This window comes from Sorex fumeus, unplaced genomic scaffold, assembly GCF_029834395.1.
Source record: "Sorex fumeus unplaced genomic scaffold, SorFum_2.1 ptg000122l, whole genome shotgun sequence".
Taxonomy (NCBI): domain Eukaryota; kingdom Metazoa; phylum Chordata; class Mammalia; order Eulipotyphla; family Soricidae; genus Sorex; species Sorex fumeus.
In genome coordinates, this window is record NW_026606179.1 from 18,307,587 (window position 1) to 18,447,811 (window position 140,225).

A 140,225-nucleotide genomic window follows, 5' to 3' on the forward strand; every position below is an offset into this window, starting at 1 on the left:
CACCCCTCCCCATCCCTGTGAGGCAGATGAATTCTAGTTAACACTCTATCTGCTTGATTAGATTCATTGTTTCAATAAGATTCACCACTATTATTTAGAGTTTACCCCCCCCCCCCAAATCAGACATGCTGAAAAAGCATTGTGAAGTGATTTGCTTTCTACAGCTGGGTTCAAGAATTAAATGTTGGTTTTGGATTTCTGCTATTTTACCTATTGACCCTGGAAGTATTTCTACTGAAAGTCAGATAGTTAAGAAATTGGTTTCTGTGTTCTGGAGTCGTGGCCGTGCTGGAGAGCCGCTCGCGGGGGGCAACTGGTGGCCTCGGTAGGGCGTGAAGGGTGGACCGGAACGCCCCCCTTCCCATGAGGTTTTAGTCGCCCCCACACTCCCGGCTCATACCTGCTGTCCACAAGGCTCCCATGTGGCCGCCATCTTTCTTTCCAGAGAGGAGAGGGCGAATGGGGCAACACCCTTTCCCCTCCGGCAGACTTGATGGCCTGGATCAACGCATAGTCCGTTCACTTTTCTGCTCCAAGCTGCTGGGTTCTGCATTAAGTCCTTGTGCTTCTGGGGCCATGGCCGTGCTGGAGAGCCGCTCGCGGGGGGTGACTGGTGACCTCGGTAGGGCGTGAAGGACGGACCGGAACGCCCCCCGACCCATGAGGTTTTAGTCGCCCCCACTCCCCCGGCTCATACCTGCTGTCCACAAGGCTCCCATGTGGCCGCCATCTTTCTTTCCAGAGGGAGGAGGGCGGAAGGGAGCAACACCCTTTCCCCTCTGGGCAGAAATGATTGCCTGGATTAACGCATAGTCCGTTCACTTTTCTGCTCCAAGCTGCTGGGTTCTGCATTAGGTCATTGTGCTTCTGGGGCTGTGGCCGTGCTGGAGAGCTGCTCGTGGGGGCAACTGGTGGCCTCAGTAGGGCGTGAAGGGCGGACCGGAACGCCCCCCTTCCCATGAGGTTTTAGTCGCCCCCACACTCCCGGCTCATACCTGCTGTCCACAAGGCTCCCATGTGGCCGCCATCTTTCTTTCCAGAGAGGAGAGGGCGAATGGGGCAACACCCTTTCCCCTCCGGCAGACTTGATGGCCTGGATCAATGCATAGTCCGTTCACTTTTCTGCTCCAAGCTCCTGGGTTCTGCATTAAGTCCTTGTGCTTCTGGGGCCGTGGCTGTGCTGGAGAGCCGCTCGTGGGGGGCAACTGGTGACCTCGGTAGGGCGTGAAGGACGGACCGGAACGCCCACCTTCCCATGAGGTCCCTGCCGCCCCCACCCCCGGCTCAAACCTGCTGTCCACAAGGCTCCCGTGCGGCCGCCATCTTTCTTTCCAGAGAGGAGAGGGCGCCATCTGATTTTTGACACCTTTGCAAATGAGACAGCGTCCCTGATTCTTGATCGTTGATAGAGGTCGGAACTCTGGATTCCTTTTCTCACTTGAATGAAGAGTGATACTCCAAGCATAGCTCTTTTGATTCCTCATTGGGAGACCCGAATAGCTTTTTCATCCTGTTTTCGTAGGGCCCAGGTCTCTGAGACGTATGTTAATGCAGGAAGAACAGTGGAATTGAAGAGATGTGCCCGGAGCCAGAGGTTCTTCGTCCTCTTAGCTATGTCTTCGACACTTTTGAAGGCGTTCCAAGCTGCTCTCTTCCTCATGCACAACTCAGGTGCCAGGTCATTCGTTATGTTGACTTCTCGGCCTAGGTACACATAACTGTTGCATTCAGAGATGTTCGTTTCATTGAGAGTGAATGGAATGTCAGGAACGAGACTGTTTCTCATAAACATTGTCTTTGTGAGATTCAGCTGTAGTCTGAGCTTTCCACGTTCACGGTCGAAGTCGGCCAGCATTTGTGCCGCTTGGCTAATGTTTGGTGTTATTAGAACAATGTCATCAGCGAAGCAGAGGTGGTATAGTTGCCGACCATCTATCTTCACTCCCATTCCTTCCCATCCCAGTCGTCGCATGATGTTCTCGAGGGTGGCACTGAAGAGTTTTGGTGAAATGGTATCACCCTGCCGAACCCCTCTCTTGACATGGATGATCACTTCTTTGTAGAATGATGAGATCCTGGTAGTGAATCCATAATACAGCTCACGGAGGATCCTGATGTATTCAGTTTGAACACCTTGTTTTGCTAGGGCTTCGATGACCTCTTCAGTCTCAACAGAATCAAAGGCCTTCTTTAAATCAATGAACATTAGACAGAGTGGCATCTTGAACTCCAGAGAAATCTCAATGAGCTTGTTTATCATGTGGATATGGTTGATTGTGCTGAATCCTTTTGGGAACCCGGCTTGCTCACAAGGTTGTCCTTCATCTAGTGTTCTGCCTATCCTATTCAGGATGACTTGAGTGAACAGCTTGTAGACGACAGACAATAGGCAGATCGGGCGATAGTTGCCAATGTCGTGGATGTCTCCCTTCTTGTACAGTAGTAAATATTTGCAGATATTTAGAAATAACTTCATCTGCTCCATAAAGGAAGGAGGAGAAAAGACAGAACCATGGCAAAATCTTCAGCAAAAAATATATATATATCCATTTTAAGAATAAAAAATCTCCAGAACTCTGTTTTCCTAGTAGTTTAACTTGGATTGTTTTTTCCAAGACTGTATTTGGTCCAAGTAGATAACATTGTGAAATAAGCAAAGTGGAATCATTACTTAACTGTCAAAGGAACTATAAATCCAGATCCAGAATGTAATAGTTTTGTGATCTTGAGCAATTTACTATCTTTTCAGAGCCTTGGAATCAATATGATGAGGATAATAGAATACAGAATTGGGGTAGAGATTAGCTCACAACTCAGAAGCTTGGTGCTCTTATTTCCTCAGTGGGAGAGTTTTTGTCTTTAGTTCCCAAGCCCAGGCAGGTTCCTGCCAGGTTCACCTTTTGACCATGACAATGTATCCCTTTGGAATATTTTTAAGAAATAATAATCAAATATGGGGCCAGAGAGACAGTACAGTTGGGAAGGCACTTGTCTTGCACACAGCCAACCCAGATTTAATCCCTGGAACCCCACATGTTCTCCCAAGTTCCCAGGAGTGATTCCTGAGTGCAGAGCTAGGAGTAATCCTAAGCACACTGTGTGTGGCCCAAAAACTAAACCAAAAATGTAACAATCAAAATAAACATTTCATTTATACTGACTGTGTGCCTCATTTTTTTGCTGAGAAATTTCAAGGTTAAGATTCAATGAAGGTTTTTCTCCTTTAAAGCTCATAACTTTAGGAAGCATATAGTAAAAGTAACCAACATTGAGACTCTATCCTTTCTTGGGATTCTTTTTTGTTTAGTTCTGTTTCTGTTTTGGGGCTATTCTCCAGAGAACCCCAAACCTCAACTGGGGGAATTGTAGTATTCAAATTCACTGTCTGATTTCATTTCAGATTTAAGTGGGATTTGAAGTGGGCATTGTTGTTGGAGGGTTTTTTGGTTTGGTTTGGTTTTGGTATTTGTTTTTTGGACTACACCGGCAGTGCTCAGGGGTTACTCCTGGCTTTGCACTCAGGATTTACTATTGGTGGGTTCAGGAGACCTTATGGGATGCCAGTGATGGAACCTGGGTCAGCCACGTGCAAGGCAGGCACCCTACACACTCCACCCCCCTGTAACTGGTTTTATGTTTTCCTTTGGCCATACTCAGCAAGCAGTGTTGAAAGAGGGTAATTTCCTCTCAGAGTGCTGGGGGAAAGACCCTGCAATGCCAGGTTTTGAACCCAGGTCTCCCACAGGCCTATGGAGTTCAGTGTTCTACTTTCCGAGATCCTGCAGAAAAACCAGGCTCAGAGAAGTGAAGTCACTTGTCAAAGATCACACAGCAAGTAAATGGCACTATCATAAGTCAAATTCAGAGCTTGAGGTGTTAACCTCATATACTATTATTTGACTTTGCAGAAGATCTTCAACCTTGAAACCAGTCGGGAACACCACTGGTGACTCTGTGCTTGGGGATAGCTCCTGAGGGTACTCAAGGGACCTTGTGTTAAGAGGGATTGAACCCAGTCCCCCTTGCAAAGCCTATACTCAGCCACTGAACTCTTCGATTGTTGTTTGTTTGTTTTGTTTTTTCAAGAAACTCAGAGCTTACTCTTAGATCTCTGCTCAGGAATTATGCCTGGTGAGGTTCAGGAGACAATATGGGTTACCAGGGATTGAACCCTGGTTGGCCATGTGTAGGGCAAGTGCTGTACTATTTCTCTGGTCCCCTACTCCCAAGTCATACATTCTTAAAGAAGGAGAAAATTGAAACCTTTGAATTTAGGGAGCTTTTCAAGGTAGCTCCATCTACCACCGCCCCCGCCCCCCGCCTCCACGCACACACATACACTCGTCACTATGGCCCTCCCTCCCATCTCCTTACCTAGCCCCATCTGTTAAGTACCACCCATTTAACAGATGGGAAAACTCGAGTTAGGAGTCACGCAATTGTCTGAATTTATCTCTCCTACTTCAAGCCCAAGACTTTGTTCCATTTAACCAAGAAGCCCAAGAACCCTTGTTTTGAGTGAGGGTGTTCCCAGAGCTGGATCCTGAGAGCTTTGGGAGAGACTGAGTGAGTCCAGGAGTGAGTCCAGGAGCCTGAAGAGCAGTGAACACAGCTGGTGCTGGTGGAGAACTTGCTCTGCGTCCACACAGAGTGGCTGGACCCAGGGCCAGTGCCCCAGCCTCGTCAGAATGGAGCGTCACTGTATCTCATTTGGTGTTTCAAGAGAGGTTAACAAACTCCAGAGCCAGAGAGCTAAGACAGTGCGGGTAAGGTGCTTCCCTTGTATATGGCCAACCCAAGTATGATCCCCCAGTACCCCATATGGTCCCCTGATCCCCTCCAGGAGTTATCCCTGATCCTAGAGTCAGGAGTAAGACCTGAGCACTGCTGGGTTTGCCCCAAACACATGAAGCCATGTTTTCAGCCAACCCTCCAACTATCTTTGTCCTCTTTTTGGTTTTTTTGAGGGTCCACACCTAGTAGTGCTCGGGGGAGGGGGGGTGACTCCTGGCTCTGCACTCCGGAATCACTCCTGGCAGGGTTTAGGGGACCACGTTGGGTCCTGGGGATTGAATTTGGGTGAACTGCCTCCTAGGCAAACTCCCTACCCCCAGTATTATCACTCTGGCCCCAATATACTGATTTTTAAATGTGGAAAATAAGCTGAGATACTTAGATTCATCATGCAGGCTGAACAAAATCCATTTGGGAGTTCCAGAGCAATAGTACAGCAGGTAGGGCACTTGTCTTGCATGCATCCACCCCAGGATTAATCCCCAGCACTGTATGTGGTCCCCAAGCCCTGCCAGACTGATCCCTGAGCACAGATCGAGGAGTCAGCCATGAGCACAGCCAGGTGTGGCTCAAACACAAAAGCAAAACAAAACCATTCTGAAGTGTTGTGCAGCATGTATGTGTCCTCTGGCCCCGATTCATCCTGCCCCGATTCTCTTGCAAAAGGTCGGAAGGTCACTCAGGTGCGGGGTGAAGTGCAGAGAGAGGACTCAGTGACTCAGAGGCAGCACAAACGCAAAGTGAAGGATGGGTGGTGAGGTTTGGAGCTGGGGAAGGCAGACTCAGTATACAGCATAGCTGTTTGCTTTGAATCATCCCCCTGTTCTGATCTTTGACTCATTTTTTAAAACTACCCTGAACACAATGACATGCAGTTTGCTCACTCACTCTCGTGCCTGAGAAGAAACGTATATAGCAAAGGGCTGGAGGGATGGCATAGAGGAAGGGCGTTTGCTGTAGTAGCACAGCGGGTAGGGAGTTTGCCTTGCATGAGGCCAACGTGGGTTTGATCCCTGGCATCCAATATGTTCCCCCAAGGGGCTGGAGCTATAGGACAGCGGGTAGGGCATTTGCCTTGTGCGCAGCTGTCCCGGGTTCAATCCCCGGTATCCCAGACAGTCTCCCGAGCTCTGCCAGGAATGATTTGTGAGTGCAAAGCCAGGAATACCCCCTGAGCATTTCCAGGTGTGGCCCCCAAACCAAAAACAAACCCCAAAACCCAATATGGTCCCCCAAGCAGTTCCAGGAGTAATTCCTGAGTTCAGAGCCAGGAGTAACCCCTAAGCATTACCGGGTATGACCCCAAAAGCCAAAAAAAAAAAAAACAAAAACCCAAACCCAAACATAATAAAATATAAAGTCTTTCAATAATATGTTTAGGGCCCAGAGAGCAAACACAAACTGCTGAGCATTTGCTTTGAACACAGGGGGCCTCGGACTGTCTCTGGCACCACTCATACAGTGAGGTGAGATCTCCTAGCCAGGATCACCCCCTGATCACAGCCTGGCCCAGTCCATGAAATAAAACAAAGTAAAAAATTTAAAGAAATGGGTTTTTTTTTGAAATTTCAGTCACAGAGAATGTATGAATTGGGCTGGACAGATAATATAGTGAGGAGAGCACTTGCTTTGTACGCAGCTGACCCGGGTTTAATCCCCAGTACCCTATATAGAACTCCTAGAACTGCCAGGAGTGATTCATGAGCAGAGAGCCAGGTAAGGCCCTAAAACAAAAACAAGGAAATAAATTGTATATAGTTTTGCCCAGATTCCCTAAATGTTAACATCTACATTTCTTCAAATTATTTTAATTAAAATTTTTAATTTTCTCTTCCCCTCCCTCTGTTGTTGTTGTCTTTGTTGGAATATTGGAGATTGCACACTTGGTTGTGGGGCTGGGAATCACATTTGCTGATATGAGATGGGGCTTGGGATTGAACCTCAGGCCTCATGTATGTCAGGCAGGTTCTCTTGCACAGAGCCTCATTCCTGGGCCCAGGAGAATGTTTTTTCTCTTTGCTTTTCTGTCAGTTCTTTTAACACACACACAAACACACACACACATATATGCATTGTGGATTGCATTGTTTTCCTTTTTTTTGAAACTACACCTGGCAATGCTCAGGGATTACTCCTGACTCTGTACTCAGGGATCACTCCTGGAGGTGCTCAAAGGTAGGCTGCATGCAAGGCCATACCCACTGTAATATCTCTCCAGCCCCTAGATTACATTGTTTCTGTGAATTTGGGAAGAGTTGGTATCAATAATTTTGTCCTCACATCCATGAATATAGAGATGTCTCCATTTATTTAGATGTTTACTTTAGCATATAAAATCCTGTACATATTTGGTATATTGATACCAAATAAGCAGTCTAAAATAGGACATTTACAAAACCAGGTTTGCCTAATATATAACCCGCGGCATGCATTGAGAATATACCACTGAGCTCAGGAGAGAGGAAAGCATAAGAAGACTCGTGCTTTGTTACTATCAGAACTTCCCTTTTTGTTCATTTCCCTTTGTGCTCTTTTTCTTCTATTTTTTCCATTCCCATCCCAGAAAACTCTAATTTGCATTTTTGGGGCCACACTCAGCTGTGCTCAGGACTTACTCCTCTTTCTGTGCTCAGGGATCACTCCTGGCAGAGCTCAGGGAACTGTATGGGGTACCAGGAACTGAACAGCTGAATTGGCTGTATGCAAGGCAAGTGCCCACCCACGGTTCTATCTCACCAGCGCCTGCGTTGATATGGGTCCAAAGAAGTCATGACTGTGCAAAAGACAAAACAGAAAGAAGGGTTGGTGAAATAGGCCAGGGGCAAGGCACAGATACTCAGACTTTGATCTCTGGCACCACACAGCCTCCCTGAACACTGTGGAGTATGGCCCTGGTGGCCTCTAGCACTGCTAGGTCTGGGCACTTAAAATATTAAGCCTGGACCACCAGGCAAAGTGGCCCCAGCCCCTCTCCTTGCCCAGAACTACAGAGTGTGGTTTCTATTTTAAGTGGAAAAAAAAAAAGAGATGAGACATGGTTGCCTGAAGTCACTGGCAAAATGGCAAAGGTCTTAGAACTAAAGAGATGAATCTGAAAACTATCCAGGAAGAAAAAGTAATCAGAGATCATGAGGAATTGGAAGCCAGCATGAAAAGCAGAAATGAGAGTCAGAGTGAAATGGCCAGCGTGGGCTGTATGCAAGGCAAGTGCATACAGGACTGGAGGACGTGGCATTCGGGGAGATGGAGTTAGACTGGGAAGAAGTATGAGCAAAACACCGGAACTTACTCCCACCAACTCCGGGGGAAATTGAGACACGGGGGCAGAGGGTTACTGACTTTCTGATCACATTTATGCAGCATCCTGGGAAACTATGACAAAATAGAGAGAGCCGAGTGGTTACCATGAGCTAGGGGAGATAAGAACATATGGTGACCAAAGGTTTTTGGGGTGATAGAATTGTCCTGTGTCCTGGTTGTGATGTGCCTTGAGTAGATCCGTACATGTCATCTTTGCTGATCTGATTTAAGCTATCACACAAGCCTCTTGGGCTTCTGGCTCAGACCATTGAGACTGGTGAGTGCATCACTCAGTGAGATTCTGAATGGGGAAAAGACCTGGGTTGGGGGCTAATAAAGTTTGGGGGATACCGACGCATGAGAACCATCAGGAGACAGCTGGCTGTGCTATCCGGAATCCCAAGATTCCATTCACCTGTTCATTAAAATGTTTAATTTCTCCCTTAATGATGTAGAAAAAAAGATTTTTTCTCCCTAACTTAATTTCTGAGTTATCAAGTTATCATTACATGTTCCTTATCACAGTTATTTGCATTGGCTAGACACCAGCCCACTCGGTCCTTCCCGCTCAGTCATTTTATGGTGTCAAATATTGATTATTTGTAACCTTCTGGGGGACCTTACTACAGTAAGTTAGCAGAAGCAGAAGGTCACTTAGAACCAGCTTCAGGTAAAAGCCCCCTTATGTGGTATCCAGAGCTGGGGGGGGGGCGGGCTTGAATGAGGTCGGAAAGAGGGGAGAAGGTAAGAAGTGACAGCAACAACAGAGCCTCGAGGATGAAAAATGAAGGAGGGCAAAGAACTTGAAAACTGGCAGCAGGAGGAGGGGCTGATGGGACACCGTGTGGAGGTGTTGGCGTATTTGCACATCATCGTGTGTTATTGGGGAAGTCATTAGAGACCAGGGTGTTTGCTTGCATGCAGGAGATCAAGAGAGCAGGAAACTGGACTTCAGGGGCAAGGACTGGGAACCTTGGCCAATATCTTAAAAGAGATTTGCAATAAACTTGGCCCAGGGGCACTGAAGACTGTCAGAAATCAGGTTTCAGAATGAGAGGGAAGAATGTAGAAGGCAAGCCCGTGGCCCATGGGCTCATCCAAGAAACCTGACGAAGTGTAGGGGAGGAGAGGCTGGATGGGATGTTTGGAAGGTGTGTTTAGTGTGTGTTCAGTGTGTGTGTGTGTGTGTTTATATGTTGGGGGCCATGCTCAGGGGCTATTCCTGGCTCTGTGCTTAGGGGAAGGCCCACGCAGTGCTCAGGGGACCATATGCAGTTTTGGGGTTTCAGAACAGAGCCTTAGAGGCCATAGCTACATCCAAAGCAAGGGCCTCACCCTGTCCTCTCTCCCAGGCCCTCTGTATTGTTGGAGTATTTTTTGGTTTTGTTTTGGGTCACACCTAGCGATGCTCAAGGGTGACTCCTGGCTCTGCACTCAGAAATTACTTCTGGTAGGCTTGGAGGCCCATACATGGTGCTGGGGATGGAACCCAGGGCAGCTGTGTGCAAGGCCCGACCCATTGTATTGTTGCTTTGGCCCTTCTCCGTGTGTATTTTGAAAAGCTCATGATTACTCACTGATATGTAGGAGGAGAGTCTGCAGGGATGGTGTTAATTGATGAACCAATGTCCTAAAGCAAAGGGAGGGAAACAGTGTTCTTTGTTTTTGTTCTGTTTTGTTTGGGGGCCACACCCACCCGTGCACAGGGTTTACTCCTCACTTTGTTGTCAAGGATAATTTCTGGTGGGGCTCAGGGTACCATATGGGGTGCCAGGAACCAAACCCTGGTCATTTGCATGCAAGGCATACACCCTCCCAGCTGTTCTATCTATCTGGCCCAGGAACAGTATCCTGGATAAAGGTTCACTCTATCTTCGGTCTGTTTATCTGCATACTGGAACTATTACACATGATTAGAGGCAGAAGATCTGAGCACTATCTGTATTTGATGACATTGTGATTGGAAGAGGATCAACATCAAAACTGTATGAGAACTTAGAAAAGGAGCGTGACATAAAATTAATATACGGGCTGGGGAAATAATGCAATCAGCTGGAGCACATGCCTCTGTGTGCCGCCCACCAATTTCAATACCTGGAACTTCCTGGTGGCATCCTGGGGATCCCCAGCATTGTTGGACCTGAGCAGCACTGAGGCATAGAGCCATCTGGTCTGGTTGGCTGAATACTCCCAGAGACGCCCCCCAGGCTCCCTGAAAAAACTGTATGCAGAAAGCAGTGGTCTTTCATAGCCAGTTAGAAGAATTATAGAAGACTCTTTGCACAATTAACAACAAAAAATACCAAGGTGTGGAGCCAGAGCGATAGGACAGCAGGGAGGGTGCTTGCCTTGTGGGCAGCTGATCTGGGTTCAATCCCAGACATCCCATATGGTCCCCTAGGCACCACCAGGAGTCATTCCTCAGTGCAGAGCCAGGAGTAGCTTTGAACATCGCCAGTAGTGGCCCAAACTAACCCTACCTTTACCCCTACTGCCCACCCCCCCACCCCCCGCCAAATAAGAAACACAGGTGTAAACTTAGTCAGAAATGTGTGGCACCTATATGGGACAAACTGGGACTACTCAAAAGGCACTGAAGGGAAACATTGGGGCCTCAGAGATAGTGCAGCAGGGAGGGCACTTATCTTGCACACAACCAACCCAGAATCGATCCCCAGAATCCCATATGGCCCCCTGAGCACCATCAGGAGTGATCCCTGAGCACAGAGCTAGGAGTAAGCCCTGAATAACATTGGGTGTGATCCAAAAAAACAAACCAAAACAAACCCTCATCATTTCATTTGAATAATACCATTCTCCAGAACTGGAATTTACAATATGGTTTTGAAAGCTAAAGAGTAAGCAAGAATAGTTGGGGAAACTCAGAAAGAAATAGCTATGCTAGTCATTGGCTTTAGCAAATATTTAAGCAGTTTATTAAATTTATGAAATTAAACACTGTGATATTAGCACACAAATGGATACCCCAAAGGAAAACCCAGAAACTGATGCAACTGCATTTAGAAATTTAGTACACGATAAAGGCTTCATCTCAAACCATTGACTAAAAGGACCTTTTAATAGGTGATTGGTACAAGTGGAAAATGACATGGAAGAAAGATCAAGTTAAATCCATTCCTCAGGGGCTGGAGATCTGGAGACAGACAGAGAGAGAGAGACAGAGAGAGAGAGAGACAGAGAGAGAAAGAGAGAGAGAGAGAGAGAGAGAGAGAAGAGGAGCTTAGCATGTATTTAGCATGGGGGGGACTCAGGTTCCACCCCAGCATCATATGCTCCCTTGGAGTGACCAACCCCCAAGCACTAAGCCAAGTGTAGCCCCTGAGCACTGTCAGGTATGGCCCAAAAACCAAATAAACAGGAGATAGAGCAATAGTCCAGTGGGCAGGATACTTGCTGTGCACACAGCCAATCTGGATTCAATCCCTCACACCCTACATGGTCCCTTGAGTCCCACCAGGAATGATCCCTGAGCACCACAGGGTGTGGCCCCTAAAAACAAAAACCCAAATCAATTTATTTATCAACACATAGCGATAGCACAGTGGTAGGGCATTTGCCTTACAAGCGGCGAACATGGCCGACCCGAGTTCAATCCCTCCGCCCCTCTTGGAGAGCCCGGCAAGCTACCGAAAGTATCTCGCCCACACGGCAAAGCCTGGAAAGCTACCCGTGGTGTATTCGATATGCCAAACACAGTAACAACAGGTCTCATGATGGAGACGTTACTGGGCCCGCTCGAGCAAATCGATGAACAATGGGAGGACCGTGACCGTGACATAATAAATAAAATAAAATGGAGACCAGGGAGTTAGCACACAGGAGTTAAGGCTCTTGCCACGCAGGCAGTTGATCCTGGTTCCACCCTCAGTCGACATGATCCCCAAGCACAGCCAGGGTGACCCAGACACTCCCAGCACCACAGGCCCCTGCAATGCACTACCAGCCCAGTCAGCCAAGTATCACTGGAGTGACTCTTAGGCCCCTAGAGCACTGTTTGGAGTTGTTCCCAATAAATAAAGTATCATTTGTCATCCCGTTGCTCATTGATTTGCTCGAGCAGGCATCAGTAACGTCTCCATTTATCCCTGTTACATGCTAGTATAGACCAATGGCATCTGCTCGATCCAGGAACATGAAGAGCCTCAAACTATTCATTCAGGGTTTTGACGAAGAAGTCTGACCATCTCATAGGTGGGCGGTCAGGTGTTCTTTTGACACCCCGTGGAATCCAGTCGGTAACGGCTCTAGTCCAGTGGTCATCTCCAAATCACATTATGTGTCTGGCCCATCTGATTTTCGATACCTTGGCAAACGAGACAGCTTCCCTGATTCTTGATTGTTGACGGAGGTCGGAACTCCGAATTCCTTCTCTCACTTAAGTGAAACATGATATTCCAAGCATAGCTCTTTTGATTCCTCTTTGGGAGACCCGAATAGTGTTCTTATTCTGTTTTCATAGGGCCCAGGTCTCTGAGGCATATGTTAGTGCAGGAAGAACGGTGGAGTCGAAAAGATGTGCCCAGAGCCGGAGGTTCTTCATCCTCTTAACAACTTCTTCAACAATACTCTTGAAGGCATTCCACACCACTCTCTTCCTCCTGCGCAGTTCAGGTGCCAGGTCATTCGTCATGTTGAGTTCTTGACCTTGGTACACATAACTGCTGCATTCAGAGATGTTCGTTCCGTTGAGAGCAAATGGAACGTCAGGAACTAGTATGTTTCTCATGAACATTGTCTTAATGATATTCAACTGCAGTTTGACCCTTCCACACTCACGGTCGAAGTTGACCAGCATTTGTGCCACTTGGCTGATGTTTAGTGTTATTAGAACAATGTCATCAGCAAAGTGAAGGTGGTGTAGTTGCTGACCGTCTATCTTCACTTCCATTCCTTCCCATGCCAGTTGTCACGTGATGTTCTTGAGGGTGGCACTGAAGAGTTTTGGTGAAATGGTATAGCCTTGCCGAACCCCTCTCTCATTTTAAAAAAAATTTATTGGTGAATCTCCGTGAGGTACAGTAACAGACTTACAAACTTTTGTGCTTGTGTTTCAGTCATACAATGCTTGAGTACCCATCCCTCTACCAGTGCCCATTCTCTACCACTGATGATCCTAGTATCCCTCTCACCCCATACCTTATCCCCCCCCCCCACCCTACCCCACCTCTGTGGCAGGGCATTCCTTTTTGTTCTCTCTCCTTTTGGGTATTGTGGTTTACAATAATGGTATAGATCATGTTTGATCTGTAGTCTACTTTCAGCGTGCATCTCCCATCCCAAGAGGGTCCTCCAACATTTTACCTGGTGTTCCCATCTCTGAGCTGCCTTTTCCTCCAGCATGTGAGGCCAGCTTCCAAGCCATGGAGCAAACCTCCTGGTACTTATCTCTGTTATTCTTGGGTACTAGTCTCCCATTCTGTTACTTTATATTCTACAGATGGGGGCAATTTTTTATGTCTGTCTCTCTTTTTTTTTGCCTTTTGGGTCACACCCAGAGATGCTCAGGGGTCACTCCTGGCTCATGTACTCAGGAACTACTCCTGGCGGTGCTTCGGGGACCATATGGGATGCTGGGAATCAAACCCGGGTCGGCCACGTGTGAGGCAAATGCCCTACCCGCTGTGCTATCACACCAGCCCCTGTCTCTCTCTTTTTGACTCATTTCACTTAGCATTATACTTTCCATGTTGATCCTCTTATATTCAAAGGTCATAACTTCATCTTTTCTAACAGCTGCATAGTATTCCATTGTGTAGATGTACCAAAATTTCTTTAACCAGTCATCTGTTCTTGGGCACTCAGGTTTTTTCCAGATTCTGGCTATTGTAAACAGTGCTGTTAATGAACATATGAGTGCAGATGTCATTTCGACTATACTTTTTTTTCCCTCGGGATATATTCCCAGGAGTGGTATTGCTGGGTCAAATGGGAGCTAAATTTCTAATTTTTTGAGAAGTGTCCATACTGTTTTCCAAAAGGGCTGAACCAGTCGGCATTCCCACCAGCAGTGTAGGAGGGTCCCTTTCTCCCCACATCCATGCCAACACTGGTTCCTTTTGTTCTTTTGGATGTGTGCCAGTCTCTGTGGTGTGAGGTGGTATCTCATAGTTGTTTTGATTTGCATCTCCCTAGTGATTAGTGATGAAGAGCATTTTTTCATTTTGCCATTCATATTTCTTCCTTGAGAAAGTTTCTGTTCATTTTATCACCCCATTTTTTGATGGGGTTGCGAACCCCTCTCTTTACGTTGATGAACACTTCCTTCTAGAATGGTGAGATCCTGGTGGTGAATCCGTAATACAGCTCATGGAAGATCCTGATATACTGAGTTTGAACGCCCTGTTTGGCTAGGGCTTCAATGACCGCTTCAGTCTCAACAGAATCAAAGGCCTTCTTTAAATCGATGAATGTTAGACAGAGTGGCATCTTGAACTCCTGAGAAACCTCAATGAGCTTGTTTATCATGTAGATATGGTCGATCGTGCTGAATCCTTTTCGGAACACAGCTTGCTCGCATAGATGTCCTTCATCTAGTGTTCTGCTAATCCTATTCAGGATGACTAGAGTGAACAGTTTGTAGACGATGGACAACAGGCAGAACAGGCAGATCAGATCGGGTGATAGTTGCCGATGTTGTGGATGTCTCCCTTCTTGTACAACAGAACGGTCCTTCTGGTTTTCCATTGGGGTGGAACCTTGCATTCCGACAGGTAGCGTGTGAAGAGCCGAGTCAGTGTATTGACAGAGTACTGGCGGCACATTCTTCAGGTGTTTGGGTCTGACCTTGTCTGGACCAGGTGCTATACGCTTCTTCACCTATGAAATGGCATGTCAGGATTTTGGAAGGGAGAACACTGGGGACATATCTATTCTGCGGAAATTGGTATGTGGGCAGGTGGACATGGTTATTAAAGAGATCCGAGTAGAAGTTGTGGATAACCTTTTCCATTGCCCTTCGGGAAGATGTGATAGATCCATCAGGACATCGGAGGGCTGTCATCTTGGTCTTGTAGTTGGCGAAGAACAGGTGGGCATTGTGGAAAATTTTCCTGGTTTCTGCCGCATCAGCCAACACTGCTGCTCTTCTCTCTTTGAGGTCTACCTTTATTGCTTCTCTGCACAGCTTTGTGTGCTTGAATGTTAGCTTGTGATTGTCTGAGGCTCGCGCCAAACCACGTTGGTGAATGAGCTCGAGAGTTTCCAAAGACAGGTGTCTGTGGCTTTCTCTCCCTCAGAGTACCTTACACAATCATGGAGGTGCTGAACCAGTCAATTATATTTCTCATTGATGTTGTCAATGATGGCATTTTCCCATATTGCTGCAATAGTGCCAAAGAGCTCCCAGTTGGTGGTTATTCTGGGAGTTCTTTTCTTAAACTTTGCTACCCTTTCTTCCCACTCTGTGAAGTAGAATTTCACACAAAGGAGATGGTGGTCTGACCCTGTTTGGAATTTTGAGACAACAGTGACATCGGTCAGGCAAAATCATTGATTGACTATGATGTGGTCAATTTCATTGTGGAACTTTCTACCGGGAAACTCCCATGTCTAACGTTTAGATTTGACCTTCTGGAACTGCGAGTTACCATGGATGGTCTTGGTCAACATGATGAACTCACAGTCTCTCACCTTATTCGTTTCATTCTAGGCTGTGGGTCCTGATGTGGAGTTCTTCGGGTGACCTTCTTGGTCCTACCTTGGAGTTAAAGTCACCAACAATGACCTTGTAGAAGGTGTGGTCTTCTTTATAGAATTTATCCAGCTCCATGTAGAACTTCTCAATTTCTTCTTCATGGTAGTTGGATGTTGGTGCATAGATGATGAAGATAGAAACTGCTGGCAATGAGCAACATCTATTCAAGCATAAGTGTCCAATTCGGGTTGTTATGCATTTGAATGAATCAATGCTCATAACCAAGTTCATGTTGACGAGGATACCAGCACCACCAACGCCTCTGTTGTTGTTGCATGTTCCAAGGAACAGTTTTTCTCCGGTGTCAAAAATGGCGTGATGTGATCGATGCCTTCTCATCTCGGTCAGACCAATGATGTCATACTTGATCTTCTGTGCTTGCACCATCAGGTTCTCGATGGATGCTTCCAATGCCAGCATACATGCATTAAAAGTGCAGACAGTCATTTTAGTCCTTTGTTTTGGCAGCCTAGTTCAGCCCTGAGATTTTAGCAGCCTCTCCTTGCTTGTCTTTCTCAACGCTGCCGTATTGGGGGCTCTTCCAGGGTCAGGGGAATGAGGCCCATATTTGTTACTGTTTTTGGCATATCAAATACGCTATGGGTAGCTTGCCAGGCTCTGCTGTGCAGGTGGCATGTTGTAACGATCTGCACGCTGACAAACATGCCACACACCTTGTGCATGGACGTGCTGCTTACGTATAGAAAGTACTGGCCAGTTCAACATAGTCGATGCAAGGGGGCTAGCCCTGCACTTGCCTGCATCTCTGGGAAGTACCTGTTGGTTCACTCTTCGCCAGTTGGCACCATTGCCACCCCCTCACCACAATAAGGTGGTGAACCATCGAGGTCGGTGAACCTTCCTACTCCTCGCTTATCTGCAATAGCTGGCCCCACCCTACTCCTCACTTATCTACAATAGCTGGCCCCCTCCCTACTCCTCACTTATCACTTATGTAGATAAGTGAGATAATAAAGTAATAAAATATATCCACTCCTAAGACTATACATGGAATAAACATATAAAGGGTCAGCGATTTAAATATTATTAGGATTTTTATGGGGGAGGGGTGGGCCATACCTGGTAGTGCTCAGGGCTCTGCACCCAGGAATCTGGTGGTGCTTGGGGGACCATTTGGAATGCAAGGGATAGAATCCGGGTTGGCTGTGTGCAAGGCAAATGCTCAACCCATTGTATTATTACTCTTTTATTTTTTTGCCTCCACCACCCCAACACTCCGCTTTATGCCACACCCAACCTGCTTCTTTCTCCAGCCCTCACTGTGTTGCTCTCAGCCTCAAGGGCAGGAGGAATCTGCACTGTCCCCTGGGCAACTCCTGGTTCTGTCCCATCCCGTGCCCCCCAGTGTCTCTGGCCAGGAAGCCCCCAGCCCATGCTGGTTCCTGCAAAACGTGTTGGTCCCATGTGCCACATCAGATAGGCCCAGCATGGTCCTGGCTCCAGGAGACAGGCCCCTCCCACCCTTGCCATCATCCAGGGGCAAGGTCAGGGGCCAGGTGGCCCAAAGAGTCCAGGGCAGAACCCCGTCTCTCCAACACCCCATCACACCAACACCTCCATGGCCGAGATTCTGGGGGTGAGGCAGCTGGTTTAATCGTCTTCCAGAAGGGCCACAGGGAACCTGGGAACCTGGACCACAACACTTTGCTACTTGGTCCAGCTGACTTTGAGCTCAGTCAGCATGTTTGGGTACTAGCTGAAGTCCACCCTCTGTGTGTGGGTCTTGGAAGCCGCCCTCAAGATCGCCCCCACTTACTGCTTGTCCTGCATATTCTCAAAGGCTGCCCGCACTAGGGTCTGCTTGTCCAGGCTGTGCCTCTTCTCCTCATTCTTTTTGCCTGTAGCTGTCATTTTCAGCAGCTTCACCTTGTCCTTCTTTCTTCCACTCTGTCTCGCCTACTCTGCGATGTCTTTCATCACCCTTTCTTGTTTATTTTTATTTTTTTGGCTTTTTGGGTCACACCTGACGATGTACAAGAGTTACTCCTGGCTCTGCACTCAGGAATTACTCTTGGCAGTGCTTGGGGAACCATATGGGATGCTGGGAATCAAACCCAGGTCGGCCGCGTGCAAGGCAAATGCCCTACCTGCTGTGCTATTGCTCCAGTCCCTTTTTTTTCTTTTTAATGGTGCTTTAGGGGCTACTCAATGCTTGGGGGTGACTCTGAATAATGTTGGGGACCCAGTGGAGCTGGGGATCAAACCCAGGGCCCCTGTCTGCGGGATTTGTGCTCCAGCCCTCTGAGCTATCTCTCCAGCCCCCAGAAATCTAAATTGTATATGATGAAACTACAAATATTAAAAACACGACCTGTAGCACTGTCATCCCATTGTTCATCGATTTGCTTGAGTGGGCCCAGTAACGTCTCCATTGTGAGACTTGTTGTTACTATGTTTGGCATATTGAATACATCACAGGTAGCTTGCCAGGCTTTGCCATGAGGGCGAGATACTCTCGGTTGCTTTCTGGGCTCTCTGAGAGGGGCAGAGGAATCGAACCCAGGTCAGCCTGGCCAGCCGTGTGCAAGGCAAATGCCCTACTGCTGTGCTATCGCTCCAGTCCTTTCGAGATCTACCCAGGTTCAATCCCAGTCTCCACCAGGAGTGATCCCTGAGCACGCCAGATGTGGCCCAACCCCTGTTATCACATCAGTACCCTGATAAACATATCCGAAAACTAAATAATATGCTCAAAAGAGTTTTACTGCCATGGCATCGCCCCAGAAGTCTTGGAGACTATGAAAATACACAGCGGTAGTAAACAAGGCTCTGATTTAAGCCACACCGGGCACGATGAATTCCTTTAAAACCTGCAAGTGGTTGAAATTTTTTGATTCAAAACTTAAAGGCTGTAATTTGACTAACAATTAAAATTTGGGTGTTTTTTCCTTTTGGTTTTGTTTTGTTTGTTTGAAGGCCCTACCCAGTGGTGCTTAGTGGTTACTCCTGGCTCTGTGCTTGGGGGACACTCCTGGCAGTATGTAAGTTACCCTGTATGGCGCTAGGGAATGAACCAGGTCTCTTGTCTGCCAAAGCAGGTTCTCAGCCCTCTGAGCTGTCTCCACCCCCAAAGAAACTTCTTCAATCCCTAATGTGTCCTTGTAGAAATATCATGCAATTATCTTATTGAGACCACTTTCCGCACACATGAAGGTACTGGCAGAGGAACAAAGGCACGCGGGTCCTGGGGCTGAGATCTCCAAGCCTACTCGGATCGGGGCTGAGCATCCTCCACCCAGATCCTCCAAATTCCAGTAGGCGGGGGTCACACCCACCAACTGGCCCCCTGGCGCTGTGTAATCCCATCAACGGCCAAGACTCAGAGACTATAAAACCCAGCTCCTGGAAGCACGCGGCCGCATTTGCGGCCACAAGACATCTTATCATCTTATCATCTTATCATCTCATTCCTACTTTGGACAAACTGGCAGGCTACCGAATTTAACCTGCCCACACGGCAGAGTCTGGCAAACTCCCCGTGGCATACCCAATATGCCAAATACCAGTAACAATGAAGGATCTCATTCTCCTAACTCTGAAAGAGCCTTGAATATGGCACTTTTAAAAAAAAAAAATCTCAGGGCTAGGACGAAGGAGACATTACTGGGGCCTGCTCGAGGCAATCAACGAATAACAGGATGGTTGTGATTGTGATTGTATTATTGAGTAGCAAAATGTTGGAAGCTATTTGCAAGCAAGAGTGTCTTCTAATCAATGACATCTCAAAGAGTATATGAAAAAGAAAGACGGGAAATGAAGGAATTAAACTCATTGTTCACAAACAATACAATGGTGTTTGTAGGACATCAGGAAGAACTTGCAGATAAAATGACTATTACAGCAGTAATCATGATTTATTGCTGTTTCACAAGGTGGCAGTGGCACTTGTCAGTGCCTTGGCTTTATAGTATGACAAATTTTGGAGATGACACATTGGACATTCCGAGTAAGGCTTGGGGAGGAAGGAAGGAAGAAGAGGGGCCAGAGGATTTGAGGAACGCCACAATGAGCCCAGGGCTCTTGACTCTTCCCCTGTGACAGGAGGTGGCCCAGGCTAGTGACCCAGCCAGCAGCAGAAATGACCTAGGCAGACACTTTTCTCGCCTATGTGTGGCCCCAGCAGAAACCAAACAGGAGCCCCACTGGCACCAAACACCCCAGCACAGAGTTCTTCGCCTTTCAGCCAATGTCACCTTCCCCTGGCCTAGTGACACCACATAGGCCCAAGAAAAGGCCAGCAGGGGTCAGAGTACTAGTACAGTGGGAAGGGAGCTTTCCCTGTACTCGGCCAACCCAGGTTTGATATTCTGCATCCCATATGTTATCCCAAGCACTGCCAGGAGTGATCCCTAAGGGCAGAAACCCTGAGCATGGCCGGTTGTGATCTCCCCTGCACCTCTCCAAAGAAAGAAAGAAAGAGTGAAGCCACAGTGTGGAATAAGACCAGTGCTGGGGGTTCCAGGCTGTCTGCAGAGACCAGATTCCGATGGGCCGTGGGAGCTGAAGCTGCAGAATCTGCTAACACCCACCACCAGGACCCAGTCAGTCTCCCGTAGGGCCCCAAGCCCATGCTGGGGAAAATCACACTGAAAGTCATCAAAACAGCATCACCATTAACGCCAGTCAGGCACAGATTGAAGGTTGAACGGCACTGGGGGCGCGGTGGGGAAGTATGCAGAGTCGTTTATACAGGTGAGCGTTATTGGGCCTTAAAATTGAGCTAAGGGGCCAGAGAGAAAGGACAGTGGGTAGAGCACTACCTTGCATGCTGCAGACCCAGATACTGAGTCTGGTTCCCTGAGAGCTCCACCAGGAGTGACCCCTGAGCATCAAAAACAATTGCGAAGAAGCCAGCCCAAAGCACTTTGATTCCACTGGAATCGCATTTAGCAGAATAGTCTGACGATGGTGGACAAATGGTTGGTCATTCCAGGAGTAGGGACTGCACAGTGAGTGAGATTGGGCCTGATAAGGCCATCAGGGAATTCTAGAAAGGTTCTTTCCTGGCCTGGATGAAGGTCCTGGATGTTCCTCCTCAGCTAATTCAAGGAGCCCTGTTCATGTATGATTTTGTTCCTGGTTCGTGTGTGTATCTTAGTTCAGTCTACCATGGAAACGTATTACCACAAACCGCCTTGAAGTGATTGCAAGACGGGGGGCCTGAGGGAGAGAAATAAAGAAGAATAAAGAGGCGGGTGGCAGGTGGCAGATGCAACGGGGCTTTGGCCAGCCTACAGCTCAAGCCCGTGGTCTGTCCAATCTGGACCCAAGTTCGAAGCAGTGACTTAAATCTAGAGACATTTAGGCTGTCTTTGTTTTCTGGTTTTCACTTCTTGGAGGTGCAGAATTTATTCTTAATTGATTGATTTAATTTATTTTGTTTTGTTTTGGGGACACACCCAGCAGTGCTCAGGATTTACTCCTGGCTCTGTGTTGAGGGATCATTCCTGGTGGGGCTCACGGGACCCTATGGGGTGCTGGAGACTCAACCCAGGTTGGCCACGTGCAAGGCAAACACCCTACCCATTGTACTATGACTCTGGCCACTATTTTACTTTATTTGAATGCTGTGATTTATGAAGTTGTTTACAATAAAGTTGTTTCTGGCATTCAATGTTCTACACCAATCCCCCAACCAGTGTGACCTCCCCATTATCATTGTCCCAGCTTCCCACCCACCCTCCCAAGCCTGCCCCCTTAGCAGGCACAAAATAATTTATTTTATATTAAGAAGCTTCTTTTTTATTTATATATATATTTATTAATTTTATTTCTTTTTGCTTTTTGGGTCACACCCGGCGATGCTCAGGGGTTACTCCTGGCTCATGCACTCAGGAATTGCTCCTGGCGGTGCTCAGGGACCATATGGGGTGCTGGGAATCGAACCTGTGTTGGCCATGTTGGCTGCGTGCAAGGCAAATGCCCTACCCGCTGTGCTATCACTCCAGCCCCCAGAAGCTTCTTTTTTAAAAAATATATCTTATTTATTTATTTATTTATTTTTGCTCGAGCGGGCCCAGTAACGTCTCCATTGGAGACTTTGTTGTTACTGTGTCTGGCATATCGAATACTCTCGGTAGCTTGCTGGGCTCTCCGAGAGGGGGCGGAGGAATTGAACTCGGGTCGGCCATGTTGGCCACTTGTAAGGCGAACGCCCTACCCGCTGTTTTTACTTTTATTTATTTATTTTTGGATCACACCTGGAGATGTACAGGGGTTACTCCTGGCTTTGCACTCAGGAATTACTCCTGGCGGTGCTCAGGGGACTATATGGGATGCTGGGAATCGAACCTGGCTAGGCCTCGTGCAAGGCAAATGCCCTACCCACTATTCTATCGCTCCAGCCCCTAAGAAGATTCTTAATTTAATGTAGTTCCTTGTGTTTATCTTTGCTTCCCCTCGCTTGACCAGTCGTGTTTCATCCTTGAAGATGCCTTTAGTTTCAATGTCATGGAGAGTTCTGCCTATGATTTTCTCTGTGTACCTTATGGATTCAGGTTTGATCTCAAGGTCTTTAATCCATTTTGATTTGACTTTTGTGCATGGCATTAGAAAGAGGTCTGAGTTCTCTTTTTTTGGCCTGTGGCTGACCAGTTTCTCTGCCAACAATTGTTGAAGAGACTCCTTCCTCCGCTTCAAAATTTTTGCTCCTTTATCAAAGATAAACTGATCATATTCTTGGAGGTCTGTCTCTGAATTTCCAGTTCGATTCCAGTGGTCAGAGGGTCTGTCTTTATTCCAGTACCATGCTGTTTTAGATGCTTTGTAGTACAGTTTGAAGTTGGGAAGAGTGACACCTAGATGTGGATGGACATGGGGAGTATTGTGTTTAGTGAAATGAGACAGAGGGAAAGAATGGAATGAATGATCACATTAGTTTCCAGGATATAAAGAAACACAGTAGGAGAATAATACCCAAAGACAATAGAAACAAAGGTCAGGGGGATGGGTCCTGAGTAGGAAGCTTGCCATGGGTGGCAGGGGTGGGGGGGGTGGGGAGGGTGGTTAGGACAGGGAGGATTATGACAATGAGAGTGAGCAGTGAGCATTCTGGCAAGAACTGGTGCTGAAAGGAAGTAAAGTGATATGCGTGATATCTTTTCAGTAACAGTACTGCAAACCACAGTGCCTAAAAGGAGAAAAGAAAGTTTCTGTCATAGAGGCAGGCCAGGGGTGGGGGCTGGGAGAGAAATTGGAGAGATTGGTGAAAGGAAGTGGAGGCTGGTGAAAGGATGGGTGCTCGAACATTGTACAGTTCAAACTCAATCATGTATCTCATGGTGATTCAATAAAGTTTTTAAAAAGTCTAGAACCCTTTAAGTGAAATTAAAAGTTCTATTTCTGGGGACCAGAGTGACAGTACAGTGAGTAGGGCACTTGCCTTTCATGGGACCAACGCTGGTTTGATCTTCAGCATCCCATTTGGTCCCCTAAGTATCCCCAGGAATAATTCCAGAGCACCGAGCCAGGATTAACCCCTGAGCATCACTGCGTGTGGCCCCAAAATCAAAACCAGAAAAATCTATTTCTGGGTGGGAGAGATAGCACAGTGGGGAAGGTGTTTGCCTGGCACAAAGCTGACATGGGTTCAGTTCCCAGCACCCCTTAAGGTTCCCTGAGCCCTGTCAGGAGTGATCCTTGTGCACAGAGCCAGGAGGAAGCCCTGAACATAGCCGGGGCTGTGCCCAGAAACAAACAAAAGAAAATTCCCTTCCTTTAGGACAGTCACCCCAGTTCACTCAGTAACTGCCTGCCACGGTGGACAGGGCAAGCCATAGGAACTTTCCATTATCACATAAGGTTCTGCCAGGCAGCAGGAATAAGATTTCCCGGGGCAAGAGGATATCACAAAAAGTAGCAGAGAAAGGGAGTCCAGAACTCACCAATGGTTTTTTTAGAGGTGGTTTTTTTTTTTTTGGCTTATTTTTGGGCTACACCCAGCATTACTCAGGACTCATTCTGGCTTGTACTCAGGGATCACTCCTGGTGGGCTCAGAAACAATAAGGGGTGCTGGGGGTTGACCCCAGGTCAGCAGAATGCACAGCAAGCACCTTCCCCACCAACGCTAAAGGGGAGGAGGAGGAGGAGGAGGAGGAGGAGGAGGAGGAGGAGGAAAAGGAAGAGGAGGAGGAGGAGGAGGAGGAGAGAAGGAGGAGGAGGAGGAGGAGGAGGAGGGTATTTCCCAGATCAGGGCTGAATGGTGCCCAGGGTCTGGGTAGCAGTATGGAGATGTTTCCCCCTGAGTGCTTTAGCCCCTTGTGGGATCCAGGGATGAAGTTGGAAGTGGCTGAAAACCTGGGTTTAGCGGCATCAGCAAATGCCCTGCAGCCTTGCCCCCGGAACCGAAGCCACCAGGCTGGTCCCGGGTACCGTTATCAGGAACAGTCTGACCCCAGCCGCCGTGTCTGCAGTGAGAGGTCAGAGGCTGAGGAACAAACACCCCTTGTTCCGGCTCAGGTCAGGTGCGGCGGCTGGTGGTGGATTGGCTGTGGTTTCTTGGCCATAAGGAAGTGCCCCCACTGGCTACATCCGGGGTCTAAACGATAGGGAACAGGATGCCATGTGCGTCATGCTGCTGAGACCCCCCAGACTCTGTGAGAAGGAAGGGGTGTCAGGGATGACATATGCAGAATATTGAGATCCCGCACCGCCATTTCTGGGGGTGCTGGCCATTGAGAGGGATGCCAGGATTCGAGGGGGGACACTTTCTCTCTGGACTCAGCCAAGGGTGATGTTAAGACTTAGAGGAGATTAATTGGGGCCGGAGCAATAGTAGAGTGGAGAGGGCGCTTGCCTTGCACATGGCTGACTTGGGTTCGATCCCCAGCATGCCATATGGTCCCCCAAGCCCATCAGGAGTCATTCCTGAGCACAGAGCAAAGAGTAACCCCTGAGCATCACTGGTGTGACCCCAGGATTTAAAATAAAGAACAAAAACAAGACAGAGGAGATGGAGGAGCAGACATCCCCCCCACCCCTGCTTGCTCTCATTTTTTTCTCCCCACCCCTACCCAACCCCTTCCTCCTGTTTCTCTGCACATGTGATTCCAAGAGAAGTTTTTGCCACCTTCATTTTGTTTTTTTTTTGTTTATTTGTTTTGGGCCACACCCAGTGGTACTCAGGGCTTACTTGTGACTCTACATTCAGAAATCACTCCTGGTAGGGCTCAGAGGGCCCCATGGGGTGCTGGAGAAGGAATCAGACAGGCTGGGAGGAGGGAGGCAGGCACCCTCCCCCTGTACTATCTCTAGGCCCCAGGATTCAGCAGTTGCTTTGTCTGAGGCCCCTGGGCTCCTCCTCCTCCCCACACTCACCCTCAGGGACCATTCCCCAACCCTCCCCTCGAAGCTCCCTCCCCTCGGGTGGGCAGGCCGCACCCCTCCACAGTGGGGCACTTCAGGGTTTCCATCTTGTCTATTGACTCACTCCCTTTCCTGATTGAGCCTTTATGGCTCCCCAGGATTCCTATCCTGGGTGGGGGTGTCTGAGACCTCACCTGCACAGGCCTTGGCGATAACAGGGGAGGAACCCAGGGGGCAGCAGTTGCTGGGGTGTTGTCCAAGGGGACACCCAGGCTTCGCAGCTGCTGTTCTTCGGAGTCACTCCCCAGCAAACATGGGGCTCAAGCAGGAGCCCCAAATCTCACTGCTCCGAGGCCAGCTCTCAGGGGCTCCCTGCCCTGCAACCCAGACGCCATCTCCCAGGCAGGTGGTTTGTGGGGGAATGGGGGAGCACAAAGTCTCTTCTCAGAACCAGGGGTAATGGAAAAAAAAAAAAAAGAAAGAGAGGCCCTAAGAAAACCAAACCCTCCCAGAAAGCAAATAATTCTCCAGGAAATGAAACCTTGACCTCTGATGGCAAAGCTTAGAGTACCATGTGGTGGGGGCCAGGAGAATGTCACAGAGATAGCCCTGGAGGGTCTGGGACGCTTTGGTGGTTGGGGGTGTGGTCACTCTGTCCTATTGAGATCATTAAACAATCTCAGAATCCAACGGAAAATTCAATTAAGAACAAAATTCTCCAGGAAACGGAAGCTGTGTCTGTGTGGAACCAGGAAGTTGAGGCTTCTTCCTCACACGAAGGCACCACCAATCCTTACCCTGGGAGGGCCTGCCTGCCCCCATGCTCCTGGGCATGCACAGTCCCCCACTCCATGGCCACTGCTGCCCACTGCCACCCCTTTCCCCGGGGAGGGCCTGCCTGCCTCCATGCTCCTGGGCACGCACAGTCCCCCACTCCATGGCCACTGCCGCCCACTGCCACCCCTTTCCCCCAGGAGGGCCTGCCTCCCACTATGCTTCTGGACATGGACAGCCCCAGAACCAGTACCCAGCCCCCCCACACACACCTTTTGCAGGAGAGGTCCCTAGGAAGCCCTGGCTGGGGGACAAGCCCATGTGTCCCAGTACTAAAAACAGGATGCGAGGGCAGGGAGACAACCCGGGGGGTGCTGGGGAGACGCCAGGACCCGGATATGGGTCCTTCGCCTTGATCCTTGGCAGGAGTCAAAGGAAAAAAATTGGACCAACAAAGAACAACACGTGCCACCTTCCGCCTGCTCCTGCCCCCTGCCCCACCCCTGGAGACCCAGACCCTTAGCCCCTACTCCCAGACACTTCCCTCGCATGCCCACTGCCCAGCCAGCTCCCTGAGCCCACACCCCAGTTGTGCTCGTGGGCCCCCCAGGACTCAGGGGGCCCTCAGTTAGCCTCCCCACTCCGAAGGCCTTCCCCTGGCGGCAACAGCGCCTCCTCCAGGAAGTTGGCACCATCTTCCTGGCATGTGACCCAGGGTGTGGCCCAAGAAGCTGGGACACCCCCATATATAGGCCCGTGCAGAGGCCAGTGCTGTAGCTCCGGGGACCTGCAGGTGAGAAAGGCCCTTGGGAAGTGGAGACCAAGTCTCCTGCTCCCCACTTGCCCTGCTCGCCCCAGACCAATGGGACCTGCCACACACTCACACATGCAGCCCTGGGTGCTGCCACCCTTGGTGTCCCGGGTACCCAGCGGTGGGGACCCCTGTCCCTCCTGCCTTCTCTGACACCCCCTTTCTCCACTGCAGACATGGGTTCCCTGTGGAGCTGGTGGACGCTGTGGGCCGGAGTCGCCCTCCTATGGGGTAAGTTAGACCAACACCCACTCCCCATCTGCTCCAGCTCGGGGACTCTGACTGCCCAGGGTGCCCCTCTAGAGACCATCCCCTAGGGTCCCCTCAGGCTGGCTGAGAGCATAGCGAGGTCCCCGAGGTTCTGCAGAGAGACCTGATGGAAATCGCCCCTATTCTCTCCCTCGGTTCTAGAAGGACGCAGGTGAAAATTTGAGCCCCCGAGTTAAAGTCGGCCCAATTTCTTGGTTTGCTGCAAACCCACACAGGTTTGCACTGGGGACATTGGCCCCTGAAGTCATTGGTGGAAAGGCCTGGCACCCCACAGGGTCCTTTGTAAGATTCATGATTCAGGAAGTAAGAGAAACTGGGGACCCCAGGCCCTCTAGCTACCAAACAACATCGCTTCAAGCTACTTTGAAATGTCACTGCCCTGGACCTTCTGCCTCAGGACACGGGAATGTCCTTCAAGATTCCCCTCACTTGACAATCCCCCACTATAACCCCCACACTCCATTCGTGACCCCCCCAGACTTCCCCTTCTTCCCCCTCTTCCTAGTTAGGGATGTGGAAAGTTCCCTTTCTTTTCATTTTTTGGGGAGATTTTTGGCCACACCTACGGTGCTCAGAGGTTACTCCAGGCTCTACTCAGAAATTATTCCTGCTGATGCTTGGGGGAAACCATATGGGATGCTGAGGATCGAACCCAGGTTGGCTGCATGCAAGACAAGTGCTTTCCCCACTGTACTATCACTCTAGCTCCCACTTTTCTACTTCTAAGAGATGTAGTGTCTACACTCCTATTATCCCCTTCACTCCCTTCCCATACCCCCCAAGTCCTCCTAGAGACAGAAACTCACAAATGGGTGCCTGAATCCTGCCCACTGTCAGGGAGGGGGCCGCTATGTTTTAAACAAGCCTGGGTTGGAGAATTCACCCAGAAATTCGGACATCAGGTTCTCTAGAAAAAATGGTAAGTGCTGGCATTAAAAAACAAAAATAAAGTACCCGTAAGCCATCATCACAACAGACCAAAGTACGGAGCTACACCCCATTTTAGATGCTGCAGTTGGCACCCCCACCCCCCAGCTGTCTCCAACATTGACCTGGGCGACATGATCCTGTCAGCACTGAGCTCCAGAGCCCTGTCCAAGAGCTTCCTGGGGTTTGCAGTTTGCCCTGCTTGTGTGAGGCCCTGAGTTCAGTTCCCAGCACTGCAAAAACCCAAGTGGATAATTATGGGAAATGAAAGCCAGAAAGCCAGGTGCAAGGCACCTGAATAAGGAGGAAGAGAGAGGAAGAGAGGAAGAGAGGCGGGGCAGAAAAAAAAAAACCAGTTAAAACACGGATATTTGGGGACCCAAGAGATAATACCGAGTAGGGCACTTGTCTGGCAAGCAGATGACTGGGTTCGAACCCAGTTGGACCATCCCGTATAGTCACCCTCTGAGCACCGCCAGGAGTAATTCCTGAGTGCAGATTTGGGAATAACCCCTGAGTGTTGCTGGATGTGGCCCCAAAATAAACAAAAAAGACACAGATGTTTCACTGGGGGTCTCCCAAGCAGTGCTCAGGGGAGCAGGCATCATTCCTGGCAATCCTCAGCCAACCCAATGGACAGTTCAGTGCTCAGGTCCGATTGTAATGGGGCCACTGAGATATCTCCCCAGCTCCCCAATATCGTATTTCTACATCTAATCCAGGCACAGGGTGGGGGAAAGAGAAAACCAATGACTGCATTTCTCCCCACCCCAGGGTCAACCCAGCAGGCCGCTGTGAACCACAAGAATGCCAGGGGACAGGAATTCCTCGCGGCCTTCCTGCAGAACTACGAACTCGGCTATAGTCAGGCCAGCCTCCATCTGTTCCTTACCAGTATGTCAGACCAACCGGCCTTCGTGTCTGTCCTCAGTCAGGCTGACGACACCTTGCAGAATGTCACCGTGGGCCCCGGGCAGTCGGTCATGGTCAACATCAGCAGCCAGGCCGAGATGACGAGCAGTGCCACCTTCCAGAGTGCGGTGGTGGTCCGCTCAGACCATCCCATCTCCGTGCAGGCCGTCAGCGTGAAGCCCAAGACGGCCGAGCTGACGCTGCTGCGGCCAGTCAGTGAGCTGGGCACTGAGTACTTCGTGCTCACGCCATCCAGCTCATCGGCCAAATTTGTCAAGGAGTTTGCAGTGGTGGCAGGGTACGCGGGGGCCGACATCCATGTGCAGCTGAAGGGATCCGTCACGTTCCAGGGTAAGTTCTATCCAACTGGTAAGGTCCTGAGCATCACTCTGCAGCCCTATCAGGTGGCCCAGATCCAGAGCGACATGGACCTCTCAGGGTCAAAGGTCACGTCCAGCAGCCCTGTGGCTGTCTTCTCCGGCCACAGCTGCGCCCAGAAGCACACGAGCTGTAACCACGTCATGGAGCAGCTGCTCCCCACGTCGGCCTGGGGCACCCAGTATGTGGTGGCCACCTTGGCCTCGCAGACCCGCTACGATCTGGCCTACGTGCTGGCCAGCCAGCCCACGAAGCTGACCTATAACCAGGGGGGCACTGTTGGCTCCCGTGGGCTCCAGGAAGGTGACGTGGTTGAGTTTGAGATCCAGCCCTCTCGGCCCCTCTACCTGACGGCGGACGTGGGCATCCAGGTCCTGGCATTCGGCACCGGAGCTACCAGGAACAACGTGACCTATGACCCATACCTGGCCGTAGTGCCAGACGTGGCTTCCTACTGTGATTCCTACGTGGTCAAGACCATGCCAGGCTCCCAGAGTGTGGCCCTGGTAGTGGTGCCCCAGAAGGCTGTGAACCAGCTGACCGTGGACGGCCATGTGCTTGGAGCCAACCTCAACTGGGTCCCAGTAGCAGGCAGTGATTTCTCCTTCACCGAAGTGGACCTGGGCACAGAGGACAGGACCCATCTGGCTGAGGCCCCCGCCCGCTTCGGGCTGCTTACCTTCGGGCTGGAGCAGGCTGTGGGCTTCGGGACCGCCGGTGCCTGCAGCTCTAGTGAGTAATGAGACAGGACCCTCTGTCCCCGTCCACCTAGCTGTCACCTCAGCTTCCCTCCCTCTGTCCTCAGTGGTCTCCATTAAGTTAGAAGAGGCCTAACCTCTCTCCCCCAGATACGCCCCCCTCCTTTCTCCTCGACCTTCCCGTCCTCCCCCCACCTCAGCCCCTCAAATAATCCCCAATCTCAGAAGCAGAGGTTTAGAATCCCTCCCCCACTTCTCTCTGCCTTTTGTTGCTTCGTGGGTCCTAAGAGAGAGCCAGGGAGCCAAAGGGCAGGCTTTGGGGTCGGGAATCATTTTGGAAATGGTTTATCTGTTTGGGGGTCACACACAGTGGTGCTCAGAGGCTTCAGGCATGCCAAGTCTGCACTCCCCTGTGGGGATATCTCTCTGGAAATCTCTTCCCCCTGGAAATAGCTTTTTGTATCTATTTTGGTCTGGGGCCACACCTGGTGATGCTCAGGACGTACTCTTAACTCTGAGCTCAGTGATCACTCCTGGCAGTGCTCGGGGGATCATATGGGATGTTAGGAATTGAACCCGGGTCAGTGGTATGCAGGGCAAGCCCCTGAACTGCTGTATTATCTCTGGCCCCACACTTGGGAAGTTGAGGGCACCCCCTTTCAAGGGTTGTTAAGGGAGGAGGTTTTAGCCCCTTGGTGACTCCTGTGATTTAACACTAGGGAGCGCTGTGATAAGAGGCAGGAGCAAGGAGGAAATGGTGGTTCTTCCTCCCATGACACTCTGTGTCCCAAGCTAAGACTAGATACTAGGGCTGCTAGAGTGGGCCAAAAGAAAAAGAAAATAAAAGCTCCGCACTTGCAGAGCAGGAAAGCCCCCCAACCTCAAAGGATCCTTGGGATCCAAATAGCAGAACGGGGAAGAGCAGGCTATGGCTGTCACTGTTACCAGCCAGGACAACCCCCCAAGAAGGCCTTGACTGTCCCCACCCTCACCATACAGGCGAGACACTAAGGTACAGGAACTTTGAAACACTGGTCAGTGTCACACACTGGATATGCCATGAAGCAAACCCGGGTGGCAGACTGGAGCTCATCCACTTCCTGTCTCTGTCTCCTCTTTTCTGTCCTTCCAAAAAGGACCCAAAAGGGGGCTGGGCCAACAGGACAGGGGCGAGGGCACTTGCTTTGCCCAAGGTTGCCCCCCAGGTCTACCCCAGGCACCACAGAGGATCCCTGAGCACCGCCAGGAGTGATCCCTGAACAGAGTCAGGAGTAAGCCCCAAGCACCACCAGGTGTGTCCCAAAAACCCACCAAACAAACAGACAGACAAACAACAACAACAACAGAAAAAAGGCTGAGATTGGGAAGGCTGGCTGTGAGAGGGGAAGAGGGGGTGAGGGGAGAAGAGGGGGTGAAACCCTGTAAGTGAGCAGTGAGCAACTCCGTGTCCTGTCAATCCTTGTCACCTCCTTACAGTTCTTGAGAGCTGAGCTATAGTTAACCCTCCCCTTCCCCCACCTGCAATCCAGGGGGCTCCCCAACTGCCCCGGGGATTCCCGGCTCTGCACCTCCTGACTCTCCTCCCCCCTTCTCTCCTCCCCAGCCTCGCTCTCCCCAGGAGTAGCCTCCTGTGAAAACCACAAGTGCCCTTCGGGAGAGCACTGCGAGGTGGTCGACGGTAAAGCCCACTGTGTGGCAGACCTGAAGGTCACCTGCTACGTCCAGGGGGACCCTCATTACACCACCTTCGACGGGCGCCGCTACGACATGATGGGCACATGCACCTACACCATCTCTGAGCTGTGCAGCGATGAGGGCGACCTGCCCGCCTTCAGCGTGGAGGCCAAGAACGAGCACCGCAGCAGCCGCCTCGTGTCCTACGTCGGCTACGTCACCGTGCGTGCCTACGGGCACTCGGTGTCGCTGGCCCGCGGGGAGGTCGGCCTCGCAAGGGTGAGGCTCCCCCCTCAGACGGGGTTTCCGGCCACGGAAGTGCAGGGGTGCAGGGGGCGGAGCCGTGGTCGGGCCACAGGCATGGGGGGTTGGGGAGGAGGGACCTGAGAATCAAACCCTACTTTTAGAAATCTTTGAGGATGCCCAGAGGAAAGACTTAGAAACGAGAAGTTTTTGCCAATGAAGATTCTGGGGGAGGGAGTGACTTCAATCTTGTGTTGGGGGGGTCACCCGGGAGGGTATTGGGCTGAGGTATTCCAGGGCTATACCTGGCAGTGTTCTGGGGACCATCTGGCACTGGGGATAGAACTTTGGTACCCAGCATGCAAGAGGTTTAACCCTGAACTGTCTCTTTGAATCCCACACCCCAGAAGCCACACCTCTGATTAATTAATATATTTATTCTGACTTTGGGGCCATACCTGGCAGTGCTCTGGGATCACTCCTGGTGATACTCAGAGCACAGTACCCCGAGGTATATGGGACGCCGAGGATCTAACCCAGGTTGGTCACATGCAAGGCAAATGTCCTGCCCGCTGTTCTGTCGCACCAGCCCCTGATTTATTTTTGTTGTTGTTTCATTTGGGGTTTACACTCACCGGTGCTTAGGGCTTAGTCCTAGCTCTGTACTCAGGGATCACTCATGGCAGGCTCAGAGAACCCTATGTGGTGCTGAGGATCAAACCCAGGTGAGACATATACGAGGCAGATGCCCTCCCCGCTGTCCTATCAATCCAGCCTACACTCTGATTTTTAATGCACTGCACTGTCTTCCCGCTGTTCATCGATTTACTCGAGCAGGCCCAGTAACATCTCCATTGTGAGACTTGTTACTCTATTTGGCATAACACATATATCACGGGTGGCTTGTCAGGCTTTACTGTTGGGGCAAAATACTCTCGGTAGCTTGCCAGGCTCTCCGAGAGGGCTGGAGGAATCAAACTCTGGTCGACCAGGTTGGCCGCGTGCAAGGCAAACGCCCTACCCGCTGTGCTAAAAGCAAAGCAGGTCAGGGAACGTCACTCAGCAGCAGAGGTCTTACTTGGCAAGTGTGTCCCTGATCCCCAACAGTGCAAAGAAAGAGAAAGGAAAATGCCAAATGCAAGGGTCAGGGTTGTGTGCTTCTTTTTACAACTGAAATAATCATAGTCAATGGGGGTGAGGGATTCTTTTTTGTTCTTTGCTGTTTTGGGTTTTTATTGCTTGTTTCTGGGCCACATCTGGCAGTGCTCAGGGCTTACTCCTGGCTCTATGCTCAGGGATCACTCCCGACAGGCTTAGGAGACCAGATAAGGTGCCGAACCCAGGTTGGCTGTATGCAAGGCCAGTTCCCTACTGTACTCTCGCTCTGACACCTTTTTTTTTTTTTGTTAAAAGAAGGTGATGAAATGCTGAGGAAATGCTAAAAACCAGATCTGGTACCTCATAGGTTCTCATTCAAGTCAGGCTTTGCTCACTGAAGAAATCCCCCATGATTAACATGATTAATAGTCCCCCAAAAAAGGTTGGGCTTTTGGGGGCCAGAGAGATACACAACAGGTGGACATTTGCCTTGCATGTGGCCAACCTGGGTTTGGTCCCAAGCATCCCATATACCCCCTCCACTCCGAACACTGCCAGGAGTAATTCCTGGGTGCAGAACTGATAGTAACCCCTGAGCATCGCCAAGTGTGACCCCCAAAACCAAAAGCAAATTGTTGAACTTTTTCCCCACCTTCTTCTTTTTCTTTGTGTGTAAGAGGCAAGAGGGTGAGCCTGAGGACTTGCCCGAAAGGCTGCTTTCATCCCCTGGGAATGGCCAGAGCAGAGGCTCGGGCTTAGAGGGAGGCAGGGGTGGTGGGGTGGGAAAGCAGGGGGAGCAGCTGCAGGCCCCGCCACCAGGCTCTGAGCCCTGTGTCCCTGCTACCCCCCAATAGATCGACAACCAGCGCTCTCGGCTGCCTGTCTCGCTGGACAACGGTCGCATGCATGTGTACCAGAGCGGCCGCCAGGGCATTGTGGAGCTGAGCTTTGGGCTGGTGGTCACCTACGACTGGGACTGCCAGCTGACTGTGACCCTGCCCGCCGCCTTCCGGGACAAAGTATGCGGCCTCTGTGGCAACTACAACGGCAACCCCAAGGATGACTTCCTCACACCCGACTTGGAGCAGGCGTCCAACCCTGTGGAACTGGCCAGCAGCTGGAGGCTCGATGATGGAGACTTCTTGTGTGATGATGGCTGTGAGAACGACTGCCCATCTTGCACCCCGGGCCAGGCCCAGCACTACGAGGGTGACCGGCTCTGCGGGATGCTGACCAAGAAGAAGGGTCCCTTTGCCGCCTGCCATTCTGCCCTGGACCCCGAGTCCTTCCTCAAAGATTGTGTCTATGACCTCTGTGTGGTGGACGGTGACCGGCCCAGCCTCTGTCGCAGCCTCAGCGCCTATGCCCAGGCCTGTCTGGAGAAGGGCATCGTCGTTGGTGACTGGAGGGGACCGGCCAACTGCCGTGAGTGATGTCCCAAAAGAGGGAGTGGGAGGTCTGGGAGCACTTTGTGAGAGTTTCGGCAGGAGAGGAGCACAGCTGTGCAATGGCCATGCTTCCAAGGACCCAGAGATGGCCAAGATGGCTAGGCTTTGCAGAGGTCAGGGCCAGGATGGAGGAAGTTCATGGTGGCTAGGGAAGACCAGAGAAGCTCCCTAACTGAGCCTGAGGGCCCAGGGAGAGGGGATGGTGCTGGGAGAATGGCATGGTCCCATCAGAAACCTGTAAGGGCTGGGAATGAGCCAGAATTGAAGGAAGCCAGACACAGGGGTCTGGGTTAAGTTAAAGTGCATGCGCAAAGGCTGGACCTGAGAGACAGTTTGTTGCATCCCAAGATCAATGTGGGATCACATCACGTTTCACCCGTATTCACCCCAGTGCCCTCTGGACCCCAGGCTGTGTGACCAAGAATTCACGCACTCCATTGTTCCTTGAACAAGCACTCCCTGAGCCCCTTAAGGGTCCCATTCTAGGGCTGGTTATGGGCATCGGGAATTGAGGCTAATGTACACCTGTCTGCACCCTTGGAAGGTGCCCAGAGCAATGTCCATCCAGCACCAAGAGGTGCAGGGCAGAGGAGGGGGCAGCCTGGTCCAGACCCAGAGATTCCGAGAGGGAGTAAGTCTTGGGGGTAGACCATTTGTAGGTAATCTTGGTCATGGCTGTATCCCTCACTGTGCCCAGAACAGCCCCCTGTTCCCCCAGAAAAGAGAAAGTGAGTTCATTCAGTCAAAAGATCAATTTTCCCCTCGGACTGACCTCTGTCCGTGGTTCTGAAACCCAGCAGAGCTGGTCAGCTCTGAAATGAAGACCCATGGGTGATTTCAGAGAGTGAAGGAAGCAACACTGATGTCATGAGTCGGGTGAGCCAGGAGGAGCGTCTCAAGGGCTGCTCCTGGCAGAGACCAGGATGAGGGGCTGGAGTCTGTGAACTCATTCACTCTTCACAACTACCCTGGGAGGTTGCTAGTACAACCATTCTCTGTCACTGGTGGGGAAACTGAGACACAAAGTCGGGGAGGAGATCATTTTACTTATGACCACACAGCTAGGAAAGAGAGAGTTGGTATATAACACTGAGTCATCTGGACTCCAGGGGCCAGTGGCACTGGCCTTTGAAAAAGAAAATGATCTGTGCAAATGTCCTGAGGCAGCAGTGTGAACAACCCCCGCCCCCCAATCCCAAGGAGGCAGTGGGGGCTAGGGCGGAGGGAGCCAGAGGGAGGAGAGAGGAGGTTGGGGTGAGACAGACAGCATGGAGGTTGACAGACCAAAGGGATGACTCCAGCCTCCACACGCAATGAGATGAAGCTCATTGGGACTTCAAGCAGGAGACAGTGCCTGACTCTGGGTCCCCGTAGCTGCATGTGAAGAGCAGATGTTGGGGGCCTGAGATATAGTACAATGAGTAGGGCACTTGCCTTGCACGCGGCCCATGCTGGTTGATCTCCGGCTTCCTATATGGTCCCCTGAGGCCTGCCAAGAGTGATCCTTTAGCACAGAGCAAGAGTAAGCCCTGAGGACCACTGGGTGTGGCCCCCAAACAAAACAAAACAACAATAAAATGCGGAAGTCACAGACTTTACCTGATATCTGAAGAATGTTATTGAACAGGTCAGTGACTGAGTTTGGCGCCTGGACACCCCAAAGGGTGGAAGAGCATTTACTTAGATGGAGGGACCTGTGAGACGTGGGACAGGGAATCCTGGAAGTGCCCTTGCTCCCCTGCACCCCCTGGGCCCAGGCTCACGCGCCCTCCTTCTCTGTCTCCCTGCAGCTCTGTGCTGTCCCCCCAACAGCCAGTACGACCCCTGTGGCCCTGCCTGCCAGGCCTCCTGCAACCCTGCGGCCATGCCCTCCAACTGCTCGGCGCTCCCTTGTGTCGAGGGCTGCGTGTGCCTCCCCGGATTCGTGGCCAGCGGCGACGCCTGTGTGCCAGCCTCTTCCTGTGGTTGCATCTTCCAGGGCCTCCTGCTGGCCCCTGGCCAGGAGGTGTGGGCAGACCAGCGGTGCCGTCGCCGCTGCGTCTGTGATGGCACCACCCACCAGATGCGCTGCAGCGACACCCAGGGCTGCCCGGAGGGAGAGCAGTGCCTCGTCCAGAACGGCATCCTGGGTTGCTACCCCGACAGCTTCGGGACCTGCCAGGCCATTGGAGACCCGCACTACTACACCTTCGACGGCCGGCGCTTGAACTTCATGGGCACCTGCACGTACCTGCTGACCGGCTCGTGTGGCCAGGCTGCTGGGCTGACCTCCTTCCGCGTGCTGGTGGAGAATGAACATCGTGGCAGCCAGACCGTGAGCTACACGAAAGCCGTGCGTGTGGAGACCCTGGGCGTGACTGTGGAGATACGTCGGGAGCACCGTGGCCAAGTGCTGGTGAGTGATGTAGCCCTGGGCCTGGGTGGAGGAAGGCGGGAGCCCCCTCCCCCGCAGAGAGTGATGGCTCTGGGGGGCTGGAGAGCACGCATAGAGTAGAGGGGTGAAGGCCTTGGTCTCTGCAGACCCTCACCCCCCTGAACCCAGTGTAGTCCCTGGAGCCCCACCAGGAATGATCTCAGAGCACAGAGCCAAGAGAAAGCCACTGGGTGTGACCCAAAACACACAGAAAAAAGAACCAGTCCCTATCATTGTGATGCCCAAGTACAGCAAGAGTGACTCTGGTGGTACTCAGGGTCAGGCAAACATTGAACCAAAGGTCCAGTTGGCTAAGTATGGCAGAAAACCATACTGGGCCAGGTGGGGCTGGGGCTGGTTATCCTAATGGTTAGAGTCACCCTATCTACCCACCCACCCCCACTCCCCGAGAGGCTGAGCTGCCTTTCACTGACAGGTTCCATTGGAGAGGCTCGTTAGGGAACTGGAGGGAGATGAGATGAGATGAGATGAGATGAGATGAGATGAGATGAGATGAGGGAGTGGGCCAGGCCTGTTGGGGGGATGGTTCCGTTTGAAGCTGACGCCTAAGGATGTGAAGGCAGCAATAAGCAAAGCGCTGGGTGAGGAGGCTGGAGGGGATGGGATGGGCAAGGGCAGAGCAGTGCCCAAGCCCTTGAGCCAGGCTGGGCTTGGGGAGTCAAGGAAATGGCACAAGCATGCAGTCTTGGGGAATTAAATGGGTGAGTAGTGGGGTCAGGATCATCAAGGGCTCCCTGTGGTGTTGGATCAAAGGGACATGAAGTGGAAGGAGAGGTGGCAGGTGAAGAGCTCTAGGGGGTGTTTTGGAAAGGGGGACAAGGCAAGGACAAAGACCATCCTGAACCCTGGGAGTGAGTGGAACGGCTGAGCGTTGGGGTGGCGGGGGTGTGGACATAGGGCAGAGCTCTGGGGAAGCAGGTTCTCCAGGGAAAGGAATGGGGTTTAAGCCCCAGCCTGGAGGAGAGGGAAAGCCGCTGGGAGCAAAGAGGACCATGACATTGTTGGCAAAAGGAAAGGACCCTGAGGCTGGCCCAGGGAACAAGAAAGCCAGGGCAATGAGCTGAAGTGACAGTTCAGTGGGGAGGACTATTGCCTTGCACGCTGTTGACCTGGGTTCTCAGGTTTGATCCCCAGCATCCCCTATGGTTCTCTAAGCACCACCAAGAGTGATTCTTGAGTACTGAGCCAGGAGTAACTCCTGAGCATCACTGGGTATGGCCTTAAAACAAATAAAACCAGTGTGGCTGGCCCAGAAGGGCCCTGGGCAGAGAGGCCAGGTGAGAGAGCCTGGAAAACAGAGGCATCTGGATTTAAACTGACATTTGAAAGATGGATGTGGGGTAGGGCACCAGGCAGAGGGAACAGCATGTGCAAAGGCTCTGAGGCAGGACCAAGTCTCAGGGATACAAAAGAACATCCTGACCCGTTGGTCCTCCTGCCTCTCTCTCCAGGTGGATGGCGTCCTTTACTACCCACCCTACCAGGCAGCTGGTGGGAAGATACATATTTACCGCCAAGGGGCAGATGCCGTGGTGCGCACAGAGTTTGGCCTGACAGTCAGCTACAACTGGAACGCCCAGGTGATCGTCAAGGTGCCAAGCAGCTATGCTGGGGCCCTGTGTGGGCTCTGCGGGAACTTCGATGGGGACGCAAGTAACGAGCTGACCCTGCGAGGTGGTGGCCAGACCACCAGTGTTCTGGAGTTTGGAAACAGTTGGCAGGAAGAGGCCACGCCAGGCTGCAATGCAACTGAGCCCGGTGACTGTCCCAACCTGGAGAGCCTGGTGACTGAGCAGCTGAAGAACAAGACGAAGTGTGGGATCATTGCCGACCCTGACGGGCCCTTCCAGCAGTGCCACTCGGTCCTGGAGCCCCATGATGCTGTGTATGACTGCGTCTATGACCACTGCCTGATGCCAGGAGAGTCTGGGTTGTGTGATGCCTTGGCTGCTTATACTGCTGCGTGTCAGGCTGCTGGAATCACTGTGTACCCCTGGAGGAACAAGACATTTTGCCGTGAGTATTGGGAGGGACCACTGAGGGCTTCAACCTTGTCCCTGATTCATGAACCTATAAATACCATGGAACTGAATTCTTGTAATAGTCATAGAAGGTCACAACTATGCTTATACCTGTTTTCAGATGAATAAACTGAGACTTATAAAGTTTCTGAGGAGAGGGAGCCATAGTGACCCAGGTTTGATCCCATATGGTCCCCTGAGCCCCACCAGGAGTGATCCCAGAGTGCAGAGCCAGAAGCAAGCTCTGAGCACCGCTAGGTGTGGTCTCCAAAAAAAAGCAAAACAAAGAGAAAAGATTCTGAGGAGCAACAGAAAAGCCATAAACAAACCACTGGTCTGTGCTGGAACTTACCACCCTTCCCCCAGTCTCCAGGACTCAGGAACTCCCTACAGCTGAAAAGGTTCTTTTTGAGGGAGTCAGGCGCCTCTGGGAGTGTGATTTCTGACTCCTGATGGCCTGTTTCCATGCAGCGATGCAGTGCCCGCCTCACAGCCACTATGAGCTGTGCTCCATGGGTTGCCCAATGTCCTGCGGTGACCTGCCGGTGCCAGGGGGCTGCGGCCAGGACTGCCACGAGGCTTGCGTGTGCGACGAGGGCTTCGTGCTGAGCGGCGACATCTGCGTGCCCCGTAACAACTGTGGCTGCGCCTACCAGGGCGCCTACTACCCGCTGGGCCAAACCTTCTACCCCGGCCCCGACTGCAGCTCCCTGTGCCACTGCCAGCAGGATGGCGTGGTGTCCTGCCAGGCCGCTGGCTGCGGCCCGCACGAGGCCTGCCGACCCAGCAACGGTACGCTGGGCTGCGTGTCAGTGGGGTCGGTCACCTGCGAGGCGTCGGGAGACCCCCACTACACCACCTTCGACGGCCGCCGCTTCGACTTCATGGGCGCCTGCCTGTACGTACTCGCTAGCACATGCAGGAGCCGGCCCGGCCTGCCCCAGGCCCCCAGCCTGCCCCAGTTCACAGTCCTGCAGGAAAACGTGCACTGGAACGGGGACCGCGTGAGCGTGACCAAGGCCATCACCGTGATAGTGGGGAACTACACCCTGCGGCTGGAACAGAATCTGTGGAAGGTCACGGTGAGCACCAGGGTCATGAGGCAGGGCCCCTCCAGTGAGGGGCAAGGCTTCAGGGTAATGGGCAGGGCCTCTGGTGCGAGGGGCGGGGCCATCAGAGCCAGGATCAGGGGCAGGCCCAAGTCCATGCCTGAACCAGTGGCAGGAGGGTGAGGCCTGATGTCCCGAGGAGCCAAGGTTGTCTTAGCTCAGAGGCATGGAGGTGGGAGGGAACCTTGGACCTGCACTGGTGGTGCATTGTCTCCCTGAGCCCGTTCCTTGACTAGCCCCTTTGGTCTCCCCCACCCTTCACTTCATCCTCCAGGCCTAGTGGGGTCTGGCACCACGTAATCCCCCGAGCACTGCAGGCAGTGAACCTCCTCCATAGCATAGCCTCAGGTGTGCTGCCCTGCAAAGAAGAAGGAACACAAGGTGATATTCTGCAGTCCTAGGGGCGCATATCATTTGGGGGCCACCACTCAAACACCAGAAGACCCTGTTATTGGGGCCGGAGTGATAGTAGAGCGGGTAGGTTGCTTCCCTAGCACATGCCCAGCCCGGTTTGTTCCCCATGTGATCCCCTGAGCACCACATATGGTCCCCTGAGCCGCACCAGGAGTGATCCCTGAGTGCAGAGCTAGGAGTTCTCCTGGAGCACCGCTGGATGTGGCCCCCCAAACATACAAAATAAAACAGAACCACTAAAAACCTTGTTATTACGCCATCTAACAAATATGAAAATTAAGGCTCTGTGAGGTGAGGTTCCCCACATGGTCAGCGTCAGGCAGGAGCTGGGCCTCGAGTCTGCGCGCTCCCAAGGCACCCTCTGAAGCTTGGCTTCTCCCTGCCCAGGTGAACGGCGTGGACATGAATCTGCCGGTGGTGCTGAACAACGGCGAAATCCGTGTCTCCCAGCACGGCTCAGACGTGGCGATCGAGACCAACTTCGGCCTGCGCGTGACCTACGACCTCAAGTACTATGTGCGGGTCACGGTCCCGGGCAGCTACTACCAACAGCTGTGCGGCTTGTGTGGAGACTACAACGGCGACCCCAAGGATGATTTCCAGAAGCCCGATGGCTCCCAGGCCAGCAACCCCAACGACTTCGGCAACTCCTGGGAGGAGAAGGTGCCTGGCTCGCCATGCCTGCCGGCGCCCCCCACCACCTGCCAGCCCGGTGGGGACTGCGGGGAAGGTGCGGTGTGCACGCCCGAGCAGCAGCAGCAGTTCCAGCAGGACGGTTTCTGCGGCTTCCTCACTAACCCCAACGGGCCACTGGCCGCCTGCCACTCGTTTATCGACCCTGAGGGTGCCCTGCAGGACTGCGTGTTCGACATGTGCGTGGGCAACGGGAACCAGAGCATCCTCTGCTCCACCATCCACGCCTATGTGAGTGCCTGCCAGGCCGCAGGGGGCCAGGTGAAGCCCTGGAGGAACGAGTCGTTCTGCCGTGAGTGAGGGACAGAGAAGGAGGGAAACGTGGGTGAGGGGTGGGGAGGGACCCAGCCCAAGAGCAGGGGAGGAGAGGGCAAAGGAGGAAAGGACACGCAATAAGGGCAGACCCCAGACCCTGCGCCCCCTCTGTCGCTCGGGGACTCACGTGGCCCTTCCCCTCTCTTTGCAGCCATGATCTGTCCCCCCAACAGCCACTACGAGATCTGTGCAGACACCTGCTCTCTGGGGTGCTCTGCACTCAGCGTACCCCCACATTGCCCCGACAGCTGTGCTGAGGGCTGCCAGTGTGACCCCGGCTTTCTCAACAGTGGCAACGCCTGCGTGCCCGAACAGGACTGTGGCTGCTTCCACAATGGCATCTACTATGAGGTGAGAGAGAGGGCTGGGCCCAGGATGGGGCTCTGATTTGAAGCTGGAACCTAGGAACCAGGGAAAACTGGGAGGGGCGAGGAAGCTGGTGGGGAGGGGGTGGGCAGAGGCAGAGCAGGGGCCACGGCTCCGAGGCTGGGCTGAGGAAAACACACGGGCGTGCAGTCGTTGAGAATCAGAGGGGCGCGGTGTGGGATTCAGATCATCAAGGGCCTTCAGTGGGGGTGGATTGAAAGGGACACCGGGTGGGAGAAGAGATGCGGGGAAAGGGGACCCAGAAAGAGGGTGCCGCAAGGGCAGACGCCTTGAAGTGCCTCTGGGAGTGAGTGGGGTGATGGAGATGCAGACACCGGCAGAGGCCTCCTCACCTTCTCAGCCATCCCGGAGCCATCCACAGAGTCCCCTGGGTGCCTCCCCCCTGTCTTCCATGCTCCCCAGCCCCTGCAGGTGGGAAGGGCTTTCTCACTCACCCCCAGGCTCTGCTACCCCAAACCCTCCCTTCCTCCCACATTTTGGTTCTGGATCCCAAGCCAGTTGTATCTCTGACACATCTGCTCCTCTGTGTTATCTTCGCTGTCTTTCCCTCAGCTTCCAATGCGCCCTTTCCCTTGGCTGGGGTGTGCACCACCCCTAGATTGGTCTGCCTCAAAGGAGTGGGTGCTCTGGGCAGCAGGACCCTCTAGCATAGTTCTCCAACACACAGTAGTGACAGGGGCCAAGACACAGATGGAATTCCCTCTGTGCTGGACACACACACACACACATTCTCTAAACCTTGTTATTTTCTCACCTTTAAATAACCTGGGCTTGAACTGCCTGGATCTACATAGAAACGGATGTTCAAAAACAAATACCTAAGTGGAGTGTGTTTAAGTCTTTATTCTCACCCTTACAGTTTTACAGTTAGTATTATCCCAATTTGTAAGAATGCAGTGTCTAGAGGCTAGAGTTATAGTATAATAGGTATGGCGTTTACCTTGTATGCAACCAATTTGAGATTGATCCCTGGCAGTCCATATAGTCCTCCAAGCTCACCAGGAGTGATCCCTGAGTGCACAGCAAGAAATAAGTCCAGAGCACCACCAGGTGTGGCCCCAAAACCAAAATAATAATAATAATAAATTAAAAATAAAATAGACAAAGTAAAAAATAAGGACCTGAGGGCATAGGATAGGGGATAAAGTACTGGCCTTGCATATCACCAGCCCTGATTCATTCCCAGAATGCAGATGCTTTCCTGAACACAAAATATACAGAAAATGGGGTTAGGGAGACAATACACATGCTTTGCTGGCACAGAAACTCAGTTTTGTTTCTGGCATCACCCAGCCCCCTGGAAATTGCTGGGAATAAGCGTGGCCATGTCCCGCTCAGCAGGGCCAGAATGATTTCATATATTCCATATCTTCGAGCCCCAGCATTGAACCATCAGCCCAGCTGGCCAGGAATTCCTAAGACTGGCTTCCTCTGCCACTATGCATAAAACTGGGGGAGAACCCCCAAAATTATCAAGTATGTGTTAATCAGCTTTATGCTATCAACAGGGATTCTGGTAACAGCAGGCTATTAGAAGTCAAGTTTGGGGGAGTCGAAAGCTAGTCATAGATTTAGTCTGCACAGGGAGGTAACTGGAGCGATACCACAGCAGGTAGGGTAATTGCCTTGCACATGGCCAACCCAAGTTTGATTCCTTTCCCCCTCTCAGAGAGCCTGGCAAGCTACCAAGTGTATCTCGCCCACACGGCAAAGCCTTGCAAGCTACCTGCGATGTATTATATCTATATGCCAAACATAGTAACAGCAAGTCTCACAATGTTACTGGGCCCGCTCTAGCAAATCAATGTAGAATGGAAGGACAGTGACAGTGACAGGGAGGGGGCATTGGTGCCCCTCCCTCATGCTGTTGAACACTCAGTCCTATCTGGGTCTCATAGGTGTGTGTATGTATGTGTGTGTTGCATACAGATATAAAATTTATTTTTTTTTCTTTTTGGATCACACCTGGTGATGCACAGGGGTTACTCCGGGCTCTGCACTCAGGAATTACTCCTGGCAGTGCTTGGGGGACCATATGGGATGCTGGGAAACAAACTGGGTCGGCCCTTGCAAGAAAAACGCCCTACCCGCTGTGCTATTGCTCCAGCCTCAGATGTAAACATTTTGTGACAAAAAACTTCCAACACCCAGAAGCTGTGGGTATAGTGCAATAAGTGTCCCTGGGCACATCCTTTGGCTTTAAAAATCATCACCACTTTCCCAAACCCTTCCCTCTCTCCATGCCCCTCTCTTCAGCCTGAATGACTTCAGCCTTTCCATTTCATGTTTTCTCCGTTTGACCCACTGTGCTGCCCTTTCACGGGTGGGCATGATCATAATCTGAAGCTTTCAGAGGAGGGCTCCGAGTGTAGAGAATTAAGCCATTCTGTGGCTTGGATGGGACGCAGATGGCTGTGGGCCCCAGCACTGTGCTCAGCTCCCGGCTTCCTCTTTCTCCTGGGGCACTTGCCTGGTGGATATGCTGCAGTGAACGAAAGGGCGAGAGAACGAACGAATTGGACCCCAAGGCCATGCTGTGTCTTACATTCCCAGGCAGGGAGTCACCCTGCTGAAAGCTTGTCTGCCCTGGAAGCTCAGAGAGGTCAAAATCAGTCCTCAGCCTGACATTGGTGCGCTCTGTGCCCACAGCCAAACACGACTGTGCTCCTGAACAACTGCCGGCTGCGGTGTGTGTGCCACGGTGCCAAAGCCATGGTGTGCCGCAGCCACACCTGCCTCCCGCATGAAGTGTGCGAGCCTTCAGGAGGTGTCCTGAGCTGCATCAGCAAAGGTGCAGTGCCCTGGGCCTGGCAGGGGCGGGGCCTGGAGGATCTGGGCGGGGCCCGGAAGGATCTGGGTGGAGCCTGAATCAGGGCAAGTGGGGCACTGATCTGGCAGCTGAACAAGGGTGCTACTGCCTGGTACTGGAGGCTAGAGCGATGATACAACAGATATCATTGCCTTGACCAGGGTTTAATCTCCGGCATCCCAAATGGTCCCTTGAGCACCTCCAGGAATGATTCCTGTTTGCAGTCAGGAGTAACCCTTGAGCATGCCTGGTGTGGCCAGAAAAAAACAAGACAAAAGAGTGCAGATGTTAACCCTGCTGGTGGGGTGACCAGGATCTTTGCTTGTGGTAGGCATGGGTGGTCTCAGATCCTCAAGGCTAAGGACCCCCAGGCAGAGGGGGTAGGTGGTATTCCAGAGTCAGAGGAGCCTCCAAATTTGAAGGCAGAGACCTGGGGCCAGGTCAGACACCCTCAGCCTGGAGCAGAGACAGGGAGAGCTTTCTGTCTGAAGGACCAAAGGTAAGTATAGACACTGGAACGATAGGGAGATGGCTCAGTGCGCTGGAGCTCAGGCTTTGCAGGTAGTAGGTCCAGTTACATCCCAGCACCACACGGTCTCCCCCCCGCCCTCCCCAGGCACAGAGCTGGGAGCAGCCTCTGAGCACTGCAAGAACCTTGCAGACTTGGGACTTCAGCGTGGATGTAGAGGTTAGGGTATTTCCCTTGCATGCAGCCAAGCCCGGTTTGAATCCTTGGCACACATGGTACCCTGAGCACCACCAGGAGTGGTTCCTGAGCAGAGAGCCAAGGGTAAACCCAGAACACTGACAAATGTGACTCAAAAAACAAACAAACAAACAAAAAAGAAATAAGGAAGACAGAGAAGGGGGGAAGAGAGAAAGAAAGAGAGAGAGAGATCAGGCTAAATAAACAATCTAGGTCAGCTCTCCTGGGAAATGTAAGCAACCCATGGACACGAAAGTGAGGAATTTGGGCTCATTTAGTAAAGTGGGTAGTACCGTTAAGTGGTATCACAGACCCATGTGAGTACCGGCTCTCGGTCTCTCAACCACAGCCCAGGGTCTGGACCGCAGGGAGCAGGAGCTGAGGTGAACCACAATGTCTGGAAATTGGGGATCAGACCTGGAATCTGGTCTCACCTCCAGGGGGCGCTCTGAGCCAGCCTCCTCCTGCAGGTCATGGGGTGCCGCCGCCCTTCACTGGGCAGCCCCTCACAGGCTCTCTCCTTTGCTCCCAGACCCGTGCCACGGTGTTACTTGCAGACCCCAAGAGAAGTGCGAGGAGAAAGACGGCCAGGGCGTGTGTGTGCCCAACTACCAGGCCGTGTGCTTGGTCTGGGGAGACCCCCACTACCAGTCCTTCGATGGCCGGAACTTCAACTTCCAGGGTACCTGCGACTACGTGCTGGCCACCACTGAGTGTCCGACAGGCAATGCCACAGGCCTGACCCCCTTCACCATCACCACCAAGAATGAGAACCGCGGCAACCCCGCTGTGTCCTACGTGAAGCAGGTCACTGTGAGCACGCTCGGCGTCAACATCTCCATCCACAAAAAAGAGAAGGGCCATGTCCGGGTAGGTCTGGCTGGAGGGGTCCTGCAGCCCTCCTCCTGGCTCCCAACTCCCAGAAGGGCAGGAGAGGCTGTATTGGGCACAGCGATGGCAGCCCCAGGCTTTTTAGCTCCTCCTCAGTCAAAATGTCAGCAAAAGGGGCCAGAGAGATAGCACAGCTGGTAGGGAATTGTCTTGCATGCAACTGATCCTGGTGCGATCCCCGGCACCCCCATATGGTCCCCTGAGCCCACCAGGAGTGATCCTGGAGCACAGAGCCAGGAGCAATCCCTGAGCACCACCAGGTGTGAGCCCAAAACAAAGTCAGCAATGCCAACAATGAAGACAGTAAGAACACACACACACACACACACACACACACACACACACACACACACTTGCAGGTCCAATTGGCCCAGCCCTTTGCTCAGGACCAAATCAGAGAACTTCTGGTCCCGGCCAGGTTAGAAACCAGGTTTGAATCCAGGCTCCCCTCATGAGCTGAGACACGCTGGGGCCTCAGTTTTCCTTATTTCAGAAGGGGGATTAGAGCAGCTTCTGCCTCTCAGGGAGACTGTGGCCTGCACGGAGACTCAGTAGACGTTCCCACCTGCAGCATAATTCAGGGAGATGGAGGGAGAAGGGGAGTGAGAAAGATACAGAGGAGAGAGAGAGAGAGAGAGAGAGAGAGAGAGAGAGAGAGAGAGAGAGAGAGAGAGAGCAGAAAGAGACAAAGAGCAATCCAGAACGAGAGATCTAGGGCGTGGAGAGTGGGGAGGGTAGGGCACTTGCCTTGAGTACATCCACGTTCTATCTGTGGCATTCCCAAGCTCAGGAGTGAACCCTGAGCATAGATAGAGCCAGAGGTAAGCCCTGAGCACTACTGAGTGTGGTTCAAAAACCAACAGCAAACGAGAACGAGAGAGCTGGAGGGGAAGAGAGACAACAGAGAGGTTAGAGAGAGAGTTGGAAGGCACCGAGGGTCCTCCAGAAGCCAGGCTGAGGTTCCATTGTCTGAGCCTGTTGCCGAGCAGCTGTCTGAGTTGTTTGTTGAGCGACTGTGTGAGCACAGCAACAGCCTGCCGGGGTAGGGAGAGGGGTGGGAGGAGCTCTGGGCTCTGGCCACCCCTCTCAAGTGACCCTCTGCCTCCCTTCCCCGCTTCCCCAGGTGAACCAAGTGCTCACAGCTCTGCCAGTCTCCGAGGCCGGCGGGCGCATTACCGTGACCCAGGGACCTGGCAAGGCCGTGCTGGTCACCAACTTCGGGCTGCAGGTCACCTACGATTGGAATGCGCGGGTGGAGGTGACGCTGCCCAGCAGCTACTCTGACGCCGTGTGCGGGCTCTGCGGGAACATGGACCGCAACGTCAGCAATGACCGAGTCTTCCCCAACGGCACCCTGGCTCCCTCGAACACCGCATGGGGTGGCAGCTGGAGAGTCCCCGACTCGGACCCCTTCTGCTGGGACGAGTGTCAGGGCTCCTGCCCGTCCTGCTCCGAGGACCAGCTGGAGCAGTTCAGCGGCCCTGGCTTCTGCGGGCCCCTGGCCTCTGGCTCCGGAGGCCCCTTCGCCGCCTGCCATGCCCACGTGCCTCCCGAGAGCTACTTCAAGGGCTGTGTCATAGACGTGTGCTTCGGTGGTGGATCCCAGGACATACTCTGCCAGGCACTGGCGGCCTATGCTGCCGCCTGCCAGGCCGCGGGGGTAGTCATCGAGGACTGGAGGACGCAGCTTGGCTGTGGTGAGTGTTGGGGAACACCGGGGAACTGGGGGGTCCTGTCTAGTTAGTTTTACTCCAGTCCTTCTGGGACTTTTTGTTGTTGTTTTGGGGCCACACCTGGTGATGTTCAGGGGTTACTCCCGGCTCTGCGCTCCTGGTGGTGCTCAGGGAACTATATGGGATGCCGGGGATCAAATCCAGGTTGGCCACTGCAAGACAAGTGCCCTCCTGCTGTACCATCACTCCAGTATCCCCACTTCTTAATCTCTCTCTCTCTCTCTCTCTCTCTCTCCCCCCCCCCAGAAATGCCCTGCCCCCAGAACAGCCACTACGAGCTCTGCGGCAACCCCTGCCCGGCCAGTTGCCCCTCTCCTCTCCCGCCCCCCGAGCCCGCTCAGTGCGAGGGCCCCTGTGCTGAGGGCTGCCAGTGTGACGAAGGCTTCGTGCTGAGCGCCGGCCAGTGCGTGTCCCTGGACAGTGGCTGCGGCTGCTGGGTCAATGGCACTTACCACGAGGCTGGCAGTGAGTTCTGGGCCGACAGCACCTGCTCCCAGCGCTGCCGCTGCGGCCCCGGAAACAGCTCCGTGGTCTGCTCGCCCGCCAGCTGTGGGCAGGGTGAAGAATGCGGCCTGCTTCCATCTGGCCAGCTCGGCTGCCGCCCAACCAGCACAGCCGAGTGTAAGGCCTGGGGCGACCCCCACTACCTCACTCTGGATGGGCACCGATACAACTTCCAAGGCGCCTGTGAGTACCTGCTGAGCGCGCCCTGCCATGGGCTGCCCCATGGCCTGGAGAACTTCACCGTCACCGTCGCCAACGAGCACCGCGGCAGCCAGGCAGTGAGCTACACCCGCAGCGCCAGCCTCTACATCTATAATCACAACCTGACGGTCAGCTCCCGCTGGCCCCGCCAGCTGCAGGTGAGAGTTCCGTGAGGTCTCTGGCCTGCCACTCACCTCCCCCAGGCGGCAAGGGCTCTGTGCCGGCCCTGAGCTAGGACAGTTTAGAGCAGGGACCTCCCGGAGTCCTTGTTTATTCTTTCCTGAAATAGGCTCTAAAGACTTTGGTGCAGGAACTGGATGAACGAGGAACTGGATTTGAGCACCAGCCTGGCAGGGTTCTCTGAGCATGGAGCGAGGAGTGACCCCAAAGCCCCCCAATACAAAAGGCTGGGGCTGGGAGCCACAGCACAGCGGGTAGGATGCTTGTCTTGCATGAAGCTGGCCCGGGTTTGATCCCTGGCATCCCAGAGGGTCCCCCGAGCCTGTCAGGAGGAACCCCTGAGTGCAGACCCAGGAGTAAGCCCTCTGCATCGTTGGGTGTGCCCCCTCCAAGAAATAATAGCACTGCACTATAGCACTTATCCTCCTGTTGTTCATGGATTTGCTGAAGAGGGCACCAGTAACATCTCCATTGTGAGACTAGTTACTGTTTTTGGCATATCAAACACGCCAACGGGGAGCTTGCCAGGCTCTGCTGTGCAGGCAGGATACTCTCAGTAGCTGTCCGCGCTCTTCGAGAGGGAAAGAGGAACCAAACCTGTGTGGGCCCCATGCAATAGGCTACCCGCTGTGCTATCGCCCCATAAAATGAATAAATATAATAGTAAATAAAATAAATAACTTATGGTCAGGAAGATAGCGTAGAGGATCAGGAACTTGCCTTGCACACAGCTGACCCCCGTTCCATCCTCAGAACCGTGTATGATCCTCCCTCCCAGTACTACCAGGAGTGATCCCTGAGCACAATGGTTAAAAAAATGAAATGTGCCTAAGAATGAAGGCCACCAGGGGCTGGAGAGAGTACAGGGGTTAAGGTGCTTGTCTCGCATGCTGCCAGCTCCACACCTTGGTGTTCCCCTGAGCACCGTCAGGAGCCAGGTGTTGCCCCAAAACCAAAATAAATAAAAAATTCGAAGAAAAGTACCTGCTGGGTCCAGAACAATAGTACAATGAGTAAAGCAGTTGCTTGTACACGGACAGCCCAGGTTTGAGCCCCAGCTCTTTATATGGTTTCCTGTGCCCCGCCAGGAGTAATCTCTGAGGACAGAACCTGAGCACGGCCGACCGGGTGTGGCCCAAATCAACATATTCTTGTCTTAATTTTTCAAAATTAATAAGTTGCTGCCTCAAGGGGCCGGGACAATAGTACAGCAGGTAGGGCGTTTGCCTTGCATGCGGTCTATCAGGCTTCAATCCCTGGCATCGCATAGGGCCCCCCAAACACCACCAGGAGTAATTCCTGAGTGCAGAGCCAGGTGTAACCTCTGAGCATCGCCGGATGCGACACAAAAAGTGAAACAAAAAAAAAAAGGTCGCTGCTTCAGAGGGCAAGTGAGAGCCAGCAGCAGCTTCTCTGTATCATCGTTATTATGATGATTATTACCCACCATCCTCCCACTATGGTCACAGGGCCGAGGGCCTCTGCTCAGAATTCCACCCCAGGGACTCAAACCTGTGTCCATGCCCCGCCCGCAGGTGGATGGTGTGCTGGTGGCACTGCCCTTCCAGCTGGACTCGCGCCTGCATGCATACCTGAGCGGCAGGGACGTGGTGGTGAAGGCTGCCAATGGGATCTCAATGGCCTACGACGGCAAGAGTGACCTGCGCCTGCGTGTGCCCGCAGCATACCAGGGCATCCTCTGTGGCCTGTGTGGGAACTACAACCAGAATGCAACGGACGACCCGCAGGCAGTGGGCAAGAATCCTGGCCAGTGGCAGGTGGGCGGCACCGAAGACTGTGACAAGTGCGTGCCCGGGCCGTGCCCGCCACAGTGCACGCCCGAACAGCAGGCACAGTTTGCTGGACCCGACGCCTGTGGTATCATCTCAGCCCCCAACGGCCCGCTGGCACCCTGCCACCACCTCGTGCCACCTAACCAATTCTTTGAGGCCTGTTTGCTGGATGCTTGCCAGGCACAGAACAACCAGGAAGGGCTCTGTCAAGCAGTGGCCGCCTATGTGGCAGCCTGCCAGGCCGCTGGGGCCCAGATCGATGAGTGGAGACGTCCTGACTTCTGTCGTGAGTACTGACCCATGCTTGTGACCCCACCCACTTTAAGAACGCTAAGACTAGGTCCTTCTAGTGTGGCTTAAGGTCTGCAGTGCTCTCGTCCAAATAGCTCCTTTTGGGGCGGGAGAGAGTCCAACAGGGGCAAGCACTTGCCTTGCACGCAGCCACTTTGGCCAAGGCCCTGATTCAATCCCTGGCACCACATATGGTGCCCTGAGCAGTGCTAGTAGTGATTCCTGAATACTGAGCAGGTGTGGTCCAAAAGCAAAGTCAAAACAAAAAAAAGATAGTGGGGCCTAAACATAACAGTGGGTAGGTACTACTGGGTGGGGTCCACAAACAGGCAAAAACAGCACTTTGAGACTGGAGCGTGATAGTTCAGTGGGTAGGGCATTTGCATGCTGGGGTTTGATCCCCGGCATCCCATATGGTCCCCTGAGCACTGCCAACAGTAATTCTTGAGTGCAGACGTAATCCCTGAGCATTGCCAGGTGTGGCCCCCAAAACCAAAACATATAGCATCTGTCCAGCAAGAGAGCCCAATGGGCCGGAGCCATGCTTTGTACGCAGGAGGCCCAGGTTTCTCAGTTCCTGAAGGGCAACACTGGGAGGGATCTTTGAACACAGAACTGGGAGTAGCCCCCAAACACTGCTAGATGCACCCTCCCCTGCTCCCCACAAAAAAGAAAAGTTAGAACTTGGTCAGAGAGCTGGACTTACTAGAACAGAAATCACTGGGCAGGAGGGATAGCACAGCAGTCAGGATGCTTGTCTTGCATGCAGCCAACCTGGGTTTGACCCCTGGTACCCATATGATCCCTAGAACCCTGTCAGCCGTGATCCTGGAGCACAGAGCCAGGAAGAAGCCTTGCCAGCTGTGGCAGATAACAGAAAGAACTTGCACTAACTAAGATCTGCGTGTGAAATGTTCTCAGGCAGAGACCAGCCAGTTCACTAGCCTGGGGGGCTGGGGAAAGGTGGGGGGGGGTTCGTCTCCTCCCCTGGGTACCTCCCTGCCTCGTACGTGCCTCACTTGCTTCCCCTCTTGTCCTCGCCCCCTGCAGCCCTCCAGTGCCCAGCCAACAGCCACTACCAGCTCTGTGGGGACTCCTGCCCCATAAGCTGCCCAAGCCTGTCCACCCCGGAGGGCTGCGACTCAGCCTGCATCGAGGGCTGTGTGTGTGACCCAGGCTTCGTGCTCAGCGGGGACACCTGCGTGCCTGTGGGCCAGTGCGGCTGCCTCCATGAGGGCCGCTACTACCCGCTGGGTCAAACCTTCTACCCCGGCCCCGACTGCAGCTCCCTGTGCCACTGCCAGCAGGATGGCGTGGTGTCCTGCCAGGCTGCCGGCTGCGGCCCGCACGAGGCCTGCCGACCCAGCAACGGTACGCTGGGCTGCGTGTCAGTGGGGTCGGTCACCTGCGAGGCGTCGGGAGACCCCCACTACACCACCTTCGACGGCCGCCGCTTCAACTTCATGGGCGCCTGCCTGTACGTACTCGCTAGCACATGCAGGAGCCAGCCCGGCCTGCCCCAGGCCCCCAGCCTGCCCCAGTTCACAGTCCTGCAGGAAAACGTGCACTGGAACGGGGACCGCGTGAGCGTGACCAAGGCCATCACCGTGATAGTGGGGAACTACACCCTGCGGCTGGAACAGAATCTGTGGAAGGTCACGGTGAGCACCAGGGTCATGAGGCAGGGCCCCTCCAGTGAGGGGCAAGGCTTCAGGGTAATGGGCAGGGCCTCTGGTGCGAGGGGCGGGGCCATCAGAGCCAGGATCAGGGGCAGGCCCAAGTCCATGCCTGAACCAGTGGCAGGAGGGTGAGGCCTGATGTCCCGAGGAGCCAAGGTTGTCTTAGCTCAGAGGCATGGAGGTGGGAGGGAACCTTGGACCTGCACTGGTGGTGCATTGTCTCCCTGAGCCCGTTCCTTGACTAGCCCCTTTGGTCTCCCCCACCCTTCACTTCATCCTCCAGGCCTAGTGGGGTCTGGCACCACGTAATCCCCCGAGCACTGCAGGCAGTGAACCTCCTCCATAGCATAGCCTCAGGTGTGCTGCCCTGCAAAGAAGAAGGAACACAAGGTGATATTCTGCAGTCCTAGGGGCGCATATCATTTGGGGGCCACCACTCAAACACCAGAAGACCCTGTTATTGGGGCCGGAGTGATAGTAGAGCGGGTAGGTTGCTTCCCTAGCACATGCCCAGCCCGGTTTGTTCCCCATGTGATCCCCTGAGCACCACATATGGTCCCCTGAGCCGCACCAGGAGTGATCCCTGAGTGCAGAGCTAGGAGTTCTCCTGGAGCACCGCTGGATGTGGCCCCCCAAACATACAAAATAAAACAGAACCACTAAAAACCTTGTTATTACGCCATCTAACAAATATGAAAATTAAGGCTCTGTGAGGTGAGGTTCCCCACATGGTCAGCGTCAGGCAGGAGCTGGGCCTCGAGTCTGCGCGCTCCCAAGGCACCCTCTGAAGCTTGGCTTCTCCCTGCCCAGGTGAACGGCGTGGACATGAATCTGCCGGTGGTGCTGAACAACGGCGAAATCCGTGTCTCCCAGCACGGCTCAGACGTGGCGATCGAGACCAACTTCGGCCTGCGCGTGACCTACGACCTCAAGTACTATGTGCGGGTCACGGTCCCGGGCAGCTACTACCAACAGCTGTGCGGCTTGTGTGGAGACTACAACGGCGACCCCAAGGATGATTTCCAGAAGCCCGATGGCTCCCAGGCCAGCAACCCCAACGACTTCGGCAACTCCTGGGAGGAGAAGGTGCCTGGCTCGCCATGCCTGCCGGCGCCCCCCACCACCTGCCAGCCCGGTGGGGACTGCGGGGAAGGTGCGGTGTGCACGCCCGAGCAGCAGCAGCAGTTCCAGCAGGACGGTTTCTGCGGCTTCCTCACTAACCCCAACGGGCCACTGGCCGCCTGCCACTCGTTTATCGACCCTGAGGGTGCCCTGCAGGACTGCGTGTTCGACATGTGCGTGGGCAACGGGAACCAGAGCATCCTCTGCTCCACCATCCACGCCTATGTGAGTGCCTGCCAGGCCGCAGGGGGCCAGGTGAAGCCCTGGAGGAACGAGTCGTTCTGCCGTGAGTGAGGGACAGAGAAGGAGGGAAACGTGGGTGAGGGGTGGGGAGGGACCCAGCCCAAGAGCAGGGGAGGAGAGGGCAAAGGAGGAAAGGACACGCAATAAGGGCAGACCCCAGACCCTGCGCCCCCTCTGTCGCTCGGGGACTCACGTGGCCCTTCCCCTCTCTTTGCAGCCATGATCTGTCCCCCCAACAGCCACTACGAGATCTGTGCAGACACCTGCTCTCTGGGGTGCTCTGCACTCAGCGCACCCCCACATTGCCCCGACAGCTGTGCTGAGGGCTGCCAGTGTGACCCCGGCTTTCTCAACAGTGGCAACGCCTGTGTGCCCGAACAGGACTGTGGCTGCTTCCACAATGGCATCTACTATGAGGTGAGAGAGAGGGCTGGGCCCAGGATGGGGCTCTGATTTGAAGCTGGAACCTAGGAACCAGGGAAAACTGGGAGGGGCGAGGAAGCTGGTGGGGAGGGGGTGGGCAGAGGCAGAGCAGGGGCCACGGCTCCGAGGCTGGGCTGAGGAAAACACACGGGCGTGCAGTCGTTGAGAATCAGAGGGGCGCAGTGTGGGATTCAGATCATCAAGGGCCTTCAGTGGGGGTGGATTGAAAGGGACACCGGGTGGGAGAAGAGATGCGGGGAAAGGGGACCCAGAAAGAGGGTGCCGCAAGGGCAGACGCCTTGAAGTGCCTCTGGGAGTGAGTGGGGTGATGGAGATGCAGACACCGGCAGAGGCCTCCTCACCTTCTCAGCCATCCCGGAGCCATCCACAGAGTCCCCTGGGTGCCTCCCCCCTGTCTTCCATGCTCCCCAGCCCCTGCAGGTGGGAAGGGCTTTCTCACTCACCCCCAGGCTCTGCTACCCCAAACCCTCCCTTCCTCCCACATTTTGGTTCTGGATCCCAAGCCAGTTGTATCTCTGACACATCTGCTCCTCTGTGTTATCTTCGCTGTCTTTCCCTCAGCTTCCAATGCGCCCTTTCCCTTGGCTGGGGTGTGCACCACCCCTAGATTGGTCTGCCTCAAAGGAGTGGGTGCTCTGGGCAGCAGGACCCTCTAGCATAGTTCTCCAACACACAGTAGTGACAGGGGCCAAGACACAGATGGAATTCCCTCTGTGCTGGACACACACACACACACATTCTCTAAACCTTGTTATTTTCTCACCTTTAAATAACCTGGGCTTGAACTGCCTGGATCTACATAGAAACGGATGTTCAAAAACAAATACCTAAGTGGAGTGTGTTTAAGTCTTTATTCTCACCCTTACAGTTTTACAGTTAGTATTATCCCAATTTGTAAGAATGCAGTGTCTAGAGGCTAGAGTTATAGTATAATAGGTATGGCGTTTACCTTGTATGCAACCAATTTGAGATTGATCCCTGGCAGTCCATATAGTCCTCCAAGCTCACCAGGAGTGATCCCTGAGTGCACAGCAAGAAATAAGTCCAGAGCACCACCAGGTGTGGCCCCAAAACCAAAATAATAATAATAATAAATTAAAAATAAAATAGACAAAGTAAAAAATAAGGACCTGAGGGCATAGGATAGGGGATAAAGCACTTGCCTTGCGTATCGCCAGCCCTGATTCATTCCCAGGACTGCAGATGCTTGCCTAACACAAAATGTACAGAAAATGGAGTTACGGAGACAGTATAACTGCTTTGTGGGCACAGGACCCCAGTTCAGTTTCTGACATCATCCAGCCCCCTGGAAATTGCTGGGAGTAACCCTGGCCAATCCCCACTCAGCAGGGCCAGAATTATTTCATATATTCCATATCTTCGAGCCCCAGCATTGAACCATCAGCCCAGCTGGCCAGGAATTCCTAAGACTGGCTTCCTGTGCCACTATGCACAAAACTGGGGGAGAACCCCCAAAATTATCAAGTATGTGTTAATCAGCTTTATGCTATCAACAGGGATTCTGGTAACAGCAGGCTATTAGAAATCAAGTTTGGGGGAGTCCAAAGCTAGTCATAGATTTAGTCTGCTCAGGGAGGGGGCTGGAGTGATAGCACAGGGGGTAAGGCGTTTGCCTTGCACGCAACCGACCCGTCCGACCCAAGTTCAATTCCTTCCCCCCTTTCAGAGAGCCTGGCAAGCTACCAAGTGTATCTTGCTGACAAGGCAAAGCCTAGCAAGCTACCCATGACGTATTCGATATGCCAAACACAGTAACAACAATTCTCAAAATGTTACTGGGCCCACTCGAGCAAATCAATGTAGAATGGGAGGACAGTGACAGTGACAGGGAGGGGGCATTGGTGCCCCTTCTCATGCTGTTGAACACTCAGTCCTGTGTCTCATAGGGGTGTGTGTGTGTGTGTGTGTGTGTGTGTGTGCCACATACAAATATAAACTTTATTATTTTTTTTCCTTTTGGGTAACACCTGGCAATGCACAGGGTTTACTCCTGACTCTGCACTCAGGAATTACTCCTGGCAGTGCTTGGGGGACCATATGGGATGCTGGAAAACAAACCGGGTCAGCCGCGTGCAAGAAAAACGCCCTACCCGCTGTGCTATTGCTCCAGCCCCAGATGTAAACATTTTGTGACAAAAATCTTCCAACACGCAGAAGCTGAGGGTATAGTGCAATAAGTGTCCCTGGGCACATCCTTTGGCTTTAAAAATCATCACCACTTTCCCAAGCCATTCCCTCTCTCCGTGCCCCTCTCTTCAGCCTGAATGACTTCAGCCTTTCCATTTCATGTTTCCTCTGTTTGACCCACTGCGCTGCCCTTTCACGGGTGGGCATGATCATAATCTGAAGCTTTCAGAGGAGGGCTCCGAGCGTAGAGAATTAAGCCATACTGTGGCTTGGACGGGGCGAAGATGGCTGTGGGCCCCAGCACTGTGCTCAGCTCCCGGCTTCCTCTTTCTCCTGGGGCACTTGCCTGGTGGATATGCTGCAGTGAACGAAAGGGCGAGAGAACGAACGAATTGGACCCTAAGGCCATGCTGTGTCTTACATTCCCAGCCAGGGGGTCACCCTGCTGAAAGCTTGTCTGCCCTGGAAGCTCAGAGAGGTCAAAATCAGTCCTCAGCCTGACATTGGTGCGCTCTGTGCCCACAGCCAAACACGACTGTGCTCCTGAACAACTGCCGGCTACGGTGTGTGTGCCACGGTGCCAAAGCCATGGTGTGCCGCAACCACACCTGCCTCCCGCATGAAGTGTGCGAGCCTTCAGGAGGTGTCCTGAGCTGCATCAGCAAAGGTGCAGTGCCCTGGGCCTGGCAGGGGCGGGGCCTGGAGGATCTGGGCGGGGCCCGGAAGGATCTGGGTGGAGCCTGAATCAGGGCAAGTGGGGCACTGGTCTGGCAGCTGAACAAGGGTGCTACTGCCTGGTACTGGAGGCTAGAGCGATGATACAACAGATATCATTGCCTTGACCAGGGTTTAATCTCCGGCATCCCAAATGGTCCCTTGAGCACCTCCAGGAGTGATTCCTGTTTGCAGTCAGGAGTAACCCTTGAGCATGCCTGGTATGGCCAGAAAAAAAACAAAACAAAAGAGTGCAGGTGTTAACCCTGCTGGTGGGGTGACCAGGATCTTTGCTTGTGGTAGGCATGGGTGGTCTCAGATCCTCAAGGGTAAGGACCCCCAGGCAGAGGGGGGAGGTGGTATTCCAGAGTCAGAGGAGCCTCCAAATTTGAAGGCAGAGACCTGGGGCCAGGTCAGACACCCTCAGCCTGGAGTAGAGACAGGGAGAGCTTTCTGTCTGAAGGACCAAAAGTAAGTATAGACACTGGAATGATAGGGAGATGGCTCAGTGGGCTGGAGCTCAGGCTTTGCAGGTAGTAGGTCCAGTTACATCCCAGCACCACACGGTCCCCCAAGGGACAGAGCTGGGAGCAGCCTCTGAGCACTGTTGGGTGTAATCCAAAAATTAAAAAGAAAAAACAAGAACCTTGCAGACTTGGGACTTCAGCGTTGATGTAAAGGTTAGGGTATTTCCCTTGCATGCAGCCAAGCCCGGTTTGAATCCTTGGCACACATGGTACCCTGAGCACCACCAGGAGTGGTTCCTGAGCAGAGAGCCAAGGGTAAACCCAGAACACTGACAAATGTGACTCAAAAAACAAACAAACAAACAAAAAAGAAATAAGGAAGACAGAGAAGGGGGGAAGAGAGAAAGAAAGAGAGAGAGAGATCAGGCTAAATAAACAATCTAGGTCAGCTCTCCTGGGAAATGTAAGCAACCCATGGACACGAAAGTGAGGAATTTGGGCTCATTTAGTAAAGTGGGTAGTACCGTTAAGTGGTATCACAGACCCATGTGAGTACCGGCTCTCGGTCTCTCAACCACAGCCCAGGGTCTGGACCGCAGGGAGCAGGAGCGGAGGCTGACCCCAATGTCTGGAAATTGGGGATCAGACCTGGAATCTGGTCTCACCTCCAGGGGGCGCTCTGAGCCAGCCTCCTCCTGCAGGTCATGGGGTGCCGCCGCCCTTCACTGGGCAGCCCCTCACAGGCTCTCTCCTTTGCTCCCAGACCCGTGCCACGGTGTTACTTGCAGACCCCAAGAGAAGTGCGAGGAGAAAGACGGCCAGGGCGTGTGTGTGCCCAACTACCAGGCCGTGTGCTTGGTCTGGGGAGACCCCCACTACCAGTCCTTCGATGGCCGGAACTTCAACTTCCAGGGTACCTGCGACTACGTGCTGGCCACCACTGAGTGTCCGACAGGCAATGCCACAGGCCTGACCCCCTTCACCATCACCACCAAGAATGAGAACCGCGGCAACCCCGCTGTGTCCTACGTGAAGCAGGTCACTGTGAGCACGCTCGGCGTCAACATCTCCATCCACAAAAAAGAGAAGGGCCATGTCCGGGTAGGTCTGACTGGAGGGGTCCTGCAGCCCTCCTCCTGGCTCCCAACTCCCAGAAGGGCAAGAGAGGCTGTATTGGGCACAGCGATGGCAGCCCCAGGCTTTTTAGCTCCTCTTCAGTCAAAATGTCAGCAAAAGGGGCCAGAGAGATAGCACAGCTGGTAGGGAATTGTCTTGCATGCAACTGATCCTGGTGCGATCCCCGGCACCCCCATATGGTCCCCTGAGCCCACCAGGAGTGATCCTGGAGCACAGAGCCAGGAGCAATCCCTGAGCACCACCAGGTGTGAGCCCAAAACAAAGTCAGCAATGCCAACAATGAAGACAGCAAGAACACACACACACACACACACACACACACACACACACACACACACACACACTTGCAGGTCCAATTGGCCCAGCCCTTTGCTCAGGACCAAATCAGAGAACTTCTGGTCCCGGCCAGGTTAGAAACCAGGTTTGAATCCAGGCTCCCCTCATGAGCTGAGACACGCTGGGGCCTCAGTTTTCCTTATTTCAGAAGGGGGATTAGAGCAGCTTCTGCCTCTCAGGGAGACTGTGGCCTTCACGGAGGCTCAGCAGACGTTCCCACCTGCAGCATAATTCAGGGAGATGGAGGGAGAAGGGGAGTGAGAAAGATACAGAGGAGAGAGAGAGAGAGCAGAAAGAGACAAAGAGCAATCCAGAACGAGAGATCTAGGGCCGTGGAGAGTATGGAGGGCAGGGCACTTGCCTTGAGTGCATCCACGTTCTATCTGTGGCATTCCCAAGCTCAGGAGTGAACCCTGAGCATAGATAGAGCCAGAGGTAAGCCCTGAGCACTACTGAGTGTGGTTCAAAAACCAACAGCAAACGAGAACGAGAGAGCTGGAGGGGAAGAGAGACAACAGAGAGCTTAGAGAGAGAGTTGGAAGGCACCGAGGGTCCTCCAGAAGCCAGGCTGAGGTTCCATTGTCGGAGCCTGTTTGCCGAGCAGCTGTCTGAGTTGTTTGTTGAGCGACTGTGTGAGCACAGCAGCAGCCTGCCGGGGTAGGGAGAGGGGTGGGAGGAGCTCAGTGGCCAGAGCTGAGCTGACCCTCTGCCTCCCTTCCCCGCTTCCCCAGGTGAACCAAGTGCTCACAGCTCTGCCAGTCTCCGAGGCCGGCGGGCGCATTACCGTGACCCAGGGACCTGGCAAGGCCGTGCTGGTCACCAACTTCGGGCTGCAGGTCACCTACGATTGGAATGCGCGGGTGGAGGTGACGCTGCCCAGCAGCTACTCTGACGCCGTGTGCGGGCTCTGCGGGAACATGGACCGCAACGTCAGCAATGACCGAGTCTTCCCCAACGGCACCCTGGCTCCCTCGAACACCGCATGGGGTGGCAGCTGGAGAGTCCCCGACTCGGACCCCTTCTGCTGGGACGAGTGTCAGGGCTCCTGCCCGTCCTGCTCCGAGGACCAGCTGGAGCAGTTCAGCGGCCCTGGCTTCTGCGGGCCCCTGGCCTCTGGCTCCGGAGGCCCCTTCGCCGCCTGCCATGCCCACGTGCCTCCCGAGAGCTACTTCAAGGGCTGTGTCATAGACGTGTGCTTCGGTGGTGGATCCCAGGACATACTCTGCCAGGCACTGGCGGCCTATGCTGCCGCCTGCCAGGCCGCGGGGGTAGTCATCGAGGACTGGAGGACGCAGCTTGGCTGTGGTGAGTGTTGGGGAACACCGGAGAACTGGGGGGTCCTGTCTAGTTAGTTTTACTCCAGTCCTTCTGGGACTTTTTGTTGTTGTTTTGGGGCCACGCCTGGTGATGTTCAGGGGTTACTCCCGGCTCTGCGCTCAGGAATCCCTCCTGGCGGTGCTCAGGGAACTATATGGGATGCCGGGGATCAAATCTAGGTTGGCCACTGCAAGACAAGTGCCCTCCTGCTGTACCATCACTCCAGTATCCCCACTTCTTAATCTCTCTCTCTCTCTCTCTCTCTCTCTCCCCCCCCCCCCAGAAATGCCCTGCCCCCAGAACAGCCACTACGAGCTCTGCGGCAACCCCTGCCCGGCCAGTTGCCCCTCTCCTCTCCCGCCCCCCGAGCCCGCTCAGTGCGAGGGCCCCTGTGCTGAGGGCTGCCAGTGTGACGAAGGCTTCGTGCTGAGCGCCGGCCAGTGCGTGTCCCTGGACAGTGGCTGCGGCTGCTGGGTCAATGGCACTTACCACGAGGCTGGCAGTGAGTTCTGGGCCGACAGCACCTGCTCCCAGCGCTGCCGCTGCGGCCCCGGAAACAGCTCCGTGGTCTGCTCGCCCGCCAGCTGTGGGCAGGGTGAAGAATGCGGCCTGCTTCCATCTGGCCAGCTCGGCTGCCGCCCAACCAGCACAGCCGAGTGTAAGGCCTGGGGCGACCCCCACTACCTCACTCTGGATGGGCACCGATACAACTTCCAAGGCGCCTGTGAGTACCTGCTGAGCGCGCCCTGCCATGGGCTGCCCCATGGCCTGGAGAACTTCACCGTCACCGTCGCCAACGAGCACCGCGGCAGCCAGGCAGTGAGCTACACCCGCAGCGCCAGCCTCTACATCTATAATCACAACCTGACGGTCAGCTCCCGCTGGCCCCGCCAGCTGCAGGTGAGAGTTCCGTGAGGTCTCTGGCCTGCCACTCACCTCCCCCAGGCGGCAAGGGCTCTGTGCCGGCCCTGAGCTAGGACAGTTTAGAGCAGGGACCTCCCGGAGTCCTTGTTTATTCTTTCCTGAAATAGGCTCTAAAGACTTTGGTGCAGGAACTGGATGAACGAGGAACTGGATTTGAGCACCAGCCTGGCAGGGTTCTCTGAGCATGGAGCGAGGAGTGACCCCAAAGCCCCCCAATACAAAAGGCTGGGGCTGGGAGCCACAGCACAGCGGGTAGGATGCTTGTCTTGCATGAAGCTGGCCCGGGTTTGATCCCTGGCATCCCAGAGGGTCCCCCGAGCCTGTCAGGAGGAACCCCTGAGTGCAGACCCAGGAGTAAGCCCTCTGCATCGTTGGGTGTGCCCCCTCCAAGAAATAATAGCACTGCACTATAGCACTTATCCTCCTGTTGTTCATGGATTTGCTGAAGAGGGCACCAGTAACATCTCCATTGTGAGACTAGTTACTGTTTTTGGCATATCAAACACGCCAACGGGGAGCTTGCCAGGCTCTGCTGTGCAGGCAGGATACTCTCAGTAGCTGTCCGCGCTCTTCGAGAGGGAAAGAGGAACCAAACCTGTGTGGGCCCCATGCAATAGGCTACCCGCTGTGCTATCGCCCCATAAAATGAATAAATATAATAGTAAATAAAATAAATAACTTATGGTCAGGAAGATAGCGTAGAGGATCAGGAACTTGCCTTGCACACAGCTGACCCCCGTTCCATCCTCAGAACCGTGTATGATCCTCCCTCCCAGTACTACCAGGAGTGATCCCTGAGCACAATGGTTAAAAAAATGAAATGTGCCTAAGAATGAAGGCCACCAGGGGCTGGAGAGAGTACAGGGGTTAAGGTGCTTGTCTCGCATGCTGCCAGCTCCACACCTTGGTGTTCCCCTGAGCACCGTCAGGAGCCAGGTGTTGCCCCAAAACCAAAATAAATAAAAAATTCGAAGAAAAGTACCTGCTGGGTCCAGAACAATAGTACAATGAGTAAAGCAGTTGCTTGTACACGGACAGCCCAGGTTTGAGCCCCAGCTCTTTATATGGTTTCCTGTGCCCCGCCAGGAGTAATCTCTGAGGACAGAACCTGAGCACGGCCGACCGGGTGTGGCCCAAATCAACATATTCTTGTCTTAATTTTTCAAAATTAATAAGTTGCTGCCTCAAGGGGCCGGGACAATAGTACAGCAGGTAGGGCGTTTGCCTTGCATGCGGTCTATCAGGCTTCAATCCCTGGCATCGCATAGGGCCCCCCAAACACCACCAGGAGTAATTCCTGAGTGCAGAGCCAGGTGTAACCTCTGAGCATCGCCGGATGCGACACAAAAAGTGAAACAAAAAAAAAAAGGTCGCTGCTTCAGAGGGCAAGTGAGAGCCAGCAGCAGCTTCTCTGTATCATCGTTATTATGATGATTATTACCCACCATCCTCCCACTATGGTCACAGGGCCGAGGGCCTCTGCTCAGAATTCCACCCCAGGGACTCAAACCTGTGTCCATGCCCCGCCCGCAGGTGGATGGTGTGCTGGTGGCACTGCCCTTCCAGCTGGACTCGCGCCTGCATGCATACCTGAGCGGCAGGGACGTGGTGGTGAAGGCTGCCAATGGGATCTCAATGGCCTACGACGGCAAGAGTGACCTGCGCCTGCGTGTGCCCGCAGCATACCAGGGCATCCTCTGTGGCCTGTGTGGGAACTACAACCAGAATGCAACGGACGACCCGCAGGCAGTGGGCAAGAATCCTGGCCAGTGGCAGGTGGGCGGCACCGAAGACTGTGACAAGTGCGTGCCCGGGCCGTGCCCGCCACAGTGCACGCCCGAACAGCAGGCACAGTTTGCTGGACCCGACGCCTGTGGTATCATCTCAGCCCCCAACGGCCCGCTGGCACCCTGCCACCACCTCGTGCCACCTAACCAGTTCTTTGAGGCCTGTTTGCTGGATGCTTGCCAGGCACAGGGCCACCAGGAAGGCCTCTGTCAAGCAGTGGCTGCCTATGTGGCAGCCTGCCAGGCCGCTGGGGCCCAGATCGATGAGTGGAGACGTCCTGACTTCTGTCGTGAGTACTGACCCATGCTTGTGACCCCACCACTTTAAGAATGCTAAGACTAGGTCCTTCTAGTGTGGCTTAAGGTCTGCAGTGCTCTCGTCCAAATAGCTCCTTTTGGGGCGGGAGACAGTACAACAGGGGCAAGCACTTGCCTTGCACGCAGCCACTTTGGCCAAGGCCCTGATTCAATCCCTGGCACCACATATGGTGCCCTGAGCAGTGCTAGTAGTGATTCCTGAATACTGAGCAGGTGTGGTCCAAAAGCAAAGCCAAAACAAAAACAGGTAGTGGAGCCTACGCAAAACAGTGGGTAGGTACTACTGGGCTGGATCCACAAACAGGCAAAAACAGCACTTTGAGACTGGAGCATGATAGTCCAGTGGGTAGGGCATTTGCATGCTGGGGTTTGATCCCCGGCATCCATATGGTCCCCTGAGCACCGCCAACAGTAATTCTTGAGTGCAGAAGTAATCCCTGAACATTGCCAGGTGTGGCCCCCAAAACCAAAACATATAGCATCTATCCAGCAAGAGAGCCCAATGGGCCGGAGCCATGCTTTGTATGCAGGAGACTCAGGATAACTCAGTTCCTGCAGGGCACCACTGGGTGGGAGATCTATGAACACAGAACTGGGAGTAACCTCCAAACACTGCTAGATGCACCCTCCCCTGCTCCCCACAAAAAGAAACGTTAGAGCTTGGTCAGAGAGCTGAACTTAACTAGAACAGAAATCACTGGGCAGAAGGGATAGAACAGCGGCCAGGATGCTTGCCTTGCATGCAGCCAACCTGGGTTTGACCCCTGGTACCCCATATAATCCCCAGAGCCCTGTCAGCTGTGATCCTGGAGCACAGAGCCAGGAAGAAGCCCTGAGCCCTGCCAGCTGTGTCAGATAACAAAAAGAACTTGCACTCAGATCTGTGTGTGAAATGTTCTCAGGCAGAGACCAGCCAGTTCACCAGCCTGGGGGGCTAGGGGGCGGGGGTCTCCTCCCTTGGGAACCTCCCAGCCTCATACCTGCCTCACTTGCTTCCCCTTTTCTCCCCGCCCCCTGCAGCCCTTCAGTGCCCGGCCAACAGCCACTACCAGCTCTGTGGGGACTCCTGCCCCGTAAGCTGCCCAAGCCTGTCCACCCCAGAGGGCTGCGAGCCAGCCTGCATCGAGGGCTGCGTGTGTGATGCCGGCTTCGTGCTCAGCGGGGACACCTGCGTGCCTGTGGGCCAGTGCGGCTGCCTCCATGAGGGCCGCTACTACCCGCTGGGTCAGACCTTCTACCCTGGGCCCGAATGCGGGCGGCGCTGTGAGTGCAGGCCAGGCGGCAAGGTTCACTGCCAGCAGGGCACTACGTGCAGACCCTACGAGGAGTGCCGGGTGCAGGACGGTGTCCAGGCCTGCTTCCCGACTGGCTGTGGCCGCTGTGTGGCCAGCGGGGGAGTCCACTATATCACCCTGGACGGCCGCGTCTATGACCTTCACGGCTCCTGCTCCTATGTCCTGGCCCGGGTCTGTTGGCCTCAGCCCGGAGACGAGGACTTCTCCATTGTGCTCGAGAAGGACGCAGCCGGGGATGTCCAGCGCCTGCTGATAACGGTGTCTGGTCTGGCTGTGAGCCTGGGCCGAGGGTCACATGTAAGTTGGCAGGACCCTACCTGGGAGGACTGGAGTGGGGGCCTGGGAAACTTAAGGGAGACCTGAGGAGTATATAAAAGGGACTCACATCCTAAGGCGGGAGCAATAGTTAGTAGGGCATTTGCCTTGCACGCAGCCAACCGGATTTGATCCCTGTCATCCCATATGGTCCCCTGGGCACCGTCAGGAGTGATTGCTGAGTGCAGAGCCAGGAGTAACCCCTGAGCATAGCTAGATGTGACCCAAAAAGGGAAAAAAAAACGTGGACCCAGATCTGTCCTGGGCATTTGCTGGGGTCGTGGGGGGGGCCTGGGGGACACAGTCACAGGCCGACTCTCCTCTGGTGTTCGGGGGGGGGGGGTGGTACTATACAGGAAGTGAGGAGACTGAGCAGGACCCAGTTTTTCTCTAGGGTTCTTGGGGACCTCTGACCTTGCTCCCCATGCTTCCCCACAGGTGACTGTGGATGGTGAGGTGGTGACCCTGCCGGTGGCCGTGGGCTCAGTGCGGGTGACCGCCGAGGGTCGGAACATGATTCTGCAGACCACCGAGGGGCTGCGGCTTCTCTACGATGGGGAGGCCTACGTTCTCATCTCCATTCCCAGCTCCTTCCGGGACCGTGTGTGCGGCCTCTGTGGCAACTTCAACGGCAACTGGAGCGATGACCTGGCGCTGCCCAACGGCCAGCTGGCCTCCAGTGTGGAGACCTTCGGAGCGGCCTGGCGCACGCCCAACTCCCCGCCGGGCTGCACTGAGGGCTGTGGGCCCCAGGGCTGCCCCGTGTGCCTGGCGGAGCAGACCGCCCCCTATGAGAGCCTGCAAGCCTGCGGGCGCCTCCAGGACCCCAACGGCCCCTTCAAGGCCTGCCATGACGTGCTGAACCCCTCAGAGTACTTCCGCCAGTGTGTGTACGACCTGTGCGCCTACAAGGGCAACTTCACCTACCTGTGCCGCAGCCTTGCTGCCTACACCGCTGCCTGCCAGGCGGCTGGCGTGGAGGTGAAGCCCTGGAGGACCGACAGCTTCTGCCGTGAGTGATGGGGGACCCTGCCTTGGGGACATCCCTGGCTTCTCCTGTGACGCCCCCTACCCCCCACTCCATGCTCCTTCCAAGAGCCCACGCTCCTGAGACCTGCTCGGGGTTCCTTTCTGCAGGGAGCTAGGAGGGTGGGTCAGGCTGGCAGCTTCCCACACGAGGGCCAGAGCCTCCCATGGGTGGGACCCCCAGGATGGTACCCCCAGGACAGGGTCCCCAAGACTGGACCTCCAGGCTAGGACCCTTAGGATGGGGCTCCCAGACAGGACCCTGCAGGACAAGTCCCTCAGGATGAGACCCCCCCCCTCCAGGCCAGCACTGTACCTTTCAGATCTCCTCAGTCAGGGGTCCTGTTCCCTTCCAGCCTCCACTCAGCCAAGTCTCTGTCTCGGCCCACCCCCCTGACCTGAGTGTTTGCATCTTTCCTGAGCACAGAGAGTGGGTGCTGTATCTAGCCCTGACCTCTGAGGATGGGTGTCTCCTGCGTGTCCTCAGGGACCTTCCACCTACTGCATTCGCATGTGACATCAGGATGTCACTGCAGACTTCATCTCCCATCCTCAGCCTCTCTCTCTGGCCATGCTACCTGCCGTGGCTCCACCACCACCCGGCACTCTCTACCCCATGCCCACATCCCTTGTCGTTGCCCTCTCCTGGACATGACTTGCTGTCTATGCTTCCCCCATCCATCTGCCCCTGGACAACTGGGTCCCCACTTCTCCACTGCCACCCTGATCACTCTGGGCTGAGTGTTGGTGGCGGGGGGCAGTCCCCTGCATTATTCATCACCAACCCCATGCCTGATACACCCTCCCTCCCCTTCTCCCTGCAGCGCTGCAGTGCCCGGCCAACAGCCACTACTCCATCTGCACCCACACGTGCCAGGGATCGTGTGCTGGTGTCTCCGGCCTCACAGGCTGCACGGGCCGCTGCTTTGAGGGCTGTGAGTGCAACGACCGCTTCCTGCTCTCCCAGGGTGTCTGCATCCCCATCCAGGACTGCGGCTGCTCTGTGGACGGCCGATATTTGCCGGTGAGCCAGGGCCAAGTCACGCAGGAGGGTGGAGGAGCTGGATAGAGACTTTGAGTCTCTGAGTTGCTTCCCCTGGGACGGGGACAGAGGAGCCGTCACCTGCCCCAGCTGTGTGACCTGGTAACAGCATCTTGCTCGTTGGCTGCTGTGGCCAATCACCAAGGAAACGAAAGATAGAGAGGTAGAGAGGACACAGTTGGGGACACAGTGACATAGGCTAAGGCACTGGTCTTGCATGTGTGAGGCCCTGGGTTCCATCCCTGGCATGGAAAAATTTTTAAAAAAATAATAATAATAATAGGAGCCATAGTGATAGTACAGCAGGGAGGGCATTTGCCTTGCACAGGGACAACCCAGGTACAATTCCTCGGCATCCTGTATGGTCCCCTGAGCACCACCAGGAGTCATTCCTGAGTGCAGAGCCAGGAGGAAGCCCTGAGCACCTCCAGGTGGGGCCCAAAACCCAAAAATAAATAAGTAGTAGAGGTTAGAGAGATAGTACAGTGAGTAAGGAGCTTGCCTTGCATGCAGCCACCCCTAGTCTGAGCAGCATCAAGAATCATTCCTGAAGGTAGAGCCAGGAGTAACCCCGGAGCATCACTGGGTGTGGAAGCCCCCCAAAAATGATGATGAGAATGATAACCATAATGAAGGCCAAGCCATAAGAGGAAGGGGAAGGCAGTTTCGTCTGTTGGGCCTGCCCGCCATGACACAGCCTCCTTCCGCACACAGACCAACACCTCTCTGCTGAGCTCGGACTGCAGCAAGCGCTGCTTCTGCTCTGCCAGCGGCCTCCTGAGCTGCCAGGCAGCCGGTTGCCCACAGAACCTCACCTGTGAAGTCCAAGCCGGGTCCCGGGACTGCTGGGTCCCCCACGATCTCTGTTCCCTCTCCCCGGGCGGCAAACTCACCACCTTTGACGGCTTCAAAAACACCATCACCTCCCCCGGCGTCTATGAGGTGTCCTCCCGCTGCCCGGGACTCAAGGACATCATCCCCTGGTACCGAGTGCTGGCTGATGTCCACAGCTGCCATGACAAGCTGGAGGCTGTGCGCCTGGTACACGTCTTCTTCCAGGACGGGCTAGTGACCTTGACCCCCAGCAATGGCGTGTGGGTAAGTGTGGGTGCAGGCTGGTGGGGATGGGGGGCTGTCTCCCCCCTGCTACTTCTCCCCACATGGAGAGAAATGTCTATTCCATTTCACTCTCAAAGTTCTCCTTCAGCTTTCTGAGGTCTCTGAATTCATCTTTGTCTCAAGATTTCTAGCCCCACACATTGTCCTGCTGATTTTTTGTTTATTTATTTGGGGGCCACACCCAGCAATGCTCAGGAATCACTCCTGGTGGTGCTTGGGGGGCCATATGGGATGTTGGGGATGAACCTGGGTTGGACACATGAAGACAAATGCCTTACCCACTGTGTTATCACTCTGGTCCCTGCTCTGTTGATTTCTTTTCTTTTCTCTTTTTTATTTCCGTTTTGGGGTCACACCCGGGGATGCACAGGGGTTATTCCTGGCTCTGCATTCAGGAATCACTTCTAGCAGTGCTCAGGGGACCATATGGGATGCCTGGAATCGAACCCAGGTTGGCCGCGTGCAAGGCAAATGCCCTATCCGCTGTACTATCGCTCCAGCTCCTCTGTTGACTTCTTAAGAAGCAAAGGACAATACCCCAGGGCTGGAGGGATAGTAGAGGGGTGAAGGCACCTGCTTTCCAGCACTCAGCTGCTGGGCTTCAACCCCAGCACTGCTTATGGTTCGCTGAGCACCACCAGGAGGTAACACCTGAGCACAGAGCCAGTAATAGTCTCTGAGCACCACCAGATGTGGCCCCCAAATTTTTAAATTAAAGTGGAGGCTGGAGAAGTGGTACAGCAGGGTGGAAGGTGAATGTCCCCATTCAGTTGGCCTTGGACCAGCAGCTTCAGTTCCTTGTCACATGATCCTCTCTGAGCAGGTCACTCATAGTTTGACTGTTGCAGAAGTGAGGGATTCAAGAGCATGTGCACCCCCGACACACACGTGGAATTCCCTCACCCCCTTCCCCACCAACCAGTGTGTGGCTCTGGTTGACCTCAACTCTGTGCCCACCTCCCGCTCCCCCCAGGTGAACGGCGTCCAGGTGAACCTGCCTGCCAAGGTGCTGACATCTATCTCAGTGACCCGCCAGCCCGACGGCTCGATGGTGGTGCAGCAGAAGGGAGGAGTTCGGGTCCAGTTCCATCCCAGCGGGAAGCTGGATGTAATGGTCGGGCAGACCCATGCAGGCATGCTGTGCGGGGCCTGTGGAAACTTTGATGGGGACCAAGCCAACGACAAACCCCAAGACCAGACCTGGAGAGCGCCTGACTTCTCCTCCTGGTGAGGGTCCGGGGTGGGGGATCTGGGTCCACTTGGAGAGGGTGGAGGGAGTGGGGACCAGTGACCAGAGGAAGTGCTGAGTGTCTGTCTCTCACAGCTATGCCTGATCCGCTGGACAAGAGGACTTCAGGACGTGATCTCCCCGGACCCTGCGTCCTCACAGTCTTTCCCTTGTCCATAGTGTTTCCCACCCACCCCACCCCCGAGTGAGCCCCTCTGGCTGACTCAAGCATTCAATAAAGACTGTACACTGCCGATGTGCGTGGCTCATGCCTGTTCGTCCCTGACCTCCCTCCCAACTCAGCGAGTGCCACGGGCCTGGGGAATCTGACATGAGATCCGTTTATGGGAGGTGAGGGTGGATGCACGGCAGCATGGATGGCTGGAGTGGGGGAGGGCAGAGCGGGGGCAGTGGAAGATGATGCCAAGGGGAAATGAGAGGATGAACAGTTGGATGGAAGGATGGAGTAGGAGATGGAGAGATGACAGAGAAGTAGGATTTATCGCCGGAACACGTTCAGTTTTCCACTTCCAACCTCATATGTGTTCACAGCTTGAGCAGCTAGAACAATTTGCCGTAGAAATGACCAGGGTAGCATAGAAATGACCAGAATACAGGGGCAGAGCAATAGGACAGTGGGTAGGGCTCTTGCCTTGCACGTGGCCAACCCAAGCTCGCAATCCCTGGCATCCCATGTGGTTTCCCGAGTCTGGCCAGGAGTGATTTATGATGTCACAGAGTGAGAATTTTCCAAGAAGCCTTGAGTGCACTTGTCTGTCAAACTAAAGAGCCTTTAGTGACCAGCAGGGGCTTCCCAGCCTTGGAGCAACAGGCCCCATGTACTAAACAGCAGCAGAAGCTGGGTCCAGGCAAAGTGGTGTTTTTTTTTTGGGGGGGGGGGTTCACAGCCAGGGTTACTCCTGGCTCTGTACTCAGGAATTACTCCTGGCGGTGTTCGAGGGACAATATGGGATGCTGGGAATCAAACCCAGGTCGGCCACATGCAAGGCAAACACCCTACCTGCTGTGCTATCACTCCGCCCCCCAGGAAAAAATTTTAAACATTCCTTATCACATTCTGCTTGGCTCCATCAAGCAAATTTCTCATTAGCTAAAAAGCAAGCCAGCACAATTATGGTACAGAAGCCAAAGGTTATGCAGCTAGCTTTGAGTGGTTAATTGGGGGTAGGCAAATTTCCTTTAAAGGGGACAGTGAGGACAGTGGTGCAGGTTGTGTCCAGGGCATCCTGGCCCCTCACTGTGCTTCCCAGCTGTCAGCAGCCACCTACTTTTCTGCTAACTTGAACTTACTTCATTTCTCTGAGAGCAGAGCTAGGAGTAAACCTGAGCATTGCCAGGTATGGTCCCAAAAGCAAAATAAGTGAAATGCCCAGAATTCATTTCATTTTTCTTTTTTTCGGGAGGGGGGTGAGTCCACAACTGGTGATGCTCAGGGGTTATTCTGCACTCAGAATTACTCCTGGTGGTGCTCAGGGGATCATTTGGGATACCAGGAATCTAACCCGGGTCAGCCACGTGCAAGGCAAACACCTTACCCACTGTACTATTACTCCAGCCCCCAGAGTTTGTTTCTTAGGGCTCTGAAGAATAGGAAATCTAAGCGCTGGGATGGGGTTTCTTAAGGGGGCCTGGTTTCCCAACAGCCCTCTTTGGAACTGTTCCAAATATCACAGAAAGGAGAGAGAGTTCTCTGGAGCTTCTCACAGGGCACTAATCCTATTGTCGAGGGCACCAACTTCCTATGCTAGTCACCTCCCAAATGCCACCTTGGGACCATAAAGATAGCACAGTGGGTAGAGCACTTGCCTTACCTGTGGCTGACCTGGGTTCAATACCTGGAACTCCATTTGGTTCCCTGAGCCCTGATAGGAGTGATTCCTGAGGGCTGAGCCAGGCATAAAAAAGCCTGGAGTCAAAACCCAAAAACCAAAATGAAACAGAAAAAAGATGCTGAAAACACATGAGAATCAGGTTCTTCAAAGTACTGCACCGCAGCCTGCTGCCACCCTTTCATTCTGTTGTGGCATTGCACGGCCGCACACACTTCACTGTGCTACTTGCATATGCTGCTTGTAGTTCACTGGGTGGCACGTGATGCATTTGCATGCTTGCTCACCAACAATCCTCTTGACATACTGCTCACATACATCCAGCCCTCAGTGCTCCATGTGCTTGCTGGCAAGTGCTCTCCTTGCCCCGGGCTCACCCACCCTCTCACATTTGAGTGGTGGTGCTTGTGCGTGCCTGGTGGGAAGCTGGAGATCACACACTGTTGGGCTGCAAGGGGTCCCAGAGAGCCTCTGGGATTACCTGTGCATATACCTGACCCTGGTATGCACAGTATTTCTTGTCTCGTTTGGGGGCCACAGCTGGCAATACTCACGTTTATTCCTGGTGGTGCTCTGGGGGCCATATGGGATGCCAGGGATTGAACCTGGGTCAGGTTTAAGGCAAGCACCTTACCCACTGTATTATTTCTCCAGCCTTCCAGGTGCTTTTTTTTTAACTCAGTGAGAGTGGATGAGCCATCAAGGAGATAAACACAGATGGAAAAGGAGGTGATTAAGGCATAATCTCTGAATGAGCTGAAGTGATCGTATAGAGGGCAGAGTGCTTGCCTTGCCTGTGGTTGACCCAGGTTCAATTCCCAGCAACCCATAGGGTCCCTTCACCCCACCAAGGGTGATCCCTGAGCGCAAAGCCAGGAGTAAACCCTGAGCACCACCGGGTATGCCCCGCCCCACAATGTTCCCTGCAATATTATAAAATGAAGTGACCAAGACATGGAGGGGGCCAGTGCAAAACACAGAGGAAGTCAGCAAGAATGGCTGTACTAGGGGACTTAGGGGGGACACTGGGTAAAGATGAGATACATGAGGACCACGTGGAGAAGGCATAGTAAGCAAAAAGATGGACGTGACAGGCACTGTTGATGGCTGTGTAGGATGAGAATGGAACAGTGCAAAAGGGCTTACACTGTGGAGATTCAGACTTGTGAAAAGAGATCTGGTGGAGAGAAAACCCTAGGAGAAGAGGGGGCAGTAATCACAGTCAATTATTTCCCTGAGATTCTTGGTAAAGAAATCGGAGAAAGAATGCAGAGGGTAAGGCAAACATGCTTTGCCTAAAGCCAAGCCAGGTTTATCCGATTTATGTGTGTTCCTCCAACACACCACCAGGGGTCCTTCACGAGCAATGAGCCAGTAAAAGCCCCTGAGCATTGCAGGGTGTGACCCAAACTCACGCCCCTCGTCAAAATGGGCAAAGATAGAATGACAGTTGAAGAATGTGGAAGCCAAGAGAAGTTGTTTCCCAACAGTTGAGGGGTGCAGGGAGCCACACCTGACTGTTTATGGATTACTCCCGGCTCAGGGCTTATTGCTGACTCTGCCCTCAGGGATCACTCCTGGAGGGATTCAGGGAGCATATGATGGGGATCAAACCTGGTTGGCTGTGTAAGGCAAGTGCATTGCTGATGGTACTATCTCTCCAGCCATATAGCTGTGTATATGTGCTTATTGTTGTTGTTGTTGGTTGTTTAGGGCCACACCCAGTGGCACTCGGGTTACTCGGCTTATTCCTGGCTCTATATTCAAGAATCAGTCCTAGTGGGGCCAGGGACTGTTTGATGTGCCAGGGATGAAATCTGGGTCAAGGCAAGGTTTCTACCCACTGTACTATCACTTTGGCTCCAGGCCCTTATATTTATTTGTTTGTTTGCTTGCTTTGCTTCTGTTTGAGGGCCACAACTGGAAGTGTTCAGGGATTATTCTTGGCTCTGGGCTCACAGATGACTCCTGGCAGGGTTGGGGATTAAAATATACAGTGGAAGATGCACATTTTAAGAATAACTGGCTTAGGGGCCAGAGCGATAGCACAGTAGGTAGGGCATTTGCCTTCAATGCAACCGACCTGGGTTCAATTCCCAGCATCTCATACGGTCCCCAGAGCACCGCCAGGAGTGATTCCTGAGTGCATGAGCCAGGAATAACCACTGTGTATTGCCAGGTATGACCCTCCCCCCCCCAAAAAAAAATAGAATAACTGGTTTATCATAATGCCCATAAGTAGAGAGAAAGGGGGAAATTGTCTGCCATAGAAGAACGAAGGGGAGGATACTGGGGACATTTGTGGTGGAAAATGTACACTGGTGAAGGGATGGGTGTTCGATCATTGTATGACTGAAACTCAAACATGAAAATTTTGTAAGTGTAGCTTGTAGCTCACAGGAAGAAGAAGAAGGAGGAGAAGGAGAAGGAGAAGGAGAAGGAGAAGGAGAAGAAGAAGAACTGGTTTATAATGCCCAAAAGGGGGGAAAGGGGAGGGAGAGAAGAGAAGTGCCTGCCATAGAGGCCGATGGGTTGGGGGAAGGAAAACCGGGGCCATTGGTGGTGGGAAATGTACACCTGGTGAAGGGACTGGTGTTGGAACACATGACTGAAACCCAATCATGAACACCTTTGTAACTGTGTTTCTCACTGCAATTCAATTTAAAAAATAAAAGAATAAGGACAATGGGAAAAATAAAAATCTGATGCTTATAAAAAAAAAAAGAAGAACTAGTTTTGGACCGAAGCAGTAATATGGCAGGTAGGGCAATTGCCTTGCCCACAGCTGACACAGATTCGATATACATGTGGTCCTCTGTGCTCCACTTGGAGTGATCCTTGAGCACAGAGCCAGGAGGAAGCCTTGAGCACTGTGGGGTGTAACCCAAAAACAAACAAGCTAAGTGACTGGTTTTAAATAATGTGACCCCAGGCCTTACCCACACACAGAATATCACCACCATCTCTCCAGAAATTTCCTTCATGAATCCATGGGGCCCCTCCTGCTGTGGTAGTTTAAAACTGGGGGTGAGGGGGAAAGGGAACATTGGACGGGGATAATCTGAGAAGGGAAGCAGATGGAACAGTGGAACGAAAGAGAATGGCTGGGCATATTTCCCAGGGGGAGTGATAATGAGCCTCTCCCAGTGCTTCAACAGGAGTGGAAATGGCCAGGGGGTCAGGCAGGGCTGGGCGGGGGGCGCGACTGTGACACAATAGGATGCAAAACTGTGTCCCATACCTGTCACAGAGCTCCCATATCCCCTATCATTTCCTGGGTGCTAAGGGTGCTCCCAAAATCCTTTGCTCTAATATTTGGCTAGGGGTTTTGGGAGGAGGTAGAAAGAAGGGTTTCTAAGCAGGGGTGAGGGGGCAGGAATGATGGAAAGGGCTGGGAAGGGCTGTAGGGAAAGAATTTGCCTTCAAGGGACAGGGAAGGGTGGTTAGTGCAGGAAAAAAGGAAGTACTGAGAGGGGCAGGAAGGAGAGTACGGGGGTAGGGCACTTGCCTTGCACTAGGCCCAACAGGGTTCAGACCATGGCACCCCATATGGTCCCTGGGCTGGTGTGATCCCCTGAGTGTACAGCCAGGAATAACCCCTGAGCACCTCCAGGTCCAAAACTGGAGGAGGAGGAGGAGGAGGAGGAGGAGGAGGAGGAGGAGGAGGAGGAGGTGGAGGAGGAGGAGGAGGAGGAGGTTTACTATTTTATTTATTTAGTTGGTATTTACTTAGTATGTATTTATTTAGTTGGTTCACACCTAATGGTGCTCAGGGATTATTCCTGGTGGTGGTGGTGGAGGAGGAGGAGGAGGAGGAAGAGGAGGAGGAGGAAGAGGAGGAGGAGGAGGAGGAGGAGGAGGAGGAGGACGACGACGACGAGGTTTCCTATTTTATTTATTTAGTTGGTATTTACTTAGTATGTATTTATTTAGTTGGTTCACACCTAATGGTGCTCAGGGATCATTCCTGGTGGGCTCAGGGGACCATATCGGGTGCCTGGGACTAAACCCAGGTCATTTGTATGCAAGGCAACCACCCTACCTGCTGCATTATTGCTAAGCATTTAATGCCTTCTTGGTTACTGATTGGTTTTGGATCACACCCAAAATAGGTCCTGATGCTGTGTTCAGATCACTCCCTGAAGCCAGCTCTTTGGAGGATTGTGAGATGCTGAGGATTAAACCCCTGGCTTCAGCGCGGCCAAAAAGCACACACTCCAGCCTTCTGTACTCCGACCTACTTAAATCCTTACAGCATGTTTATTATGTACCCCTGCTGCCCCTGTTAGAAAATGGGCCCCTGAGAAGGTGGAGGTTTATTTGTTTTATGGTCTAGCTTACGGCTGTAAGATAAATAAATAGCACTGTATCACTGTCATCCAGTTGTTCATCAATTTGCTTGAGCGGGCACCAGTAGACTGGCTGTTACTGTTTTTGGCTTATCCAATATGCCATGGGGAGCTTGCCAGGCTCTGCCGTGCGGGCGGGATACTCTCGGTAGCTTGCCAGGCTCTCCGAGAGGGACAGAGGAATCGAACCTGGGTCCGCCGCGTGCAAGGCAAACGCCCTATCCGCTGTGCTATCGCTCCAGCCCAAGATAAATAATAAATAAAATAAATTAAAATAAATTTAAAATAAAAACTTTTTAAAAAAACCCTAAATTCTGAAAAAACTAAAAACCCTAATAAATTAATAAGTATAAAATTTAAAAACCTGATAGATTTATCGAGAACAAGGAATTGATCCGTGTTTCTGGGGATGGAAATAGACCAGGGAAGTCTTTGGAAGCCGTAAAAGTGTCTTCAGTAGGAAACAAGAGAATCCGGCCCTTGCGAAGCCTTGGCCAGGAATCTGGTGACTCGGGAGCTCATGGACAGCCGCGACAGCCACAGCGGTGACCCGGGATGAAATCGGAGGGGCGGGGCCTCCGGAGGCTCCGCCCACCGCGGCGGGCCGTACCGTGGGGCGGGGCTGCGGGGTGACGTCTCGCGCGCGCGACGTCGCTGCGCGCCTGCGCGCCGTCCCACGTGCGGAATCCCTAGACTCGTGTCTCCCCGGACGCCGCGCAGCTCCGTGCACGCCATGAAGCCAGGTACGGGCCGGGGTGGGGCAATCCGGGTCGGGGGCCTGGGTGGGAGTGGGGGTGCTCGGCCGCCGTGGGAGGAGTGGGGCGCAGCGGTGCTGCACCTACAGGGCTCCTGTCCCCGGTAGGGAGCGGGGCTTGCTTCTGCCCCTGACCGATCCTGAGCCCGAACCCGGGGGTTTTGGTCTGGAGATGTTTGATTTCCTTGGCTTCCGAGGTCACAGCCGTGAGTCGAGCTGCCTTGCACCTAGGATTTGCGGGAGGGGAGGCGCGAGGGGCCCGGATCGGAGTCGAAGTACTCACTGGGCGTTTTGAGGTGCTTCCTGTTCCCCTCGTGGGAGTCAGGGCTTGCAGCCGCAGGGCGTGGCTTTTGAGAATGTTTTGGTCCCCCGCGGGAGAATCCCAGACTTTGGCTCTAGGCGCTAGATCGGGGGCACCCCCCTTCATCTCCGCGTTTGCTTCCCCTGTCACTGCTACTGCCGGCGACCTCTTGACCCGAGCCCAGCTTCTCCACGCGGCAGAGTGGAGGGTTCACCCTCCGCCCCGCCTGCTGGTGCGTGGCTCCCGATGGCCCGCTTTGCCGCCCTCCTCTCTTCCCGAGGGGGGCGGGTCCCCGAGGAGAAGATAAGAGTTTTTATGATGAGAGTGGCTTTGTAGTTGGGAAATTGGCCCTCGCGCCCGGGATAGGTTTGGGCGGGAGCGACGTTAGTCCCGGCGCTGGAATGGTTCTGGAGTGGATTTTCCCCCTTGGGCTGGAGTGGTTCTATATTGGATTTTCCCCCTTGGGCTGGAATGGTTCTATATTGGATTTTCCTGGAGATTGTGATAATCCCACCTCGTGTCTCATGACAGAAAGGGGAGGCCTGATGTTTGACAGCTGAAGAGGCTCCTGAGTATTTATGGCTTCTAAGTATCAATGCTGGACTCTACTTACCAATCTGCTGTGTGACCTTGAGCAGATAGCTTTCCCTTTCTAATCCTCAGTTTCCCTAACCAAGAAAATAAAGTTAACCAGCTGTAGTTTAAGGGCAAAGTGATCATCTTTTTGCAGAAAGTGTAATGTTGTACTCTTCATACAATATGTCAGTTCTCTGAGAAAGCTAGAAAAAAATAGCACAGTGCTTGGCATAATACTGGCTTTTTTTTTTCAGGGGACCCAAATTAGATTCTTTTAATTTTTTTTCTAACACCACTCCTTGCACCCCCTCACTTGGAAAAGTCTTCTACTATGACCTGTCACTGCTACTACTGGTGAAAAGGGCCTTTTTTGTTTGTTTGTTTTTTGTGTTTTTGTTTTTTTGGACACCCCTGGCAGGGCTCAGGGCTTACTCTGGCTCTATGTTCAGGGATCACTCCTGGTTGGGCTCAGGGGACCATCTGTGGTACTGGGGATTGAACCTAGGTCAGCCCTGTGTGCAAGGCAAGTGCCCTATTCACTGTATTGTCCTTTGACCCAACCAAAATCAGTCCTGGAGGGTTTTTTTTCTCCTCTTGACTTGTGCCTGTGGCAAAATGGCTTCATCTGGGGGCATGGAGGTGGGGCAGTGGGTGTACTCATGAAGGGGATTTGGGTGAACCAGGCCCTTCCCCAGTTCCCTGTCTTCATTGTTTGGGGATCTTCTGATAAAAGTGCAGGTTGGACCTCCCCACAGACTACAAGTTGGGCCTCCATGTGGCCATGGCTGACAGACCGACACAGTTGGGACATCACACCCAGCATTGCTCAGGGCTGACTCCTAGCTCTGTGTCCAAGAATCACCTCTAACAGGGTTGGAGAACCACATGCAGTGCAGGGGACTCAACCCACGATTTTCTTTGTCCACTGTCCTATCTCTATTTGGAAGCGGAGGCTACTGTTTGTGGTGGAAGGAGGAGGATTTGGATGTGTAGAAGGAGGACTAGGGTGGAGTTGTCTTTGGGAGCGATAGTTTGGGGTGACGCCTGGTGGTGCTCAGGGCATCGTGTGGTTCTGGTTGCTAAACCTGGGCCTCCCACATGAGAAGCCAGCAGTCAGCCCCTTGAGCTATTCCTCAGCCAGTTTTTGAGATGGGGAAGCCCAGGTTTTAAATGAGAACGAACCAAGGAACCCACACCCAGCACTCCTGTGTGAGACTGGGGTGCGGTAGCTTTTCCGCAATAGAAGGGGGGTGCTCAGAAACGGGGTGCCTGGCCGTGCGTTCATGTGTATCTTCAGGTTTGCTGATGGATATTTACAAGTCTTGGAGGTGGGTGCTGCAGGATCTGTCTTACAATGTGGTCAGGGTGACCCGAACCTTTGCCCATGTATGTGGCCTCTGAGTGCTCCCCCCCACCCCCACCCCATTGCACCTCCAGTTATCTGCCTTCAGAGTGAACAAGGGACTTTAACCAGGGGTAGAACTCGGGGCTTACAAGTCCCTGACAGCTCAATGGCACCTGTACTTGGGCCAGACACCCTGCAGGCCCAGTAGCCCTCCATGGCGTGCTGAGCTTGGTTCCTGCAGGAGAGGTAGACTGGCCATACTGTGCCTGGGGCCTGAGAGATGGTTCTGGGGATCAGGTGCTTTTACCTGGCATGCATCGCCTTAAGCACAGAGCCAAGAGGCAGCCCCTGAGCACTGCTGGGTGTGGCCCAAAAAGCCAAACAAAATCACCCTGTCTGATCATTGACAGAAAACAAATATCAGCACAGGGGGACAGGAGGACCCCCCAAAAAGGCCCTTCTGAGGGAGGAACATGTATGCACCTTCCAGGCAGGCGGTTGGGACAGCAGAATTTGGAGAGGGGTAGGGGTGGGGATTATCTTGGGGGGATGCAACCTGCAGAGAAGTGGGGGTGGGGGGATGCAGCTGGACTTTGACTCCCATACAGAACCTTTCCTGCCCGCCCCCCGCCAGTTGATATTTTTTTTTTAGTAGGTGAAGGGTAGCATTGTCACTGCAGTGTCCCCGAACACACACACTTGGTGGCAGTGTCCTGACAATCGTACACAGGTTGCATATGTGTACACATACACACACAAGAGCGTATGCTCTACCCCAGAATTCCTAGGTGCCTGGAGTGGGGCCAGGGAGCCATACTCCTCCGCATCCCCACAGAGGGTCTTGGAAAAATACCCCCCCACCTCGGTGTCTTTTTGGTTTCATTTTTTCACGAGCTGAAGGGAAGATTTGGGCTGCAGTGCCGGCTGCAGGCAGCAGAGGGCGCGGTGGCTGGGAGGGAAGCCAGACCCGCCCCGCAGGGCCTGGGCACCTTCAGCTGAGCTGATGATTCCTCGCTCCAGGGAAGAGAATCCTTGGCACCAACTGAGATCAGAACCAGCTTTCATACTTATGGAGCTCACGGGATTATTATTTATTATTATTATTATTATTATTATTTGGGAGGGGGGGCTGGAGCGATAGCACAGCGGTAGGGCGTTTGCCTTGCACGCAACCAACACGGCCGACCCGAGTTCGATTCCTCCGCCCCTCTCGGAGAGCCCGGCAAGCTACCGAGCAGTCTTCAATACGCCAGACACAGTAACAACAAAGTCTCCAATGGAGACGTTACTGGGCCCGCTCGAGCAAATCGACGAACAACGGGAGGGCCTTTACCTTTACCTTTACCTTATTTGGGAGGGAAGGGATATTTAAAACTATCCGCCCAAAAATGTATATATATAAACAAAAATGTATAAAACAACCAAAAAATTCAAATACGGACTCTATTCCCTCCAGGAAAATTGTCAGCTTTGAGCAGTGTATGAAGGGTGGTACTCGATCCTAGTGTAATGCAAACAGTCTCTCCCTGGGCTCTTTGTTTGGTTTGATTTGGGGGTTTGCAGTGGGAGGGGCTCAGGGATGGGTTCTGGTAGTCAAAGGTTCTGGGAATCAAAGTAGAGTCGCATCCCCCCACCCCCACTTCTTTGCAGGTTGCACACCCCCCCAAACAGTCCCCACCCCTACCCCTCTCCACACCCCTGAGGTGCTGCAGGGGACATATGGGGTACAGGGGGGGTCGGACCGTGTCTGCCACCCGCTGCCCGCTTGCTGCGCCCCAGTTTCTCTTGTCTGCACCGGGAGCACCGCTTCCTTGTGGACCAGGAAGCTTGCCAGCTGCCTGGCCAAGCTCGGGGCACCCCTCCGACGCCCCACGTGCCGGGACCCTGACCCCTTCTCTGCTTCCCTGCAGGGTTCAGCCCCCGTGGGGGCGGCTTCGGGGGCCGCGGGGGCTTTGGAGACCGAGGAGGCCGCGGTGGCGGCCGAGGGGGCCGTGGGGGCTTCGGAGGCCGCGGCCGTGGGGGCGGCTTCCGAGGAGGCCGAGGCCGTGGAGGTGGAGGACGAGGTGAGTTGGGGGTGACGGTGGGGAGAGGGGTGCGGGGAGGGCTGGGGTCTCCCGCTCACGGCCCTCTCCCCGCCCACTCCCGTGCAGGTGGCGGAGGCGGTCGCGGGGGCGGCGATGGTGGGTTCCAGCCCGGCGGGGGCAACCGAGGCCGCGGCCGGGGTGGAAAGCGAGGAGGCCAGTCGGGCAAGAACGTGGTGGTGGAGCCGCATCGGCACGAGGGTGAGTGACGGGGGCAGAGAGCCCGCCCAAGTCCTTGGGAAGGTGGGGGCGCCCAGCCCTCATCCCGCTTCTGCTCCCCTCCCCCAGGGGTCTTCATTTGCCGAGGGAAGGAAGATGCTCTGGTCACCAAGAACCTGGTCCCGGGAGAGTCGGTGTACGGAGAGAAGAGAGTGTCCATTGCAGTGAGTGCAGGCTCCCTGTGTCCCGTCCACAATCCCGCCCCCCCCCCCCCCCCCCCAACGGCCCAGACAATCCACCAGGCCCTCTGACTTTCAGGTTCCAGGCCCACATCTAGGGTGTGGCGGGAAGACCCCACACTAGCTCACTATCTGGTGTCCCCCCCCCCCCCCCCCCCCCCCCACACACACACACTCACTTTCCTGGTCAGACTCTGCTTCCTTTCTTCCTGATTCCTGCTGGTAAGGCTGGGGGGATAGTCAGGGGACCAGCCCCTCTGCTCCTTCCTATCGGCCCCCATCTCCTCCTCTGCTTCTCGGGGCACATCCTGGCGCCTGCCCGTCTCCCGCTTCTGTCCTTCATTGCCTCTTTCTGGACCAGTCGCTCCCAGGGGCAGAGGGGCTGGCACACGGATTGTGCCGCCATCGTCAGTGCTTGTCCAGTGGACCTGTTGGTCTTCTGGCCACTTGGTTTGTCTGTCACGGCCCCTTTTCCCCTGAGTCATGAGCACACGGGCGCTGCACCCCTGTTGGGCACTCCGCCTTCCCCTCTAGGACCATGATAGAGGCCTCAGCTCCTCTTGGCGGGACTCTTGCAGCAGAGCTCCACCGCTGACGGCCATCCCCATCTCTCCCCATCCAGGAAGGAGACGACAAAGTCGAGTACCGGGCATGGAACCCCTTCCGCTCCAAGTTGGCAGCAGCCATCCTGGGAGGTGTGGACCAGATCCACATCAAGCCTGGGTGCAAAGTGCTCTACCTGGGCGCTGCTTCAGGCACTACTGTCTCGCATGTCTCTGACATCGTAGGGCCGGTGAGTGGAATGGGGGGGATGCGGGGCCCAGCCCTGCCCGCTCTGGGGTGTCTTTGAGGAACAGCTGGAGCTTGGACCAGCTGATTGCCGAAGTTGCCAGAGCTTCCTCCAGCATCCTCAGGCCCGAGGGTCAGGGGGCCTCAGGGTTAGAGGGTCCCGGAGCTGAGACCAGAGACCCCAGCCTGTTGGTTGGACACATGTACCCCCAAATCTCGGCCATTGGTTTCTCCTGAAAGAACAGAAGGACTCAGCTTTGTGCTGTGTCCATGCCCTGTACTGAAACTCTTGGGTTTTTGGCTCCTTTTCTTTGGGTTTTGGGGCCACACCCTGCAGTGTTCAGGGCTTGGAGGTCACTCCTGGCACAGCTTGGGGGACTAGATGTGGTACCAGAAATTGAACCCAGGTTCTTCATGTGTAAGCAAGCGCTCTAGCTGCTGTATTGACTCTCTTAGAGGACCCAGACCTCTTCTCTCTGTGACTGGGCCATTTGCTTTATTATTTTATTTTGGTTTGGGGGTGCAGGGTGGGGGTTGGGTCACACCTGGCAATGTTCAGGGGTTACTCCTGGCTCTGCATTCAGCAGTCAGGGCCATACAGGGTGCCAGGGATCAAATCTTCATTGGTCGAGTGCAAAGCAAACGCCGTTTCTGCTGTACTATATCTCCGGCCCCCTGGGCTGTGTGCTTTGGTGACTGGGGGAAAAACCCCAGCTCTGGTGCAGGCCTTTGAGAATAAAAGAACCAACTGTGAGTTTCTTGACCTCCTTGGAAGGGCTGAGAGTTAATTTCCCGAAAGCCCTTGGCGCTGTGCCTGCCCCCTGCAGGGTCTTCCTCTGTGTGTGTGAGTCTGACTCAAAACCTGCATTGCTCTCCTGGACTCTTGGAGCATGCAGAGTGAGATTGAAAAACCTTTGGCCAGGCAGGCAGCTCACTGCTTTGAACGTCCATGTATAGTCTCCTGTAAAACAGACTCCGTAAGACCCAGCCATCCCAGCCGCACCCAACGCCAGCATGAATGCTCGGCTGACCTGTCTCCCTTCTTCCGGTGTGTGATCTGGGTGTTTCAGGAAGCGCTTTGGTTTCTTTCAGGATGGTCTGGTCTATGCAGTTGAGTTTTCCCACCGCTCTGGCCGGGACCTCATTAACTTGGCCAAGAAGAGGACCAACATCATTCCGGTGATTGAAGATGCCCGGCACCCGCACAAGTACCGCATGCTCATCGGTGAGGCCCGGTGGGGCAGGCCAGGCTAGTCCGGGCTTCCTGAGGACCACGCAGCCCCTTGGCCCGACACGCAAGCCTCAGAGTCTGCGGAGATGAGAGGGGTGACGGAATCACTCTCCGAACTCCCAGCCTATTCCCCAGCTCCCCTTTACTCTAAGGCCTGCTTGCGTGTCCTGGGCCTGTGTATAGTTTAAAAGCCTCTTTTGGGGCCTGAGCGATAGTACAGCGGGTAGGGCATCTGCCTTGCGTGTGGCTGTTCCGAGTTCGATTGCTGGCATTCCATATGTCCCCTGAGCATCGCTGGTGTCACCCACAAACAAAAATGAAAGGGCCTCTTTCACGATGCCTTAACAAGTACAGCAGAACCCAGAAAACAGGAGTGGAATATAGTATGCCCTTCAGAGGAGCCCAAGTGAAGATTAGAGTAAAAAAATGAATTGAAAGCATAAGAGCAGCACACTACCCCACACCTGTAACTGGAACATTTTGATGCCTGAGTGATCCCTGTGAGTAGAGCTGGGAGTTAGCCCTGAGAACAGCACATTCCTTTGTATTCTTTTTATGTTTTGTGTTGTTGAGAGGAGGGGTCAGCCCTGCAGTGCTCAGGGGTTACTCCTGGCTCTGCACTCAGGGATCACTTAGGGCCATGCTCAGAGGGTCGAACCCAAGTCGGCCACATGCAGGGCAAGCACCTTAGCCACTGTACTTTTTCTCTTTGGCCCAAAATTCCTTTGCATTCTCAGGTTTTCTTTCCCTCCTGTTTTCCTCCTTAGACCCAGCCTACACCCTTTGTCCTGCAGCCCGTGATTGACAGCCCTGCAGGTGCTCTGGTCTGGACGTGCTCACCGGCTCACTTTTTTGATGACAAATCTGTCTTGCCGCCAGACCAGGGCGTGGGCTCAGGGCAGAGTCCATTGGGTCTGGTTTGTGTCTATTATTATCCCACCCGGGACTGGCCACAGAGTAGAGTCACCTAGTTTACAAGAGGAGTGAATGCATAGTGTGGGGATTGGGCCCATCTTGGAGAGGCACCATGGGGGTGGGGTGCCTGTCAAGTAGTGGGAGCCTGGAGGCAGGGAGAACGTGGGGAACCCGCTGGGGCGGACTGGGAAGTTCCCATGGGCCCAGCTTTCAACTGCCACTAATTTTTCCCTAGCAATGGTGGATGTGATCTTCGCCGACGTGGCCCAGCCAGACCAGACCCGGATTGTAGCCCTGAATGCCCACACCTTCCTGCGGAATGGAGGACACTTTGTGATTTCCATCAAGGTGCGGGCCTTGGGGGAGTGCTTTTAACTGTCAAGCAGTCAGAAGCTAAGGATCCTCCATCTCCCTGCCTTCCCCCAAACCAGTTTGGTCCCTTCTAGCCTTTTCCTCCTCTACTCCCTCTGTCCACCTCCTGTCAGTCAAATAGACGCTGATGGCAAAGGTCTGCCAAAACGAGCAGCTTTGGATTGAAACAAGCTGAGAACATGGTGGTCAAATTCATGATCTGTGGGTCTGGCCAACTGTTGGGTCTCACCTGGCAATGCACAGGGATTACTCTTGGGTCCTTACTCAGGGGTAACTTCTGAGAGTGCTCAGGGGACCATATGTCATTGAACCTGGGTCAGCCTCTTGAAAGGCAAGCACCTTGCCTGTTGTACTATTACTCCTGGCACCTGGCCAACTGAATTTGAATCCCATCTTGCTGTGTCAAGTGTGATCAAGTGACTTGTGTCAGTCTTTAAAGTACAAAGTAGAAATGATTTTTCTTCTCTGTTGATGCAAAGGGTACGTCTATCAATATATGTAAAATGTTCAGGACAATCTGGTATAGAATATAACTATCTAAACGATAGATGCAATTTTGGAGAGGGTGGGGTGGGATGGGTATTTGTTTTGAGGGCATACCTAGTGTGCTGTTTTTGAGGGGTCACTCCTGGTGGTGCTCAGAGAACCTTGGGGAGTTGGAGATTGAATCCAAGACATCCATTAAACTATGTACACATGCATTAAGGCATGTACAACTAGTACATCCATTTTTTAATCTCATTTTGAAGTTCAAAGCTTGGCCAGAGTGATAGTATAACAGGTTGAGTATTTGCCTTGCACATGACTGACCACCCCACATAGTTTCCTGAGCCTGCCAGGAGTGATGGTCCTTGAGTGCAGAGCCAGGAGTAACGTTACCCCGAGCAACTGCTGGGTGTGGCCAAAAACAACCGACTAGAACTCTCCCTGTACCCATCAACCTTATTCACCACTCGCTAGCCTTTTGCTCCATTTATTTTAGTAGCCACGGCCTTACAATTATTGTTAGTGGAGAGGACATAGAGTGGAGAAAAGAAAGTTTAACCAGAGGCATGTAGTTGACTTAGGAGCGACTTGAAACTACTAGTCCAAATCCAAGCCAAAGTAGAAGCCAGTGAATCCCTCTGCACGTGCTTGAGCTTGGGGCAAAGCGAGGCCTTTTGGTGCAAGACAGAGCAGGACAGAGCGAAGCCGCACTGCACCGCACTACAGGCTTGGCTCGGCCCTTCTCTCCTGTGCAGGCCAACTGCATCGACTCCACCGCCTCGGCAGAGGCCGTGTTTGCCTCGGAAGTGAAGAAGATGCAGCAGGAGAACATGAAGCCCCAGGAGCAGCTGACCCTCGAGCCCTACGAGAGAGATCACGCGGTGGTCGTGGGCGTGTACAGGTGAGCAGGGAGGCTTGTGTCCCCCTTTGTCCCCAACCGCGGGGCTGCCCTGCTCCAAGGCGTCTGCAGGCGCTGACTCCCCCTCCTCGCCTTCTTCCGGCAGGCCCCCTCCCAAGGTGAAGAATTGAGGCCCAGCGCCATCCGGATTCTGAGATTGTGTTGCTACTGTTACACGTGTGTTTTTATATTAAAAGACTCCTCCGTTTGCCCTGTCTGCTGCTGATTTGCTTAGCGACCTGGGTGACCCGCGCGGTGGTGCGGGGCTGGGCTCCTCGGCTCCCCCGCCCCCCCTTCCCCGGGACGCGCGGCCGGCACGGCGCATGCTCTCTGCTGAGCGGCCGCTGGCGCAGCCGCGAACCGGATTTCCGCGCTCGGGCGGGGCCGGCAGCTCGCCGCGCATGGGTGCCAGCGGGCGCGGCGCCGCGCAGGCGCGGAACGCTATTCGGGTCACGTGGGCGGGGCCGTGGGGGTGGGGACGGGGGCGGAGTCTGGGCGGGGGGGCCGGTTTGTTGTGGTCGCCATTTTGCTGGTTGCATTACTGGGTAATCGGGCCCTGGCTCGTCGCGTCCGTCGGATCCCCTCAGCCAGCGGGCAGGTCTGAGCTCGGGCTTCCCGAGCGGCTGGAGTCCCCTCGCCCGCGCCCTCAGGTAACGCCGCGGCTGCCGGGCGAAGCGGAGTGCGGTCGCGGGGAGCGGGGCAGTACGGGGACCCGCCCTGGCCGCGGCGCCGCGAGACTTAGCACGAGGCGGAGGGGGGCGGCGGGCAGGTGCCGGCAGCGCCCGGTTATTCATAGTCGGATTCCTGGAAGGGGCCAAGCCCAGGGGAGCGATCTAGGGAGGGGTCTGGGAGGGGGTAGCGGGCCCCGCTCCCGCCCTTTGTTTGGGCTCGGCTCCGCTGGCGCATCGCCGTCGCCTAGCAACAGCTGCCCCGGACGGTGATTGGCTGAGCGCTTGGCGAGCGCGGCCAATGGCGCGGTTGTTGCCATGGCAGGTGTGGACTGCCGGGCTCGCTCGGGCCCCGCCCGCCAGCTCTCGGCCGGCCGGGGCGGGCCTCCAGGGCGGGGGGCGGGACGCTGGGGTCCCCGGGGGCGGGTGGCTGCGCGGGGCGGGGCGGCGGGGCGAGGGTTAACCCGCCCCTCCCCCGTCCACCTGCTTTCCCCCTTCCCCCGCGTGGCCTGGGCTGACCCTCGTCCCCTCCTCTCCCCGCCCCCGGCGGCGGCGGCGGCGGCGGCGGCGGCTGCTGTTGTCACCCACCGGCCGCCTGTCCCGCTTGCCCTCCCCGCCGCGGGGCTTGCCGGGCCCGCCGGGCTGGGACAGGCGGCAGTGTCTCCTCTCCGCTGCCACCGCCGCCATGCTGGCCGCTCGCCCACCCCACTGGGGGCCCCACCGCGCCCCAGCCCCCCGTGGGCCCCGCGCCAGCCTTGACCCGGGTAGGGGGTGGGCGCCGGAGAGAGGGTCCTGGTGTGGGAGGCTCCCGGGAAGAGGGGGGCAGGAGGGGAGCTCCAGGAGAGAGGAGGGGTGTCAGACCGGCCTGGGAGAAGGGGGTCTGGCATGGAGTTTGTTGGGGCGGGTAGGCGGGAGGGACTGCTATGTGAGACCGAGGTTGGCTCTGGGGGCCTTCTAGGAACGGGCACCGCTATGGCGTGACCCCCAGGTGAAGAGCCACCAGAGAGAGGGGCCGCCTGGGAAGAGTGGATGGAGGGGTCTGGGGCTCAGATCCGCTGAGGGGCGAAAGGACCATCCCTTTAAACTTTGCCCTGCACCTGCCAGGCTGGTTGGGGCTGGTCGGTGGCAAGGGGACCTTGGAGTAATGTGGGTTAACAGCTCTGATGAGACCATGGGGGGATTGGGACAGGGTAGGGGGCAAACCCCGCGGAAGGGTGGGTACTCAGGAGAAAGAGAGGAACTGGGCATGATACGGGGAGGAGGCCCCTGGGAATGATGAGCTAGGGCTGGTATAGGGGTTCTCATAACCTTGGTGTGTTGCTGGTCCCCAAGGACCTTGATGTGTTTGGGGGGACCAGTATAAGATAGCTGTGGTTTGGAGGGGGCACAGAGGACATTTCTATGGGTGGGGGTGGGGTGCGAGGGAGCTGCTGCTGAGAGAGGGGAGCCAGGAGTCAGGCTTGCATGTGAGGGGGCACCCCACTCCCCGTGCCTTGGAGGTGTCCGTCTCTCCTTCCCTTCTCCTGATGAATGTCTTTTTGTCCTTTGCTGTCCTGCCCCTTGTCTCCGCCCGGCTCCCCTTCTGTGCTGTCTCCATTGACTTGGTGATCGTTCCTTGAGGATACACACTGTGCCCCCCACCCCACCCCTGTCCCCTCTCTTCAAGGCCACCTGTTGTACCTCTTCCCTTCCTCCGCCCTGCCTTCTCTCGCCTGCCCGGCACTGCCCCTCACGTCCCCTTGTTTTGTGTCTTCCTGCCCTCTTGCAGGTCTCAGCGGCGGTGGCAGCCGAGGTGCAGGATGCGAGAAGGCGCCCCCCGGCCGGGCTCCCGCTCCAGGCCTCGCTCCCCTGCGGCCCTCTGAGCCCACCATGGCCGTTCCTCAGGGCCATGGTCCCTTCTCTGGCTTCCCCGGGCCCCAGGAGCATACACAGGTACATGTGGAAGCTGGACTGCTCACTCCACTTGGGATAGAAGGTTCTGGGTACCAGGAGAGGGAGTGGGGGCCTAGGACAGTCCTCTGTGGGTGCGGAGGGTCCCGTGAGAGTGGAAGAGAGTTGGGATTGGCAGATAGGGCCCGGCTGGAGAGCCTGCCCTCGGGTCCTAGGAGGGCTGGTTCAACGGCTTAGGTTTTCCAGGCATCTGTTTCTCTTTGGGAGAACTGAGCCAGGAGTGACAGCTCCCTGCAGGGCCACTGTGAGGGCACAGTGAGCTGCTGGATATGGGTCCTGGCACACAGCAAACTCATGGCTGGTCCCCAAGAGAAAAGTCTAGCTTAGAAGGTGGAGGCAGTGGGAAGGCGCATGGTGGAGCCAGCAGGGAACAGTGTCTGGATTTTTGAGTGTAGCGACTGTTGAGTTGAGGCTCTGAAATGCAGAGCTGGGAGCTGGTCCACTGCGGGGCCCAGGGTGCTGGATTTACATCTGAGACCCCGGGTACGAAAACTGGGCAGAGAGGCTTGGTGTGTGTGGGGAAGGGCTGGGAAGACCCCAAGGGGTGAAGAGAAGACAAGGGGATGATGACCTTAAGGTGATGGGATACCCAGAATGGATGGCATTAGGGTGGAAGGGTTGGTGGAGGCAGGACCCAGATTTCCCCCACAGTACCTCCCAGTTTTCACTGAACTTCAGAGAAAAATAAAGGAACTAGAGCCGCCTGCCCAGGCAGATCATTGGTCCCATCGCTCACTCAGCAGATCTTTTGAGGAACCCCTGTCCTGTGCAGGCCCTGCACCAGGTGCCGGATATACAGCCAGGAGGCACTGTCCCTGCCCATAGGGACCGTCTGATGTAGGGGAGTCAGTGAGCGGATGAATCCATAGTGGAGAGTGAGGAACCCATGGAGTTGGCCCCTGTAGATCAGAGAGGAAGGCCTGTCCACAGTGTCTACCGCTAACCCTGTCCCAGGTATTGCCCGATGTACGGCTACTGCCACGGAGGCTGCCCCTGGCATTCCGGGATGCGACGTCAGCCCCGCTGCGCAAGCTCTCTGTGGACCTCATCAAGACCTACAAGCACATCAATGAGGTGTGCAGGGTGCAGGGGAGCCCGGCCGGGGGGCTAAGGGGCTCGGCTGCGGGCTCTGGTTGCTCACCGCTCCCCATCTCCTGGCTGGCCGGCGGGGCAGGTTTACTATGCGAAGAAGAAGCGGCGGGCCCAGCAGGCCCCACCTCAGGACTCGAGCACCAAGAAGGAAAAGAAGGTCCTGAACCACGGTTATGACGACGACAACCACGACTACATTGTGCGCAGTGGCGAGCGCTGGTTGGAGCGCTACGAGATCGACTCGCTCATCGGCAAAGGCTCCTTTGGCCAGGTGTGGTGACCCAGGGCCCTGCTGACTGTGGCCCACACAGCGGGGTGGGGGGTGGGGGGACTGGCCCCGGTGCTCAAGATCCTGTGGCCATTTGTTCATTTGTTCAGTCCCTGCCCTGTGTGCACTCCGCAGCCAGACGCTGGGGAAGGCGCCGTTTGAATCAGCACCCCTGAGCGGGGCCTGGCGTGGGGAGGAGAGGGGGCTCCGCCCTGCCCTCCTTCTCCCCTTGCCTCACGGGGCCCTGGGTCCTGCCCTGGCAGGTGGTAAAAGCCTACGATCATCAGAGCCAGGAGCTGGTGGCCATCAAGATCATCAAGAACAAAAAGGCCTTCCTGAACCAGGCCCAGATTGAGCTGCGACTGCTGGAGCTGATGAACCAGCACGACACGGAGATGAAGTACTACATAGGTGAGGCCAGGCCTCAGGCGGAGTGGGACGGACCCCACCCCCAGGCGGGCGCTGTCTTCAGGGCAGGGCATACACTGTGCTTCCCTGGCCTCAGCAGTTCTGCCACCTGTACCTGACCCACCGGGTTCACATGACAGCGCTGGTCAGAGTTTCTGCAGAGCCTGCCAAGGCCAGGCTTCCTATAAGTCTGCTTAGGCAAAGGGCCTTTCTGCAGCCCCTGGGGGCGGGGCGGGGGCCTCCCAGACTCCCCTGACAGTCACTTGCCTAGAGTCATCATCAGGAGAGCCCCACTGTCCATCCTTTGTCCGGCAGTACCTTCCAGAGTCTTATTACTCTTTGGGTTTTTTCCCCGTCTATATCGAGTCCTCTTTTAAATAAAAAAGCAAATGGATTTAAAGAGTGCTTGCTTTAGAGTATAGCAGGCTGGAAAAGTACTACAAATGGAGTTGGGGTTAGGCGGGGAGTCCATTGGGACCCTGGGAAATCCTGGGAAGTGACCACTTGGTCAGAGACCAGAGTAGCCTGTGAGCATGGGGCGGCTGTGTGCGCTGACCCTTGCCCCGGGCCCCTTCCCTCAGTGCACCTGAAGCGGCACTTCATGTTCCGGAACCACCTGTGCCTGGTGTTCGAGCTGCTCTCCTACAACCTGTACGACCTCCTGCGCAACACGCACTTCCGTGGCGTCTCGCTGAACCTGACTCGGAAGCTGGCCCAGCAGCTCTGCACGGCGCTGCTCTTCCTGGCCACACCCGAGCTCAGCATCATCCACTGCGACCTCAAGCCCGAGAACATCCTGCTCTGCAACCCCAAGCGCAGTGCCATCAAGATCGTGGACTTTGGCAGCTCCTGCCAGCTTGGCCAACGGGTGCGGGGCCTCAGGGCTGGGCGGGGCCCTGGTGGAAAGGAGGGACAAAGCTTTGGGTGGGGAGGGCGTGACCCCCGCAGGGCTAGAGTTGGGGTGGGGGGCGGTGGGGAACAGTAGATACACAACCAGGGGGGAAGGGCAGCAGGAGCCTGAGGAAGCTGGGCCCACGCTGGCCAGGTGAAGGTGGGTTGGCGGTTTGGCTTTGAGCCTGCCACCGCCCTTTGCCAAGTGTTTATTCTTGGCACATAAAACTAGAGATAGGCTGGGGGCTGGAGGGGAGCACTTCAGCTTTGCTGAGACATTTCAGAGGGTGACGGAAGTAGCTTGGAAGGAGTCTGGAATGGGCAGGAGGGTGGGGCCATGGCTGCAGGCTGTCCCCCTCTGCCGCCTGGGTTCAGGCTAGGCCGGCAGAGGACCCAGCGGCTAAGGAATTGCAAGTGGTGGTGATTCCAGACAGTGAGTGCAGTGACTCCAGGATGGAAGCTCCAACCTCCAGTGTATGCAGGAGGAAGAGGAGGGTCTCTGGGTCTCCTAGCCTCCAGGGAGTTGGCGGCACCTCTCAGGGAGGCCAGGGTTTCTGACCGCTGCCCCTCTCCTCCCCCAGATCTATCAGTACATCCAGAGCCGTTTCTACCGTTCTCCCGAGGTGCTCCTGGGCACGCCCTATGACCTGGCCATCGACATGTGGTCCCTGGGCTGCATCCTTGTGGAGATGCACACCGGGGAGCCCCTCTTCAGTGGCTCCAATGAGGTGTGCTCCCAAAGAGGGGTGTGTGCTGGAGGGGGTGACGCCGGGCGGGCCCGACCACCCTGACCACCTGCCTGCTCGCAGGTGGACCAGATGAACCGGATTGTGGAGGTGCTGGGCATCCCGCCAGCCCCCATGCTGGACCAGGCCCCCAAGGCTCGCAAGTACTTTGAACGGCTGCCTGGGGGTGGCTGGACCCTACGAAGGACAAAGGAACTCAGGAAGGTGCGGCCCCCGCCCCGTGCCGCTCCTCCTACCCTGGGTGCCCCTCACTCTCTCACACTTGGGGCTCCCTCTCTCCCCGCTTCCTCGCCCTTGTGTCTTTCCCGTCCTTCCTCTCCCCCTCCTCGGCCTTTGCCTTCCTCCCCTCCCCACCCCGCCCTCCTACCCCCTCCCCGACTCTGAGCTTCTCTCTCCACTTCCTCTCTTGTGCCTCTGTTTCCCCGTGTGTGTCTCCCTGCCCCTCCTGCCCACTGACGGCCACTCTCTTGCCCCCCCCTCCCACCCCCTCCCTGCCAGGATTACCAGGGCCCCGGGACACGGCGGCTGCAGGAGGTGCTGGGCGTGCAGACGGGCGGGCCCGGGGGCCGGCGGGCGGGGGAGCCGGGCCACAGCCCCGCCGACTACCTCCGCTTCCAGGACCTGGTGCTGCGCATGCTGGAGTATGAGCCCGCCGCCCGCATCAGCCCGCTGGGGGCCCTGCAGCACGGCTTCTTCCGCCGCACTGCCGACGAGGCCACCAACACGGGCCCGGCAGGCAGCAGTGCCTCCACCTCGCCCGCACCCCTCGACACCTGCCCCTCCTCCAGCACCGCCAGCTCCATCTCCAGCTCTGGTGGGTGCCCAGTGCCAGAGAGGGGAGCATGGGGGCGGCACAGCTCTGCTGCGGCCTGACCCGGGAAATCTAGTTGATGGGGCGACACTGCCCCCCAAGGTGGAGGCCAGGGGCCTTGGCAGATGTACAGGCCAGCGGGGACTATAGCTCAGGCGCAGCTAGGGAGGCACTTTCTGTTTGCTCGCGTAGAGAAGGTAGAGTTCCAGGGGCACTGCTGTTTTTCCCGAGAAGAGAACGGTAGGTTCAGAGTAGGGGATGCCCTGAGCAGCCGAGCGGGCTGGGACAAGCGAGCTCTCTCACCCTGTCTCCAGAAGGGAGCCTGGCTCAGATCCACAGCTGGTTGGTTGCACCTCCAGCCCCCACAGCCCATCTCTGACCCCGTGTCTCAGGATGAGGCTCCGCCCCTTGAAAGTGCTCAGGTTCCCCCATCCAGACCTGCACCCCAGCCTCACCCTAGGCTCCGCCCAGCACCCCCTCACCTAAGGCCTCTTCTCTTCCCTGGCACTTCAGGAGGCTCCAGTGGCTCCTCCAATGACAACCGGGCCTACCGGTACAGCAACCGATATTGTGGGGGCCCCGGGCCCCCCATCACTGACTGTGAGATGAACAGCCCCCAGGTATGGGGCTCGAGGGTCTTTGGAGGTGGGCGGTGGGTGTCTGGGGCCACAGGACCTGGGGCCTTCCTCACACGCGCTACGATTCTTCTTTCAGGTCCCACTTTCCCAGCCGCTGCGCCCCTGGGCGGGGGGTGATGTGCCCCACAAGCCACATCAGGCCTGTGCCTCCGCTGTGTCACTTCCAGGGCCGGGGGCCCAGTTACTCCCCCAACCCCACTGCCTTGGCCGACCCCCATCACCAACCTCACCGCCACCCCCGGAGCTGATGGATGTGAGCCTGGCGGGCGGCCCTCCGGACTGCTCCCCACCTCACCCAGCACCTGCCCCCCAGCACCCGGCTGCCTCAGCCCTCCGGACTCGGGTGACAGGAGGTCGTCCACCCCTCCCACCCCCCGACGACCCTGCCGCTCTGGGACCTCGCTTGGGCCTCCGTGGTGTGCCCCAGAGCACAGCAGCCAGCTCATGACCCCGCCCTCTCCCTGGGGCCCCTCCTGAAGCCATACCCCCTCCTCCCATCTGGGGGCCCTGGGCTCCCATCCTCATCTCTCCCCTTGACTGGAATTGCTGCTACCCAGCTGGGGTGGGTGAGGCCTGCACTGACCGGGGCCTAGGGCAGGGGGTGGAGGAGAGGGGTTCAGGCGTACCCTCCCCACTAAGGACTGGACCCTTGGCCCCCCCTTGTTTTCTATTTATTGTACCAAAGACAGTGGTGGTCCGGTGTTGGGGAGTCCCCTCTCACCCCAGGGCCCTAGGAGGGGGTGGGGGCAGGTAGGGGGAGATGGCCTTGCTCCTCCTTGCTGTACCCCCCAGTAAAGAGCTTTCTCACATGCCTGCCTGAACGTTTGCAGGGGTCCGGCTCCCCTGGCTCAGTCCTCAGAGGCATGGTGGGGAGCGTTGTTGGGGTCGGGGTATGAGAGCTCTGCCACCCGGGCTGTTGGCGCAGGCAAGGCTGCTGTGGGCCAGGGCTCCGGAGTCCTAGTCAGGAGTCCTGGTTAGGGTTCTAGCTCATTTTTGCAATCTCCGGGGTAAACTGAACAGGCCCAGACCCCAGCATCAGGTTCTACCCTAAAAATCAGAGCTGTCACAGAATCCACCAGGAGAGAGAGGCCCTTTATTCCAGGCAGGCATCCACTAGGTGCTGAGTGCATGTAGCAGGCCTGAGGAATGGCAGGCAGGCAGGTAATGGGTACAGACTTAATAGTGACCCCGCCCCCCAACCCTCCCCCACGTCTGGTGTCACCCTCTGGAACCAGTGCGAAGCAAAGCGTTTTTGAGATTCTCTGATCAAAAGATATTCCGAGGTTTCAGGTAAGTGAGCCTGTTTCCGTGGCATTTTGGAAACCTCTGCCCCCCGAACGGCCAATTTAGGGGCTTCTGATTCAAAGAGTAACAGTTTTTCTGCCACTGGTTGCGATGCTTTCTGGGGAATGGAGTTTTACCTAGTGTTCCCCGCCCCCTTTTCATTGGCGAACTACAAAGACCAGAATCCTTTTTTGCTAGCGTATTTGGGGGCGGGTTCTGTGGCAGCCAATCCGCAGTTGGGGGCGGGCCGTAGGGGCGCCGCCCGGGAAGGGTGAGCGGGCGGTGTGGGGCTGTGCGCAAGCGCGTGGGTCTGCGGCGTGCGGGAGCGGGTGGGAGCGGCCGGAGGTCCGGCTCCTCGCCGTGGTGCAGAGGCGGAGGTAGGCTCTTCCTGACCTGGCCGCGGGGACCCGTGAGGGACCCGCGCGGGTTTGCAGATAGAGGCGCGGGGGAGTGATGCGCAGAGGCGGCGGTGCGAGCTGCAGGTGCTTGGTGGTGGCAAGATCTGGAGAGTTCCGTAGGGATCATCGTGGAATATTTTATTGGCTATGTCGGGAGCTTGGAGTTTGGGGGTCTCAAGGAGCCCCGGGGGGCTTTCTTGAAGGGTAGGGGAAATCCTCCGTCTGGTCCGGGAGCCCAGCCTGGCCGCTGTGGCCGGCAAGAGGACTTGAGGGTGGATGGGGCCGGGATCTTGGGGTTGGTTGCAGGTGGGTCCCATGCGAGGGCTGTCGGGTACTGGAACCGTGCCGGGCGTGCTGCGAGCGCTGAATTCTTCCTCTCCCTCTCTTCCTCGCTTCTGTTGGGGTGGTGGTAAGGAGCTATCTGAAGAGCAAGTGTGACCTCTCTTTGGCAAAGGATATTGAGAGCAGAGAAAGGTTGAGTAATTTAGGAACTTAAGGAGGACTCAGGTGGGCCTGAGTGAGTTGTGTGACCATCAATCCCCTTAGCGAGGTGCGTGAGGAGCGACCCGACTCTGGTCGGATTGCGTGGGCCTTTGGGGAGCTTGGGCTAGGCCTGCTATGCTCATCCCAGTTTGTTTCCCGGCCAGACCCTCCCCTGACCTGTCTCCTCTCCTCCCTGGAGAGGTGGGCATGAGAGGAATCTTGGCTGAGATCCTTTCCTTCCTGTTCCCCAGGGCGGTCCCCCCCCCCCCCCCCCCCCCCCACACACACACACACAAGTCACTGCTCAGACCTGAAGTTCTGGCATTGTCCTTGACTCTCCACTGTCTCCCGAACATGTTCCCAGCTCTTCCCCCTGGACCGGCCCACAGCCTCCATGCTCAGTCAAGGTGCCGTGAGAGCTCTGTGTCAGAGCTTCCTGTGGCTCCATGTCATGGCGCACCTGCCAAGTATCCCCAGTGATTGCCCCCTCCCACCTCTCCCTCCTTGCTGCCTCAGCTCTGGCAACCCTGTCTTCAGAGCTGGTTCCACTACATCCATCTGTAGCTGCCTTTCCTTAACTTTGGTCTTAGCACCTGTGTAGCTGTTAGGAAACTGACATGCCTTGTGGTCCACGCTCCCTTCCTCTCTAAGCATCAGCAGAGCCGGGTGTTCTGCTTATTCCATGCTTTCATCAGCAACACCCACAAACACTTAACCCAGGCTAGGGGCACCATAACTATTAGGATGGATGGAGGGACAGACAGATGAGCAATTTCAGAGCACAGATCCTGGTTCCAGCAGCCCAGGGACTCTGACAGTCCTCTGTACATAGAACGTGAAGGAGACACCATAAAGTTTGCTAAGGTCTTCATAGGTGTCTCGTGTCACAGTGCCTCTGCTCTATGATCAGCATTGGGAAAACGGCCAGGATCAAATGGGATTCCTGCCCCCCAACCCCAAGAGCTCATGTTAGGGTGGTGATGGATATTATCAACTCTCCAGGCGGATTGGACGCGGCAGGGACAGAGTGCTTCAGAGCATGTGCAGGACACCTAACCTACACCTGCACATATTCTGGGAAATGAGGTTTGAGGTGGTGGAGGGGGTGTTCAGACCTTAAGAAGCAAAAGGGGATAAGGTGCTTGAGTTGCATGCAGCTGACCTGAGTTCTGTCCCAGGTTCTGCATGGTTCCCCAGCACCATGGGGTGTGGCCCGACCGCTCCCCACTAGCACACCTCAAAAAAAGGTAAGAGGGATCAGTGGGGAAGAGGGTAGAAGCCCCAGAGATTGAGAGGAGAGGAAGAGACCAGATCATTCAGGCCCCTGTAATAAGTGTGTCCTGGGGTGATAGTACAGTGGGTAGGGCTCTTGCCCTGGTGGATGGTATAGCGGATAGTGTACTTGACTTGCATGTGGCTGACCACGGCATCCCATGCGGTCCTCCGAGCATCACAAGAATGATCCCTGAGTGCAGAACCAGGAATAACCCCAAGTGTGGGTGTGACCCAAAAAACAAAAAGAGTGTCTCCTGGGGCCAGAGCAATGGTACAATGTGTAGGACACTTGCCCTGCACAAAACACAAAGGAATATGTGTCCCTAATCCCCACTTATTGTCAACAACAACAAAAAAAAATGGGAGCAGGGAGTGGGCAGGGGAGGCATACCTAGCAATGCCGAGGAGATACTCTGGGGGTGCTCAGAGGACCGTATGGGATACTGGGGATCAAACTTAGGTCAACCACTTGCAAGGCAAATATCCTCCCTGCACTGGGCCCCAAATTTTAAGTGAAAGGAGACAGGGTCACTTTTGTGTTAGACATTTCCCTCTTGGCTGCTGCCTGGGGAATTGTTGACTGGAGAGGATTGAAATGTAAAGTGGCCCATTGGCAAGGTCAGCGTCATTAAGACCAAATAGCTGCTCCTGAGCCAACCCCACCTTCCTTGCTATCACTTCCTGTGGACTGATGCGGGGCAGAGTGGTGCTGGGGGCTGGGCCTGGCAGTGTCTGCTCTCTGGGAGAGCCCAGGCCAGCCCCCAGCTGCCGTAGTGGATTTACCCCAGGTGCCCAGCCCTGCTCCCAGCTGACCCAGGAACAGAGAGGAACAGGCCTGACTCATCTTGGCCACATTCCAGCACCAGAGCACAAAAATGGCTGTTCTCTTAAGGCACTGTTTGGGGATGATTTGTTACCCACTTGTAGCTAACCAAGACCAACTTTAGGCAGTTGTACCATTTTCTGTAATTAGCCCGTTTAATCCTCAGTCACTGTGATGTCGTTACTCTCTTTGTACAAATGAGCAACTGATTCCTATTCAATTCCTATTCAATTCCCAGCATAGCATTTGTCCCCACACACTGCCAGGAGTGATGCCTGAGCACAGAGCCAAGAGTAAGCGCTGAGCATTGCCAGATGTGTCCAAAGATTTTTTTTAATGGACTGCAGCTCACTGGGATAATCTATGCCTTCCAGATTAATTAGACCTGGGTCTAATCCCCAGTGTCCCCCACAAAAAAAAGAAACTGGGCTGGAAAGAGTTCACCAGCTGAGCATATTTTTTGCAGATCCAATCCCTGGCACCATCTGATTCTCCAGCCCCTGAGCTGGGAGTAACTCCTGAGCACTGCCAAGTGTAGCCCCAGACAATCTAATTGTTCAGGAAGGTGGGTTAGCAGATCAATAAATGCATCCTGAAACCACTTACTCCTAACGCCCTCAGGTCAGAGCCCTCCCATGGCTGAGGCACCTTTTCTTTGAAAAGTAGGGCTTGTCCAGGTTCTGGGCTCCCCTGGAACTGCAGAACTGCAGGGAACTGGCAGCCCCCCCCCCTCCCCGCCTTCCCCCGCTGGGCAGGGAGCTCAGGAGCAGGAGGCTGAAGTCAGGTTCTTGGAAGGCCCTTGAGTAGAGCAGAATGGCCGCGGGCTTGCTTGGGACAAATCCCACAGAGCAGAGCACTGTTGGGAAGCCAAGGTGAGCCCACAGAGCCAGCAGCCAGGAACTGGCATGCTGCTGGGAGTTCCAGGATGGACTCACTTCAGTCTTTCTGACATTGAACTTCTGTGCCTAGCGCTATGGAGGGGCAGGGAAGATCCTCCCAGTCCTCATGCTCTGGGGCCTGGCATGAGTGGGGGACGATGGGGGATGAGCCAGCATCATTGCATCTGTGGGGATGTTATCGCTCAACAGACACTGCCGTTTCACAGGGAGGGGTTCAGGAAGATCTGGAAGGAAGGATTACAGAAGCAGGGCCCTGAGGAAAAGACAGCTGTGTAGGTCTTCCTGCAAAGGATGTTGTAGGGGTATGTGTGTGTTTTGCCAAGGGCCTCTCTGAAGCAATCTTATCGCTAAGCCATATCCCCAATCCCTAAGAAGGACATTCCAGGGCGGGGGAGGGGGTGGGGGGAGCAAGTGCAGAGGCCCTGTGGCATGCTTGACGCAGCAGAAAGAATCACACTGGACCTGAGCACCAACTGGGCCAGCAGATGCAGTGGGGAGGCCTCAAGGCTGATTGGATCCCAGTGCGTGGGCAGGTAAAGGCAGGCACCTAGAGTCTGAGAGCTGAGGTCTGATACAACCTTTGCCTGGGTGCCAGTTTGCAGAAATTTCCTAAGGGCCTGCAAAATCCCCCAGCCCCAGTGGCGGCACGGCACCATTGTCAATGTTGGCTTAGCAAAGGTACACGGATTCTCAGCCATGCTTTGTATGTGGTGGTGGTCAGCACACCGTTTTCTCTCTGCCCACTGGTCCGCAGGCATCAAAGGGTTGAAACCTGCTGATCGATCCAACACCCGGCACCAGGATGGACACAGGGGCCCCGTGGACAGGAGGTCACCCTGCAGGACGGTAGATGGGCACTTAGCTAGAGGTGGGGAGATGCAGGCAGACTTAATGGCTTCATGGCCAGGATTGGGGCCTATTGGTGGGGAGGGGCGGTGAGCTAAGGCAGAGGCAGTGCAGTGGGGAGTCTTGGGCATTTTCGTAGCTTGAATGAGACCCTCAAGGGTGAAAGGTGAAGGGGAGCAGGGAGCTTGGGTGATTGGCCCAGGGAAGGGGCTGGACAGAGTAGCCGTGCCCGTCTAGTTTGAAGGCACAGCCCTGGCAGATTAGCCAGGGGTGATGATGGGAGGGCATGGGCAGGGACTGAATGTGGCCATCTGCTGGCCTCTTCCACTTCCCTTCCCCTGCAACCAGCCTCGATGCATCGCCCTCCCCACTCAGTTCCCACAGCCCCTGTGCCTCTACCAGGATTGAATGCCCAGGGTCAGAGATGACGACATGCTCAGAGTGAGTGCACCCTGTGAGGTGACAGCCCCCCACTAGATAGGTCTCGGGATTGAGAGCCGAGCTGACTCACCTGCATCGTCTCGGAGTCAGGAGGACCAGGAGACTGCATGTGGGTAACTAGGGACACTCCCGGTGAGCCGCATGCTGTGAAGCCATTGGACTTGGAGAAAGGGATCTTGGAATTTATTTCCACCGAGCAGTTCTGTTTTGCAGAAATGTTGCAGAGAGCATCTAGAGATTCCCCAGGTGCCTGACGCCCCCCACCCGCCCCCCTGCTCCCCTTTCCTTAATTCTTGGGGATTAATCTGGCAGGACTAACATCACTCTGCGCTTGAGTGTGCCAGTACGGGGAAATCTGCCTCAAGAGCTGATGGGTCTTGTCTTCAGCTCCAGGCTTGATTCCAGTCCTGCCCACTCCCACTAACGTTCTTCTGTTCTAGGAGCCAGCCCCTGGTCCCCCTGCTGCCTTTGTCTCCTTGGGCGTCTCCGTCTGTCCTTGCTTTGCGTGGCATCAGGGCAGGTGTTTGGGAGAACGTGTGTCAGGTCTTTTTCCCCTGGTTACCTGGAGACTATGGTTGCGGCCGGAGCAGCCCTCAGGGCCCAGGCCCAGGTGACCGACCCAGTACCTGGCTGTCCTGTCATGTGCTGTGAGAACCAGGCATGGGGCGTGGCTCTGGGCGGTGTGTGGGGACACTAGGGACGGGTCTCAGGGACGGTCAGGCCAGCCGATTCCCGGGGGTGCAGGCTCTCCCATCTTCTCCAAGTTCCACCCACTCGTTTCTGCCCATTCCCTCACTCTTGGCCAGGGGGCATCTGTCTGCCTGCCATGCTGCTTTCGGGGCAGTTGCTCATGCACACATCTGCACTCTCGGATCTCGATCTTTGGGGACTCACCTAGTGCTCGGGAGCATCATTGTTCCGCTCAGGTCCTTCGGGTTTGGGGCTCTCGGGGCCTCTTGGGCAGTGGCACCTTTTCCTCTCAGCCACCTCCTCCCCTGCCAGGACAGGCCCTGGCTCCAGGGCGCCTCAGCCCCCATCCTGGAGTATGATGACCTTTGCCCCAGTTCTCACCCGTCCCTGGTTGCTTGTCTGACAGCGGGGACATGTGTGGGTGAGTCCAAACGCACATGCTCACACGGGGCCAGCTTCCCCGTCAGATGGACAGACGGACAGAGGTGTGGTGTCTGCACAAGCGGGAGCCGGTTCCCTCCTGATGACACTGACTGGCATCCCCAGAGCAGCCCTGCCCGCCTCCTCCTGCACCCGTCACTCTGAGCCTGGCTCGGGGCACTGCCAGCTGAGTGGTCTGGCCACTCTCTGCCATGAGCACAGTGTCCCGGAGCCCTGCGAGCCCATGACCTCCCCATGTCGTCCTCATCACCTCACTTGAGGAATGATTCCTGTCTCTCACTCCCCCGCCTGCCCTGATAGCCGCACTGTTGTATGTGGGGCCTCCTGGGTCCCCCCCCACACACACACCCTGTGCCATTTGACCCTGTTTCCTGTGGCTGCACTTGCAGTGCCCCAACCCGCCTTCAGCTCCGGGTGGCCCGTGGACGCGACTCGCTGTGTCCTCAATGGCAGGCCTGACCCTCATCTGGCTCTCATGTCACCTAGCCCCACCAATCCCCAGTGCGACCGGTCACTCCTGCCCTCTCCTTATTGTCCTCTGTCCTCTTGTGTCAGCCTCACCTGCTCCCTGAGGCCTCCCGTATCACCTGTTAACCCACCTGCTGTTGGCCGGGAACAGGAGTCTGTGGGACACGGCTGGTGTCGATCACGACAGCAGAGATGCCTGTCCGTTTCCCTCGTGCCTTAGGGCAGGTGGCTCCTGAGCCCAGCGTGTGCTCTGGCCCCTGATGGCCCCCGCCGCTGCCCACAAGACTGTTCCTGCAGGGCTCCGTCTCGTGACAGGGGTCTCTAGAAGGAACCCCTGATTATTCCTGAGTCTGAAGTACAGGGTGCGCCTCTTCAGAACCAGCACCTGCAGTGAAAATCTTCTCCTGGAATGTGCCAAACCCTGGTGCCTGGGTCTCGGGGGAAGTGCTGGCAGGAGCCCTTCTGTCCCTCTGAAAAACCCCAGGCTCTGTCACCCCAGAGAGAGCCGGGAGGAGGCCTGGGTGCCGCCTCTGCCTCAGTTCCACAGTGGGGACAGGCTGCCATGCAGGGTCACCCTTGTCACTGACAAGTGACCTGCACCTGCACCAGTGGTCCAAAACCCTGGGACAGATTTGTGCCTGCTGGGGAAGGTCGCCCAAGGGAGGAAATTCCTGGGATCTGCCCTGAGGTCTGTTGATTCTTGGGGTAGTGAACTCCAAGGTGCGAGCCCAGATCTCCCTGGGCCATCCTGGGGCTCCCCTGCATTCACTCCATCCTCTTCCTGGCGCCTCCTGCTCAGCTCCTGCTCGGAGCTGGTTTCCCAGGAGACCTGGCGAGCCCTCAGCAGTGGCCACTGCAGTGCCCAGAGCTGCCCTCTTTCCTGCACTTCCGGCTCGCCACCCCGGTCTGGGTTCTTTGGCGAGTTGCTCGCCCCTCTCCTGTGACCAGGGCAGCATTTCACAGATGGGCTGACTTAGTCCCTGTCCACCAAAAATACTCTGTTGACACCTCCACCTTACAGTCAGAAGAACAGAGAGAAAAGTCTGAGGCACATGCGCACCCTGACCCCGCGCCCAGCTTCCCTGCTGTTGGCTCTTTGCCTTCCCCACTTCCGTGACGTTCAGAACGATCCAGTGTTTTCAGAGTGGCAAGATTTGAGGCGGGGGGGTGAGGGGAGCAATAACAGTGGGGAGGGCACTTGCCTGTGCGTGGCTGACCTGAGTTACATCCCTAGTAGCTCGTGGGGTCCTCTGAGCACCGCCAGGAGTGATTCCTGAGCACAGAGCCCAGAGTCAGCTCCCTGAGTGCTGCCAAGTGTGACCCCGAAAGCCAAAAACAAACAGAAAACTGGCAGGATGTTTTGCTTTAAGACCAGGGGACCCAAGGCCAAGGAGAAAGCTCACAGGGGTGGAGCATAGATTTCACCTGCCCTGGGCCCCGAGTTTGATCCCCCGACACTGGAAGACCCCCCCCACCCAGCATTGCTGTGTAGCCCTGGTGACCCCCAGCACCAGAAGATCCAAACTGTCCCCATGTCGCTGGGCCCTCTGGCCACCCTCCCCAAAAATAAAGCAGCTCCAAGTCCTTGCAGTAGGTCCTCCCCCCGCTGACCAGCGGGGTCCCTCTCCTGACCCTCCGCTCCCATGTCCCCTCACTTTGCAGGCACAGCCAAATCTGTCCAGGCCTCACCATCACCCACCTTTGGCCCGGGATCCAGCCCAGTCACCCCACACTGCTCGAGTCTAAAACACAATTCCCCGAGCAGGGCCCGGGATAGTTCATCCACGCGGGGCGCCCCTCCCCCGTGCCCAGGCCTCCCCTCCTCACTCAGAGTGGCCACTCAGAGTGGTTGCCTACGGGCCACTCTGCTCACGCTCCCAGACTCCCCGCAAGCACACTCGGAATGAAACAGGGACCTCCGTGCTAATGGCTTCATTGCCCGGGAGCTCCCCAAGGGCAGGGGTTGTGTGTGTCTGCGTGTTTGTGTGTCTGTGTGTGTGTCTGTGTGTGTGTGGCCCCATATGGTCCCGCACACAGCCCGACTCCGAGCGAGTGCCCGGGACAGTGATGCATGAGTGCGTGAGTGATTTCCCAGGTCAGCAGCTGGGTGCTGGTGAACACGAGGCCAGTGTCGCAGGCTGAACTGAACCCAACCCCTGGAACCACATCACCGTGCAAGCCCGGGGGTCGGGAGGGGAAGCGAGCGCCTGCGTTTCGACCCCGCTCCCCGGTGATGCCAGCGCATCGCATTAGCAGAGGGTCTGGGCCATGCCGTGCGGTCCGGCAAGCCGTGGACCCTTGCAGTATGACTCGTGTGACTCAAGATGTACTCAGACAGAGTGTAAAATACCCACCGGATTTCAAAGACTTAGTACAAACAAGAGAATGTAAAAATAACTCAATAATTTTTATATTGATCACCTGTTAATATGGTAATATTTTGGCTATATCAAGTTAAATAAAATATATTATTAAAATTTCACCTGTTTTTGTGTCGTGCTGCTGGGGAGCTGCTGGAGAATTTTAATTCTCCTCCTAACTCTCCAGATGCTTCTTTTAGCTCTTTCTGCTCTAGAACTTAGCTGATTTGGGGGCCGGGGGTTTTTGAATCACATCAGGAGCTACTCCCAGTTCTGGGATGAGGAGGGACATTCCTGGCCGATGCTTTGGGGTTGATGCTTAGGGGATGCCCGGGGTTGAACTTGGGCATTCTGTGTGCAAAGCATGCATTGAGCCGCTTGTTCTCTCTGACCCCAGAACCTCACTTCTCAGACTGCACGGGCTCATGTAACTGAATGTTGGTGGGGGGGGGGGGGTCATTCTAAAATGAATTACAGTGACATTATCAGTAAACATCTGGTTGTATATACCCGTGTGCGTGCTCCAGTGCACTTCAACCAGTCATGTGAAAGCATTGCCTCCAAAGGAGAGCCTTCCAGTGATCCACCAGGACTGCAGATGGGGGAGCACGGCCAGACAGACACCCCAGCTTGGCCCGCGGCCCACACCAAGGCCAGGAGTGGGAGCCACATGGGCAGATCCGTGCTGGCCACTATCAGTCAACAGCAGAGGAGAGAAAGGGAAAGGACATTTCAAAACAGAAGGGATTAGGGCAAAGATGCCTCCAGATGCTGCACCAGGCTAAGTCTCATAGCTGGGGCACCTGGGAATGGGATGAGCCCATTACCTACCCAGACAGAGCCCAGGCAGCCAAAAACCTCCATGATCTAATTGCTGCCATGCTCACAGCTGGACTCCACAGGCTCAGGATGAGCCTCATCCAGGAATGAATCTGTTGAAAAATCCAGGTATGTGGGTTTTGTGACTGAAATCTCCAGGCTCTCATGAAGTTGGGGATGGGTGACCTTCGCCCATCCCCCTGTTCTTCCAGGAGTCTGGCAGTCATGCCCATGAACTCTTAGATAGTGCCATCTAAGCTCATTAACTGGCCATGATCCAGAGACTCATAAATAAATCTCAGAAGAGATTAAAAAAAAAAAGCTTCAGATATGCTTCTGGACCCCCCAAAGTCACCATCCAGTTAAATTTTTAACTCCAGCTGTGTCACCCCATTCAAAATTTTAGAATTCCTGGAGAGCGAGGCCACGACATCTCATATTCCACACAAGGCTCAATGTGTAACAATATGTTAGTAGTCTCCTATACAAGGGCTTAATGGCTCCAGGGTAAGATACAACAGTCTTCATACTTTCTTCTAAGGAAATCTTTTTGGATCATTTTTAGCAAATTATTCACAACAAGCAATACAAAATAAATTATTAGGGCCTGCTATTGGGGCAGGCTTGGGTGTTGGTGGGAAACATTGGAAGTAATGATGGTGGGAAGGTTTATGTAATGGTTTTGGTATTGTTTTTTAAAAGAATGGCTGGGATAGCACAGTGGTAGGGCGCTTACCTTGCATATGGCTGACCCAGGTTTGATCCCCAACATCCCATATGGTCCCATGGGCACTTCCAGGAGTAATTCCTGAGCAGAAAGCCAGGAGGAATGCCTGAGCATTGCCAGGTGTGGCCCAAAAAACAAAAAATGACTGTGGGGAAGGCTGGCCTGTGGCCATACGGCGGAGCTGCACATTAGCAGGGCCTCTGGAAGGAGGTTTGCTTTACTGGAAAAACCCCACCAAGGTGATGAGCTGTGACTTCCATATTGGTCTCAGCCCTGGCTCCTGACTGGATTTCTACTTTCTTGAGTGCCATTGTCTCTGGGTTCTGTTGAGGCGACTGGACAGGACCCTGGATGAGGCAGGCCCGGGCCCTGGAGCTTGTTCTTACAGGCCGTAATTTGAAACGTGTCTCTTGCTGCCCCCCCTGCCATTCTCTAGAGAAGGGAAAGGAGCTGAAGGTGGAGTTAATGATTGATCACCACACTGTACTGAAGCCTCTAAAAAACCAAGGGAGGGCCTGAGTGATACTACAGCAGAAAGGATACTGGCCTTACACGTGGCCAACCCAGGTTTGATCGCCGGCATCCCATAGGGTCCCCCGAGCACCACCAGGACCAGAGCCCTGAGCATCTCCATATGTGGCCCAAAGGGAAAAGAGAAAACTCCAAATCACAGAGTTTGGAGAGCCTGAAAGTGTATGAATACACCCCCACAGGGAAGGAGATCCCCCCTCCCCCCACATCCACAGGACACATTCCTGGGCTCATCCAAGGTACGAGGAACAGCTGTACTTCCTTTAAAGTAAGTTATGCCTCAATAAAGTTGAATTAGAAAGAAAGATGGGCGAATTTAAGGAGATATCTCAAAGGGCTAGAGTATAGCACTGCATGGTCCCCTGAGCACTGCCGGGAGTGACCCCCAAACATTTCCGTATGTGACCCCAAGCCAGTGATAGAGAAACAGGCAAGGGGCTGGAGCGATAGCACAGTGGGTAGGGTGTTTGCCTTGCACGCGGCCAACCCCGGTTTGATTCCCACCATCTCATATGGTCCCCTGAGCACTACCAGGAGTAATTCCTCAGTGCAGAGCCAGGACTAACCCCTGTGCATTGCTGGGTGTGACCCCCCCCCAAAAAAAAAGAAAAGAAATGGGCAAATGCAGGGCTGGAGCTATAGGACAGCGTAGGGCTTTTGCCTTGCACAATGCTTTCCCAGATTTGATCCCCAGCACCCCCTAAGGAACCCCTGAGCATTGCCAGTGTCCCTCCCCCACCACCACCACCACCAAAAAAATAAATAAAAAAGCAAATGCTTAGTCCTATCTTTATTTCTTCATAAGGCAGGGAAACTGGGGCAGACTCCAACATCTCATCCTGGGCATGGCAGGACAGTGGAAAAGGAGGACCTAAGTAGCCCCTCGTGTCACGGAGCCACTAAAGGACATTGCCATCCTGTGTCTCTGCCACCTAGAACTGTGCCTGGGAACTCACCATCCCAAAACGGAGAGGGTGTGGGGAAGCTGCTTGTTGGGGGCCAGAGAGAGAGGACGGGGTGACGGTACTTGCCTTCATCCTGACCCTGGTTCCATCGCTGGCACCACATCTGGGGCCCCCAGCACCGTCAGGGCTTCCTCCTGAGCCAGGAATAGCCCCTGAGCTCTACAGGGTGTGGCCCCCAAATGACCCAAAGCCAACAGAGAAAACCTTTCTTGCTGGGCCCTTCTGACTCCTCCAAGTTCTTGCCTCTCACTGAAGGGGCATCTGGGCATTTGTGTTTCTAGCAAGTTCCTCGGGTCAAGCCATGTTGCAGATCCCGGGGAGCATACTCTGAGGCCTGGAGTGAAGCGGGGTTCTTTGTGGCCCATGGTTCTCCCACCCTCCAGGCTCTGCGGTCATCTGGGGTGCTCTTTCCGCTGACTCAGGCCTCGCTCCCCCTCCCCTCTGGCATCACTTTTGCGCCCTGGCTGCTCCGCGGGTAACCGGAGCTCCAAGCCCAGCTTTCCCCTGAGAGTCGCCCGGTTCCACCTGTTCGAGGCCCCTGATTGATGGTCCCTCCAGCACAAACGTTCCTTTTTGGGGCAGCCTTCAGAGCCAGCTCCTGCTTCCTTATATAAGCACCCCTCTCGCCCAGACTCTGCCAGGCTGCCCTGGCCCCAGCGCCCTGGCCTTGGCTGGGCACACTAACCCCCAGCCCCACCTGACTTGGCCTGACTCATTCCAGTGCATTTAAAAGCAGGGAGAGTGAATGGCTATATGGCGCATGACTCGTGTGACCTGCACGCAGTTGACCCCAAGAGGATGCCGGCCACCACATACACACTGAGCCAGGAATAACCCCTGAGCACTGTGGAGACACACAAACACAAACACACACAAAATAAAAGGCAGCAGCAATAAAGGGTCTTCGATAAACTCTGTCCTGGGCCTGCTGGCTGTGGCAGGATCAGGGGCTGCAGCCGAGAGTCAGGCAGAGGCTGACTGGAGAGATTATGTAAGGCGCTACATGTTATGGTTAAAATGCTTAAATGGGGAGAGGCCAGAGAGAGCACAGGAGTCAAGTCACTTGCATGTGGCTTGCCCTATTTGATCCCTGGCACCATATAAGGTCCCTTGAGTACTGCCAGGAGTGATTCCTGAGCCCTGAGCAGTGCAGGGTGTGCCCTCCCCAAAGAGGCCCCAAAGTTAAAATTAAAAATTGCGGCTAGAGAGATAGTACAGCAGGGAGAGCGTTTGCCTTGCATGTGGCCGACCTGGATTCCATCTCTGGCCTGGGTTCCATCACCACCAGGAGTGACTCCTGAGTGCAGAGCCAGAAGTAAGCCCTGAGCACAGCTGAGTGTGGTCCCCAAAAACAAAACAAAAAAATGCTTAAAATAAATGTTTAAATGGAAGCCAGAGAAATAGTACAGTTTGGGGAGGGTGTTTGCCTTGCATTGCTGACCAGGGTTCGATTCCCAGCATCCCATATAGTAACTCCTGAGTATTGCCAGGTGTGACCCAAAAGGAGAAAGGAAGGAAGGAAGGAAGGAAGGAAGGAAGGAAGGAAGGAAGGAAGGAAGGAAGGACAAAGAATAGAACAGCTGTGGTCAAAGGGTATTATCTCTTGCACGTGGCCAACCCAGGTTGAATCCCTAGCACCCCATATGGTCCCCTGAGCACTGCCATGAGTGATGGGTGAATGCAGAGTTGGGAGTAACCCCTGAGCATTTTCAGATGTGGCCCAAAAACCAAAAAAAGAACAAAAAAAAAAGGAAAGAAAGAAGAAAGCTGAACAGAGCTAAAGAGATTTAATTCATCTAACACTAAAAAATATCCACATGCGTCTGGAGAGATGTACAGCAGGTAGGGTGCTCACCTTGCAGGCATCTGATCCAGGTTTGATCTCTGGCTCCACACAAGGTCCCCCCTGAGTCCCCACTAGGAATGATTCCTAAGCGCAGAGCCAGGAATAAGCCCTGAGCACAGCCAAGTGTAGCCTCAAAATAGCAAACAGAAGAAGAAACTTTTTTTTATCCACAAAGAAAAAAATGGGACACAGATGGCTTCACCTCTGAGTTCTACCAAGAATTTAAAGAATTGTGGGGCTGGGAAGATACTCATATCAGAGATACAAGGATCAAAGTTCCATCTGTGGCACCACAACCAAGCCCCCCAAGACTGCCATGTGTGGGCCTGGTAGCCCCCAGCACTGCTGCACTTAGCATTAAACCATCCTGCCTAAACCACCTCATTCAAAGAAGAGAGGGGGCCTGGAGTGGTAGTACAGCAAATGGGGCTCATGCCTTGCATGTGGCTGATCCAAGTTCGAACCCCAGCATCCCACAACCAAATAAGCAAACAAGAGAAGAAGGATTACCAATTCTTCACAAATGCTTGCAATAAAGGCAGGCACTGTCTTAGCATGGTACCCAGATCATGCCAAGATGTCACAAGAAAACTAACAATAATCTTTCTTTTGAATACAGAAACAGATGCAAAATCCTCAAATACCAGAAAATCAAATCCAGGAACATAAAAATGTTCAAGAGGAGTGGGGCTGGGCTCGGTCTTACACGGGAGGTCTTGAGTTTGATTCCCAGTACCACCAGGAGCAACCCATGAGCACTGAGCAGAGAGAAACCCTACACACAGCCAGGATTAGCCAAAAACCAGACAAATTCAGATTTACTCCGTGAAGATAAAATCAGTTTTATATTCCCAAGCCAATTCACATAATATAAAATCTCAATAAAATAAAAACTTTAAAACTGTAAGATCAATCCTGATCGTTTGTCCTTTTTCTTCTTCTTCTTTTTTGGGTCACAGTCAGCGATGCTCAGGGGTTACTCCTGTCTCTGCACTCAAGACAAGAGTGGAGTGTGCTTGGGGTCCTGGAGGTGCTTGGGGGGGAGGGCAAAAGAGAAAGGAAATGTTTGTCAAAAGCTCCCTCATGATAAAAACTCAATGAGGTTAGAGCGATAGCACAGCAGGTAGTGTGCTTGTCTTGCACGCGGCCAACCTGGGTTCGAGTCCCAGCATCCCATGTGGTCCCTTGAGTAATTCCTAACTGCAAAACCAGGAGTAACCTAATTCCTAAGTGCAAAGTCAGGAGTAATTCCTAAGTGCAAAACCAGGAGTAACCCCTGTGCATTGCCAGGTGTGACCCAAAAAGCAGAAAGAAACAAAAAAACTAAACGAGGGGACTGGAGCGATAGTATAGTGGGGAGGGCATTTGCCTTGCATGCATTCAGTCCCAGCACTATATATAGTCTCCCAAGTCCCTCTGGGAGTGATCCCTGAGCACAGAGCCAAGAGTAAGCCCTCAGCACTGCAGAGTGTGACCCAAATACCAAAAAAATTAAAAAAATAAAAACAACCAAGCCGTGGGCTGGAGAGAGAACAGCCCTGCATGCTGCTGACCCGTCTCTGACCCCAAGTACTACCTTTGAAAGGGCACCTGGCCCTGCACTGCCAGGCACTCCTGAGCCCAGCACTGTAGCACTTTCTCCCATTTTTCATCGATATGCTTGAGCCGGCACCAGTAACGTCTCCATTGTGAGACTTGCTGTTACTGTTTTTGACATATCGAATACGCCACAGGTTCTGCCATGCGGGCAAGATACTCTCAGTGGCTTGCCAGGCTCTGCCGTGTGGGCAGGATACTCTCAGTAGCTTGCCAGGTTCTTCAAGAGGGATAGAGCAATCAAACTCAGGTCAGCCTCGTGCAAGACAAATGCCCTACCCGCTGTGCTATCGCTCCTGAGCCCAGAGCCAGGAATAACCCCTGAGCGCTAACAAGTATAGCCTCAGAACCAAAAACAAAAACAAAAAAACAAACAAACCACCCAGCAAAATATAGCAAATTAGAGAGTGGAGAGAACTTCCCTGGCCTAATAAAGCCATCAAACAGTTCTAACTACTATTCCCCTACGTAAGGTCAAAGGCATTTACTTCCCCTATGCAATCAGGAACGAGGGGCCAGAGTGGTAGCACAGCTGACAAAGTTTGCCTCGTACATGGCTGATTTGGGGTTCAATCCCCGGCATCCCATATGCCCCCCCACAAGCACCGCCAGGAGTAAGTCCTGAGCATCGCTGGCTGTGACCCAAAAAGAAGAAAAAAAAATAGACAATCAGGAACAAGACAAAAATATCTGTTTTCACTTCTCTGTTACCTGGTGCTGGAGGTTCTAAGTTCAGACAATTAGGGCTGGGAGAGGAAGAGGAAGAAGCAAACCATTTGCAGCTGATGTTCCCTTGGCACCCAACAACTAAGTAAGGGCTTGTGCGTGGGTTCAACGAGGCTGCAAGGGTCAAGGGGCAGAAATGTATTTTGATGCCCTTGCAATGAATAATTTGAACCTGAAACAGACAATTCCACTTATAGAGCAATAAAAGCAAGAGCTCTGACTCAACAGAACGAAAAAAAATGCAAGACATATGTTCTGAAAACCATGAGATGTGGTGGGGAGACATGGAAAGATCTGGAAGTGGAAGCGCAGCCCTGTCTGTGGGGTGGAGACGAATGCAGGGAGGTGGGAAACCTCAGATGTTGCTGATGGAGGCGAAATGGAAAACAATCTGGCCAACCTGAAATAAACAGTAGCGGCTGGAGCAATAGCACAGCAGGTAGGGCGTTTGCCTTGCACGCGGCCGACCCGGGTTCGATTCCCAGCATCCCATATGGTCCCCTGAGGGTAATTCCTGAGTGCAGAGCCAGGAGTAACCCCTGTACATCACTGGGTGTGACCCAAAAAGAAAAAAAAAGAGTAATGATAGACCCCAAAGATCTCACTCACCAGTGTAATATAACCTAGAGGAAAACAAAAAAAGACATGAGGTCTGGGGCCAGAGTGATTATACAGTGTGCAGGGCGCTTGCCTTACACTCGGCCAACCTGGGTAGATTCCTAGCATGCCCTATGTTCTCCTGAGCACCACCAGGACTAATTCCTGAGTGCACAGCCAGGAGTAACCCCTAAGCACCACTGGGTGTGACCCAAACGCAAAACAAAAATATGTCTACATTAAATCCAGATGTTGACAGCATCAGGTCAGAGCCAAAAGGTGGCAATAATCTCAAATCCTAGTAACTGCCATTCTCGTGAAGCAAATGTGTCATATCCACACTCATGTGTCAGATTTTTTTTATTTGGGGATCACACTTGGAAATGCTCAGGGGTTACTCTTGGCTCCACTCTTGGGGAATCACTCCTGGGGTGCTCAGGGGACCATATGAGATGCTGGGGATTGAACCTGGGTCAGTCACATGCAAGGCAAGTGCCCTCCCTGCTGTGCTATCACTCCAACCCATGTGGTGTCAGATTTCTTTAGACTCTTCTTTGTTTTTTTTTTTTTGGGGGGGGGGTCACACTTGACAATGATCAGGTGTTAATCCTGGCTCTGCACTCAGAAATTACTCCTGCTCGTGCTCAGGAGACCATATAAGATGCCGGGAATCCAACCCGGGCCAGCTGCATGCAAGGCAAATGCCTACCTACTGTACTATTGCTCTGGCCCCTTTAACCTCTTCTTGGCTCTGACAATTTTCTCAGGCTAGTCATTCTTTGATGAAAACCTGTTGGGAACTTTTTTTGGAGGAAGGAGAGCCACACCCAGTGATGCTCAGGGTTTATTCCTGGCTCTGGGCTCAGGGGACCTTACGGGATGCCAGGGATTGAACCCTGGTTGACCACATGCAAGAAAATACCTTCCTTACCCTCTGTACTACTGCTTCAACCCCATCAAAAGATTTCTTAATCATTATTTCTCCAATCCATTAGTCCCACAAATACAGATTCATAAATATGTATCTTCTACTTTGACTTAACTTCCTGTGTGGTTTAAATTTGTTGCTTTAAATTTAGCTTCAACCATGAGAATTTTGTTGTTGGCTCCTCTGACATACCACCAAAGGGGTCATTTCAAAGATGATATTTTGAGGTTTGTGACTACAGGGATGGAACTTGAGAGGATTATGCTATTAAATAAGATAGAGGGAGAAAGACACTTGCCATGTGATTTCACTCATGTGTGAAAGATAAAGCAATAAAACAAACAGGGGCCAGAGCAATAATATAGCGGGTAGGGCACTTGCCTTTAAACTAACCTGGGTTTGAACCTCAGCATCCCACCCATATGGTCCCCCGAGCACTGCCAGGAGTAATTCCTGAGTGCAGAGCCAGGAGTAACCCCTGAGCACTGCCAGGTGTGACCCCCAAACCAAAAAAAAAAGTAAATTAAAAAAATTTTAAAGAAAACAAACAGAACAAACACTCGTATCTGACACAGGTTTGTGTACAGAGAGAAGATATGTGGGAGGTAAAATAAGGTAAGGGGGCGCAGTTGGATGTTGGAGAGGGTTATTAGAATCAAACCAATGCACAATGCTTTCTTGTCACATGTAAATAAATATTAATATATAAATATATTTACTAAATGCACTATTGGACTTATTTAGAAAAATAACTTCTATAAGATTTATTATATCTTATATCATAAATAAATAAATAATATATCATGGTAGACATATTATCTACCATGGAAAATATGTGCGCAATTAAGGTATACCTCAAGGTATATCTCAAACTAGCTCAGTTTAGAAACTGATTTTATTTTTCCTTTTTGGGTCACACCTGGCGATGCACAGGGGTTACTCCTGACTCTGCACTCAGGAATTACCCCTGGCAGTGCTCAGGGGACCATATGGGACGCTGGGAATCGAACTTGGGTTAGCCGCGTGCAAGGCAAACGCCCTACCCGCTGTGCTATCGCTTCAGCCCCCTAGAGTCTGATTCTTTGCCAACCAAAAGTTATCATGAGAGGGAGCCAGAGAGATAACATGGGGTGTTTGCTTTGCACACAGTCCACCAGGGTTCCATCCTGGGCATCACTGTTGTCCCCTGATCACTGCTGGGTGCTCAGGGCCTACTCACAGCCCACGCCTGTGAAAATGACCTAGCTCAAATTTCCTGTGACTAAAAACACCAGGAATTCTTGCTTTGGTAGCATTGGCTGTAAAGTCATCAGTGCCTTTCTCAGAGAGATCTTGAACTCTCTCGGTCACTTCTTTCTTAGTTATTGGCCTACACTGATTTTCTGCTTTTTATACGCTAAATATTGTCTTTAGTACTTCCATGGGGGAAAAATCATTTTCATCCCCACCCCCCAAAAATATATAAATATATGAGATATTTGAGTGGGGTAAGGTTTGGGCACACCCAGTAATCCTCCTGGCTTACTCCTGATTTCGTACTCAGGGGTCCCTCCTGGTGGGGCTCCGGAGACAAAACGGGGTGCAGAGCCTCGAGTTAGACCCCACTGCACGACCCGCTGTGCGATCTCTCCGGGCCCAAGAAGAAAAGCTTCCCCCCTGCCCCCCACCCCTCGGCATCTAACATACCCTCTGGCCCCAGGCTGGCGCCTCAGGGAATCAGCCGCAGCTCCCGATAAGACCTGAAGGGTCCGGAGCGCTGAACAGCGTCCAGCACTGCAGTAAAGGGGGGTCCACGCCTCGGGGAAAGCGGCGCGCGCGGCTGGGTCTCAGCTGCGCCCCCTGGTGCCGGAGGCACGGACTGCAGGCCCCGCAGGCGCGGGAAGAGCGCGACCTGGCCCGGGACGCACCCGCAGCCGCTTCCATTCCATGCCGATGGCGCCCCCTGGTGCTCAAAAGTAAGTGGTGCCCTGGAGTTGGGCAACGTGGCCCTCACGGTCCCAAACAGGTCATAGGTGTCCGCACGGGTCCTCCAGAGCATCCGATCCAGCCACGGATCCACTGTCGCGACCCCAGCCTGACCTGCGGTCATCAAAACTCTCAGGACAGACACCTGTGTGCACTGGTTTAAATAAGGCGATAAAAAAAGGCTGAAGTGGGGCCGGGGCGATAGTACAGCACGGAGGGCATTTGCCTGCTATACTATCATACTGTACTGGCCGACTCGGGTTCGATTCCTGGCATACCGCAGGGTCCCCCAAGCACTCTAAGAGTGGTTTCTGAGTGTAGAGCCGGGAATAACAACATCGCCAGGTGTGGTTCCCCATCCCCCAAAAGAGGCGGGTAAGGCGCTTACCTTGCACGTGGCCGACCTGGGTCTGATCCCCCCAGCACCCCATATGGTCCCCCAAAGTGATCTCTGACCCAGAGCCAGGAGTAAGTCCTGAGTACCGCTAGATAGATGTGTCCCCAAAACCCAAAAATAAAGTGACAAAGCTCTTGGCCCTGCACATCCCCCCACCCCCCACCACCATGCCCCCACTTAATGACTTTTTTTTCCTACAAGGTCTGACCAAATCCTCTAGTAGCCACTACCCAGGGTGGAAAATGAGCTTTTTTCAAGTTTTGGAAGTATTGTGGACTCACCGTAGACCACATGGCAGCAAAGTACAAGACCTACTTTAGTCTGTGCAGTCACTCTGTCCACACGAAAATCCTGAGGACAGGGCAGGGGAGTGGGTGGGTTCTGGGTTTGAAACTCTGAGCTCACAGGCAGGGCGTGGGACAGCCAGAGCAGAGAGTGGACGATCCGCTTAGCCCCCTCCTGAGTGTCTGCAGCTGCCCTTCTCTCCTTTCCTCTCCAAAAATCTCTCCTCTCTCTCCTTCTCACCCAACTTCAGAGTCAAAGCAATTACACCACTTACTGATGCTTTAAAGTGTTCTTGTTTCTTCCAGATACTAGACAGAAAGTGCTCGATCCAGGGCTTGGAGTGATAGTAGAGCAGGGCATTTGCCTTGCAGAGGTTGACCCAGGTTTATTTATTTACTTATTTATTTTGCTTTTTGGGTCACACCTGGCAATGCAGAGAGGTTACTTCTGGCTCTGCACTCAGGAATTACTCCTGGCGGTGCTCTGGGGATCATATGGGATGCTGGGAATTGTACCCAGATCAGCCACATGCAAGGCAAACGCCCTACCCGCTGTACTATTGCTCCAGCCCTGTTGACCCAGGTTTAACCACCGGCACCCCACATGCTCTTGTGAGTGAACTCAGAGCCAGGAGTAAGCCCTGAGCACCTCTGAGTGTGCCCTGCCGCCCCCCACCCCAAATTGCCTAATCCAACTGAATTTTTCCAAGAACAATAAAGGTATTTCCATTAACTATCTTGGGGTGGAGAGGCCACACCTGGGGGTGTTCAGGGCTTGTGCCTGATTCAGGCCCAGAGATAACTCCTAACAGTCCTACTGGGACCATATGTGTGGCTCTTCAGCTTAATCCTCTTAAGGTCAGCTGTGTGGAAGGCCAGGGCCTTACTTACCATGCCATCTCTCCAGCCATTTCCTCTCTTTTGTTTTGTGTGTTCCAGAGTGTCAGAGCTGGGACCATCTGATAGATGCTCTTCACAGACCAGCCTCCTGTCCTCAGAAGCACATATGGACATTTCTGCCAGTCAGTTTGCCGCTCGATAGATCCTGAGCACCCTCCTTCCCCTTCCCTCCACGCCCCCCAACAAAACAGAATGAGAATCACCAAATTCCCATTCTGCAGCTTTCTTTGGTGGGTTCCCCTCAAATGAAAAAGCTCTCATTATTTCCCCAACCAAACGGGTTGATAACTTTATTCAGAAACAACAAGCAGACAACAGGGTAAGTAGAGTCTCATGGGAAGGCTCTGACTCGGGAAGGCAGGACAGAGGGGACCCCCATGGGAACCCAAGCTCATCCGGTGGGGGTAATTAAAATGTATACGGGGGACGAAGGGGGAGGGGGGAGTCAGCATGTCCTGCACGGCCCCACTCAGCCACGCCGACGATCTTTCCCTCGGGGCTGACCAAAGCAAGGACCGGTGATGATTAACCCCTTCTCCCCAACTCCGGGGAGGGGACCAGGCTCCCTTCTGTGAATAATGAGGTACTGCGTGTCCAGGGTAGGCTGAGCGCCCCGTGTTTGTCTCACCAGCTCCCCGCCCCCCCGTGGAGTTGCAGCCGCACCAGGGCCCCATGTCACACAGCTGGCAGCCGGGGCACAGGCAGGCGACACCTGCTCCTGGCCAGGGCGTCATGACCCTGGAGGAACTACTACCCCGTCATGTGGACCCTTCTAAAAACTGCCCACTCCAGCATCACACGTCTCCACATTCCTGACATCATCCAGCTCTCAGCATCCAGATGGATCCTGCCACTGTGGACAGAAGGACAGTGTCCACGCATGTCCCATGCCGGGTTAGCGTCGCTGACTCTGGAGCACAGACCCTCTGCCCAAGGCTGGGTCCTTTACTGAGTGACAGCGAGGGTGACAAGGGTACGTGGCACTGGTACAGGGCAGGTCTTACTTGCTGAGGTCGTGGGTTCTTTCCCCCAAAACTGCAGCGGCCTCTGTCCCCCAAGAGTGCTAGAATTCAAAGACATAAAACATCGGCCCATCCACCAGGCTAATCATGAATCCCCAGCCGTGGGCCCCTGAGATTGGGTGAGAACCCCACTTCCAAATGCCGAGAGTCGGGAGGCAGCGGGGAGAGAGAGAGAGAGAAGGCTGATGGGAAACTGATGCTTCTCCCCATCAGCTGGGTCCCAGGCTGGCATCTGTGCAGATTCTCTTCTCATCAGCTTGGCCCCTAGACAGACCTCGGCCACAGAGGCCTCAGGTCCTGCCCCTGGTCCAGCAGCTCCCTCGGTCTCTGTGATGGGAATTGTTCCATTTCTTTGGTTTGGGGTCCCTTCATGGCAATACTCAGGGCAGATGCCTGGCTTAGGGTTGAGGTTCATTCCTGGTGGTGCTGGGAGGGGCCATTGGGTGGTGCCCAGAATCAAACCTGAGTCTCCCACCCGCAGAGCACAGGCTCTAGCCCCTGGAGCACTCTCCGACCCGACCCTTTTACAGAAGATGTTGGGGAGGCAGAACCCCTCTGGCAGAGAATGGGCCGGCAGGAGAGCACTGAGTAGGAGCTTGCGGGGAATAAACATTCTTGTCTCTGGACTTGTTACTGTGCAGGCGGGTCCAAATCTCGGGGTTGAGTGGGCAGGGTGCAACCCCCCCCCCCCACCATCACCTGGACTGACCCCACAGTTACAGCTCTTGAGGAGAGGAGGAGGGCAGCAAATACTGGTCCAGACTTGAGAGGTCGTCGTCCCCGGGAATCAGATACATCTGGATAAATTCATTGATATCCTGGGGGCTGGACGCCCACGAGGCCTCAGCCACATCCAGATGTATGTCATCCAAAGGGTCCTTGGGTTCCGATTCCGGGGCTGAGCTCCCCTCAAAGGCTCCTGCCCCCTCGGGGTGCTCACCATCTGAGGCCGGGGGTGGTCCCGGGTCCAAGGGACTGGCAGTGTCAGGAGAGCTGGGGGGTGACTCGGGGGAGTCTGTGGGAGAGCAGGGCTCCCCTGGGCTGCCGGGCGCACAGGCGCTCTCGGGCCCTGTCGCTCCTCTCTCGATCACCTCGCTGGTTCTTGTGCCAAACCTGCAGGGAAAAGACAGGAGAGTTCCGGAAAGGAGCATTCAAAGGGGAAGGTGGCCTTGCTGGGGACTGAGAGAGTGGGAGGGACCTGATTCACATCCTGACGTGCCTCTGAATGAGATTTCTTGAGTTGCCGGAGAGAGTGCGGGCACAGGGATGAAAGCCCTCATCCTGTACACAGCCCACCTCAGCTCCATCCTCAGTGTGGCTAAGGGTCCTGAGAGCACAGAATGTGGAGTGAGTCCCGAGCACGGCCGGGGGGAGCTCAACCTGGTAAGAGTTATTCCAAGTTTCCGAGCTGGAGCAATAGTACAGCGGGTAAGGCGTTTGCCCTGCATGCAGCCGACCCGAGTTCAGTCCCTGGCTTCCCATATGGTTCCCCAAGCACCGCCAGGAGTAATTTCTGAGTGCAGGGCCAGGAGTAAGTAAGCCCTGAGCACCACTGGGTGTGACCCAAAAAGAAAAAAAAAACTACTTCTGGGGGCTTCAGTGGGTTGGGCACTTGCCTTGCACACGGCCAGCCGGGTCTGATCCCCGGCACCTTCTGTGGCCCTCTGAGCCTCACCAGGGGCGATCTCTTAAGCACAGAGGCAGGAGTAAGCCTTGAGTAGTGCTAGATGAGGCCCTTAACCAAAAAAATGTAGGCACTTCTTCCCTGACCTGAACAGAGAGAAGGAGATACCAAAAATCAAGTCACAGAAAATGTCCCGTCCCAGAGAGACAGTGGAGTGTACGCAGGCTTTGTACACAGCAGGACCTGGTTCCATCCCAAACACCGAACACCGCCTGGTCCGCAAGTACCACTGGGCTCAACCCAGCAGGGGAAGGGGTAGGGTCCCCCCAAAAAAATCAAATCCAAACAAAGATCAGAAAAAGCTCAAAGAGGGGGCGGAGCAATAGCATAGCGGGGAGGGCTCTTGCCTTAAAAGCAATCAACCCGGGTTCAATCCCCAGCATCCCATATGCTTCCCCAAACACTTCCAGGAGTAATTCCAGAGCATTGCTGATTGTGCCTCCCCCCCAAACATAAAAAATAAAATAAAAAGCTCAGGAATCTGCTGGAGAACAAGTGGAATTGGAGTGAGGATGAGGAGTCGCAGATCTGAGAGCTCAGCCAGTCGGAGATATTGTTGGGGCCTGTGAGACAGAGTAAGAAACAGAAGCCTGGGGTTGGAGCAATAGCACAGCAGGTAGGGAGTTTTCCTTACACACGGCCGACCCAGGTTCGATTCCCAGCATCCCATATGGTCCCCTGAGCACCACCAGGAATAATTTCTGAGTGCAGAGCCAGGAGTAATCCCTGTACATCGCTGGGTGTGACCCAAAAAGAAAAAAACAAAAAGAAGAAGCCTGTGAACATTTCTGCTGCTGAATTTTTCTGGAGCCCAAGGCTGCTACGTCCAGCTGCCCTCCACAGAGATGGCACTCCAGGGAAGAAGAGAAACAAGAATGAGCAGATTCTCCCCTGGAGATGATATCCAGCAGGCACATGAAAAAATATCAACTCACTTATGTTTTTTTTTACTTTTTTTTGTTTGGGGGGGCATATCTGGCTGTTCTCAGGGCTTACTCCTGACTCTGCATTCAGGGATCACTCCTAGAGGGCTCAGGGGACCAAAGGGATGTCTGGACTCGAACCTGGGTCGGCTACATGCAAGGCAAGCACCCTGCCCACTGTACTATCACTCGGGCCCCAAAAGTGTTTATATTCCCATTTGCTGTCAGTGATGCACAAATCCAAACAAGCAGAAGGCATCTCCCCACCAGTGAAAATGGCCTGTGTCGAAAAGACACAGAATAGAACTGGGAATATCAGTGTCGGTGGGAACGTGGTCCAAAAGAATCCTCGTCAGAGGTGATTCACCCTCAATGGAAAACTGTTTGTTTCCTTTTATTTTATTTATTTATTGGCAGTGTGCAGGGATTACTCCTGGCTCTGTGCTGAAGGATTAGTCTTGGCAGCTCCTAGGGACTAATGAAACTCAGGCAGCTGCATACAGAGAAAGCACTGAGGTGTATACTGTCACTGTGGGCCCTGAAAACTGTGTTTAGACACTCCAAATCTCATGAGTACCATTTCCACCGCTGCCAAATGACCAGTGATTCCACTTCTTGGCATCTACCTCCACAATACACACACACACACACACACACACACACACACACACACTAACTTGAGCGGCCAGCAGGGAAGGTGTTTGCCTTGCACTCAGCTGATGGAGGATTGATCCTGGCACCCCAGATGGTTCCTCCCTAACCTCACCAGGAGTGATCCCTGAGCACAGAGCCAGGAGAAAGCCCTGAGCACTGCCAGAGGTGACTCCCACCAAAAACAAACAAAAATTATGAGCTTGAAAGACATACATATCTATATTCAGTAAAGCACTAAGCCCAATAGCCAGTGTGAAGAAACAACCTAAATGTCCAATGACAGATGAATAGACAAAGAAGCTGTAGTATATATTGTATTATATATAATATATACATATATAAAATTATAATACATAACAATATATTATAATGTATTATAATATATTAAAACATATAATACATTCTATAATATATAATAGTGGAATATTATAGAACTGTAACCGCTGTAAGAGATGAAACGGTGCAGTGATGAAAAGGTGCAGTTTGCGAATGATTACGAAGAAGTCGAAGGGAGGAGCCGGAGCGATAGTATAGCCCGGAGGGCATTTGCCTTGCAGGCGGCTGACCCAAATTCGATCCTCGAAATCCCATAGGATCCAGATTCGATCCTTGAAATCGCATACGATCCTCCAGCACCGCCAGGAGTAATTCCTGAGCTGAGTGCAGAGCCAGGAGAACCCACGAGCAGCGCTAGGTATGACCAAAAAAAAAAAAACCAAACAAAAACACACACAAAAAAAAACCCTCGAAGGGAGATTGAAGGTCGGGAAGAGTTTCTTGGGTACCCTTTCTGGGGGTGCCCACACCTAGTCGTGATCAGGGCTTATTCCTAACTGCTCTCAGTGATCACTCCTTCACGCCTGGAGGTGCTCAAACCCGGGTTTAGCCATTGAAAGAGCTATTTTTCTTTAAAAAATAAAAAAATTGGAGACGGGGAGGTCACTCGCGGCGGTGCTCAGGGGTTCCTCCGGACCCTTGGGTTGGTTGGCTGTGCACTTAGGATGGAGAGGTCCCAGGGGTTGAGCCTGGGCCGGTGGTGTGCAAGGGTAGCGCCTCAGCGGCTGGACTAAGGCTCCGGGCCCCCTTTTTCCCTGTTTGGTTCTTATTTGCTTTCACTTTGTTTGTGGACCACGCCCAGCAGTGCTGGGGCTACTCACATAGAGGTGCAGGGGGCGGTTCTCTTCGTGGGGTGTTGCACTGGCGGTGCTCAGGGCTCAGGCGAATCGGCGCAAAGACCTGCAACTCCGCCGTGCACAGCAGGCGCTACAGCCCTCTGAGCTCCGCCCAGACCCAGGCTCCGCTTTATGATTGGCTGAGAAATACGCTGCTCATTGGCTGGGCTGTTGCTGGGCGGGGAGAAAAAATCTTCCTCTTGGGGCCTGAGCCATATAGCACCGCCCAGAGGATGCTCACCTTCTACGCTGCCGACCTGGGTTTGATTCCCAGCATCCCATCTGGTCCCCAGTGCACCGCCAAGAGTAACCCCTGACCACTCGGCTCTTCCTAGGCCAGAGAGTTAGTACAGCAGGTCTAGTTGTTTGGCTCGCCTGTGTTCGATCTCCGACATCCCATTAGGAGAGAGAGAGAGAAATAGTACAGTGAGTAGGGTGCTGGACTTGCATGCAGCAGACCTGGATGCAGTCACCAGCATTCCACATGGTCCCCCAAGCCGGCGCTTGCCTTACTCCAGACTGACCCAGGCTCACCCAGTACGCAATACGTTCTCCTGAGTCCCTGCAGGAGTGATCTCTGTTTGCAAAGCCAGCAGTCAGCCCTGAGCACTCCTGGGTGTGGGGAAGGAAGGGAGGGAGGGAGGGAGGGGAAGCAAAGGTACAGGAAGTAGGGCGCTTGCAATGTATGACCTTGCACCAACTCAGATTGGATACCTGGTATCCTATTTGGTCTCCCAAATAGCATGCTAACTGCAGAGCCAAGAGTAACCCCTGAGCACAGCAGGATGAGGCCCAAAACACAAAAGAAAAAAGTTAAAAAGAAACAAACAAAAAAAAGAAATTAAACTGGGTCTTGTCAGCAGCACTGGGCCTGGACATGCCTGAGGCTGAATTCTTGCCTCAAGCTCCTCTGAGCCAAAATGAAAGCGAACAAAAAGATCCAGGACTAGAGGACAACTTTGCAGTGCGTGATGGGATAAGAAAAGAGAGGCTTTATTTTCAGGGGGAGGAGGGCAGTGCAGGACCACTGTCATTCACAGGAGAGATGTGGAAACTGTTCAGAATATGAACTTCCGTGTAGGAGAAATAGTACACTGTTTAAGACACTTGCCTTGCATGCAGCAGACCTAGGTTCAGTCCCCAACATCATCCCATACCCCACCCTGAAGGAGTGAATCCAGAGCGCAGAGCCAGAAGTCATGCCTGATAATCACCAGGTGTGGCCCAAAAGCTAACAAATAAAAAAAAGAAGATGGATTTCCACTGAGGGTTCCCCTGAGAAGCCCTAGGATCCAAGGGGAGGCAAGAGAAGAAAGCATCACACCTCTGGCCCCTTCTCAGAATTTTCTCTGAATTCAGAATTCCAGCTGGTCCATCGACTTCCTGGTCCTCCCCTGGCAATCATTCCCCACCTCTCCTGAGCCCTCTCTTGCACCCAGAACCATCTCCCTTCCATACTTGTGCATGGGTGTGGGTGCAGACATGCTGCTCCCCAGGACAGGAGGGTTCTCATCTTTGCTCAGTGATCTTCAGGGACATGCACGGCCTGCACCCGAAAAGTGGCTCCTCATGTGTGACTCTGGGAAATGCACCCAGTGCCGGCTCCATGCACCAAAGGATGTTCTGACCTTAACATTTCTCCCATAGACTAAGGAGGATGCAGGATTCTGGGTTTTGGTTTTGCCAGTAACCTGGTTGTGCTCCTGGGACCATGAGATGTTGGGATGGAACCTGGCTCTGGATGCAAAGCCTGGGGTCCTGCCTGCCTTGACTTCCCAGGTTAGAGAGAATCATGACACCCATGGCCCCTGAGCCCTGCCCTAGAGCTGTCTGCCTGTGCTGACCTCAGAGAGGCCAATCAGATGTTTTGTCAAAATCATGATTATTTTGGGGAAAAATATCAACTAAAAGCAAGTTTGGTTTAAAAAAATCGTGATTGGGGCCGGAGCTATGGGACAGTGGGTAGAACATTTGCCTGGGACATGGCTGACTCAGGTCAATTCCCGGCACCCTATACCATCCCCATGAGCACACCAGGACTGACCCCTGAGCACAGAGCCGAGAGTAAACCCTGAGTACCGCTCGATGTGACCCCCAAAAACAACAACAAAAATTCCTGCCAGAAGAGTCTTGCAGTTCCCAGAGCAAACACACAGAGTATCTTTGGTTGTCATGGGATTTCTCAGGTAAGCTGATGTTGTGCAGGGGTGTTCCTGCTTTGTTGGTAGAGAAGACATTTCCTGCGGGGATGAGAGGAAAGTTGTTATTAAAGATGAATCCCTTCTCCCTTAATTTGGGGAGAAAACATCTCCATTTGGTGGGAGAGAAGGTACGTTCTGTTTTTGTTTGGTTTGGTTCAGGAACCAAACCAGGTGGGTGCTCGGGACTGAATTCCGACTCAAGGCTCAAGGACACACGTGGTACCCTATGTGGTGCAGGGGATGGAATCAGTGGAACCAGTGTCTGTGGAGTCACAGATTACCTGGTCCTGATTCACAGCAGCATATGGGCAGATAGGGGACACAAGTACCCTGTCAGTGAAACTTCTAGAAGCAGAAACCTCCAGACCATCTTGGTTTGGATAAAATCACCCAAATTCTAGTGGCAGTGAAACCTGCTAATAGCCAGGAGGTCACGACCTGCAGGAAGAACTTCCCTGTCATCGCGGAAACTTCTAGACATGGACCAGCCCTGCTCTCCTGTCCCTGAAATCAGTGTCCCAAAGCATTCTGCTGAGCTGACAAAAGGACGGTGCCAGGGATGAAACCAGTGACACCTGCCTGCAGAGCTAATGCTCCAGTCACAGAGCTCTCTCCCACCTCCCACACGGGACACTCGGGAACTGAACCCCTCAGGGACAGACAGAAAGCAAATTTAGGCAGGAAAGCATGTCTCTTGCAGAGAAACATGGACTGCAATTAAGACATTATGCATAGTATTGAAAAACAATTTATTTGAAACACCAGAATTCAAAAACACTGGCAAGGTATCCCGATATGGCAACAAACACCAACCAAACACCAGTGTCTCTCATCCATGTCCCTCATCCATAAGAATATCTTGTCTTGGGGCTGGAGAGATAGCTCAGCGGGTAGGGCGTTTGCCTTGCATGTGGCCAACCCGGGTTCGATTCCCAGCATCCCATATGGTCCCCTGAGCACCGCCAGGAGTAATTCCTGAGTGCAAAGCCAGGAGTAACCCTTGAGCACCGCCGGGTGTGACCCAAAAAGCAAAAAAAAAAGAATATCTTGTCTCTATTTACACAGTGTCACCTTCATAGGTGGGAGCAGATCTGAAGGCAGGCAGGTTGTGGGCCCACCCACATTCAAGGGCTCTGGGGGTGTCCACCATCACCTGGACCATCCCCAGAGTCACAGTCCTCAGCGAGAGGCTGAGGGGAGCAGATACTGATCCAGCCCAGTGAAATCATCGTCTCTGGGGACCGAATACATCTGGATAAATTCATCAATACCCTGGGTACTGGATGCCCAGGGGACCTCAGACACCTCCAGCTGTATCTCATCTAATGGGTCCTTAGGCTGAGAATCCGGCGCAGGGCTCCAATGAGATGCTCCTGCCTCTCTGGAGTGCTCTCCATCTGAGGCCAGGGGTGCTCCCTGGCTCAAGGAGCTGCAAGTGCTGGCAGAGCTGGGAGAAGATTCCAGGGAGTTCTGGGGAGAGCAGGGGTCCCCCTTACTCCCTGCTAGGCGCTGGGGGGCTGGCAAACTCCCCCTCTCCAGATTCATTCTCTTTCTTTTTGCTCGCTGGTTCTTGAACCAAACCTGGGAACACAGAAGACTCAATTAAGGGGATTTAAAGGGGAAGGTCCCCATTGCTCTGGAGCAGGAGAACTGAGGCAAGCTCACATCTCAGTCACATCTGAACTAGTTTCTCCAGGGTCGGAGAGATTGTGCAGGTCTAAGGCGATGGGGCAGAGCCATCTTCAATCCCTAGCATCACAGATGGTTCCAGTCCCTGCCAGGAGGGATGTCTGAGCACAGAGAAGGGGTCAGCCCTGAAAGCTGTATGGTGTGCCCCAAAATTAAAATAAAGTAAAAGAAAAAATGAGGGGTGCATAGGAACGGTGTATTTCTCTCCCCTTCTCAGAAATCCACTCCAGTATCTGAAGGCTAAAGCCCCACACCCTACACAGACCCACCCACAGACGCTCATGGGCCCAGACACAGGCAGGACCCAGCCCAGGGCACACAGACAGGGATCCAATCTCTCATGCTAATCTGGCACCAACCTGTGGTCTACATCCCAGTCAGAGAGATGCCTGAGCATAAAGCCAGGAGTCAGCCCTGAACACTACAACAATGTGGTCAAAGAAAAAATAAAGAAATGAAGCATCCATGGAAGTGTTTCCCTTTCTCAGTAGACAATTCCATAATGTTAGTGATATCCATTAACCAACAATCATAGAAACAGAAAAAAATGCAAAAAAAATATTTTAAGGACTGGAGCGATAGTACAGAGGGTAGGGCATTTGCCTTGTACACAGCCAACCCGGGTTTGATCCCTGGTATCCCATATGGTTCCCCGAGCACCACAAGGAGTAATTCTTGAGTGCAGAGCCAGGAGGAACCTCTGAGCATCACTGAGTGTGACCCAAAAAGCAAAAAATAAATAAATAAATAAATAAATTTTTAAAATTTTAATTTAAAAAATGGAAATGGTGTGTCATGACCGCAAAACACTCTCCGCCCTAGAATCATGCCATGTCAAACGTGTGCGTGAGCTCTAGATTTGGGGTGCAGTCGAGAAATATACACAAACACTTACCCGAATTACATGTATGTCCAACCTTGTTTCTGACGCCAGACTCCGGATGGTGGCCCCACCTGGGCTCAGGGTCTTCTGGGATGCGTCTCTGAGCGCCCTCAGCTGTGCCGGGCTGAACCTCGTGCGGGGCTTGCGAGTACGTTTTCCATTTTCTGCAGGAAAAAGACAGGAGGGTCTAGGAAACCGAAGGGGTCGAAAATGACTCCCTAGACAAGAGGAACAGGGATCCTGCTCCTGCTCACACTGACACCCCCCCCCACCCAGAGCTCCCCCAAGAGTGTCCATGTACTGGAAGAGACTTTCACAGCAGCACCCACACTTTTGGGCAAGAGATCTCAACACAGCTGGACAAAGGGCAGCCTCACTCGGGACACACTCTGCAGGAAACTCAGGAGAGGACAGTGCTATGCTGCAGAGCTTCCTGGCACCCCTAATGGTCCCCTGCACCCACCAGGAGGATCCCTGAGCACAGGACCAGGTCTGAGCCATGAACACTACTGACTCTGCTGTGCCACCCCCCACCCCCCACACCCCCACACACAAATAGGAAAAAAAAAGAAACAAGAAACTCAAGAGAAAGAATGACAGCGAGACAGAAACAAAAATATCCTCTTGTGTCTCCTGGGTAAAATGGCAAAGTGAGCAAAAAGGAGAAAGGAGAGAAAAGGGACAGGACCCCAGGAGCAGACACTGTGGGTGGAGGGAGGCCCTGTTCCACAAAGTGGAAGTGGGGGGACACCTTGAGGTTTGCAAGGCTCCTTGTTGGAGCAGACTTACTGCAGTGAAAGAAAGTCCGCAGTTACCTCAAAGGTTCTCTCAATTATTCACCTCCATCCCCAAATCCAACTATTTCTTACCTTCATCCATCTCACCTTCCCTAGAATATTCCAGAAATTGTTGGGTTTCCATGTTCATTGTGCCTTCTGAGCTCTAGATGGAAGTGCATGAATGATCTTGGCCAAAACAGTCTCCTTTATAGGAAACACAGTTGTAATAGGACTCAGGCTAAGGTCACACCCTAAATTGACCCAATCACAGCTTTATACTCATAAAATCCCTGGCTAAGGCAACACCCTACAGGGCCCCAATCAGGCATGCTAATGAATAATCACTAGTAGGACCCTAGTCTAGACCACACCTTACAGGAACCCCTCACACGTGCTAATGGAGTGATCTGAGGACCTCCAGAAAGTACAATAAGAGATAGTGTCCTCACATGGGGCCAACCTCACAACCTAACCCCATGTGGTTCCCTGAGCCTTCTAGGAATGATCACTGAGCACAGAGCCAGGAGTGAGCCCTGAGCACTGCTGGATATGGTGCAAAAGTTCAACAAGTAAAAACAACACACTGGCAGGATCCAGGTAAGGCCACAGCCTTAGAGGAACAGGAAGGAAGATGGAGGGGCTGAGACAATGGTGCAACCCTTGAGAAGAGTCCGGAACTGCACTCCCTTCTCCTGTCTCCCCTCCATGACGGTGTTGGGGTCACCCCCATGGCTCCTCTGTGGGAGGGAATTCTCCTCTGAGTTCTCACATCTCTCCTGGGAGAACAGTGACCTGTATGTCCCTGGGTGCCAAAGCTCATCTCCTATCCTGGAATCCTGTCCTGAGTGTTCAGTCCCAGGGCCCTGACACGGCCCAGTCCAACACTCTTTCTTGAGGTGATGGGAGGAAGTTTCTGAAAGAAAAGCCATGGGGTAGTCCCTCTTTCTTTCTTTCTTTCTTTCTTTCTTTCTTTCTTTCTTTCTTCCTTTCTTTCATTCTTTCTTTCTTTTTGGGTCACACTCAGCGATGCACAGGGGTTACTCCTGGCTCTGCACTCAGGAATTACTCCTGGCAGTGCTCAGGGGACCATATGGGACACTGGGAATCGAACCTGGGTCAGCCACATGCAGAGGCAAATGCTCTACCCGCTGTGCTATCACTCCAGCCCATGAAGCCCTCTTTCTTAATTTGGGGAGGGCAACTTTTCCATTCCACGGTCTCAAAGCTGAATCCTGACTCTATACTCAAGGGCATTTGAGGCAGGGCTTGGAATACCCTTGTGATGCGGTGCATCAAAACTGGGTTGGCTGTATGCCAGGCAATCTACTTCCTGACTGTGGTGTCTCTAACCCCAGGCTATGAGTGCCCCTTTTTGATCTCTCCAGCCCCACAGAAGACGGAACTGAATGTCTGTGGAGTCAAGGTCTCCCTGGGCCCCAATTTGCACATCTGGCAACACGGTTCTGGCAGGAGACACCCACCCCTGGTCATGGTGGCATGACTCTAGAGGAACCACTTCCCTGCTATCATGGAACCTTCTAGAAACTTCCCAGCCCTCCCCTTCTCGTCCTGGAAACCATCTTGCAGAGAAACATTCATCAAACTAAAACAGCAGTCATCAGCCTCTCTTCCTTAGCGCTTCCTACAGACATAGCCACCATCTCTTGCTAGAAGGCACCATGGCTGCCCTCAGATCCCTCGTGAAGCCAAGATCATCAAAAAGAGGACCAAGAATTTCATCAGACCGCAGTCTGCCTGCTATATCCAGATTAAGTGAAACTGGTGGAAGCCCCGAGGCATGCACCAGAGACTCGGGGCCAGATCTTGATGTTGGCGGCCACAGCCCAACATTCATTATGGGAGTGATGAGGAGATGAAGCACACACTGCGCAGTGGCTTCCGGAAGTTTCTGGTCCACATCGTGAAGAAGTTCAAACTCCTGCTGATATGCAACAAATCTTACTGTGCCAAGATTGCTCACAATGTCTTCACCAAGAATTGCAAAGCAACTGTGGAAAGGGTGCCCCGCTGGCTGTCGGAGTCACCATCCAAATTTCAGGAAAGAAAATGAACAGACAAGGCTGGAGCAACAGCACAGCGGGTAGGGCGTTTGCCTTGCACACAGCCAACCCAAATTCAATTCCCAGCATCCCGTATGGTTCCCTGAGCACTGCCAGGGGTAATTCCTGAAGTAACACCTGTGCATCGCCAGGTGTGATCCAAAAGGCAAAAAAAAAAAAAAAAGTTATTTGTTTCTTGGGCCTGAGTGACAGCACAGTGGGTAGGGCATTTGCCGTTTGCCTTGCACGCAGCCAACATGGCCAAACAAAGTTCGATTCCTCCGCCCCTCTCAGAGAGCCTGGCAAGCTACTGAGAGTATCTCGCCCACACGGCAGAGCCTGGCAAGCTACCCGTGATGTATTCTGATGTATTCGATATGCCAAACACAGTAACAACAAAAGTCTCCAATGGAGACATTACTGGGCCCGCTCGAGCAAATCGATGAACAACGGGAGGACAGTGACAGTGACAGTGAGGCCAACCCGGGCTTGATTCCCAGCATCCCAGCATCCCATATGGTTCCCTGAGCACCGCCAGGAGTAATTCCTGAGTGCATGAGCCAGGAGTAACCCCGTGCAACGTTGAGTGTGACCCAAAAAGCAAAAAACAAAAAACAAAAAACAAAAAACACCAAAAACCCAAAAAAAAAAACCAAAAATGAACAGACCGGCATTCATAATATAACAAAATATAATATATATTTATTATATTGTGTTAATATTAGATAAAATAATAATTAAATAAAATGGTACTCATCATTTTGCAAAACAATTTATTTGAAACCCCAGGACTCATAAATATGGACAAAGTGTCCTCACCCCTGCATTTCCACACCAACCCTACCCAGTGTCATTTATCCAAAAGAAGACCCTATCTCTATTTACACAGAAAAACATGTGCAGGTGGGCCCGGGTCTGCAGGGAGTCAGGATGTGGCCCTTCCACCTTTGTCAGGGGCTCTGGAGTTGACCACCATCACCTGGTTATCCACAAAATCACAGTTCTCAGGGACAGGTCGAGGAATGCAAAAACTGTTCCAGCCCGGCAAGATCACTGTGCCCGGGGACCATATTCATCTGGATAAATTCATCCATATCCTGGGGCCTCAGACACCCCCAGATGTATCTAATGGATCTTTTGGCTCAGAATCCAGCCTGGGCTCCAGTGAGACACTCCTGCCACTCTGGAGTGCTTCCCATCTGAGGCCGGGGTGCTCCCTGGCTCAAGGGGCTGCAAGCACTGGCAGAGCTGGGAGAAGATTCCGGGGAGTGCTGGGGAGAGCAGAGGTCCCCCTTACTCCCTGCTAGGCGCTGGGAGGCTGGCAAACTCCCCCTCTCCAGATTCATTCTCTTTCTTTTTGCTCGCTGGTTCTTGAACCAAACCTGGGAACACAGAAGACTCAATTAAGGGGATTTAAAGGGGAAGGTCCCCATTGCTCTGGAGCAGGAGAACTGAGGCAAGCTCAGGTCTCAGTCACATCTGAACTAGTTTCTCCAGGGTCGGAGAGATTGTGCAGGTCTAAGGCGATGGGGCAGAGCCATCTTCAATCCCTAGCATCACAGATGGTCCCAGTCCCTGCCAGGAGGGATGTCTGAGCACAGAAACAGGGGTCAGCCCTGAGAGCTGCATGGCGTACCCCAAAATTTAAAAAAAGTAAAAGAAAAAATGAGGGGTGCATAGGAACTGTGTATTTCTCTCCCCTTCTCAGAAATCCACTCCAGTATCTGAAGGATAAAGCCCCACACCCTACACAGACCCACCCACAGACGCTCATGGGCCCAGACACAGGCAGGACCCAGCCCAGGGCACACAGACAAGAGATCCAATCTCTCATGCTAATCCAGCACCACCTGTGGTCCACATCCCTGCCAGGAGAGATGCCTGAGCATAGAGCCAGGAGTCAGTTCTTAGCACTGCAGGGGGACCCCAAAGCCAGATCAAAAAGAAAGAAAGAAAGAAAGAAAGAAAGAAAGAAAGAAAGAAAGAAAGAAAGAGAAGTAAAGAAAGAAAGAAAGAAAGAAGTAAAGAAAGAAAGAAATAAAGGATCAATGGAACTGTTTCCCTTTCTCCAGAGACAATGTCTCTTTGACAATGCCACTAACGTGACTCTCCATCAACTAATAATCATGAGAACAGAGAAAAAAATGCAAAAAAAATGTTATTTTCATTTGAAAAAAAAAAAAACAAAGAAATAGTGTGTCAGAATTAAGAGAAATCTCTCCAACCTAGAATTATGTCATGACGAACATGTGTGTGAGGAGGTGTGAGCTCTAGACTTGGGGTCAGCTGAGAAATACACGCAGCCTCTTACCAGAAGCACATATATGTCCAAGCTTGTTTCTGACGCCAGACTCTGAATGGCGGCTTAGCCTGGGCTCAGGGTCTTCTAGGATGCATCTCTGAGCACTCCCAGCTGTTCTGGGCTGAACCTCATGTGGGACTTGGAAGCACATTTTCAGTTTCCTGCAGGAAGATCTAGGAAACTAAAATGGTCAAAAATCAATCGCCATGGTCAGAGAGTTGGTAGAGCGTTTGTCTTGCACACGGCTGACCTGGGTTCGATCCCCAGCAACTCATATGGTCCCCTGAGCACTCCCAGGAGTAATTCCTGAGTGCAGAGCCCAGGAGTAACCCCTGAGCATTGCCAGGTGTGACCCAAAAAGGAAAAGAAAATAAATTGCCAAAGCAAGGAAAATACAGGGGTAGAGAGATAGAACAGTGGGGAGGTTGCTTGCCATAATCTCGCATATCCCATACAATCCTTCGAACTGGCCAGGAGTAATTCCTGAGGCAGAACTAGGAGTAACCCCTAAATTCTGCCAGGTATGGTACAAAAACAAAATAAAAGAAAGGAAAGGAATCATTTCAGTCTTTTTTTTTTCTTTTTGGGTCACAGCACAGGGGTTACTGCTGGTTCAGCACTCAGGAATTACTCCTGGAGGTGTTTAGGGGACCATATGGGATGCTGGGGGGTGGGGGCTGGAGCAATAGCACAGTGGGTAGGGCAAATGTTTGCCTTGCACGTGGCCGACCTGGATTTGATTCCCAGCATCCGTTATGGTCCCCTGAGCACTGCTAGGGGTGATTCCTGAGTGCAGAGCCAGGAGTAACCCCTGGGCATGGCTGGGTGTGACCCAAAAAGCAAACAAACAAACAAACAAACAAACAAAATATGGGATGCCAGGGATCAAACCCAGGTCAGTCGCGTGCAAGGCAAATGCCCTGCCTGCTGTACTATTACTCTGGCCCCTCATTTCAATCTTGTACATTAAAACACTTCCATTCTGAGCACCCCCAAAGGTGTCCTTTGTATTTGGAGAGAGTTTCACAGCAGAACCCACAATATTTGTACAATAGATTTCAAGACAGCTGGAAAGTGCCCACCTCACACGGGGATACTCTCTCTATAAGAAACTCTATAGCGAGCTGGAGAGACGGTAGTGTGGGAGAGCTCTTATCTTGCACATGGCCAACTTGGGTTTGATCCCCTGACATCCCATATGCTTCCCCGAGACCACTAAAAGCAATTCCTGAGTGCAGAGCCAAGAGTAAGCCCTGAGCATTGCCAGGTGTGTCCCCAAAACAAAAACAAAGCAAAGAAACTCAAGAGAAAGATTGACAGTGTGTGTGTGGGGGGGGGGGAAATCTGAGTCTCCTGGGAAAAAGATGCCTAAATGAGAAGATGAGAAGAAAGGAGAGAAATGGGACAGGACCACAGGACCCCATTAGCAGAGGAGGTAGATATAGAGAGGCCCCACTCCCAGCAAAGTGGAATTTGAGGGACACCATTAAGGTTTGCAAAGCTCCTTTATTGAGCAGAATTACTGCAAGTTGTGAAACATAGGGGCAGAGTAAGTTCAGAGTTATCTCAAAGCTTTCCCAGAATTACTCACCACCACCCCCAAACTCAATTACCTCTTGCCCTACTTCTATCCAACCTGCCACAAAATCTTCTGAAAAGTGAGGGACATCCATGTCCGTTGTGCTCTCTGAGCTCCAGAGCAAAGTGCATGGCTGACCTAGCACTCAACTGCTGCATCTATAGGAAACACAGCGATGGGACCACCAAGCTAAGGCTATACCCTATAGGGACCCACTCACACCTCCAGGCTCTTAGGATCCCAGGCTAAGGCCGCACCCAACACAGCCCCAATCACTGATGGTAATGGAGTAACACACTGGCAGGGCCCAGAGAGATAGTACGTTGGCGGGTATGGCACTTGCCTCATGTGCAGTCAACCCTGGTGGATCCCTGGCAGCCTATATGGTCCCTCGAGCCTTATAGGAATGATCCCTGAACACACAGCCAGGAGTAAGCCCTGAGCACTGCCGGCTGGCTCATAAACAAAATGATGGTACAGCAGATAGGATTTTTACCTGTATGTGGCTGACCCAAGTTCGATTCCTCCGCCCCTCTCGGAGAGCCCGGCAAGCTACCGAGAGTATCTCGCCTGCACGGCAGAGCCTGGCAAGCTCCCCGTGACGTATTCAATATGCCAAACACAGTAACAACAAAGTCTCCAATGGAGACGTTACTGGGCCCGCTCGAGCAAATCGATGATCAACAGGAGGGCCTTTACTTACTTTATTTATGTGGCTGACCCAGGTTTGATCCCTGGCATCCCATAAGGTCTCCCAAGCCCCGCCAGGAGTGAATCTTGAGAGCAGAGCCAGGAAGTCAGCATTGCTGGGTCTGGCCCAAAGCCCCCTTCCCAAAGATAAACAAAAACAACACATTGGCAGGATCCAGGCTAAGGTCGCACTTTACAGGGCCCACAGCACACGCTAACGAACTCAGCATTCAGTGCCTGCAGCTGAGCGGGCTCAGAAAACGAACCTGGGATGCAGGGATGGATTCTGGGGACTTGTGAAGGCTAAGAGAGAAGGGGAGCAGTTTGCTAGGTACAAAGGACCCTACTTCTATCCCTGGCACTGCAGAACCCCTGAACACTGCACAGGGTGTCTCTGTATACCCTTAGAACCACAGTTCATGGTAATGACCATCACCCGGTCGTGCACCCATCCCTCTGGTCTGCCAGCAAAGAATTCCCTGGAGTGTCCCTTGAACTCTCAGTACAGCTTGGGTGGTTCCTCTTCCCTGACATGTCTACTGAGACAGGAGGATTTCTTCCTCAACATGGCATGGTCCCCAAAGAACATCAGCTTTCACCCCAGTTCACAGAGTTGGAGATTGCCCATGAGAATTGCCTGATGAGGTCAAAAGCCAAATATGGAATCAGAAGATTTTCAAACCCAGGAACCTTGTGGAAAGGTTATTTGGGCTCGGGGGGAGGGAGGGAGCAATAAGCAGTGTTTATTTATGAGTCTGGGCAGTAATAGTCTGCCCCTAATTTCTTTCTGGTTTGGGGGCCACACCCAGTAATGCCCAGGATTTGCTCTGGGCTCAGCACTCAGGAATTACTGCTGGCAGATTCGGGATGAAATGGAGCTGGAGTGGAGGAACAGACACTAACGGTCTGAAATCTCCACCTGTATTGGAAACAGCGTTTGGGTGTGAAACAGAACAAAGCAGAGAAGCAAAGATTGGAAACCACGTTCCTTCCTCCTGCTCACCACAAGTTATCTCAGGCCTACTGACTGCCAGAGTTTTCTACACACCAAGTATTGAAAAGCCCCAACTGACAGCTGCCCTTAGCTGTGCTGACTCTCAGGAAGAGGAAAAGAGGATGAATGAGAAAACGTTCATCTGCCGCTAAAGCAATAGTAGATGGCTAGGGTGTTTCCCTTACACATGGCTGACACAGGTTTGAATCCTGCCAAGCCATCTGGTCCCCCACACCATCAGGAGTAATTCCTGAGTGAAGAGACCAAAAGGAGCAACAACAACAACAACAACAACAACAAAAACACCAATAGGGGCCAGAGTAATACTACAGCAGGGAGGGCATTTGCCTTGCGTGTTGCCAATCCAGGTTCGATCCCAGCATCCCATAAGGTCCCCTGAGCACCACCAGGAGTAATTCCTGCATGCAGAGCCAGGAATAACCCCTGAGTATTGCCAACACACGAAAAGCAGAAAAAAAAAGAAAACCAACAATAAAAGATTAGAGGATTCTCACGCCTCTGTGATTTATAAACAAACAAAGCAAAGAAAGAAACACATCGATTAACTACAAGTTAATCAAGAGACACCAAACACTTTGGAGAGGGGTGGAAGGAATGATGAGGGCGACTACAGTGACATAAGGACAGGAGTGGAGGGTCTGAAGCAATTGAGTAGTGGTGAAGGCGCTTTGTTTTGTACCTGAAAATAATTAACATTACCACTCTTGTTACCCTGCTCCCGAAAACAGAATGAAAAATAAAAGAGGATTCAGAGATGGTACAGCAGGTAGGCATTAGCTTGCCTGAGACCTATCTGGGTTTGAAACCCGACATTCCATATGGACTCTGAGCACAGATGAGGGTGATCCCTGAGTGCGGAGCCAGGAGTAATGCCTGGACATCTCTGGGTGTGCGTGCCCCCCAAATTTATATATATATATATATATATATATGTGTGTATATATATAGGTAAAAGGTAAAAGGTAAAGGCCCTCCCGTTGATCGTCGATTTGCTCAAGCGGGCCCAGTAACGTCTCCATTGGAGACTTTGTTGTTACTGTGTCTGGCATATCAAATACGTCACAGGGCACTTGCCAGGCTCTGCCGTGTGGGTGAAATACTCTCGGTAGCTTGCCAGGCTCTCCGAGAGGGGCGGAGGAATCGAACTTGGGTCGGCCATGTTGGCCGCGTGTAAGGCGAACGCCCTACCCGCTGTGCTATCACTCCAGCCCTAGCACAGCGGTAGGGCGTTTGCCTTGCACGAAGCCAACATGGCCGACCCGAGTTCGATTCCTCCTCCCCTCTCGGAGAGCCCGGCAAGCTACCGAGAGTATCTCGCCCACACGGCAGAGCCTGGCAAGTGCCCTGTGACGTATTCGATATGCCAGACACAGTAACAACAAAGTCTCCAATGGAGACATTACTGGGCCCGCTCGAGCAAATCGATGATCGATGTATATATATAGCATGAAAGAATAAAAGAAGAATTCACTGATGTTTCAGCCCCTCTATCTTCATCCCTGTCCCTCTAAGGGTGTGGCCTTAGCCTGGATTCTGCCAGTGTGCTATTTCTCTTTAGTTTGGGGACCACATCCAGTGGTGCAGAGGGCTTACTTCTGTCTCCATGCTCAGCAATCATTCCAGAAGGATCAGGGGACCATATGGGGTATGGGGATCGAACTAGTTTGGAACCATGTGAAGCAAAACAAAAGAATACAGGAACACAGCTCATTGGGTGGATGTTTGCTGGGGGCGGGCGGGAGCGGGGTAGCCTGCCTCCTGGACAGAATGGAGACGAGATGTCATCTGTGGGAAGGGCACAGCAGCACTTCTGCTTGGGCTCTGGTCAGTCGGAGGTGCCACACAGCTCCTCCACTGACTTCCTTTGGCTTTTCTTTCAGAAACTTTCTCCCACTACCTCAAGAAAGAGTGTTGGATTGGACCATGTCCGGGGCCCTGGGACTGTGGGTCAGGCTCCTCTGAGCTGAAGGCAAAGCAAAAAGAAAGGACTAGGAGAACCTGAGGGGCATCTGGGAGCAGGTGGCCGCCCTGGGCAGGGGGAGAGACAGGTGATGGGTTGGGGGACATCTGAGAGCCAGAGCGACATAGGCCACGTCATACTGAACACTAAGGATGGGATTCCAAGGGCAGGAGATGAGCTGTAGGACCCCAGGGAGCTACAGGCCCAGGAGAGATGCGGGAACTCAGAGGAGAATTCCTTCCCACAGAGGGGTCCCGGGTAAGGGTGACCCCAACACAACATGGAGGGGAACCAGAAAAAGGGGGTGCAGCTCCTGCCCCTTCTCAAGGTTTGCCCCATTGTCTCAGCCTCTCCATCTAAATAAATCCCTGTCCCTCTAAGGCTGTGGCATTATCCTGGATCCTGCCAGTGAGTTGTTTTAACTTGTTTAGCTTTTGGACTGTGCTGTGGGTGCTCAAGGCTCACTTCTGTGCTCAGCAATCATTCCTGGAAGGCTCAGGGACCTTACAGGATTGGGGTTGTTAAGGACTGGCTCAAAGTGAGGCCAGCAACTTACCTCTTATTGTTCTGTCTCTCTGGGCCCCAGTCCACTCCATTAGCATGTGTGAGGGGTTCCTGTAGGGTATGGTCTAGACTGGGGTACAACTACTGACTATTCATTGGCTTGTCTGATTGGGGCCTTGGAGGGTGGCCCTGGAGATTGTGGCCTTAGCCAGGGATCCTATGAGTGTGGAGATTTGAGTGGGTCACTATAGGGTGTGATCTTAGGCTGGGGTTCTATTACTAAAGAAGTGTTTCCTATAAAAGAGGCAGTTGAGGCCAAGGCCAGCCATATATATCACTCTAGAACTCAGAGAGCACAACATCTATGGATGTCCATCGCTTTCCGGAATATTCTATGGAAGGTAAGCTAGAAAAAGGGTAAGAAGTAGTTGGGTTTCGGGATGGAAGTGGATAATTGGGAGAAACTTAGAGGTAATTGTGAACTTTGTTACATGAGTTGCAGTAATTTTGCTCCACAAAGAGCCTTGCAAACCTCGATGGTGTCTCCATTTCCACTTGTGGAAAAGGGTCTCCCTCCACCCTCTGCATATGCTACTGGGGTAATGTCCCTTTTCTCTCCTTTCTCCCTTTTTCTCATTTCACTATTTTATCCAGGAGACACAAGGAGATATTTTTCACTTCTGCCTCACAGTCACTCTTTCTCTTGAGTTTCTATTTTCTTTTTTTTTATATTTGTGTCTGTGTCAGGGGGCGGCATAGTTGGTAGTGTTCATGGCTCAGGACTGGTCCTGTGCTCAGGGATCTCTCTGGTGGGTGCAGGGCACCATTAGGGGTTCCAGGAAGCTACATAGCATAGCACTGTCCTCTCCTGAGTTTCCAGCAGAGTTTTTCCCGAGTGAGGCTGCCATTTGTTCAGCTGTGTTGAGATCTCTTGTCCAATAGTGTGGGTGCTGATGTGAGGGTCTCTCCCAGTACATGGAAACCCTTGGGGGAACTCAGGGTGGGGGTGTATCAGTGTGAGCATGAGCAGGACCCCTGTTCTTGTTCTGGGGAGCCATTATTGACCCCTTTGGTTTCCTAGACCTTTCTGTCTTTTACCTGCAGAAAATGGAAAACGCACTCGCAAGCCCTGCACGAGGTTCAACCCAGCACAGATGAGGGTGCTCAGAGACGCATCCCAGAAGACCCTGAACCCAGGCTGGGCCACCATCCACAGTCTGGCATCAGAAACGAGCTTGGACACATATGTATTCAGGTAAGAGATTGTATGAGTTTCTCAACTGCATCCCAAGTCTAGAGCTCACACCGCCTCCCTCACACTTTTGTTATAGGGTAATTCTAGGTCAAAGAAATCTCTGCAGTCACAACACCCCATTTCCTTTTTTTTATTAAAAAACTTATTTTTTTTTGCATTTGTTTTCTGTGGTCTATGAGCATTGATAGATGAAGGGTCAAGAAGTTCGTGGAGTTGTCTACTGAGAAAGGGAAACGGTTCCATGGATCTTTCATTTCTTTCTTTTTTCTTTTGATCTGGTTTTGAAACCCCCTCCCTGCAGGGCTCAGAACTGACTGCTGGCTCTGTGCTCAAGAACCTCATCTACAGGATTGTGGACCAGAGATGGTGCCTGATGAGCATGAGCCAGAGCATCCCTGTCTGGTGTGCCCTGGGCTGGGTGCTGCCAGTGTGTTGTGCCCGCAGGCATCCGTGGGTGGGTCTGTGTAGGGTGTGGCCTCAGCCTGGGTCAGTGGATCAAACTTCTGAGATGGGGAGAGAAACACAGAGTTTCTATGGGCCCCTCATTTTCTTTTCTTTTACTTTCTCGGGGTTGTTGTTGTTGTTGTTGTTGTTGTTGTTGTTGTTGTTGCTGCTGCTGATTTGGGGGACAACCAGCAGAGCACCGGGATAAACCTGGCTCTGCGTTCAGGGATCCCTCCTGGCAGTGGCCAGAACCATCTGTGGTGCTTGCCTTAGTTCTCCAGCTACATAAAAGAGGCGATCTGGGGCTGGAGCAATAGCACAGCGGATAGGGCATTTGCCTTGCACGCGGCCAACCTGCGTTTGATTCCCCGCATCCCATATGGTCCCCTGAGCACCGCCAGGAGTAACTCCTGAGTGTGAGCCAGAAGTAGCCCCTGTGCCTTTTCACCCACTTAACAGAATTTCTCTTCTGTATCCTCAGGTTTGGTTCAAGAACCTTAGGGCAAAAAGAAAGAGAACAAATCTGGAGAGGGGGAGTTTGTCAGCCCCCCAGCGCCAAAAAGGAAGCAAGGGGGACCCCTGCTCTCCCCAGTATTCCCTGGAATCTTCTTCTCCAAGCTCTGCCAGCACTTGCAGCCCCATAAACCTGGGAGCACCCCTGGCCTCAGATGGGGAGCACTCCAGAGCGGCAGGAGTGTCTCCTTGGAGCCCAGAGATGGATTCTCAGCCTAAGGACCCATTGGATGAGATACAGCTGGAGGTGTCTGAGGCCCCCTGGGCATCCAGTACCCAGGATATTGATGAATTTATCCAGATTTGTTGGGTTCCCAAGGACGATGACTTTGCTGGGCTGGATCAGTATCTGCTCCCCTCGGCTGCTCCCTGAGGACTGTGACTCTGGGGGTGGTCCAGATGATTGTGGACACCAGAGCTTCTGACTGTGGGTGGGCCCCCATCCTGCCCGCCTTGATCACCTTCACAGGTGATGTGGTGTACACAGAGACAGGATCTTCTTTGGAAGAGGGACACCAGTGGGTGTTGTTGTGGAATGTGATGCTGCACGGCAACTTTCCCGTGTGTCTGAGTTCTGGTGTTTCAAATAAATTGTTTTGCAGAACTATGAGTCTGGGGGCTGGAGCGATAGCAGAGTAGATATGGAGTTTGCCTTGCACACGGCCGACCGTGTTCGATTCCCAGCATCCCATATGGTCCCCTGAGCACTGCCAGGAGTATTGTGTTCCATGTTTCTCTGCAAGATTGAGACAAGGACAGAAGGCTGAGCAGTTTCTAGAAACTTCCACAATGGCAAGGAACTTATTCCTCCATGTTTGTGCCACCTCGGCCAGGAGCAGGTATCACTTGCCTGGGCCCAGCTGCCAACTGTTTGAATTGGGG

General features: G+C 53.6%; 4 protein-coding genes across 7 annotated transcripts; 3 read left to right on the forward strand and 1 right to left on the reverse strand.

Annotated features, from left to right (window-relative positions):
• The first annotated feature begins 26,894 nt into the window (after positions 1 to 26,894).
• On the forward strand, positions 26,895 to 69,511 carry FCGBP (Fc gamma binding protein). The gene is made up of 27 exons (XM_056135642.1): positions 26,895 to 26,949; positions 28,690 to 29,937; positions 31,507 to 31,856; positions 33,773 to 34,343; positions 36,157 to 36,761; positions 38,252 to 38,816; positions 39,293 to 39,903; positions 40,732 to 41,329; positions 41,504 to 41,703; positions 44,389 to 44,530; positions 45,787 to 46,124; positions 47,269 to 47,842; positions 48,125 to 48,741; positions 50,299 to 50,842; positions 51,898 to 52,508; positions 53,337 to 53,934; positions 54,109 to 54,308; positions 57,009 to 57,150; positions 58,428 to 58,765; positions 59,869 to 60,442; positions 60,738 to 61,354; positions 62,912 to 63,455; positions 64,504 to 65,075; positions 65,532 to 66,105; positions 66,944 to 67,143; positions 67,876 to 68,259; positions 69,254 to 69,511. The coding sequence occupies exons 1-27, from the start codon at positions 26,895 to 26,897 to the stop codon at positions 69,509 to 69,511; spliced, it is 12,630 nt and encodes a 4,209-aa protein (XP_055991617.1).
• A 6,820-nt stretch (positions 69,512 to 76,331) lies between these two features.
• FBL (fibrillarin) lies at positions 76,332 to 86,060 on the forward strand. The gene is made up of 9 exons (XM_056135664.1): positions 76,332 to 76,450; positions 80,594 to 80,746; positions 80,834 to 80,965; positions 81,053 to 81,147; positions 81,785 to 81,955; positions 83,044 to 83,176; positions 84,333 to 84,445; positions 85,711 to 85,856; positions 85,960 to 86,060. Exons 1-9 carry the CDS (start codon positions 76,441 to 76,443, stop codon positions 85,982 to 85,984), a joined length of 978 nt encoding a protein of 325 aa, XP_055991639.1. The 5' UTR covers positions 76,332 to 76,440; the 3' UTR covers positions 85,985 to 86,060.
• Positions 86,061 to 86,350: 290 nt separating this feature from the next.
• Positions 86,351 to 94,134, forward strand: DYRK1B (dual specificity tyrosine phosphorylation regulated kinase 1B). 4 transcript variants are annotated; one of them, XM_056135651.1, is made up of 12 exons: positions 86,351 to 86,503; positions 88,290 to 88,453; positions 89,426 to 89,545; positions 89,646 to 89,834; positions 90,095 to 90,242; positions 90,821 to 91,107; positions 91,712 to 91,858; positions 91,940 to 92,080; positions 92,375 to 92,410; positions 92,495 to 92,690; positions 93,201 to 93,307; positions 93,402 to 94,134. In XM_056135651.1, exons 2-12 carry the CDS (start codon positions 88,391 to 88,393, stop codon positions 93,771 to 93,773), a joined length of 1,806 nt encoding a protein of 601 aa, XP_055991626.1. In that variant the 5' UTR covers positions 86,351 to 86,503; positions 88,290 to 88,390; the 3' UTR covers positions 93,774 to 94,134. The 4 variants fall into 4 exon arrangements, with proteins under 4 accessions (XP_055991626.1, XP_055991625.1, XP_055991627.1 ...); XM_056135650.1 differs by having other exon boundaries at positions 92,375 to 92,690; XM_056135652.1 differs by lacking the exon at positions 92,375 to 92,410.
• Positions 94,135 to 124,849: 30,715 nt separating this feature from the next.
• Positions 124,850 to 128,512, reverse strand: LEUTX (leucine twenty homeobox). The gene is made up of 4 exons (XM_056135643.1): positions 128,503 to 128,512; positions 126,255 to 126,406; positions 125,167 to 125,251; positions 124,850 to 124,992 (listed from the first exon to the last, which is right to left on the reverse strand). Exons 1-4 carry the CDS (start codon positions 128,510 to 128,512, stop codon positions 124,850 to 124,852), a joined length of 390 nt encoding a protein of 129 aa, XP_055991618.1.
• Between the last annotated feature and the right edge of the window lie 11,713 nt (positions 128,513 to 140,225).

Excerpts from the sequence above, each read along its gene's own strand:
- FCGBP (XM_056135642.1), top strand. The coding sequence starts at position 26,895 with ATGGGTTCCCTGTGGAGCTGGTGGACGCTGTGGGCCGGAGTCGCCCTC. Across the intron at positions 41,704-44,388 it reads ACAATGGCATCTACTATGAG|CCAAACACGACTGTGCTCCT; the intron begins GTGAGAGAGAGG and ends CTGTGCCCACAG. Across the intron at positions 48,742-50,298 it reads GCTGGCCCCGCCAGCTGCAG|GTGGATGGTGTGCTGGTGGC; the intron begins GTGAGAGTTCCG and ends CCCCGCCCGCAG.
- FBL (XM_056135664.1), top strand. Across the intron at positions 83,177-84,332 it reads CAAGTACCGCATGCTCATCG|CAATGGTGGATGTGATCTTC; the intron begins GTGAGGCCCGGT and ends ATTTTTCCCTAG. Across the intron at positions 84,446-85,710 it reads ACTTTGTGATTTCCATCAAG|GCCAACTGCATCGACTCCAC; the intron begins GTGCGGGCCTTG and ends TCTCCTGTGCAG.
- DYRK1B (XM_056135650.1), top strand. The coding sequence starts at position 88,391 with ATGGCCGTTCCTCAGGGCCATGGTCCCTTCTCTGGCTTCCCCGGGCCC. Across the intron at positions 88,454-89,425 it reads GGCCCCAGGAGCATACACAG|GTATTGCCCGATGTACGGCT; the intron begins GTACATGTGGAA and ends ACCCTGTCCCAG. Across the intron at positions 89,835-90,094 it reads GCAAAGGCTCCTTTGGCCAG|GTGGTAAAAGCCTACGATCA; the intron begins GTGTGGTGACCC and ends CTGCCCTGGCAG.
- LEUTX (XM_056135643.1), bottom strand. Across the intron at positions 125,252-126,254 it reads TGGACATACATGTAATTCGG|GTTTGGTTCAAGAACCAGCG; the intron begins GTAAGTGTTTGT and ends CTGTGTTCCCAG. Across the intron at positions 124,993-125,166 it reads CCCCCAGCGCCTAGCAGGGA|ATGAGATACAGCTGGAGGTG; the intron begins GTAAGGGGGACC and ends AGGACCCATTAG.